Source organism: Aulonocara sp. 'chitande type north' Nkhata Bay, linkage group LG9 (assembly GCF_057382095.1).
Source record: "Aulonocara sp. 'chitande type north' Nkhata Bay isolate Kocher_YH1m ecotype deep benthic linkage group LG9, A_spYH_male_GT1.1, whole genome shotgun sequence".
Classification (NCBI taxonomy): Eukaryota; Metazoa; Chordata; class Actinopteri; order Cichliformes; family Cichlidae; genus Aulonocara; species Aulonocara sp. 'chitande type north' Nkhata Bay.
The window spans coordinates 36,300,016-36,444,194 of NC_141352.1; the positions used below are offsets into that span (position 1 = coordinate 36,300,016).

General features: G+C 40.8%; 4 protein-coding genes across 17 annotated transcripts; 2 read left to right on the forward strand and 2 right to left on the reverse strand.

The window, feature by feature from the left end:
- Positions 1–7,209: 7,209 nt before the first annotated feature.
- LOC147322741 (outer dynein arm-docking complex subunit 2-like) lies at positions 7,210–26,710 on the reverse strand. Of its 4 annotated transcripts, none has more exons than XM_086307297.1 (22): positions 26,574–26,710; positions 25,718–25,965; positions 25,298–25,455; positions 24,743–24,947; positions 24,500–24,606; positions 22,718–22,854; positions 22,240–22,353; positions 20,038–20,165; positions 19,438–19,569; positions 19,162–19,293; positions 18,881–19,034; positions 18,332–18,478; positions 17,782–17,991; positions 16,661–16,894; positions 14,555–14,665; positions 14,289–14,443; positions 11,218–11,398; positions 11,064–11,125; positions 10,311–10,425; positions 8,631–8,819; positions 8,200–8,421; positions 7,210–7,578 (listed from the first exon to the last, which is right to left on the reverse strand). In XM_086307297.1, the coding sequence occupies exons 2-22, from the start codon at positions 25,939–25,941 to the stop codon at positions 7,453–7,455; spliced, it is 3,243 nt and encodes a 1,080-aa protein (XP_086163423.1). In that variant the 5' UTR covers positions 25,942–25,965; positions 26,574–26,710; the 3' UTR covers positions 7,210–7,452. The 4 variants fall into 4 exon arrangements, with proteins under 4 accessions (XP_086163423.1, XP_086163421.1, XP_086163422.1 ...); XM_086307295.1 differs by having other exon boundaries at positions 20,038–20,168; XM_086307296.1 differs by having other exon boundaries at positions 20,038–20,168; positions 25,718–25,959; positions 26,574–26,682.
- A 2,875-nt stretch (positions 26,711–29,585) lies between these two features.
- Positions 29,586–95,763, reverse strand: mpp7a (MAGUK p55 scaffold protein 7a). Of its 7 annotated transcripts, none has more exons than XM_086307299.1 (21): positions 95,533–95,763; positions 63,060–63,222; positions 54,404–54,522; positions 50,355–50,432; positions 49,138–49,218; positions 47,041–47,172; positions 46,803–46,884; positions 46,057–46,142; positions 45,486–45,560; positions 45,001–45,197; positions 44,407–44,471; positions 42,946–42,987; positions 42,376–42,396; positions 42,249–42,263; positions 41,468–41,500; positions 38,643–38,813; positions 38,112–38,192; positions 37,039–37,132; positions 36,257–36,365; positions 34,516–34,659; positions 29,586–31,772 (listed from the first exon to the last, which is right to left on the reverse strand). In XM_086307299.1, the coding sequence occupies exons 2-21, from the start codon at positions 63,109–63,111 to the stop codon at positions 31,593–31,595; spliced, it is 1,857 nt and encodes a 618-aa protein (XP_086163425.1). In that variant the 5' UTR covers positions 63,112–63,222; positions 95,533–95,763; the 3' UTR covers positions 29,586–31,592. The 7 variants fall into 7 exon arrangements, with proteins under 7 accessions (XP_086163425.1, XP_086163426.1, XP_086163427.1 ...); XM_086307300.1 differs by having other exon boundaries at positions 63,075–63,222; positions 95,533–95,761; XM_086307301.1 differs by lacking the exon at positions 42,249–42,263.
- A 1,521-nt stretch (positions 95,764–97,284) lies between these two features.
- Positions 97,285–121,774, forward strand: waca (WW domain containing adaptor with coiled-coil a). Of its 5 annotated transcripts, none has more exons than XM_086307311.1 (13): positions 97,285–97,308; positions 98,114–98,144; positions 98,966–99,158; positions 108,018–108,109; positions 108,791–108,906; positions 109,006–109,121; positions 114,486–114,737; positions 116,987–117,109; positions 117,276–117,427; positions 117,750–117,874; positions 119,469–119,664; positions 119,749–119,876; positions 119,964–121,774. In XM_086307311.1, the coding sequence occupies exons 3-13, from the start codon at positions 99,020–99,022 to the stop codon at positions 120,031–120,033; spliced, it is 1,509 nt and encodes a 502-aa protein (XP_086163437.1). In that variant the 5' UTR covers positions 97,285–97,308; positions 98,114–98,144; positions 98,966–99,019; the 3' UTR covers positions 120,034–121,774. The 5 variants fall into 5 exon arrangements, with proteins under 5 accessions (XP_086163437.1, XP_086163435.1, XP_086163433.1 ...); XM_086307309.1 differs by lacking the exon at positions 97,285–97,308 and adding an exon at positions 97,618–97,911 and having other exon boundaries at positions 119,472–119,664; XM_086307307.1 differs by lacking the exon at positions 97,285–97,308 and adding an exon at positions 97,621–97,911.
- Positions 121,775–131,726: 9,952 nt separating this feature from the next.
- bambia (BMP and activin membrane-bound inhibitor (Xenopus laevis) homolog a) lies at positions 131,727–136,120 on the forward strand. The gene is made up of 3 exons (XM_086307312.1): positions 131,727–132,274; positions 133,993–134,271; positions 135,113–136,120. Exons 1-3 carry the CDS (start codon positions 132,199–132,201, stop codon positions 135,526–135,528), a joined length of 771 nt encoding a protein of 256 aa, XP_086163438.1. The 5' UTR covers positions 131,727–132,198; the 3' UTR covers positions 135,529–136,120.
- The last annotated feature ends 8,059 nt before the right edge of the window (positions 136,121–144,179 follow it).

The following is a 144,179-nucleotide window of genomic DNA, read 5'->3' on the forward strand; positions in this document are numbered from 1 at the left end:
AAATCAATGTATGTTTTGAAATAAGTCAGATACAAAATATCACATTCTGCTTTATTAAACGGTATTCTGCCATGTTCAGATTTTTGAAAGGTTTAAAAATAGGTTACACGTTTAAATGAAACACGAAGTTGGTAAGAATGAATTTGTTCAACTCACAGACAATGAAATCAAACAGAAATCAGGGCATGAAATGTAAACATTTTTATTGACATTAACTTGAAGCGCTGAATTAGTTGTGTTTTCGGTTCAATTCAGTTCACTTCAATCTGTAAGGGAAAGTAAATGATGGTCTTTTCACACTGTAAGGTTTCCTTACAGTAATACACTGTAAGGAAACCTTACAATGTATTACTGTAAGGTTTGGTACCTTCCAGTGTTAAAAAGAAAACCCCAGCAGACACACCCCTCTGAGCAAGCACTCGGCGACAGTGGGGAGGAAAAACTTTCTTTTAAGAGAAAGAAACCTCCGACAGAACCAGGCTCAGTGAGGGGACGGCCATCTGTCGCGACCGGTCCGCGGAGTTTCATAAATGATCCAATTAATTAAAGAGCCATTATGATTTTAAAAATGGCTCCAATTAGTTTTTAAGAAATGTTTTCAGTTGATTTCCCTACATTACAGAAACCTTATTGTGTCTTTTGCTCCGGCAAAAAAAATTGCGTGCAGATGCTAAAAATTGGCGGATGGAACCCGGTTTCTTAGATAATTTTGCTATTTGGTTTTTGAACACGTCCACGATTGTTTCCTCAACTATTGGGTACTGTAACTGCATGAACAGGAGAACGTTCTCAGGCGTTTTATACTTTTTGCAAAGAGATTTGTAAACCAGCTTGCTGAGGTTTTTAAAGTTCTCCAATGGAACTTTAACACATTCTTCTTTGAGTTCTTTCCAGACTACAGTGGTAAATCTGTTTTGGATGGCTTCAATCATGTCTGGGGGCATGAAAATGCCTGCCTTATCAAAAGCACACCTAATCACGTCCCCATTACAGAGTTCCACAGAAAGTCTGTATTTTTCTTCTTTTTCACGTGATTCAACTTCACACGTGTCTGTTAATGCCAATAGGTGTTGTTTGAACACACAAAAAACTGTGGTGTCACTCAGTGATTCATCTAAAGCAGTTAATTTTTCATTTAGATCACTGAAAATGTCCTTGGCAACCTTTTCCAGCACTTCTGGGCCTAAAGGCACTTTAATGTTCTGGATTTCAGCCCAGACCTCCTCCAACAAACGTTCATGCAGAGAATCGGAAGAGGGGGACACTGATATTTTAGCAAACTCTGAAAACACAGTTTGAATAAGTTTGCTCAGCCATATTTTATCCTCAGAGTTGTTTTCAGCCGGCACGCTTTCATGTTTAACAGGGGATTTCTGTGGGGTTGGAGCTTTTACAGAACTAGATGTATATTCAGAAGATGGAACCAGGTGTTTTTTGAATGTAGAAATGATCGTTTCTTGGTGTTTTTCGTCTAAAACCATGGTGGAGAAAACCGCATGCTCTGGAATAGCCAGCTCCTTACAGATGTCAGAGAAAATGACCGTTTCCACATTTTCTGCGATTTCTACATCTTTAGACTCCAGCTCAGGCCAGAGTTTGTCAAACATTTCTTTCTTGTAATTTTCAGCAGAGAGATGTGCTGCTTTTTCGGCCTGAAAAATCACACCGTCAATGACTGACTGTACGGTGTAATCCATAGGAACGTCACAAGATGTTACATTGACTGGATTTTCTATGGCGCTTTCAACTCCGTCTGCGGAGCTGACAGAACTTGACTGACGCCTACAGCGCATCCACGGGTTTTTGAGTTTTTTCTTTAACCCACCGCCACGTGCAGTCTTCCTTCGCTTGACTATTTTTCTGCCAGCAGTGGCAGAGGAGACGTCAAGTGCAGGGGTGGCCTGGGAAGACCCCTGGTTTGCAGCTGTCGACTGCGAGCACAGGGTCACCATGTTTGCCACAAATTGAGAGAGCTGTTGTGTGGTGACCTTGTCTGCGCGACCTAACAGAAACTCGTCCCACTGCCCCGCTGTAATGTTGTCGAACAACTGGCGCACAAGTGATTTCACAGCACTTACTGTGTCATCAGTTGTACAATTATCCAGATTACTCCTAGCTTTTATATTTTTCATTGTGTTTAAATTTCTCTTTGCTTCGTGAAAATTTATTCTAGGTTTGTTATTAAGCAAGTAACTGCGTTTGAACCCAAGCGGTGTGTGTGTCTAGACATTGCCTTGCCTTCTATATATAGATACACGTTGCCTGTGACGTGACTACTCCTTTGATCCCTGGTTGTGATGTCATTTGATCTGCGTTTAACCCCGCCCACCCTCAAAGAAAAAACGAGAAACTGTTGCCTAGCAACCGCTACACGCTGTCTGAGCCGCAGAACCGTTTGTTTGTTTGTTTTTTGTTTTTTTTGTAAAAGTAGGGAAAAATGAATTGCATGGGTCTAAGGCATGCATGCCAACCGTCCCGATTTCTCCGGGAGTGCCCCTTCCGAAAATCTCCCGGAGCCACCATTCTCCCGAATTTCTCCCGATTTTCCACCCGGACAACAAAGTTGAAAAACCATATCCCAGAATTCAAAGCACGGTCCAGCCAATTCCAGTTTCCAACAATGGCGGCAGCTACTTAGTGTTAATATTACTCTTATTATTCTTTCTGGGTCGCAAAATAAACTTTTAACATATTTTCAGGCGAGAATGTAGGTGTGTAAACCTTAAATATCTGAGCCGGCGAGAGCAGCAAACCCCCGCGGTTTTTGCTACTCAGGTTAAACATGATAAGTCACTTGGATAACTTAAAAATGTTATTGTCTGGCTTTTTTCAGTGTTTTATTTATTCGTGAGTAAATCGGTTTGGCTGAGATGATTAGAGTCAATAAAACTTTATTAAGCCCTCTGGAGGATTCCTGAGTATTTCACACAACTGAATAAACGTCAAACAGAAAACCGATTAAACAGAAGTGTGAGATGGTCGAGAATTTGCGCCAAAGTCCGGTTATATTTTAGATAGCAAGCAGCAGACGGCAGAGTTGATCTCCACCGAGAGAGCTCGTGACGTAATTCTGACCGTCCAATTTCACAGTCGCTCACTTCAGCCTACCTGGCTTTCGGAGGACCCGGCGCACTTAGACCGCGAAGGCCTCGGGTGGATATGGCCTCTGAATTTTGACACCCCTGCTGCTTCCAGCCGGACAATAATAACGATGAAATTTAACTTACTTTATCCGATAAATAAACACTGTAAAATTATTGTTTTTTAGCATATATATATATATATATATATATATATATATATATATATATATATAGATATATATATATATATATATATATATATATATATAGATATAGTATAATAACACTGTAAACTCCCTTACAGATTGAAGTGAACTGAATTGAACCGAAAACACAACTAATTCAGCGCTTCAAGTTAATGTCAATAAAAATGTTTACATTTCATGCCCTGATTTCTGTTTGATTTCATTGTCTGTGAGTTGAACAAATTCATTCTTACCAACTTCGTGTTTCATTTAAACGTGTAACCTATTTTTAAACCTTTCAAAAATCTGAACATGGCAGAATACCGTTTAATAAAGCAGAATGTGATATTTTGTATCTGACTTATTTCAAAACATACATTGATTTATGTGTGGAAGAAGACAATGTAGCATTTTTTAAAGGAGAGAAAAGAAAAGAGCCAGCTGAGTCTATTATTGTTACCAGACAAGAATATAACTGCACCAAATTTTGGAAGATTAAATACAAGAAATTTTAATCTTTTGACAAAGTGATTAAGTGAAACATTTTGGATTTACTCAGTTTCGAATGATGAGATTTTCTGAAATGTAGATATATTTAAAATAAATACATTTTTAAAATAGACATTGAACAGGATACACTTCCTTTTCAACATGACACCCACCTTCAGAAGGCATGTGACGCTCCTTATTGGCCCACAGTTTTCACTGATCGATGTCTCAGGCCAAAGGGTTGAGTAATGAACCATGACGGCTCTGTAGGCACGTTCACTTATTCAACCTGAACTAAACTGAGAGCAAATTTTGGCTTTTAGGGAGAGGTGAAAGAGATACCTGTAAAGGAAAGAGGAGATGTTGATTCAAAGCAAAAAAAATATGAACAAATGAGATCTTCAAAGTTAACGGAACGCAAGCTGATGAATGATTCAAATGAGTTTTTATCCCAATGAGCTTGTTTAATTGGTTGTTAAAAGCCAGAATTGTGATTTAAATCATAATTCAATTCATCTCCCAGCTCTGTGATTAATTACTGGATTATTAAAAGTATACTCATCACTTCTCGTAGCACAACAATAAACTGTGAAAAATGAATGAATGAAAATCTGTGGTCTCAAAGAATCACCTGTTAGGACATTAAACATTGTTGAGCTCGATATGGCCAATTTGTTTGTGTTGAGCTTATTCCTTGGTCATTTGGTGAAGAGGGTTCTGTGTGAACCTGTGATGACAAAAGTGCTGAAATTAAATTGTGCGTTTTTATTTTACTGTGAATGACAAACAGGAAGTTGGTACATGCAAGAATGAAATGTCCCCAGTAAATAGAACAGAACTGCCCTTTTGTCACGGTACTGGCTTAACCATCATACACCCTCTCTGTGCTGTTTGAGTTTTTGGTTTTGTTGTCTGTATTAGAGTTTTCCAGCAACAAAGCTGCCGTTTTGACTTTACTCCCCATGTACAAGTCCTGGTGAGACCTTTACTGTCATTGTACATGTACAACGAAATTGAGGATGCTTCACACCAACTGCAGGAATAAAATATTCATTGTAAGACAGCAGCAATTTAAAAAACAAAAACAGAAATGTATACAAAAGGAGAGAGGAGCACACATTTCACTGTAAGGTCTAGTCCAACGTAAGATCACTAAGTTAGGACAACTTAGTCATTGCAAGTACACAGTAATAAGAATAACCCGATTAATCTCAGTGTGAAATACCAATTGTATACCCACTAAACACCAAGTGCTAATAAATTAAAAGAAAACATTTTTTTCTTACACAAATTAAATCCAACTAGATCACATGATGTTTTTTTCTCATATTTCTAGATTAACACTGCAAATATAATTCAAAAATAATTAACAACACTTCTTGTAATGGAGTTAAAATCCAAATTTTATTTTCAAAACAAAAAATATATCAGCCAACATACTGGACACTGTTCTGCTGCACAACAAACAATATATTGCCACTATTAGAGCTTGTGTTATTTCACTATATTTTAAATGTTATCAATTTTATATACTATATTTTTAGTTAGACAACCTGAAACTTTAAGCTTACAATGAAACTTAGTCTCAGATTTAATTAATCTGAAACTAAGTTTAAGCTTCCCATAACTTTGTATTGCAAGTTACATTACCGATATAGTCTATATAAAATGTATTGTTTACCTACAAATGCAGTCTGTAGTTCAAATGCTTTTTTTGCATTCAAAAAACAGAAGCTAATATTCCAGTCATGGCATTACTGCCAAAATGACTGTCATGGATTTAGGTCGTCCAAATATAAGTTGATTCTGTTCATCTGGACGTACGCTACGATACGTCCAGATGATACAGTAGTGAGGAGTAGATTTCTTCACAGTAGATGTCATTCTAAAAGTGCGGTAACTACGTTTTTAGGATATAATCCACCCACTGTTATCATCGTCAATGCCCTGTACCAACACAGAGCAGAGCAGCTACTTGAACGCTACTCTAACAGAGGTCGATTATCTTGTTAATAATTTTACCTCCTCACTATTTATGACTGGTGAGTAGAGCTACAACATCAACTCATAAAAGATCACTAAAGTGAAATTACACAAGATGAAAAATGACAATATATGAATTTCCTATGAATTCATTATCATGTGAGCCCTTAAATGAAAGTCTTTCTCGAAGTCTGCTTTTCCTGAGCTGTAAAGGACTCAGTCTCACCTGTGAATGGTAAATGCACTGATTCTTATATAGTGCTTTTCTACTCTCCCGGAGTACTCAAAGCACTCTATACAACATGGCTCATTCACAAGCACTTCTATACACAAGTGCAAACTAACCTGCATTCACATCGGAGGGCAATTTGGGGTTAGTATCATGCCTAGGGATACTCGCCATGCAGACTGGGGAAGCCAAGGATCGAACCAACGACCTTCCGATCAGTAGCTGATCTGCTCTACCACTTGAGCCACAGCCATCCCTGTGAAGAACGCGTGCAGACAGCAGATCAATTATGAGTACAGTGGCTAAATAAATGTTATGTGACTCGTGCGCATCAATGCAGTAAACTTCAATTCTATTCTATTCAACTTGTAATTTCTAGTTAAATACTGAAATCTGTCCTGACAAGAGAAGCACCTTTGAGCTTTCATCATTAACATTGCGCTAATTCCGTGCAACAAAAGCACAGAAACTAAACACCCAAGCAGTATTTTTAAGTTCCAACCTGTGTCACCATTTATGACATTTAGTTTTCTATATGGGGTTACAGGTGAGAATAAAGAGCCATGCAAACTCGGTCCAGTTCGTTCAAAGTTGTATACGTGTTTGTCCTCTACATCATCCCTGTCCTGAGTCTCAGTAACGTGGCTCCATTCCTGCTGCAGTGTGAGCGCAGTTACCTTGTCCCGGCTCCCTCCTGAGTCTGAAATACTACTCAGAGTTGCCAGCTTGTGAAAACCCCCTTTGGCTGGTATTTAGTCCTTCCGTTTGGAACATAATACTGCAAAGCAATATTATAACTAGTCATTAATGAAGCCTGAGTAATTATAAATTAGTAGACCTGAGTACAGATTATCTTCAAACTTGAAGAGTTGGCTGGATTTGTACAAAGTGAAATGGTTGGCAATGAACAGATGCAAGGATATCACTGTTATAGCCTCATGCAGTAAAGAGCATGTATGCTATATCACAAGACACAATAAGATGACTGATCAAGGTTTTCACTACCTCATCGATACGAGGCATTTTGTAGAGGGTCAAGCAGCTGTGGCAGTTGTTTGACTTCAAATGACAACTTTAATATCCACATTTAACTTTCAACTTTTTTCTCAAAATGAACATATTTTTTTCTTAAATCGGTCCTAATACTCTGTTGTAGGCACCTGAGCTGTAAAGTAGGAGCTCAGGATCAAAGTTCCCTGTTGAAATCGAAACAAGAAAGCCAACAAATATACACTCGTCGATCAAGGTAAAGCAGTTTATTTGAAACCAACAGATAGAATATATCTGAAAGACAGTTCAGACAGTTCAGTGAACACTTTCGTTATTAGAGCAGAAAGTGTAGGAATTTTTTTTCTAACAATTAAATGGTCCAAACGAAATTTGATAAGCCTGGAAAAACACAGTTCTTTAAAGTAACACATTACATAACTGCGCTGATCATTTTTGTATAGTCCCTCTTACATATCCAGGGGTGTTGCTGTGATCAGTTTCTAAAAGTGAATAACTCAGCATTCCTGTTAGCCATGTACAGTAGTCGGATGCTGCGCACACAGCCGGCAGCAGCTTCTTGAAGCTCCTCGTCATCGGATCCCATCATGTGGATCAGTGGCTGTGGAAGTATACAGGACAGAGCTGACAACCAGCAGAAGAATGTATTCCCAACAAATCTCATTTACTAAAGAGTGTTTCTCAAAACTGAATTAAAACACCAGAAACACATCACATTTCAAAGCATGAGATGCATTATAATACACCAGTCCACACATCGGTGTGGTTAGCAAAGAAGCAGAGGCAAGGCATTCCTAGGATTTTCCCAGAAAAACCAGAAGATGAAGTGAGCTAGCCTGTGGATGAAAAAGCTGTGAACTTACAGAATAAGTCCGGTTAAAATCTAAAAAACTGCTGTTCTTCTACTTATAACCACATTATTTTGTAGAAAAATACAAAAGCAGTCTGCTCAGTGTCGAGGAGTGTGTGTGAAACATTTGTGTTTCATGTGATTAAAATCCAAATATACATTATGGAGTAGTGTTGCAACTCTTAACTGGTACATTAATAAGGGCAAACATAGACACAGATTTAAAAAGTATTTCTTAAATTGGCACATTCTTACCACCCGTTAAAAAAAATCTAATAAAAATGTAAGTCTAAATGGAGGAAACAAAAAAGCAGTTTGAATGTGACTGAATTTTGGAGTCAGATATCTAGGTACCACAGCACTGTAACTGACCTGAACTACTTCTTTTTCATGCATGGTAATACAGTTGTTGGGATTCCTTGACAGCTGATACAGGGCCATGGCTGTGCTCCGCTGTACCGAGCCTTCTTTCGACTTAAGGTTACGCACAAGTGGTGCCACAGCTCCAGCCTCACCAAATGATGCCCTATTGCTGCCCCACATGCAGCACTGTGCGATGGCATCAGCAAGATGGTGACGGAGCCTGTCATGAGTCTGGAGAGAAATAAGACGCTACTGAATCCCAGACAGCATTTTTTACATTGCCCAGAACAAGTTGTGTCTACTAATGCACCCCTCATTAGCTGGATTCATACAGCAGTGAGTGATTAAAGAGCACCTAAACTCAGCATAAAGACGGTATATGAATACTGACAACAACACTACAACCCTGTTGTTTTTCTCCAGCTGTGAGGTGTTCTTACTGTGTTAGTCAGCTTGGCCAGCGATGGGACAACCCCGAAATCAGTGAGGATTGCCAGATTCTCCTCATCTTTGGCTATTTTGCAGATGGCAGCACAAATACTTGCCAGCACCTCATTGTTTGTTGAGCTCAGCAATTTAACAATCAGTTGGAATCCACCGATGAGCGAGCGTGCAGTTTCTCCTGCATCCTAGAGTCAAAAAGTCTGTTATTAGCTGCAAATGAACACAGAAGATGATCAATAGGGGAGCAGTCCTAAGAATCCAGTCCAGTGGATCCAGTGAATAAGTACTAACAAAGCCCGACCCTGTTTCCAGAAAATATCAGGATGCCTTTTAAAATGTAAATAAAAACAGAATGCAAGCATTTACATTTTTTTTCTTCCATCCATCCATCCATCCATCCATCCATCCATCCATCTTCATCCGCTTTATCCGAGGCCGGGTCGTGGGGGCAGCAGCCTAAGCAAAGAGGCCCAGACCTCCCTCTCCCCAGCCACCTCCTCCAGCTTATCCGGGGGAACACCAAGGCGTTCCCAGGCCAGCCGAGAGATATAATCTCTCCAGCGTGTCCTGGGTCTGCCCCGGGGCCTCCTCCCGGTGGGACATGCCTGGAACACCTCACTCAGGAAGCGCCCAGGAGGCATCCTTGTCAGATGCCCGAACCACCTCAGCTGGCTCCTTTCGATGTGGAGCAGCGGCTCCACTCTGAGCCCCTCCCGGATGGCCGAACTTCTCACCCTATCTCTAAGGGAGAGGCCAGCCACCCTTCGGAGGAAGCTCATTTCTGCCGCTTGTATCCGCGATCTCGTTCTTTCGGTCACTACCCACAGCTCGTGGCCATAGGTGAGGGTAGGGGCGTAGATCGACCGGTAAATTGAGAGCTTTGCCTTTACACTCAGCTCCCTCTTCACCACGACGGACCGGTGCAGCGTCTGCATTACTGCAGCTGCAGCCCCAATCCGTCTGTCGATCTCCGGCTCCCTTCTCCCATCACTCGCGAACAAGACCCCGAGATACTTGAACTCCTCCACATTTTTTTTCTTTTTAATTTTAATTTTTATCTATCATCTATCTATCTATAAATCGATCTATCGATCTATCAACTTTCAAATCACTGAAGTGGACTCTGACAAACAACACGAGTAACTGATGCTTAAATTATTTTCTGTGTTAAAGCTCAATTTAACTGGAATCTACACTGGTCCAAAATATGGATTGGCCTTGCTAACCACACAACTTAGCATAACCTTGTTCAAATATTGGCACACAATAACAACACAAAAATGTCCAAACTGCTGAGCTAGAGGTTTAAAGGTGGTAGTCCACTGGATTTGGACACAGTGGGTACATCAATATTTAATTTACAGCATTTCATAAGTTTATATGTTTTCTATGCTTTTAACATACCACGGTTACAAATGAATATAATGTTATTCTGTGCATGGTTGCTCTGTCCTCTGAGCTACAGCCACCCCAACTGTGTGCCTCTGGAGCTGGTAGCATGTTCAGAGAAGATTTTCAGCTGGGAAATCAGAAGCCATGCCACAGGATATTTACTCAGTCTGGCAAAAACACTGCAGAACTCTTTGGTTTACAGGATAAATATGTGCTTCACTTCACACAAACAGGAGACACAAAAGACCCAGTTTTAAGTCACAGACAACTAAAGAAATACATACCTCTGCATTTTCAATGCATGCACAAAGAGCCCAAGCAGCACTAGACTGAACATCTGCACTGGGGGTTTTTAGCAGCGACCACACCAGACGGATTCCATCAAGCTGGTCAATGATTCTGAAGAGAGAGAAAGACATGGAAGTGTTGTGAGAAAAGAGGGAATGAAAGACGGAATGAACAAACAAATAAACAATTGTAAACACATTTTGCCCACTGTGTGAAACTCCCCACAGTAACTGGCTATATTTTATCATACTAACAATTTTTTATTGGGCTTTTTATCCCAAACACATGTAATGGGTTTATTGTTAGTTAGCACTAATAGATAACTAACAACGTGAATTCTGACATTAAGTTGTATTTAGGTTTAGGTATGTTAGTCTGACCAGCTCACCTCCTAACAGTGACTGCAGGCCGATAGTAAAACACTGGGAATTAAACCACAACCACATTTAACACAGCAGGTACAATAAACAAAGCTTTTAAAACCTGTCATTAAGCCGGGGATAACAGGGTAACCTACCTGCATAATTACAAATGTAAAAAACAGGAGATTTCTTGAAGCATCAATGCATGACCAGTTAATGATACCGTGTTTAGATCCTTGACTTGATGTCATTCTTTTGTAAAACGGTATGACCGTATTGTCAAGAATATGTGAGTGTATGAATATATGAGTCAGACACATCACATTTTAACAGGCAGTTTGTCTTGTGTAAATTGTACTTGTGATGTACAGAAAGAGACAGACTTACACCATGTTATCCTTATTTGTTGCACAGGCACCCACTGCTTTGGTAACATTCACAAGCAGCGCCTGGTTAGATTACAGGAAGATGAATCGGTAAAGGAGCAAGTTGTAAACATGGCATCACCATTAATGCAAAAATAGAAAAAAAATCTAGATACCTGGTTTGGGCTTGTGAGCAACTTAACTAGTGGTTTGATGCCTCCAAACTCACGGATGGCAGCCTTGTTAGCAGGTATCTGGGCAAATTCTCCCAGGGCTCCCACTACATTGACCAAGACTTCTTCGGGTTGATCAGTTAGTAGATTCACCAAGATCTCCAAGGCTTTGTACTCTTGAAACCTTTAAGGAAAGAAGACAAAACTGGGGTTGTATGATATCACTTAGAATAATTTAGCAATTAATTATATTAACCAAAGAATGTAAAACAACACTAAGAGTTTAGTAGTGTTTACCAGGTTGTGCTAGACTGGGAACTGTAAACATTTGTGCTACCATTGGCAGCAAAAAAATACATAGGTGGAAAGTCAGGGGATGAATAAAGTACTTCTTATCTCACTTTTTAATCCATTCACTAGTCTGAACCATGTCTGGACCACGGTGTGAAGTGGTTTGAACAACAGACTGATGACTATCACTATGTCTAGAACCCCATGCAGGGCATACTACTCAAACTTAGCATTGACTTAGTTGCATCTGCAAGCCACACTGCAACCCACCTCTACTCCCCTTCTCCTTTCATGCCGTTTCTGACTAAATCCAGCATGAAATACTAGGAAAACACATGCATATCTACAATGGGAAGAAAACCAAGTCAAAAATAAATGTAAAATGTCAACAGCCAGCACACTGTGTGGCTCCAGTTTTGCCTTTTAACTGCACCATGGAATCAATGTCTGTATTATCATTAATCAAGAAAATGGCTAATATGTGCTGCTGTCCAGACCATGTAAATCATCAGTCACAGAAAAGAAAAAAACATCCTGTTGTTTGCAGTGGGCCACAGGGTCTCATTTGACCATGAACTTAATGACGGAAAAGAGAAGAAAGTCGACTTCCCTCTCAATACTCCTGTAACAAAACATATTCAAAAATGATTGTCATTTCAGTACGCCACTCAGCCTGTGACTGATTCTGAAATGAGCGCATGCCCCTAAAACCCTGTTACCATTAACAGCCTTTCCTTTTTGACAGTAATGGCTCTGTCGCTTCATTCCAAACTTTTGCCTGACCTAGACATTTCAACCTCCTAAGACCCGCACTCCTCTACGGCATGCATTTTTCATTTCTCTTTGATATTTGGTCACATTGGGGCCTTATTTTTGTTTTTAAGAAAAATAAGAGCCACATATGAGGATATTCGTTTAAAATTTTGATAGAACAGTAGCAGTATAATGTCCTTGTAAGTGGATATCAGGCCCTTGTCGAGCAAAATTGAGTATTTTGGTCTAAATAACCCAAAATGTGATGTCCAAATATGTGGACGCCAGGTCCTAGAAGGTTAAGTGATAAGCCTGAGAGAGTTCGAAAAAACAGATCCACTTACACATTCAAGTGGGAATTAAAAACATTTTCTGTACATCATGCTGGTTTCCTCCCGAAGAGGCGGCCAATTTCACCTTCATTCATATCCAGCTGTGCATGTCATCCAAAAAACACAACATAACACAACACACGGAAACCAAACCACAAAATGAGAGAACGCTGTCAACCTTTGTGATAAGTTAAAGTTAGAGTGAGGACAACCAAAGTGTTTTTTAGTCTTTGTAGTGTCACTAAATGTGCTTTACATAAGATTAATGGCATCATTTCTTCTCCCATGGAGGTTATGTACGTGAAAGTGTTTGTGCGTGTGTGCATGCATGCATGTCATTCTTTCTGTAAACACTAAAATTGTTTTTATAATCCTTATAAAAATGTCTAAGGCTGTAGAGTGGGGTCATGTTTACTATCCATTAAAGTTTGGCTAACATCCTCCGAGGTCTCAAAGGTTGAGTTGATAATTAATTGGTCAAAAATTGGTAAATAGCTTCAAGTGTAGAGTGTATTGTCAACATAGAGAAAGTACCGTACAAAGACCTATTTAAAACTATGTTTGTTACTGCCATTGTTTGTATGATAACAGCATATAAGAGATTCTAAATATCACATTACTTTGGACCTCTCACCTCTCTTTCATGGTCAAATGTTCATAAAATGTCTTTTATGTCGTAAACTGCTTAAAATTCTACTGCCATTGTTTGTAGTGGAAACATTTAGGAAGTGATACTGGCATATGGGAATTCTAAATATTACTTTATAGTTTTCATCCAAATATCATGTAACATTTGACCTCTGACCTCACTTTCAAAGAACAAAGAAAACGATAGGAACAAAATACAATACTGTTTCCTTGAAAGTAAATACAGCCCAGAGAGTGAGCTGCCTTGGCTGAGGTTTGCACTGTCTGAGCGCTTCTTCTGTTATTATTATTATCATTATCGGTAGCTGGATAACTGTTTTATAGTGTGACAATTCATTAAGTGAGGCAGAGACCCTGTACTGACAACAAGTGTTTTAAGCTGCTAAATTAGTCATGGCCAGTTAAGCTTTCATTGTGTCAGTTATGATATATGAAGTGCAGAAAGCCTTGTGAGTGCTACTGAACCCTTTTTCTAATTATTTTTAGAATTCCACTAAAATCTGAACTACACATAAGAAAAAATGCATTTTCTCACCTCAGGAAAAAGCTTTCAACTTCATATAGTACTTTTTTTTTTTAAATCATAACAATTATTACAACAGACTAGCTTATGAGTTCATTTGCTAAACTGAAGGGAATAACCAACACATCCTGACGTCTATGCAATCAGCATCCACGCTGATCCTTTTGTTTAGCTGTGGAAAAAACTGAAATCTATAAAAATAACATGTGGTGATGGTATAATGTCCCTCATGCACAGAAGTCGGCAGGATGCGTTCTATATCCACCGCTGCTACTCATGTGTTCACAGACTGCATCATTCTGGCAAACATATGTTCGAAAGGCATGGGCATATGTGGACGATTCAGTGTTTTACTGCTATCAAACTATTTCATCAAGAGATTTGTCAAAGTCATACTAATCTGTTACATCTAATAACGAACACTAAAAAGTTATGAATACATTGTTCTTTGTGTCTCTTTTATATTCTCTTTTAAAATCTGTGTGTGTTAATGAGTGGTACCGCTGTGCTGTCTGAGGTATTCATACTTAGTTACATTCTCCTGGCTTATGGAACATTTCCATATTGCTCCGGTAGCAGCAGCCAGAAGTTGCTTGTTGTCTGCTTTATGCAGCAGTGAGACCAGTGGCTGCAGACCTTTATACTTGCGCACCAGGTCACGGGTTTGCTTATCCTCTGCACACTGCAGAGCAAAAAGAAAGAAGTGAGAGCTATGTTAACACTGTATAGAACTCTTTTAGTCCAAATCCTTTATTCTCCAATGGATCCAAGACACAGACAAGAAACACGGTACCTTAAAGATAGCACTGGCACAGTGCATTTGTAGCTCATCGTTGTCACTGCTTAGGTTTCTGACCAAATCTTTGATCATGCCTAAAGTCTGAATGTCATTCTTGTAGCTCTCCTGTAGTGACACAAGAATAAACAGATCACATAACCATGAATGAACCATGAGGTGCTGTAGGGTTAGGCTCAGTGTGTCTCAGGCAGCAGCCAAGAGTGAAGGCCATGGAGGACCAATTGGTGGCTATTGAGGCTGGCGACTGAGTCCCAGCCTCCCAGTCTCCTCTCTAGTGGGGAAGGAGCCTGAACTAGTGTGTGAGGTTGAGAGATACTGGCTAGATATAGCCTCACCTCAACACATGGCTTGAGCTATGGAACCAGTCTCCTAGAGAAGGACTGGACTCTGTTCTAGTCTAGAGTTGCCTTCAATGGGAGGTGGTGGGCTGCGGTGGGCATCCTTGAATTAGAGTTTTAATCAGTGGACAAGAGCGTTTGATCCCTGCACCTGCAAGCCAGGGAATAGGTCCTGGATGTTGTTTGCGCTTGGAGTACCCAGTGTACCCATAGTATCCACCCTTCTTGGAGTTGCTGGGTGGTGTGCTCGACAGTGCTCTGTCTGGAGCCTCTGTTTTCCTACTAGGAGACTTCCACACTCATATAGGCAACAATAGTAAAACCAAATGGTGTTCTGTTATTGGACCTGCACTATATTGCCAAATGTATTCACTCATCTATCCAAATCACTGAATGTAGGTGTTCCAATCACTTCTGTGGTCACAGGTATATAAAATCAAGCACTTAGGAATGCACACTGTTTCTATAAACATTAGAAAGAAAGAATGGGTTGCTCTCAGGAGCTCAGTGAATTCCAGCGTTGCACTGTGATAGGATGCCACCTGTGCAACAAGTCCAGCCATGAATACTTCCTAGCTACTAGACAGCCGACAGTCAACTATTAGTGGTATTAGCTCAAGAACAGTGCATAGAGAGCTTCATGGATTTGTTTTCCATGGCCGAGGAGCTCCAATTAAGCCTTACATCTATAAGTGCAATGCAAAGTGTTGGATGCCATGTTGTAAAGCATGCCTGGAGTGAAAAATCATGCTTCTCTGGCTGGAAGAGTCTGGTTTGGTGGTTGGAGTGATACTTGACTAACTGCACTGTGCCAAGTGTAAAGTTTGGTGGATGGGGGATTATGGTGTGTGGTTGTTTTTCAGGACTTGGGCTTTGCCCCTTAGTTCCAGTAGAAGGAATTAAAAAATTTTCAGCATACCAAAGCATTTCTGACAAGTTCATGCTTCCAACTTTGTGGGGAGAGTTAAGGAAAGAATGACAATAAGTCAGAATTGTTTTGTGCTCATCCAGTGCTCTCCTATGTCACACATTTTGTTCATAACCTTTAAGCACAGAATTTGTATGAACAACCAAGCATCGGAAAGTTACGGTTCGTGGCACCCAGTATCTCATGTGGTCTTGTTGGCTGCAGGCGGTGGTCTCCAGCTCACACTGGAGCAATTCACAGTCGAGCATGAACCAGTGAATATGAGAATTAACTCCTACACGTCTAAGGCCATGGCCATCAGCAGAAATAGGGTAAATATTTTGACCCCTCCAGATAAGGGGCTCGTTGCTGTCCCAAGTGGAGGGATTCTTGTTCCCTTGATTGAGGGAAGACAGGGGCAGAAGATTGACAAATAGATTGCGGCTGCTGTACTCGTCCGTCGTGGTCAAGAGAAAGCTAAATGTGAAAGCAAAGCTGTCGATTTACCGGTCTATTTACGTCCCTACCCTCACCTATGGTCACAAGCTTTGAAACTAGTAGAAAACCAGCAGAAACTAAAAACTAAACATTTTTAAACAACAACAAAGAAAATGTAAATAAGAAAGTTAACTCTGAAACTAAATTTTAATTTTTTTTAAAGTTAAAATGAAATAAAAATAAAAACTAATTAGAAAATGCAAAACTATTATCAGTTCTATAAATGTATTTACAATAAAAAAGAAAGGGAAATTACTGGCATTGTCATTTAATAAAAATGATTTGCAGTATTTGTTTTAACACTTTGAATAGATGTTTTAATTTGACGACTTGTTGTCAATCCTAGGCCCCTCTCACCTCTGAAGCACATTCCTGTAGGGTGCCAACCACTGGAATAAGCATTTTCTGAAGTGGAGACTTGAGCAGGCGTCCCAGCAGAGGGATACCCCCAGCCTTCCGAATGGCCTTCTTGTTCTTGGTGCTCCTGCTGCAGCTCCATAATGCTAAAGCCCCACAACAGGCCACCTCTATATCCTCCTCCTGGCTGGGAGTAAGGCTGGCGAAATTAGGAAGGCAGTCCAGCAGCTTTACCTGATTGGAGATATAGACACCCCAAAACTTACATGTATATAAACACACAGATGAAGCTGTGTGCAGACAAGCAAACACACTCTGTATTTAATCTGATATTCTCTACATATAAGATCTGTGAGCCTAACACAAATTCAAGAACTAAACTCAAAAAATTTATTTGCTAGATTTGGGTAATAATTGATGGTTCCAGATGGAAATAGCTCATTTTTGGTCATGATGGGTGGGATTAAAGTTCTGTTACTAGAACATTTCATTCAGGGAGAATTAAAACAACAGAGAAGTTAGGAGTGGAAAACTGTCAGGATAGATGTTGATGCTGAAAAGCCCAGTGTGACCATTTAAAGCCATCTTTCTGTGTTCATTTGATTTGGAGCTGAACAAAATAAACAAGACATGGTGGCTAAATTAGGAAGGCAGTCCAGTCAAAGATCCCTCCATCAATAATCACAAATGCAGGTCAGAGGATGTAGGAGACATTCTATCTGGTACCCAGCACCCACTTTCTAATTTAAAAAAAAAACTGATGACCACTATCAGGCATCTATTGTGTGAAAAGGGAACATAATTCTTTACTTCAAGGAAGCCAAAACAACAAAAAAAACCTTTGAACTATGTTAATATATGGATTTCATCAGAATAAAACAGAATTTTTCTCAAAGTTTTCAGGTTTTCTGAGGTTATTACATAGAAATACTACATCATAAATAAGCTGACCTGTGTTTTCAAGGAAAATCTGCCACTGTTGGACATTTTTCGTTATTACCAGTACAGAAAGATCAGGCTCAAATCTGCAGTGTTTTTTCCTGCTGCATTCCTCACCATGGGATTGTAGAGCTTGAGCCATGTCACACTCTGAACTTGCATTTTACTGTGCTTACACTCACCAGTTTATTGATACCACCATATAACCTGACATTTCTTCTTGCTCTGCGGAACTTGGCCACGTTAGCGATGGTCTCGGCAGCTAAGGCCTTCAGTTCCTTGACTGGTGAGTCCAGGATCTTCACTATGCTCTGCACGCCTTTCATGTCAACAATAACCCGACGGATTTGCGAGTTGTGGCTGATGGTTCTCAGTATTTTTAGAGATCCGATCTAATCACAAGAACACACATTAATATTAAATATAACCAGTTAAAAATTATGTTTGTTTTATGATAAAGAAACTTATGCCTACAAGAGGTCTCTAGTAGCCAAAAAAGTAGCAAAACTTTCCACTAAAAGTAGATAAAATGTTGCAGTACAACCCAGTTGAAAAGCACCAACCCACACATCTCATTAGGAATGCTATAGAATAATTGCTACCCCATTTTTTAAACAGCATGCTTTCTACCTTGCACTCATGTTTCTGAAACTAAAACACAGGCTGGCACACATGGCCAGCTCTGTTCATGCCAGCAGGCCATGCAGGTCCAACTTTGTCATGGCAACTCACTTTGCATTTGTGTTCATCTGTATCCAGCAAGTTAAGGAGGACTTTAAGGCCACCTGTGTCCTGGATAGCCATTTGGCATGACTCCTGCATCAAATTAAAGTCCATCATGGCACAAAGAGTGTCAACAGTGACTATCTGGTCACCATCCTGAAACAATAATTTCAAACACAAATGAATTAAAAAGTAGGAGAGGAGGAAATAACATTAAGAATTCTCCATTCTCTTATACTGCTCTTCCCTCTTACTCTGTTGTTTTTTTTTCATAATGCTACACATGCTGGAGCTGTTTCATTGATGCCACAGCCTTGTACTTTAAGTGTTTAGCGTTGTGCTGGTTAACACTGATAGAAAAAAAATGATTTGCTGAATTCCTGGTGTTCAGTTTGGCTCATGGTAGGTTTCAGCATCTAATGGTAATGATATTATAAAATGACTACTGGGCAAACTATAAATAACTGTGCTGTGTGGCGTCCAGACACACACACACACACAAAGAGGTTTTTGTGAAACCTGAGTTTGCTTCTGTTGTGCAGAGTGAACTTATCATACCTTGAGATACTTAACCAGTTTCTGGATTTGCCAGTATTCAGAGGGCAGGTCTGTGTTAGTCTCTGGATGGCGATATGGCTGCTCCTCTTCCTCTTCACTCTCAGTGGAGCTCTCACTGAAAAGTTCCCCTGGCAGGGCTCCTGCTGATGTCTTCCTAAAATACACAAGAGCAACTTCTGCCTTTTTAATTAGACATACAATCAAAACCCTATATGTCTAACGTCTTGGTTGAATTTACCCCAATTGCAGATCTAGAGGAAACTCTTAAAAGGAAAACTTACAGTTTCTGGGAAGACACGTGTCCAGGTGAAAAAGATGCAGATAATTCTGCTTTCGTCTTGCTCTTGGCTCTTTGTCTTAGATTTTTGTGCTCATCTTCAGAACTCTTAAGGGGTTTATTTTCCTCTGTTTTACTATAATGAGGTGAAATAAGAGTCATTATAGCTGCTTCATGGCTACAATCAGATCCCTTGCACTTTTAACCTCTGCTTAGTTTAATTTAGCCCAGCTGCAGTGCAAGAAGGAACCCTTGTAGGTTTTGACAAAAGAGATCTTACCGTTTTTGGGAGGACATGTGTCCAGGTGAAGAAGATGCAGAGAATTCTGCTTTTATTTTGCTCTTGGCTCCTTGTCTAAGACTTTTTTCCTCCTCTTCAGAACTCTTATGGCCTTTATTTTCCTCTGTTTTACTGTAATGATGTGAAATAAGACTCATTATACCTACTTCTATTTTGAGATGGTCATTTTTCTGGCATAATCATTATTTAACAATTCAGGACAGGGTTCAGCATTTTTTAAGCAATTAAGATTAAAAAGACCAGTTTCTCCTCAGATGGGTACAAATATCCTGAGGTAAAGCTGCAACAGCTCAGCCCTTGCTGGATCTATTTATCAATCAAAGACCAAATTTGATAGATCTTTTGGGGATTCTTTTCTCATACTTATTCCTAAGTTTTGTGTTTAGCAGAGAGCAAAGAGGGTTTCCCTTGAATTTCTAAACCATATAACGATGTTTTTATAACATCTTAGCAGATACACTAAACACATGCATTAAAGACTTGGCATCATGGTCATCAAAGTTCATCTGCTCTTCAAGAAGAATACCTGCAATGCAATGAATATTCAGAAGAATTCTTAAGTGAGGAATCATCACATACCCACATGTAGACAAGATACCACTTGGTCTTGGTTCATATATGTTCCTACGTGTTGTGTGCAGCTCAAGCTGTAGTTGCTCATTCACAGTCTTTTCCTTTTTTGTTGATAGTTCTTGAACTGCAGAAGCCTGCTGGTAAGGGGGAAAGCGAGAAGTTGAAGAATGAATGTAAATACCTCTTCCAATTTGCAACAAAACAAGCGAAATTTGACTGTAAAGTGCTTTGTAGTCTGACTGTACATTTCTCAAATTCTTGCTTATATAAAAAAAGCTATTCTGATTAAGCTGATTAGCATTTCTTTGACTTCTTGTCAATCAGCGTGCTGTATTTTCCATCCATTTTTGCAACTCTATGTCTGACAAAGTCTTGGTCATGCCACTCAAGGAAGACTCATATAAAAACCACGAAAGAGTAAAAAGTTATAATTAAAAACACAAAATTGACATAAGAGCCCGTACTCAACAATATATGGACTTATTTATTTGGGCTGTGTTTGTGCATTAGCTAGAGCCAAGCATGCCCAATTGCTTTTTTCATTGGCTTGTGTTTTATAAAACACAAAGTGCTATTGGAAACGTATGTCAATATACAAACCCACAGTTTGACTTTACTAGGCTAACCAACTTTCTCCAGTTCTACTATATGAGAAATGGACAAATTCGTACTTGTCTGCCTGGAACTCAAAAGTACTACAGGAAATTAGCCCTGTTGTTCTCAGCCAACTTTGGTGGTTTCTCCCATTGATACTTGGGGACGTCTAGTCCATATGCGGCACAGATGTTTCCTATACACAATGTCTCTGTGCTGTCCTTTTTTTGCTTTTAGCCTTTATTTGGACAGATGCAGTGAAGAAAGACAGGAAAGCAGGGAGAGAGAGAGGGGGGTTGGTTTCACGGACTTCAGGTGGAGACCTCAATGCACTGTAAGGAGTTTTTTATGTCTTGGCATCAATGCCACCTATCACCTCCTGTGGCCAGCTTATTATTCCATCAATACATATGCCCTATCAGCATATGATCTTATTCCTGCTGTTCAGTTTGCTTTTCAGAACCTTTTTTACCTTCTAGAGGTACTTGGCTATGGCAGGCCTTCACTTCACCTCAGTTCCCACTGGCCTGTGGGATAAGAAGGTACTTGCAGCTGCACTTTTTATCTGATATTCTATCTTCTAGCAAGTTTGGATCACCTTCCCTCTCTTTGCAGCTATTCGCCTACACGTTCCCAGTCTGAATGACATCTTGATATCCTCGCTAATGATCCTGGTGATGTAATGTTCCCTCACTGATGGGATTTTGCCAGTGAGCCGGGGGACTCCTGCTCTTGGTTGAGTGGCTACTTGAGGTTGGGCACAATCTTTTTCCTCTGATAAAGATTAGATCCTTCTGTCCCTGTAGGCAGCTGGGTATCAACTAGTTCAATTCTGCTGGTCTCTTTTACTACAGTTGGTTCATTATGTCCATATTGCTCACTACTGTTTCCACTGTGCAATAGCCTCTTAAACTCCAGCTTCATCTTTTATTGATGTCATTGCAGTGAGCTGCCAGGTGCTTCTTGGGCAGTGTGGATGTTGGCTTTTGTGTTCATCCATAGTTCCCACATGTGTTAAAGATAACTGATCTCTTACTGCATTGGCTGGAATAGTAGCATCCATCAATTCTGTGTTGTCAGTCCTTGTCCATGTATAAGGCATACATGGACAAGTAGTAGTTCCAGTAGTCCACTTATCATCAGTATATCTGGGCATATATACAGATGTATAGTATTGCACTATTGCAAAAAAATTCACATTCATTCACTCAGCTTAAATGGCTGAGAGTAGTACAACATGCTAATATAAACTGGGAGTTGGTGCAGACTATTGACTGATTAGCAAAGTCTGATAAAAAGTAAAAAAAACAGGGACACTGCAGGTTCATATACTAACAACTGCTCAATCATTGAAGTCATGTCCAGAAGCATACCCTGCTTTGCTGTCTGTTTGGTCTCTAACGAAATTTTTTAGCCTGGATTACAGAATCCCAACTCTGTGTACAGATATGAATCACACAGCATCAGTCATAAAATCACAGGATTAGAGAGAAGGTTCATAAGACAAAGAGGCATTTGAGAACCCACACACTTTTGCTTAGAGAGTTACAATTCACAGCAAAAAAAAAGACACACCTTAATGTGTTTATGTTAATTGCTATAATTCTACTCTACCTGGTTTATTTTATCAGCAAAATGTGGAGATCTGCTCTTCAGAAGTGTTACCAGGTCTTCATAAGCATCACTTGTTCGCTCATATCCATTCTCCTCCCCCTCCTGTTTTATGCCCTGTGAAAACAAAGTTAAATTAACTTTTTTTTATTCCAAAAACCACAATTTATTGTGGCTCACATGTCAGCTGTTGTTAGTTAAAGTTACAGTTGAGCTGAGGTTAGAACATATCTGAAAGCTTGTGTGAAAATGAAATGATTATGTTTTAAGTCATATTTACATAGAAATATAAAAGATCACAATGTGGACCACACTGCCTTTCTACGGAAGAGGATTAGGGCCACTGGAAAAAGAATCTGAGAAAAAAGTTAGAATTCTGACTTTTTTCTCAGAATTCAGGAAAAGAAGAAAAAAAAAGACGTGCCCACTTTTTTTTCCAGTGGCCCTAATCCTCTTCCGTACCTTTCACTTCTAGTCTTACCCCATTGAGAAAACTCCCAGCAGTGCTACAGGTAATGTAGAGGGTTTCAGTGTCACAGGGCTCAATCACAAGGTAGCAAATGTCACCCTGCACCTGTCTCCACAGGGGGGCACGATAGCCATTTGAAAATTGAAAGTCTGAAAACAAAAACAAGAAAGCCAACTTAATAACCTTGGAAATGGTTAAAGGTACAGTCCGTTGATTTTCGAGTTTATTTCACAGAAAAAAAGAATTCAGCTTCAAGCCTCATCTCCTGAACTCAAGTTAGGGTTCTAACCAGGGTTCATACGCATTTTTGAGCATCAAATTCAAGCACTTTCAAGGTCCATTTTCAAGCTTTTCCAGCACATTACCAAAAAAAAAGAATGCCTGTTTCACTTTGCATCACCTCAGTAAGACCATGTAAAAATTAAAACAAACCATCTTAGGTCGACTTAAATGTACTTTGTGCCTCTTGTTAAAACAGAGAAAAATGCACCACACAAAAATACTGAAAAAGGAAATGGTTGCCTTATATGCATATAGTATACAAACTCAAACACATTTCTCTTAAAAATTAAGATATGCAAATGTGAACAAATGAACTTGTTAGAGATATTCATCTCCACTTGAAAAAAACAACAACCCCACAAAACAAGAAAACTGCACCAAACACCACAATAATACACAGCAAGGCCAAATTAATAAGTCTCTTATCAGGTATTGATGCTTCTTTCCTATGTGACACAAAAATAGGAGACAGATGTTTGTTTTTTTTAAGCACCCATGCCCAGAAAAATGGGGGCAAAAGGGAGGAGATCGCGTTTAATCGGTTATAACAAGAGGTCAGAAATATAAGTGCCGACGTGAGTAGTGTCCATAGAAACCTCCGAATCTCAGCCAGAAAATCATGTAAACCATTTCAACAACAACCAAACAAAGCGAAGATACCAAACAGTTAAAAGAGCAGCTATGTCACCATGAATCTGTGGACAGGTAATATCCATATTTTGATTTATGATTTTCTGGAGTTAAAGGTGTTATATGCTATAAAATACTTTTAAATAAATTAGGTGAAGGGACTTTAAGAATGCACAAGCATCTACCTAAAATCTATTTATTTAGTCTATCATCTGTGATATGATTATGCAAAATTATAATGTGTTGTTCATCTCCCTTAAACAAACAGGCAGCCTTAAAGTATGAAATATTAATATATTAAAACACTTAAATTTCTCTGCTGTCTTGCTCATAGAGGGGCTGTCTGATTGTTGAGGTTTTCTCTGTATTATTTTAGGTGCTTAGCTTACAAAATAAAGGTGATGGTTGTGATTTGGCACTATATAAATTGTTTTGAATTAAAGTAAAAATATAGTGTGTAACAATTTTCTTTTTACGCAAACAGTAGTTGAACCACACCAGCTGGTGCAGCCATCATGGGGCACAGTCTAAATTTCATGTTTTTGATGTTTCCTACAGTAGCTAATCTACTGACATCTAACAGTACAGCATGATATCATTGGTTATGATGTCTATAGTTATACTTGCAATATAAATCGGATTTGAATGGGGGGGGTTTTGTTTGTTTGCTTTTTCTGTAGAATAGAATAAAATGTGTCATTATGTGTGCATGCTGCTAAATGCAATGCAATGAAGCAAAATACCTGAGCTGAAAAATGACTTTGTAAACTGGAATCTGTCTCTCATGTCTTTGAGAGCAGCAGAACACAGCTTTTATGCAGCATTAGAGTTAACAGTGACTGCTTTCCTCGTATTCCAGTAAAATGTGGAACTGATTCAAACCTGATGTGTATCGCAGCGACTTCAACAGCCCTTTATCCCCTCCACCGCAGAACATTTGAAGGATTTCCACTTCATTCTTCACTGCTTTGGGGTTCAGCCTTACTTGTCTTTTGTGAATATTAAGGAAAACAAAACAATAATTCATTAGTAGTTACTTTTTTCAATATGCTTCCTAGTCCAATCAGATAGGCTGTTTCAAATGTGCTTGAACATGTCTAAATGGAAATATTGTGGAGCACTCACTCTGATATGTCTTTAAGAAGCTTGTCAAGGATCTGTTTGTCCATGTCTTGGAACAACTGAAACAGTTTGACCTTGACCTCCAAGTCCTTAGATAAGCCTTCCTCCTTCGTCCTGTCTACCACACTTACTGCATCGTCATGGGCTTCTATCGCCAGGTCAGAGGAAAAGCTCCTACCAAGAATCTTAACCAGGGGCTCTTTGTTTTCTGAACAACAAAAGAGGGGAGGTTTAGCGATTCAAATTCAAATGCTATGAGTTGGATTCATTCTGAACTATAAAAACAGCTGGCTTTGACTGTACTTTGTTTCTTTTCAAAACTAAGCTAATATTATCTCTCCATAACAAATCCACTGGCAGTATGAAATAAGTATTACTATATTCATCATGTGTCCATCTGTTAAAGAAATATATATTAGTTCAGAGAAAGAATTACCAATGGTGGCATAATTGGATGGCTGTACACAGTAACAAGGAGGACAAACACATTAAGTCTGTGGGTTATGGAGGAATGCTGGTGGTTGGACTGCTTAGGATGCAAATTGGACTCAAATTTACCTTCTAGACATGCCCGAACCTCCACCAACTTCTTATCATCTGCCAGATGAAGCAGTTTAGAGAGCTGGCTGAAGCTGCGTACATAAACAGTCGGTGGAGAGAGCTGCAGGAGTGGATGGCCCTCACTATCTCTTTCGTGGGACTGAACATCTGAGTCACTGAGTAGGAAATAAAACAAAAAAGAAACTTTAATTGCCTGAAATGCTTAATGGAGATCTGAGTCTTTGTTTTTGTACTTCTGATGAAATACAGTGGAACGTTCTCAATCTTACTGAAGCTGAAAAACAAATTAATTACAGTCCACATGCAGCTTTGAGTATGTCTAAGGTAAAAACATTTGGAGACCATGGTGACAGCAAATCCTGCACAGACACATAATACTGAGAGCCAGCCAGCTGCCCACTTCATGATTAGACCAACCTGATGTCGTAGTCTGTTTTGAAATCAGACGGCACTAAAGTGGTACTCCACTGGAGTTGCTCCTCAAACACATGTTCAGCTTCCTGTGGGTGTTGGGAACTAAAGTGCTCCACAAAGTGCAGGATTTCTTTCAACAAGGACTCATTCATTGGTGTGGATGCCAGCTTTGCAGTACTGGAGCTGACCATGGTCCATTGGGCAGCCCTGGTCAATGATATCCCCATCGCTGTGTCTGGGATACTCTAAAACTTAACATTAACAAAGGAACCATTTAAAACAGCCTTTTAAGTCTTGGTTTGCTTGTTGGATATGACAGGAAATAAATAAATATTTCTGGATGGATTCATGGATAATTTTAAAAAAAAGAAGACAGATGCTTGCACTGGTATCATGATGGCCATAGTGGGTCATTCAAATAAATGGCATGTACTATATACACTATATAATCCCCTCCCTCCTCCCATCATTATTATAGCTAAATAAAATCTAGAGAGCCAGACCCTTACGTCTGTGTTAGCTGCAGAACTTTAACAAAAGAAAGACATATCCAACAATCAAAACTCGCTAGAGGACAGCAATGCAAAAATAAACAAGTAATGTATTATAATAACGGCGTTAACGAGACTGTGAAGAGCACCAGCACACTTTCTTGGGACAGGAGTGACTACAGTTAAGCGTATTTTTATGCTACAGAGTCCCGTTATTAGAAAAGCCGATGGTCTTCAGCTAATATTAGATACAACAACTGAAACCACACCGAGGTATTCCTCATTAATTCACCATGAAGCAAGTCTCTTCCGCTGTCTGTCATGACGTTATGACTATCTGTTTTTTACCTGTATTAGTACAAACTTACCGTGTATTTTAACTTGCTTTACAACACCTTTACTGGTAGCTAGTCAACCACAGTGTCCATAGAAACAAGACCACTATCGGCTCTAGTAAGTGCCCCTCCCACTTTTGTTGCCATGACACTGGTAAACGAAACGGCAAGCGAGTTAAGTCAAAATTCACAAAACCAATTGTTTCAGTTGACACATGACGATAGAAAACGACTTTTTATATAGAGAAGAAGAAGAAGAAGAAGAAGAAGAAGAAGAAAGGTGGTGTCAAGTGTTGTTGTTGTCACTTACTGAAGTTGGCAATCTTTTCAGCTGCTGGTGAACATGTTAGGAGCCTACAAGTCATGTCCTACGACCCAATCACTTACTGTATTCAAATTCAAATTTTATTTGTCACATACACAGTCATACACAGCACGATATGCAGTGAAATGCTTAGACAACTGCTCGTGACCTAAAATAAAAGACTATGAATAGGATAGGAAATAAATATGAAAATTTAAAAAAAAAAAGAAAGTTAAAAATAAAATAACTGTACAACAAAATACACAATATAGAAAATATATAAGAATATATGAAGAAATATAGAACAATAAGAGCAGCTGTACAAGTAATAAATGGTAATGAAAGAAATGTAATGTCCAGGGTTGTGCAATCCACATATTTAAGTGTCTTGTGCAGTGCAAAAATGCTTAAAAGTGATTTATTTAAGTGACGTGTGACTAAGTGAGTGATTTGATTAGATGACCACGCAGTGTAGTTGTGAAGTGCCCACTAGTGTAAACAAATGTCCGGAATGTCCAGTGTGTGTGTAAGAACCATATGTGTGGGTCAGTATTATGTGGTGATGTGATTGAGAGACCGTATCGCCTGCGGGAAGAAGCTCCTCCTCAGTCTCTCTGTGTTGGTCTTCAGGGAGCGGAATCGCTTTCCTGACCTCAACAGAGAGAACAGTCTGTTGTTGGGATGGCTGAGGTCCTTCACGATCTTCCTGGCCTTGGTCCAGCACCGTCTGCTGTAGATTGAGTGCAGGTCAGGGAGCTCGGAGCGGATGGTGCGCTCAGCTGATCGCACAACCCTCTGTAGAGCTCGTCGTCTGTCCTGCATGGTGATGTTCCTGAACCAGGTTGAGATGTTTCCCGTCAGGATGCTCTCTATGGTGCATGAGTAAAAGTTCCTGAGCACCTTGGAGGGCAGTTGGAAGTCTCTCAAGCGTCTGAGGTGGTAGAGACGCTGACGGGCCTTTTTCACCACGGTGTTGATGTGACAGGACCATGACAGGTCCTGCGTGATGTGAACTCCGAGGTATTTGAAGCTGTCCACTCTCTCCACTGGGCACTCGTTGATGACAGGGGTCTGGTAGTTCCTCTCCTGCTTAGTGCTGAAGTCCACTATCAGCTCCTTTGTCTTACTGACGTTTAGAAGGAGGTTGTTCCTCTGGCACCAGTTCTCCTGTACTGTACTACTTTGTTATTTTAATGATCACAGAAGTGTAGTAAACGTTTCACGGATAATATTTGTGTTTAGTAAGTCACATAAACCAGTAAAATAAAAAGCTATGAAATGTTCAGGATTTAGCCTGTGGAAGGTTAGTGTGTAACAAATGAGATAATTATAAAAATCACTCTGTGTGATAGTTTGCATGTGAGAGGTGTATGAAAACACAGCTGCTGGGTGATCTTATGTGTGTTGGGAAATAATTTATAATTGTGATTTTTTTCATGAAGTTATGGCTATTGCCATAACTTGGCAATAGCCATAACTATGGCTATGCCACGTGTGTCTCTTAGATACAGTGAGTACCAAAATGCCACTGAAAATTTGTCACACTTTCTCAAGGATGATACAGTTTGATAACCTCGAGTCAAGACCTGCAATATGTGTGATGACAAACTAGCTGCCTTAAACTAGCCCACTGAATGAACAATGGGCTTTGAGGTCGGTTCCATAATCATTAATAATCAAGGAACTGACCTCACAGCCCATTGTTCTTTCAGTGGTGCTAGTTTCAGTCATTGTTCAAAGGTACTGTTTATAAGGTTGTGAAAATCCTGCAGTCAGCTGAGACTCAAAGTCGTCTCTTAGAGGAGTGACAAAATGTTCCTCCCACTGAAGACGCTACGTCCAGATGAACAGAACTTTTGGGGATTTACTTACTTGGATGACTGAACATGCATCAAGACATAGCTCCCATAACAGAGGTGTGGGACAAGTGGGTAAAGGTTCTTCAGATTTTAGATTTTTAGTGAGTTTGGGTCATTTTTGACCCTAGGCGTGTACAGGACATGAGGACAACAGGAGGGCTAGAGTGTCTTCCTTAAAAGATGCAAAGCAACTTGTGGTATTAACAATTTAAGAGAAAATTTGGTCAAATACACTTACTTAGCACCTCCTAAACCCATCACTGTGCAAGCTTTAGACAGCCTGGAGGTGCTGTTGCCAGTACCCAGTACATCTCCGCATATTAAAAATGAGCCACTGACCTTGATTGCTTTTGGGGGGGGAAAACGTATTTGCCCATTCATTCACTTGTGCGTACAGCCTTGGGAGTGTGGAGGGTTAGTGCCACATTACTGTATGTGAAAGCAGCCATTTTGTGTCCCCCTTTACTCTAGTATCCTAATTATGAAGCAGGAATGAGTGAAAGACATCAGCAGCAATGTGTGGACAAACTGAGTAAGTGGCTTCTCCTCCTCTTCCCCCACCTAGCACTTCTCTGCCCAACACCATTAACTCTCCTTTGCTCTGCTCTACTCTCAAAGTGAGCACCATGGAAGGTGTTTGGGTTAAGTCAACCTGATTTTGATCAGTACAGGATTTCTTTTGAACATCAAGTGGAGGGCGGCTAAATCCTCTTCTTAGGAGCCCCCCCCCCCCTTTCACCACCTCCACCTGTTCATTACCTTTATTCACAAAATATGCAACATTTTATTAAAGAGAAGTAGGGATTGTGCTGGTAAACATAAAGTTGTGTTCACTCTTTGCTTGGCTAACAACATATATGAATTAATTTGGGGACATTGCAATTACAAGTTTAGTCGTATTTTCTTTAATAAAAAATGCAGCAGTTATCAAGAATAATGTAAATTCATACAATGTGCCACTTAAAGAGTATATCATTACAGGGAGACATTAAAAAGGTATTTTCTGGAGACTGTACAAATGTGACTTTGATCTGTAAGATGGGCAGCAGGGGGGTGGGGAGGTAGAAAAACTGAATAAACAAAAAGACAAAAAAATGTTGGGACAAAGTATGGCAGACAAGAGTGTTAAAGACTTTTAAATCATATTACATCAGAGCAGTATAACCAATCATGCTTACACTTAAAAAAAAGGACACAAATCAAGTTTGTATATGTCACAGTTGGTGGAAAGGGAGAAATAAATGATGCACAATTTGGAAACATACAACCTGAGCTGGACATTCAGCAGAGTAAGAGAGTATTCTTAGAGTAAAGAAAAAAAAGAATAAATATAGAGTTTAAGGAATCATTTAGACAGTTTGGATAATATGCTTAATGCTTTTTTTTACTGAGACTTTGGAAGACTGATAGCACTCTTAGAGTTTTAAATGCAGCTAGAGATTGGAGGCAATCAGCCGAGCAAGCACAGAAATTAAGAGATGAATTCAATATGAACTAACTGTTATTAATAGGGATGAACAATGTACTAAAATCACAAGTTCAGAAAGACTAGCAGACATAGGCTAGCTCCTCCTAATTGTTTCCAGTCTCCAACTATCCTTGCGCTCTACCTCCATGTATAAAGGACAACTTATCCATTGGCTTGTATTTTGTCATATACTAAGCAGATATTAAACACTGCTAAATATGCAAAATATGCAAAAGGTCATCTCTGGGAGGCAGTGCATACGAGCACTAGTTTCTGTTTGCACAGGCTAGGTGAGGGGCAACCAATCAAAGAAAGTATACTTTTAAGGAGCAGGAAGTTAAAAAACAAAACAAAACAAAACAACAGCCCAAAGCATAAATAAATAAAATATGGATTGTTTTTGTGTGAATTCTGGTGAATAAAAATGTAGCTGGAATTATAGTCTCCCCTTAATTTAAAGGAGGTCAGCTTGTCCCAGAATCAACAAGAGAGCAAAATCTGGAGCTAGGAGAATTGTAGCAGTGCTGATAATAGAGCCAAATAAAGCCAAGTAGAGCTGACAGAGCCAAAAAACTAAACTAGGGTGACGAACAAAAAAATGCTAGATTGAGAGAAAAAAATGCTTCTAGTAAAAAGAGGCTGTCACAGAGATGGCTACAGCTAAGATCATATTAAAGTCATAAATGTATATAAAATGCATAAAAAGGACTACAAGCAGATATTAGAAAATATATTAATTTCTTTTAAATAAAATTACACTTATTGCCCTTTCTCAAAAGTGTACCTGACAGTGTTTTGCTTGGAATAACAGTCATGGAAGATTTTAGATGTACAAAAGTCTAGTAAGACAGAAGGCAAGTATGTTTTCCTTTCTCCTCTTTGCCCTGGTGCTGTGCTCTTTTACAGACAAACACATGTAAGTTGTCCACGAAGAAGAAATACATCAATCCCTTTGGTTTCTAATGGTCTAATGTTATAAAACCACTAAAGGAGTCCTGTTTGGCCGGTTTACTGATGTGCTGGCAGGACTGCTGGTGCTACGATGCTCCAAGCTCGCTCCACGTTCCGGTTTGGACCAAGGCGCTCCAAGTTGTGGCCATGGATGTGTGACCCAGACTGAGACCCTGATCAATGTCAAAGTCTTAGATTCTGGAAAGAAGCCTGCAGCCACAACCTGATCACATCTGGTCAGACCTGGAGCTTCCAGACCACAGCTGAGGTCTAAATCCAACCTGATCCCAGGCAGAAGCTTATTTTTAGCTCGATGCAGTTCAGGTATGGCGACACAGCAGCCAGGCACTGTTTTATTCCTGATTTACTTCCCAACACCGTCCCTGGCAAATATTTTTTTAAAAAGATAGAAAACCTGCATATTTTTGTCAAAGCGCTTCCCTTTTCTCCTTTTACAGTCAGTATGTCTCTCAGGAGTGAGTCCAGCTGACTGGAATCCAGTGTGTCTCTGTCTCCACTTTCTTTAGTGCCAACTGCAGCTCGCTGAAGGCAACATCGAGGTTGTCGTTGACTATAACCATCTCAAAGAGATGGCTGTACTGAGTCTCCATTGTCTGGGCCGTGTTCACCATCTCCTGAAAGTCTTCCTCCTGGGAAAAGAGGGAAGAGACAAAATAGATGGAAGTTAAAAACACAAAACGAATAAAATCTCTTTCGTCAGTCATCCAAGTGACTGATGAAACGTTTCTCCCACTGAGAACGCTACGTCCAGATGAACAGAATCAACTTTTGGAGAACTTATTTTATCATTTATCATTCAAGTAAATACTGCCTTTCTAAATGAGCCCAGGTATCTCTTGGTAGGTTAGGGTGCTGTGTTTTTACTGGGAACACTTAACTTTAAATTGGACTTTAGCTCATTTTCGCTGCTTGTATCTGTGATCTCGTTCTTTCAATCACTACCCAAAGTTCATGACCATAGATGAGGGGAGGGACATAGATCCACGGATGAATTGACAGCTTTGCTTTTACACGTTGTCATGATGAAGCTGTCTCTTACAGGGACTTTTGCCAGCAGTTCCTTCAGAATGTTTCTGGTGGTTTCTGCTTCATAATGGATTAGCTGTGTTTTTGTCTGCCCAACAAGAACATTAATCTGAGCAGGAAGCCGTTTAAGAAACAGCAAGCTGGGTTTGGAAGATGAATAGAAAATCAGAGAACTTAAAAAGAAAAGATTGGTTTAGGATGATGCCTCTTCTGGGGGACCAAACTTGAGAAAAAGCACACCCGGGACTCGTTTATTCCCACTAGGTGGCCTAATTTCCACAAGAAGTTATGTAGCATCTTGTGCCTGTTTAAGTACTTTGTAACAGCATAGATAAATTTCATTGCACAGCAACTAAATACTGAGTCACAATTTAGGTGAACGTTCCCTCTGTTTTTATTGTAATTCTTTTATTTGTAGCCTTTATACATTTGTTGCTTTTACCTTACAGGACTATAAATCTTTACGCATTTCAGTGGCATGAAGCAGCACGTGTCAGCCTCAGTATCCTCTTTTACAAGCAACCACGTTCTCTGCTGGACACCTGCTTTGTTGTGCCAATAAAACCCACCTGTCTTTGCGTTTTAAAAAAGTGTCAGAAACCAAAGAGATTTCCTCAAATCACTTTGAAATGCCTGTGGTTCTTTCAGATTGGGTGCCAGTTTCTATGCTAACCACATTACAGCTGGGATTTTGCATTACATCAGATTGTTTTGCTTGTATTCACATCACGCTTCCAGCCAGCTCGACTGAAACAATGAGACGACTGTTCCTCGGCCTTTATCATTAAAGCAGACCTGTCTCTTGCAAAGAAAAATACAGCTAGCGTTGGATTGAAAATGTCTGGGACGACTTGCCCAACAACAGCTTCCCTTCATTTAATAGTAAATATAAGATGGGTTTGGTTCTGTCAGTGTACATGAACATTTACACAGAGACTTTGTTTGTTAGCTGGTTGAAATACAGCCCGCTGTCACACAGCTTTATAGAAGTATATTTGTATTACATGAGAGAATAACAGAAGCTAATAAAGGGACGTTAAAACTGCAACAGACTGTTCACAACCAGATTGCTTCTGACAACTAAAGCTTATTGTTCTCAAGACCCAGCTGGGAAATAAGGAGCGGACTGAGACAGAATTATGTTTACCTGTGTGAATAATATAAGCTGATGCTGTGTCTGTATCAAGGTTTAACAAGCTGACCTTCAACCATAAATTCACTGCATGTTCTAGGTGAAAGTGTATTGTACTCTAGCATTTTCCTCAACACTTATTACCCATAAATGCACTAAATTATGCCTCAATAAGTCGGATCCTATTATATTTTGTGTGAATATGACTTGATTAACTATCAGCTCTGGGCATATGTGTTGTAACTTTTTTAAACAGAGTAATGTTTGACCTTTTGATTTGACATGTGAGTTAAAGGTAAATCAACACATGTGGAAATGAAACCACTGGCTATCGACTGATGACAAATTAGCTTTTTATTAGCTTTCAAAAGTTTTCTACATTCCTAAACAATGACCCCTTTGGCTCAGATGTCTGCTGCCTATACCAGAAGCCCTGAAATATTGCCAGTTGTTCTACAGAGGTCAACTAAAGTCCTGTGACTGTATCACTGCAGATTGCATGTGTGTGACTTGTAGTTCATCGTAATATAATTGCCAGAGACTGCTTATTTTCAGGTCATTTCAGATCGGGTCTGACTACCAGGCTTTTAATTTTTATGGGGTTGTGTTTGGGAAATTAATTTGTACCAGTTTGTAATTTCTCTATGGTCCATTCTGGTGTCAGTATAGAGTTGATAGAGCTATGACTAGAAATGTATCAGTGGAGTCATCAACTGACGTGGAATTAAGATCTGCTGGAATTGCAGCTTAATTTGACTGCATGTCCTGCCTGAAGTAATGCTATGCTTGATTTGACAACTTTAGGAAGGTTTAACTGCTATATTAGCTCAAATAGAGCTGTTGAAACTGAAGAGAAATATTTTTATTTCACAGTATCACGTGAACCGTGCTTGAATGAAATGTACAGGATTGTATTCGTTCCTTGTTGGTCTTCAGAACGGCCATTTGCCCCAAGGCTGCACTTTGAAAACATCTGTTTGAATCAACCAAGCACCACGATGTACCTCAAGCAAAAAATACATCAGAACAAATCACATAAAACAGGTCGTGTGGACAGAGAGAAAGATACATTTAAACCCGACCGAGTCACAGTTACACAGTAACAATTTCCTCTTGCTTTTCTATCTCAACTTAAGCAGGGAGGTAATATCTGATTAACATACGATATAAACTATCAGCCATGTACAACCCACACACTAGAAATAAGTTTTTACCGTGAAGGGTTTGGTGGAGTCCTTGTCGTCTTTGCCTGATATAATTTGGGTTTTCTTTCTGGTCTCTCTCAGTCTGTCGACGGTCGGGGGCTTCACGAACACAACGAAAGGTTTAAACTCTGCTGTTCGAAGATGCTTTATTAGCTGAAAAGAATAAAAGTGGATGCAGAGAAAAAGGAGTTAGGCATTTGGCAGCACATTAAGACGTAATCACAAAGTGTGTCACGTATGGTATAAACAGACTGTGAAAAAATTAATAGACAAAACGTTTAAAAATATAATCCTGAAAAAAAAAAGGTTGCCAATTCATGGTCCACTTGTAATAGTGATATGAACTGGATTATGGGGTTGTCACAAAGTCCAGTTTAACAGATTCAGTCTGCTGATTTCCAATCGAGAAGATATTAAAAATTAAAATCTTCCTTCTATTTTTAAGCAAAGACATTTTCTGCCTTAAGTTCCTCAGACATGAAAAGTTGAGGCTTTTCTTCCATTCTCTCATTGTAAACCGAATATATTTCTGTTTTGCTGAAGCATTAAATCTTAAATTACCTTTTAACTTATTGACCTCTCTAGAATGAAGAAGTCTTTGCATAAATGACTTATTAGTTGGACAGAACAATTAATAATGACCACAGAGCAGATGACTTCCCATCATTCTGAGTGAATCTAGAACTTTGAAATCATGTTTATAGTTTTTGTCATTTAAAAATGACTCACAAACACCAATCTGAGGGATAAAGACTACTCACACTAACTCATCACAGCTTTTAAATTCTTTTGGAAGATAGTGGAGGATATATATGTTTTTATTTATGCCTGATCTTTGTGTCTGTCTCTTCTTTGTGGTGGCAGTTTTCTGAAATAACATGCCAATCTGGTACCTCAAGGGCCTTTCACATAGGATATGGCAAGTGCAGAGCTCTGAAACCCATTTGTTTCTATTGCTTGCGCCACTCAATAACAGTTTTAAAGAGCAAGTGCGCCGGTAAGAGTACTTTTGCATGCAAGGGTCAACGTTTAACTGGGTTAAACTTGGTTAAACTTTGACTGCTGCGACGTACCGTCGCACGACCAACAGAAACGAAGCAAACAGCCCTACTAAGTTCAACCACACAATGAATGAAAACAAGGAGGAAAAGTTGATTGTGTGTGTTTCCGAGTTCAACAAACTTCATGACACAAGTTGACATGCATACTGAGACTTTGGGAGGAAACAACACAAGTGTTCACTTGTGGGGACAGTGCCAAAGCTTTCTTTTTTATGGATGAGAAATAGCTGGTCCATCGAGTTTTCGACGTACAAGAGCGCAACAACCACTGCAAGACAAATTTTAGGCCACTCGCTCCAGCTCGTGGTAGGTGCGCCCAATGTGAAAGGCCCTTCAGAGGTATGAGAGAGATGAGATTTGATTAGAGGTGGTGTCTGGTGTCTGGTTCTGGCATGATCATCTGACCTTCTTGCTATGCTAATAGCAGTGGGTCAAGACCCACAACTCACAACAAGATGGATAAAAAACTTAATGGAGAGGCAGCAGCGGAACCACTGGGAAACAGCTTCCATCATTCACTCAGTTGGTCAATAACTGAGAAATGGCATTACTGTGGAGGTTTATGGTGACATAAGCCAAAGAGGAAATCTTCAAATAAAGTAACAGGGCGATCTGCTTCTGAGACAGGTAGTTTCCAAAACAGGCTAAGAATACAGTACAGGGATGGTGAGAAAGAAGGTGTCACTCACATGAGGCTGGACATCCAGCAGGCACACTTTCTTCTTTGAGAGGATTGAACGTATCGAGTCCAGACTTGTGCCGTAGAAATTCCCTTTGTACTCGCCATGCTCAATGAACCTGAGACATGAAAAGAAGAGTGATGAGAAAAAGCACGAACGCACATCTTTGGATGGACACATGGACAAAGTTTCAAATAATTATGTCAGTTTTTAGAAGAGTAATTACTGTAATCTGAGTTAAAGCTCAGGCCTTGTACCTGAGCTAAAAGAGGTTCTTTTAGACTGTGATGAGACAAGGATTATTTTTAACTGCATATATTGTCCAAGAAAGAAAATATAGATCTTGAAATGAGCATCAGGAGGACATTTTTAAACTAGTTTACATAAAACAAACAAACCTTTTTCCACTGTATTAGATATGTTAATTTGTGCTTTTAAGATTTTTTTATATATCCTCATAAGAGCAGGATTTTTTTTTTTAAACTTTCATTTTTATAATTAATTTTCTACAATCACTGTGATTTCTGAGATTAGAGTTTTGAGAAATGGTGATAAACCAAAACAATTCAGAATTGTTCTCTCCATTGTAGTAAACATTAAAGAAAGGCCGTTTGAAATAGAGACGTACAAACATATAATCTACACACAGCAGGATATCCAAAAAAGTTGTTCTCTTTTTTTTCCCAGGGAAAAAGTACTTTTGTTTTGGCCAGAGTATGAATATCAATTGTTCATCTCTGCTGCATAAAGTCTGAATGTGTGTTGTGATTGAATTCATCAGTTTTGCTTACTTGTTGTTTTGGATGTCCGTCTCAAAGAGCTGCTTGGAGATGAAGTGGTAATCCACACCATCGGTCTCCTGGTTCTTCTTGGGTCGACTGGTGTCTGAGTGAAAGAAGATGAAGATGGAAAGAGAGGGAGTGATGCCTGTGAGTCATTGCAATGAATAGTGCAATGCTCCTTGTGTGCAACAAGCAGAGAGACAGAGAGAGAGCCGGTGGTCTCCAAAGCTCCGGTTTTCAAATTAACAAAAAGAAGCAACACTTTTGGGCTTAACCCGAAACAACAGCAAGTGTTAAACATATCCATGTGTCCACTGGCAGCGATCAAACATTCAAAAAGAGCGAGACGAGACACTTTCCGATTCTCCTTCCTCTCAATGAGAGCCAGGACCTGTGCCATACGTTTCCTATACGGGTCTGAATCAGACTGTCTGGGCTCTATTAAACAACAGCAGCACAGGTCACATTTGAGAACAATTAACAGGCTGTGTGGAGAGAAAAAGGCCACGCCAATGGGATTTTAATACCGGGGACATTTCAAGTGTCAGACTTTGGCTGGGGGAAGACAATAAAGTCATAAAACTTGGTTATAAAAGTTTTTTTTTTCAATAATTAAAAAAATCTCTCTATGTAAAGAAATATTTCAAATAGTGAGAACAGTGAGAATAATACAGCCACGTTTTTATTACATTTTATTTTATTTCATTTATGTTGCATCCTCAATTCAAGATAAAGCACAGAACGGAAGAAAGACAGAAACTTTAGTTTCGGCACACAAATGTTTAAAGGTTTCTTTGGGATGAAACAAAGAGAAAAGAGATTGTTGGGAACACCACATTTAATGGTCAGCGAATTAACTTCTATTCTATTAACTAGTATAAAGCACACATTCACATATAAGACGCAGAGATAAGAACAAAGAAATATGCAGAGCGAAAGACAAATGAACTGTACTGTTCAGCCAAAGTTTGGTGGGCTTAAATCAGAAGAGTGAAGTTATCTTTTTTCCTTTTTTTTAATTTAACCTTTATTTACACAGGTAGTCACACTGACACCCAATGTCTCTTTTACAGGACACTTACGTGGAATGGTCACACTGAAGTGCTGGGGGTCAGAGATCAACAGTTTCTTCTTCAGTTCACTCAAGCCGACACCTGTGGGTCCTACACACAAACATCTAATTATAAACTCTGCCAAACTCCTCATCACGTTATTATCACATCCATAACATGATATGAGACATTCAAACTTTCTTTCGTCTGTACTTGGTGGTTAGAGTTGCCGAGGTTAACTCAAGACCTCAAACACTAATGATGAGAATATAAATTCAAATGTCTAATAGGATCAAATGATGAACTAATGAAAATTTGTATCCAAAAGATCTAAAGTTACTTTCTGGTTATTCATATTCACTTCTTAGGAACAGATGATAGAGAAACATAATATTCAGCTTCTCTCTTGCAGAGCTGGGCCACCTTTATTGTTTCTGTCGTCTCTATGTGACAATGAGATTGAAGGTGAGGATTTTCATTAAATTCGGTATCCTAACAGCAACAGTGTGTGAGGTAAGCAGCGACATCAGAGTTTGAGAACTTAAATTTCTCTTTACTCACCTACTAGCACCACCAGCCTGTGTTTGTCTCCCCTTTGCCTGCGGTACGGGACGACTTCCTCGTATGTGGGCACGTCAGCCATGTCGTACATTTCACTCTTCTTCGCCTCGTACATGGACTTGGTGGTCTTTCTGTCTCTCCTGCTGAGGCGAAAGCTTCTCCTGAACCCAGCTGGAGGTCAGCATGAGCCAAAAGAGGAGACAGAAGAAACAGATCAATCAATACAAAAAAAGAAAATTCTTTGTCAGTAGTGTAAAATCCAGCACAACCGTATGTACACATACAAATACTGTGGACTTCAATTTATAGTTGTTTCAGGATCTTGGCAAACACCTCCACACAAACATTACTTTCCCCAGGTGACATCAAACAGGTGAAAACTCATCATAGGTCTATCATCATCCAAAATACAGTCCCTCTCTCCTCTTGCACCCGCTGACACACTCACTAAAATAACACAGGTAACTAATTACACAACAACAACAACAACAACAACAACCATCCTGTCTTCCATACCAGTGGAAACTGTATTACACAGAGAGGATGACAATGAATGTGCTCCAAATTTTAGAACAAGTCAGGTATGGGTAAACGAAGCTTGCTCATTTGTTCTGGAAAGCCTCATAAGATGATCCAAACACGAACAAGTTAGTAAAAAGAAAGGAACTGGCACAAAGTTCCGATCTCTACTTTGATTCAAAGCCCCTTCAGTAAAGTAGAAGTGCAAAAATGTGAAGGAAAAAGATGAGCATATTTAACACAAGCTGGGACGACGCACACTTACACACAGATACATACAGGAAGCGACTTTACTTCCACAAACAAACAGTTAAATGAAAACAGAAAGTTGGTGTAAAGATTGAAATCAGTGAATGAATCTAAGCGTCATCAGCTTAAATGTAAATTAATCTCTACACTTGATGTAACCTAACACTGACCCCCACAGCTGCTCTGTATCAGCCCAACACAGAGCTTTACTGTGATTTCACCACATTAATGCAAGCTAACCTGTTTATTCTGCAAATATGATATTATAGAAAGACAAAGTTAGTATACTCACACAATGAAAATAGACCATTTGTCAAAACACATATGTGATTAAAAATTTTGACATGTAACCTTTAAATCTGCAGGTCATTAAATGTCCCAGAGCAGAGATCAGCTTTAAAAATAATCTCTACTCTTTCTCTCCTGACCTGACTTTCTTATCTTTCTCCGTCTCTGAGTGAAGTTAGCTCTCTTTCTTTTCTCTCCTTGTGAAATACAGCAGCTGGACCTTTAACTAGCAACACACTGAGACGAACAGCACACAAACAGCTTGAGTCTGCTGATGTTTGTTGAGCTGATAGAAATGTTGTAGAAACATTATGTTGTGAAGCAAGGTTACTCCCTTTATACTCATTCCTCTTTTGTAACACTAGCTACAAGCTGACTAAAACATACAGACAAACGCATTTTTTCCGACTCAATTTCAGCTGATACTGTTGAGTCTAGAGTAACGAGCCTGTTTTAAAAATGATATTTGTGCAAAAATGTAGAGAATAAGAGTAAATACTAAGGTAAAGTACAGATACCTGAAGGTTCTACTTAAGTACAGTAATGAAGTAGCCTCTAAACAGTGCTTACTAAGGAGATATCATTCTCAAGTTTGCAGGCTGTAAAATCAGGAATCTGTTCATCCCAAAGTTGTGCTCAAGAATGACTCTGGCAATGGAAGTTACAGACGTTGCATCATTGAGAGGCATGGGGAGAAAACAAACCAAAAACTAAGGACAACAACTGCCGCCCCCTCCCACTCCTTTATTTCCCCATGCAACCTCAGCAGCATTGCAAAAGCATCTGTAAGTTCTAAGATTTCAAACTTTTAGGGACAGGCCAACTTTAAATCATACAACCACATCCAACAGGCTGAAAAGCCATGCAGCAAGTACTCTCATAGAGAAGATGTTATTATAACTCACTATTTTTTACTTCTTCTCCCGAGGTTCTCTCATTTCATTTAAACCTCGTTCTTGGCTGCTGGACTCAAGGTGCTGGACTTTTTTGGGCAAAAAAATGGAATAATGTTTGGCAGAGTTCGGCTTTGGGAGTGACCCTGATTGAGCTTGGCAGACATGACTCAAATGTAGTATTTATAAACTTGCGTGTGCTCTGGATATCCTGTGAAATCTGGAGTCTAAATGTGCAAATGACAGTGGTAATAAAAACACGATGGGAAACATTTTCTGTACAAGACAGGGATTTGGAAGCAGCTCTCTGGAATTAAAGTGGTTGCAGAACCAAAGTGGGCCATGGTAATTGTCATTAAGTCTGACTGGAACCACATCAGCAAGACCGGCCTTCATCCGGACCTCCACAATGCAGCGAAGCACACAAACCTTTCTTTTAAGCCAACTCCAACCAGAACCTCTCAAAGAAGTCCTCAGACCCACAGCAGAGGCAGAACAGGATAACTACATACTGCAAATCCATGACATGATCTGCCAGTGCACTCATGCTGTCAGCATGGGAGCACAAATAGCACAGCACAGTGAGAAAGTACAAAACTATTAAAGTCCAAAAAGTGAATTATGTAAGAAGGTTTAAGAAGTGAATTATTTGCCCCACAAGTGCTCTGTGAGTTAGAAGAACAGGTCAAAGGTATGAACAACTGTTCCGTCCCGTGAAACATGTATGACTTAATAGTTCTTAGAAGATGATATATGAAGGATTCATGTGGAAAAAACAAAACTTGTACTTGGCCACTGTCCTCATATTTATTGTAACAGTGAAATGACCACATCTGGCAGGAAAAGGCAAGAAGACAAAAGAAGACAATCTCTCACCTAGGTGAAATCCACCACTATAATCAGCATCCTCTGGTGATGAAAAGAAAGGAGCCAAAGAGAACCACAACATCAAGTTAAATAGAATAGTCAGAAATGGGCTGCGGCCCTCTAAATATGATAAAGGGAAAAACACACAGGTGCTGTTAAGAAGAGAGTGATCAGAGGGGTTTGGGGTAAATTTTGCTTGAGTTACATTTTATAGTGTGTTCGTTATTTTTAAATATTGGCCTTTGCCCAGAATGACAGCCACGCATGTAGAGGTAAATTCAAGGACAGGTTACATATAACCTCCATCTAGTGAGCAGCTAAAGTTGACCAAAATAAACAAAATACTCTCTTTTTCTTTACAGAACTAACAATGTTGAAAAATGTTGATGGTCCCAGCTAACTGACTAAGCCCCATTTAGCCTTACAGGCCACTACATTCTTGGCTGTGGTGTTGGACGATTCTTGGAGACAGTGAATCAGTTTGTGCTGTGACTGAGTCCAACAAATATTACTTGTGACGGGATGATTCTCAAAAATGATGTCCACATTTATGAAAATGAGTCGAGGAAAGATGAGGCTTTGTAAAATGTTAAAGTCAATAAAATCTATGAGGAACCATTGACTGTGACAACTAATGTTACTCTTAAATGGTGAATAGCTTTAATGGGTCAATTGGGGAGATGAGGTAAGAAGTGGACCTCATTACACACAAATAGCATGAAGGGGAACCAATCACAGATGGTTGGGTTAGTAAAGTCCTACTCGGTGGAGGATGTCAGAAAAGTAGTACCTTCAATCTCTTCAGCTTTGAGTGCAAGAGAAGCAAGGAATGGAAATTAGGTAATACTAAACAAAATATTAGATTAGGAAAGTAAACATAACTCAGGGATGAGGAAGAAATATAAGAAGAAACCTACCAAACTCTACTGTCACATCATCTTAGAAAAGCAGAGCAAAAGACAACAGAGAGAACATTATAAAACATTTTAAAGCTGAGTGCCACATCCACAAACATCCTATGCAGGTTCAATTCAGTCATTTCTCACAAAACACTGAAAAAGCAAACAATTCTCTTCAGTTTTGTAATGTTTGTGAAAAATACCGAGCTTGACCACTACACTGTAACTCCCAGTATCACTCTAATGGTATCACTAGTTTAACTATCTACGTTTCAAATAATAAAATAACTCAAGTTCCACTTGGTTCTGAAACACTCGTCAGGTCTTCCTGAGAGGAAGTTGCAGTACACTCAGCTGTCATGACATAAATTGATGGAACTCATTGAGGAAATCTTATCCTTAACTTCTTTCTTTTTTTAAGGTTGGGTTTAAAAAGAACACGTACAGAAACCCTTCATAAGCCATGCTGCTACTAAAAGGTTACAAAAACACCAGTAAGTGGAGCTTGAGTTCAGGTTTTATGAGAATATAACAAACATTTACTTTCTATTTGCTCCTATTTTGATAGAAATGTATATCCATTGTTACCTAGTGATACACAATCTGCGGTACATGTCTGTGGTGCAGTCACTATTTACAGGGGGGAAAAAAGCCATTTAGATTCATAAGCCTCCAAATGATTGATATTGTAATACTGATACAGTCCTCTGTAAGTATTTAACAGTATGAAGCTCACCTTACATCACTGCATTCATTTTCCAGAGTGTTGTTCAGCATGTCCAGAATTAATGTCTAACCAAAACAACAGTCAAGACCTATCTGTGCAAGGTTGTTTGTAGGCTAGACGCATCAGGCACGAGAGCGGCAGCTGTTCTGAAGTGTGTGTACCTTTATCTGACATCTTGTTTCAAATGTCAGTGGCCAGGTCAGTTTTCCCACTGATGTTGCCCTCTTCCTGCTCTAATGTGGCATCTTAAGTTGGGACAGCGACCTCAAAATGTGGTTTTAAGAAGGATGAGAATTACTGTACTGTGAATAAGAGTTTAGCCAGATTTAATTATCTAATTTATTTGAAACTAAACCTTAAAGAAAGAATGTGATGAAAACTGCCATAAAGATGTATGATTAGTCCACCTTTATCAAGTCCATGGGTGAGCTGCCAGGAATGTTTACATTGGAAAAATCTGGGTAATAATGTAATAATACTGTAATACTGTTTGTCTTCATTCTCTCTTCCGGCAGTGATGATAAGGAGTTGAACTCTGCAGTTGGAGTCAATCACGGACAATTGCTGAATAACAGGCTGCCATCAAAACCATCCTTGTTATTACCCTCATCATCATCACCCCAAGAGTATAAGTGATTATCCAAATTAGAAGCCAGGCAGCCAAGTGACAATACCAGTTCACATGAACTTGTCTTTTATCTTTGCTATCTGCATTATGCACAGCTTTTAGAAAATCAATCATCTCTTTAGCTAGAGTAACAGCCAGAGGGCAAACCCTCTCCTAATTCATATTAAAGCTCCTGCGTGACTACAACAACAATCATATGACCCCCTATGAGCAAGCACTTTGGTAACATTGGGAAGGAAAAACTCCCTTTTAACAGGAAGAAACCTCTGGCAGAACCAGGTTTAGGGACGGGCGGCCATCTGCCGTGACCGGTTGGGGGGAGCAAAGGAAGGCAGGATAAAAGACATGCTGTGGACTTAGTGAACAACACACAAAGAGGCTGTAGAAGACACATGGAACAGACTCTGGATAGAAATTTAGAGGGAGAAACATTGAGCAGACAGGAAGGAAAATGAAAACAAAGATAAATCTAAATTGCTTCTCCAGACGACCAGCATGAACTACACAACTACACGAAAGACTCCAGTGGTGGAATCAGCAGAAGGATGAGTCTGTTTCAGAAATGAACTCCACAAACTGTCCTGACCAGCATTCCTCACTTTTGCCATTCTTCTCTTCCTCCCATCCACCTGTTAAAGACAACTGTCTTGTTGTGGTTTATTAGTCGCTAACACAGCAAATAATATATGCTTACATGATCGTCTAGTAGACCTCCTTAGGGACGAAAGAGTCGTAACAGGTTGCTGAAATGCAAGTCTCCTGAAAGCAAAAAGATGGATAAAGAAAGAGAAGAAAAAGGAAAGAACAGAAAAAAGAAAACCATCAGTTTTCATGGTCACTCTGGGAATAATAAACACTCTGCTATGCTACAGAAACCCTGCTCTACAATATCCTTCATTTCTATTCTGTCAGCTGAGACTGGTGAAACCAAAGATTGAGGAGGTGAAGAACAGAACATCTTTCTATTGAAAAAAGTAGAATAATAAACCTGAATATAAAATGTTCTACTCGATCCCTTTACTCTTCAGCCTTCCTCTTTCTGCCCAAGCCTCCTGAGCTCTGTGTAGGTCTGGTGTGTGTTTTCCATCCACTTGCAGTTCAATGTGGATTGGTACCAGCGCTATCATTTTCTGTCATTACTCACTTTGGACCAGAAAATGTGTGGAAACCCAGACTACTTTGGCAGAGTGAAGCAAGAATACATGGATTAAAGAGGGAGAGAAAGGAGATGGAACATCTATGACAGTGACAGCACTGGAGCCAATAAGGTCAGCCTTGTGTTTCTCACCTCTCCTGGAACTGTTTGGATGGTATTAAGCCAGCACGAGGATTTGTGTCGCCCTCGTGTTTGGCCTGCCACCAGGTTGCATCATCTTGGCTCATGATCTGTAGGATGCAACCCTTCTTGAAGGCCAAACCAGCTTCCTTACATGGGATGGTGTTGTCATCTTTTGGGTCGTAGTCAAAGAGCGCCTTCACAAACATCTGTACATCATCATGAGGGAAAGGCAAGAAAACAAAGAGGAGGATTGAAGACACAACAGGAACAAGTTCACTATGTTGTATATAAAATGTTTTCTTTCTAAAACATTGTCATCATGGTTAAAGGTGATTCACCAAAGCTCAGAGTGATTATTCTCAAAAGATTACAGCAATCGATGGTAAACGCTGCAAGTGATGGCCAAGATGGTCTTTCAATGACTTTCCACTATCAAAGGGTCTAAATCACTTAACAAGTGGATAAACCAAATAACAGAGAAAGACAGGACCTACCTGTGGCTCCTTGATAGATGCCTCGTCCTTTGCACCAGGGACAACTTTAAAGGTAATGGCTCCTTGTGACTGTGCCTAAATAATGTAGGAACAGAAGTTGGAGTAATTGTAAAGGATAGTTTTCCTATCCTTTTAAGTATTTTATAAGAGACCTAATCTAGTTACAGTGACATAGCGTCAAGCATTGATTTTTCAACAAAGGAAGGTTTAGTGGGATAGTATAACCATTCTTGACAGAATTAGGGAGTACAGTGCAGGGGTGTAAAGGAGGAGTGTTGAGAGCTCAAAGACTTTTGTGTCTGAGAAGGCCTTAAGAGTTTAAGATCCCAGGCACATGACAGAGCTCATTTAGGCCTGTGACCAAAGCTGCGTGGAGGAACTACACATCATCAGCCTCATCCACAGAGACTCTGCATGTGATCTATCGGCCATCAACACGGCAATGGGAGGCCTGGGTCGTGGATGAGTTGATAAGGGGAGGTTTCTGTCATTATAAACAAAGGCTGGTACCAAGGGAGTGGAGCTGAAAAACCCTCAGTCTCACAAACGTCCATAGAAAGACAAGACTTACCAGAATACGAATGATTTCCTCTGGTTTCTTGTCGTCCACAGGGATTCCATTGACCTCCTTCAGTTCATCCCCTACATGAATTAAACCTGCCACACATAAACAGACGTTACTAATTTGCAGTCATTCTGGCATTCTATTATTTTAACGCCCTGATGTAAGCGAGGTACTAAATTCTGTGCAATCCCAATATATTCCACACTACAGACTTGTATGGCTCTTTTCCACTAGTATCTACTTTGCTCATCTTGACTTGACTCTGTTTTTTAGGGTTTTCTATTAGATGGCAGCACCTGATACCTACTAGAGCAGTCGTTTTGAGCAACCTGAGTTGATCTGAAACTGTGACGTCAACAGACTCCATGCCACCATGTGATGCCAGTCAATTATGTCACTTGATGAGTCATGAAAGTGATTCCTTCACAAACATCAAAACTGCCCTTTTTGAAACACGGCATCCAGGGAAATGGGTGCAGAAAAACCAACAGTGTGATCGGACAGGTATACCAACGCCTCCATGTCCACTATTGTGTGCTGGGTTTGTGTTGCATACAAATGACATCATGGGACTTTTAAATGAGTTGCTATAACGACCCCATGTAAACTGAGGTGCTACACAGTGACAGAAAATGACAGAAAACTGAGTAGAATCGAGTACACACACACACACACACACACACACACACACACACACACACACACACACACACACGCAAACTTATAAAAGAGAGAAAAAGGCTGGAACCAACCACTTCTGTCAGCTGGCCCTCCCTTCATGATCCGGGCCACAATGATGGCACCTGTGCTCTCATCACGTCTTATTGTTGCTCCCTATAAAAGAAGAATAGTCATTATAACAGCATTTCTACCTTTATGACATTATGATGTGCAAGTCAAACAGCAATGACCTAAAATCACTGTAAAGATGAAAATTAAGGCGTAGAGACAGATAGATACTGCACACAGGATGATTGTTAAGTTACTTACCAGTGGCTCCTTGTTCTTGACCAATCTTATAATTTTCACAGAATCTTCATCGTCATCGATGTCTTCAGGCAGCGGAGGTAGTTCGGGGTCATACTTCTTTTGGGCAACTGCGTCGTGGACGGACAGGAGGCTCTAGAAAAAGGAGAAAATAGGATTTATGGGAGGAAACACAAAACAGGCAAGGGTTATCTGTCAAGCCACGAAGGCCTCAACTTTACCCCAGTCCACTTAGCTAAATAAAGTATGGCCATGCATGCTATTAAGAGTCCGATCTATCACTTCCTTTTTTAAGCAGGACAGAGACACTGCAGACTGCAGGGAGGATGGTTATGAATTGGGTTGTCTCCCTCATGTGCTGGGTGATGGATTTGAAAGCATTCAAGGCCAGAGCTTGTAGATGAACAAGCGTTAATTGCCATTAGGCCCGTGCTCTCCCTCCATACATCTCTCTGATTAAAGGCAACCCAGGCTCGCCCTGCACCATTGCTCAGCAAGAGCTGCAAATGTGACCACCACAAAATCCACACTTTGCAGGGTAAGGTGGTGAAGACTCAAAAGCAAAGTTCTCAGCTCAGATATTTCACACTTTCACGAGCAGGCATAAAAAGAGACGGGACGCAGACGGGAATGATGCCATTCAGGAGACATTCATTTTTCAAAGTATTTAACAACCGCGTGTCCGGACCAAGATGCAGCTAGATGCGTGCTGCTTTTTCTGTGGTTTAGAGGGGGGGAAAAATTGAGAAAAACATCTTCCAACCAAAGTGCCAGACAAAAGTAGAGGGGTGGAGAGCAAGAGAAACAGGGAAGAAAGAGAAGGATATGGTGAGAAGAGAAGCAGTGTGTTTTATGACATGGGAGCATGCTGCAGTACAGCATTCAAGATGTTGCTAACTGGGAGCAGATGAGAGGAGGAGACACAACTGGAGCTATGTGAGTAGTCTTTGGAAGGCAAAGAGTCTGTATTACCTTATTATAACTAAAAATAATAACTTCTTTCGATCAAGAGAATCCCAAATGAATAACACATGTAAAGAAAATCTCACAGCCAGGAAATCTTTAAAAATGGTTGGTTTTGATCCTACTTCAGAGATAAAATGCCACTCCTCTCCAGCTTGTCTTCTTTGGCTTGTGCTGCTACACCGTCTGCCAAAATTCACCAGCCAGCAATGGAGGAAGCAGTAGCAGAAAGAACATTTTCCATTGTTTGGTGGGGAATTGCTTGGCTGACCCCATTCTGCACTGGAGCTGAGAGACCACTGCACAACTACAGCAGCAATTATATGTGTTAGGTGCAGGGGAAAAACATAGTAATGAGCCAAATGAGTACCAGTTTGCTGGAGGTGTGTGTGGAGTTGCTGATTCTATGTCTAAAATATGTGCTGCCTGGTGAAATATGTGTGTCTGTACCTATAGCACCTGTAAAAAACACATGCTCCACACTTGTCTTTGAACAGATTAATGTAGTTGTTCTTAATGTGTTTGGAGAATTTAGGAAATGAATCATAATTACCAGCTCAGACATTGAAAAATCCATGTTTGGGAACCACCATCTCTTGAATTCCTGCTGTTTGACACTGATAGGTATTAAATATTTGCATGTACTGTAAGTGTGTGTGTGTGTGTGCTATGTTGGGGGAGAACTAGAGAGCTGTTGTTTCTGGCAGAGCCCAAACAAGCATGACGACAGCGCATTAAAAACGGAGCCTGTCCAACTCTGCTTCTATCCTGCCGTCGTGAAGGCAGCTCTGTCTGGCTGAGACACCTGGAGGCCCTGATGGATGGCCCCAGTTATGCATTAGAAAATAAAAATGTGTAAATTTATTTTGTAGCTGTCTGCATCTGGCTAACGAGGTCAGCAACGGCAGCCAAGAAAACGAGACAAGGCCTGGATCTAACAGGCGTGTTATTTTGTGTACAGCACGATGATTGTAACGCTTTAATGTGGCTGCTGTGCAAACAGCAAAGATCCAGAGCCAGAATTGCCAAATGCTTTGCTGTTTTTTGGATGGAATAATACAATCCTCCACAAAGAGAATATGTGGTTTTAGTTTGTTAAAACCTGCTCAGTACAAAATAAGCAAATCCTTTACTCACCTTTACATGTGGGTTTGCCAGCAGTTTAAGAAGCTCTTTGACATCCTGACTGGCTGATTTGCCTTCCAGCTCATCAGACACCTGAAAATAGTCAAGGACACAATGTTCACACAACTGTGCTCAGACCATTAAGCATGCTTCTCTTTTTCAGGTGTGCATGTGAACATTCAATGCTTCGACAAGAAGACAACAGCAGTCTGTATAATGAAAAACCAATGGTAGAGGTTTGTAATTAACAGTTCAACTCTGCAAGGTGTGCTTTGTGTCAGTAATGAATAGAGGACTTGCATTTAGAGAGATAAACATACTAGTTATGCTTTATCTAAAGAAGTTATGTTGGTGTATCTTCTATTTGTATCATATTGTATTAAGACATAAAAATGCAGCTCTTTCAGTTACAGGATTTATCTGCAGCTTCATCTTGTCTTAAATAAGGTAAATCGCAGCTGGAGGCAAGGCCACACTTTGTCATGTGGCCTAGAACTCCCACCTACTGGCACCTGCCCTTTGATAAATCTTCTATTGTACCAGATCATTTTCCAATGAGAATCTCAAGAACTAAAGAAAACAGTCAGTTAAACCTGGAAACAATGGGAGCTCTGAGAGCATCACTGATTTATGGAAGATCCTCCTGGACTTGGTTGGAGTGTGGAAAGGAGCAGCAAGCCATCCCACACAGTAAAAACTGACATGAAAGCCACTTGACACTGATGAACCCTTTCTCTGTGTTTGTATTTTTCGTATCTGACCCTGCAGGAATAAAATGCAGACCAATGCTCTCTGATGGCACCAAGTGATCTGTCCAAGTAACAGCAGAGTTTGTATTAAGATGTTTGGAAGTCAGCCAGAAGAGGAAAACGGTTTTCCAACAGGGAGAAGGATACAAGTCAACCATAACAACCATACAGTTCTAGATCAGTGGCCATCATTTGAACTATTTATTGATGATGTGGTGTGTCTCACTTGCTTACACCAACGGCACTGGCCATGCTGGTTTCACTTGAGCGGTGGCAGTCACTTGCTGGGAGTTCTAGACAGTACGGCCGGGGCCAGACGAGGGTTGAAGTGTCATTTTATGTTAGTCAATAAATTAAACCTCCATTAACCGAAACCCATCTAGACAGACACTGTTCACCAAAGGTTCCTTTAATCGATTCATTTGCCTCCCAGCCAATAAAAAGATCAATCAGTTTAAACATGTTTTTTAAAACACTTACGTCACGTGCCAGAGGTGCAGCTCCTTCCAGGACAGGGGTGGGCTTGCTCTCTTCATAGTGCTGCAGCCGTTCGTGGATCTGAAAGGACAGATTGTATTCATTATTAAGGTAGTTATTGAGATAGTAGTGAGCACATGTGGAAGAAAAAGTGTGCACGCTGGAAGCCATGTGCACGTCTCCAAACAGACATGTAAGAAAACATGTACAACCTTCATCAGCACCATCTTGTACATACACAGAGTTCATTAAATCATGTCCTTAAATACCAAAAGCACACACAAAGATCTTTCACTCCCTCGATCCACTAAGTATTTCAGTTAGCTTAGCCACTGTACAAACAATCCAGTTTTCCACCATGCATTCGATATGTCCCAGTGGCCCCGTGATGATTCCAAATCATTTCAACAGTCTGGTGAAATTGGCTAAACATTTCCTTATCAGCCTCAGCGCTGTGACTGCACAGTGTTGAGAGACAGATCTGCGTCTCTGGAGAGTTGCTAAAATGGAAAGTAAGCCTGACTCGTGCGCTCACTTTCACTCATTTATACACGCAAAACCACTTCATCATATGTGGAGCAGAGATGGAATAATTTATATACACACAAAGCACACGTTCACACCCACGCACACAACGTCAAAGGCACAGTTGCACACTTGTGCCTACGCACACACAGACTCACAAAAAACACTACAGATATCCCATTTGTGATTTAAAAGCAGCTGCGCAGGAATGCATTGACAGCCTACAGGCTGCTGTCAGGTCCCATCAAGGAACAGACAGGGACAGCTTTCCTCCCAGCAGCCACTCCTGCGTCTCTCCTTCCTCAGGCCCAGCATGCATGGTGAAGGGGATCTGGGCCACGGGTCTGACTGATAGCTGGGCCCCGAGCCTGGAGCTTCCAGCTGGATGTCCTAGAAAGCATTCCAGGAGGATGGTGGAACAGAGGAGCCTCTGGCTGAGGAGAGAGTGACAGAGACGCTCTGGGCCACTTCTATATCTAAAGGGCCAAATCCACACATGCGGGAGTGCACACACACACACACACACACACACACACACACACACACACACACACACACACACACACACACACACACACACACACACACACAGATGGAGCAGTGACAATGTGTGACAGAAAATCACTCAGCAGGACAGAAAAAGACAAGAAAAGCAGTTTGTTTGCTGTCACACTGAACGGCTACAGATGCTTTGTGCAATTAAAACATCTGTTTTAGGAATGTTAGACATAGTTTTTACTCCTCGCAACACAGGTGATTATGTCTTAAAGCTAGATGGTAGCAGTACTGTAAATACGGAGGAAAGCAAGTCAGAATCACTGACAGTTGAATGTTCTGACACACTCACAGGACGGTATTTGACCTCAATGTTTTTGGCCCTGGCAGAAGTTCTGATTAGCAATAACATGAGCAGCATGTGTAGATGAGTTGATTTGAGTCTCTTCAAGCTGTCATCTGGCTTCGATAATCACCAGGGACCAACACCAAAATCCAAAACATGATGTCATTCAAAAACATTACCCAAACACCAAATGTCACCCATCAAAATCACTTTTATAACTTTCCAGTGAAGAAAACGCGACGCAACGACGTGTGAAATGTCTTTACATCGTCTCTCCCCATCAAGATTCCAGTTTAAATCTTGGCCTTAAACAGCTACAGCCATTTCAGCTGGACTTATCCATACAGTCTGCCGAGATAAATCACAGCCTGTTAGGACTCTGTCTTGGCCAGCACAACAGTCATGTTTCAAGGTCAGCTTAGAAGTTCAAATCCTGCATAAAGCCGTTATTACTCAGCAATAAAACACGGTGCATTAGGCGTGTCGTGGAGGTAAACATGTTTTTCCCCTGTGGACATGCTGATGGATGTTAGGACTGCTGTTGATGCTTTGGCAACCTGTCATGCTGTAAACTTTTTTAGACCCCCAATTATCTCAGAATTAATCCTGAGATAAATGGGGGTCAAATCACTCTATAACACTATATAAAACAGTGCTAACTGCATCTTGTGAACATCATCTATAAGCCCTAACATTATGGCTAACTAGTTTTATTTTTCTTTCCACTGAGTTATTGGTTTGAAATAATCTGTCACTAGTTTGCTAACATGAACTAATGTAATGTTTAGGGTCAGGGTTGCACACTTTGGAGACTTTTCAAAATACCCGAAGACATAAAACATAGTATTTAAGCAGGCTTAAGACCTCTGCCCAGAAAACTTCACATCACATCCTTTACAAGCTGAACATCTTTTTCAAAGTGACCCGGAGCAAAACCCTGTGACAGACTGGCGACCTGTCCACGGTGTACCCTGCTTCTCGCCCTAAGACAGCTGGGATAGGCTCCACAGTCCCCCCGCAACTCTGAAAAGCAGCAGAGAATGGATGGAGGGATGGATGAAACTGGAGTAATGGCTGTGGGATTTTCCTTGATTACCAATACAGACAATACAAAATGATAGAATAGGGACTGGTTGACCTGTAGCTTTCTTCTTGTTTTAATTGTCCCTCCAGTGTGCTTGACATGGTTCAAAAAGTTTTTCAGTAGTCAACAGCATACTGTGACCCGTCTGCTGCAATATGGAGTTTCCTTCTTCCTTCCCCTGTCCCTATCATAACCTTGCATTTGGCTTCATCTATCATCATCTAGCCACTTTTGGCTCATTTCAGAGGTACTTGTTTGTGAACAACGTGCTTGATCCGGTAAATCTGGGCTGCAGTCGACCATTGAACTTTAATGAAAATATTTGGAAGGCAGCCTAAATCCAAAGTAAGACAGTGCAAGGAAGGGGATATATTTTGGATTCAAGTGAGGCTTTTAAAATATAAATAAGCACCTGGCTCGTGTCATGAGAATATTTTCTAGCAACAAACAGATGTAAATAAAAGCTGAAAGATGATATCGGACAATAATTCTTTCATCTCTGTAACATAATCGGATTAGGATGGATGTGAGACGTCCTGACCATCTGGTGAGTACAGGTGAGAGAGACAGAAAGAGCATATGTCTGGTTTAAGTCTTCATGTTACTCTGAATTCTCTACTTCTTTCTTGTTTCTCTCTCCATCTGTGACACCTCCTCCTCTGGACCGTCTCTCTCCTTCCAGACAGAGTGACCAACAACTGGTTGTAATTACCCAGGTGAGGCAATTACAACCAGTGAGCGACCTGGGTTGGGAAGCCTGTCAGATTAACTTGATGTGTGTGTTTTCTCTCTGCTGTTTAGCCATTCTTTCGTATCCCCTCTACAACCTTACACAAATCCCAAATAAAGGTGGACTGTGGAGATTTGGTGGCCGAGCTTTAGGAAGAGGATAATTAAGGTTTTATTAATGGTGTGTCCATGATGTTAGCCTGAATGCTGCATCTGGTTTCTGAGTAAGACGAGATGGTTGTTTAGTACTTGTGTGCGTTTTAAAGTCTGCCCGTCTGTCCATTTGGCTCACTAGGATGGCTCAGTTAATCAGTCAGACACAGCAGTCGAGCAGCTATTACATTTATTTACTGAATAATAAAGAATGGAAAGCCGATTTGCAGGAAACTACCCCATGTTTAGGGGGGAAAATTGTTCTCTATTTAACAACAAAAATCAGAGAAAGATTTCAGACAAACCTTCTCCCCAATCTCTGCAGCTATCTAGTTTAACAGGCAGTAACCAAACCACAGGCCCCTTCCTGCTGGTAGAGGAAGGAATTAGAAGATCTGGGCAGGTAGATGGTGCAATAGGACTGTAATTCATGAATAATAATTGCTTTGGAGGCCGGGGGCTCCTCTTTTCAAGACTTTTTATGTGACTAATTTAGTTGTCTGCCTTCTTGACAATAAACTTTGTACACAATCTACATGTGCAATTAAAGCTAGGATTGGTTAAACTGAGGTATTCATATGTATAGCACTTAAATGAAATTACTTAAGTGTTTTAAGTGTATTTAAGAGTTATCAGTGCGTGCATATATGAGTTAAACAACACGTGATTTTCTGAAAAATATGTAGGCGAAATTCCTATAACTCTATTTGTTTGTTGTACCTTAACAAGTGAGTGGAGACTTCTCTCTCCAAACATATCCTGAAGGAAGGTGTTGTCCTCAGAGCAGTTGACATGAGGCTGCAGCTGGGATGGCAGGGCCGCCAGCAGCTCATACAGACCTGCAGAAGGAAAGAGGAAGCAGGAGGGGTCAGTGTGGTAGTGGGAGGTGTGAGTTGTTGCATGCACAGCAAAAGACACAAGTGCTGTATGTGTGCATGAATACATATACACCCAACACACCCAGAGTCAGGCAGAAAGCAGATGCACACGTAAAAACAAAACACACAAAGTCCTGTACTAGTGCCTTTAGGAAGGAGTACATACTTACACAGACTATAGCTCTAATTATAATCTGTGGATGCTCTTCCTTTTCCTTCCATGCTGATTCTATTACGCATTAAAAAAAACAGAAACAAAAATGTATGGTTCAAACTTCTACGAGCGACAAAACAGACGATGATATCCCTCCCTTTCTTGCCACTGGAAAGAAGAGGAAACGTAAAGGCAATAAACTATTTCCCTTCCCCCGCCTTTACTTCTTGCTTTTGTTCCAGCCCTTCCTGTTGTTTGAGGGACGCTTCTGTCCATGATTAGAAACAACTGAAAAAAAACAGGGAATAAATCTGAATCCTCTCAGAACAGCGGATGCTGAAATCCACAAGGCCTTTCAGGGTTTTACTCACCCAGCTTATAAAAAGAATGAAGATTTCAAATTCAATTTAAAGAGAACCAGACTGGGGAGCTGATGGTTTCAAGATTAAGCAGGGGGGAGGTGAAGCACTCAAGACGGAGAGAGCACAAAACCAGTGAGTGAGTGGGGTTACATCCAAACACAACACAGTCTTGGAGCACAGCTGATGGAGACTGGTAGCAGATACTTGTTTGCTGCTCACTTCTGGTCCTCAGCCTGGCTGTGATCCACCAAACTAGGTGATGCATTAAAGGTCAGGCTCATACTGAATGCAGTCAAGCTGCATCAAAGACCCCTTCACTAATTCTCCAGAAAAGGCCCCCCAGTTTCAAACTCCACAAACACAACCACACGGTGCTTTAAAGCCTTTGAACTAACACTGATCACGTGAAGAAGTTCTAAACATATCCACAGCAGAGCCACTGAAACGTCAAAACAAAGACAAGTAGCTTGGCTACCTCTCTGAGAGTGTCTTTCATCAGAGCACAGGGCAACAGAGAGAAAGGAGAGAGCAAAAAATCACCAGAGACAGAAGCAGAGTAAGTCAGAGCTGAAAAGGACTGATTGATGGTTGACGTTGACTGCTGGACGAGCGACTGACTGAACTGGGTTCTGACCAGGTTAGAGTCAGTGTGTACTGGCAGCTCTGGACGTTTTGTGGGAGAGCTTATGTCATGCTCTCCATCTGCTGCTGTTGGGCACCAGGATACATCAGTATGATATCCTGTCCTTTTCTCTAAACCCTGACATGATTCCTGTGCAGTGTTAGCGCCTCATACCTCACCGTTTCTCTGGAGAAAAAAAAAGGGGGGAAGAGAGACCAAGAGAACTTTTACACATAATGATGCAGGCCAGATGCAGGTTCTGGTGTCCTCATCACCAGAAAGTTTGCTTTGTAGCTAACAAAAGCCGACTGAGGGCAGCTGGCCCTCTCAATCATTTACAACTTGGAACTCTCTACAGAACATCTCACATAATATATTCAACTAAAGGATTTAAAGAGACATGGGATGAGGTGATGGGTGTAGAAAGGGCTGCTAAGGGAGCCCACTTCCCACACTATACTGATCTTCTTACAAAATACGAACTGATGAAAACAAACTCGTTTGAATAGAGGAAATGAACGCTGGGTTTTGTCTTTCTCCCAGGTGCTCGGTGAATTATGGACCCCCCTCAATATATGGGGGGATTTACGAGGTTTGCCAGACTGCTGGGGGAATAGTGTTGTGACAACATATTTCAAACACTGCCTTGTGAACATGTCTGAGAGTCATGTTCACTAATCCACTTGAGGCTTGATTTACCTTCCTGTTCTCCAGTTGAGAGAGGAGGAAAGACAGCCTCAAGCAACAGCTTTACTGACAAAGCAGTAGACTTGATAGTAAAAGATACTTATTTGAATTTTTTTTTGCCAAACTTGCTGAAAAAAAACGGTTTTCAGTGAACTTTGATAAAAGAAATTACAGAAGAGGATGTACTGATGGATAACTGCAATCACACTGAGGAGCGTGAATTTTTGTCAGGCATGTGTTTGGTGTTTTGCTGACAGATTTGACATGTTTTGAGTATAAATGTGGGAACAGGGTGACAGCAGAAGTTGCAGACTGATGGATTTGGATGGAAAATCTCAAAACCCCATTATTTGTCACTATGACCTGCCAGTTTAATAAGCTAGAACTGTCAGATGACATACAAGGGCCCAAATAGCAGACAGGTCTGGCCCGGATCTGGTGTCAAGCCGGCACTGCTGGCTGACTTCCGGCATGGTAAGTGATATGTCATCCAGATATGGGCCAGGCCTGGCATAGATGGCACTGTTTATGTGATGGCATGCCACATTTGGCCCGATGTGGTTTGGTGTATGTGGCCCAGGCTCATAGAAAATAGGTCTGGCCCGGATCTGGGATCAAGCTGGCACTTCTGACTGACTGGTGTCATGGCAGGGTGTATGTCAACCAGATGTGGGCCAGGTCTGGCAATGATGGCACTATTTATGTTCCTATTTTCCTATTTTAGTTAGAAGACCCAAATGCCATGTTGCAATACTATACTGCTATGGTAGCCAACGTTTCAAATGCAGGTTTGACAGGTTTATGAGTGTACACTTTATCCAAAACCTAGTGACAGTTTACTCATGTTTACCACTGGGTGGCTGTAGTTCAGGAGGTAGAGCAGGTCATCTACTGATCGGAAGCTTAGTGATTTGATCCCTGGCTCCTCCAGTCTGCATGTCAAGAGTGTGAATGTGTACGAATGTAGTTAGGAAGCACTGAGTTAAGAATCAGTCCATTCACTGTCTGAACACAGTTTCGTCATGTTACTTTTGTTCTATTATGTTCCAGCACATGTTGTTATTACATGGCTTGATTAAGGTACACATTAGGCTGATATCTGGGGCCAGAGGTGAAACTGTTCTGGGCCAGCACAGGGCCAGCAGTGTGTCTGCAACTGGCCCTGTGCTGGCCCATGTGTGGGCCACCTCTGGTAACCTGATCTGGGCCACCAAAGGGCCGTCATTCTTTGTGGTATGTGTGCCACGTGTAAGCACAATGTGTGGGCCAGATCCGGGCCTTACAAATTTTGCTATGTGGGGATGTGTGCTGCATACAAATTCAGGAAAATACACATCAAAACACAAACATTTTGATGAAATGTATCTACAAATTGAAGTTTACAGACATACTTACAGTTTTTAGAGGTTAAAATTTTTCAAGTTATTAAATTTATATGAATTATTATATAAACAATGGCGTGGCTTTTTGGCAACAAATCATAGGTATGGAAAATGTCATTTTTTCCCACTCATCAAGTCAGGAACTCCCTTTAAAAAACACACATTAGTAATTTAATGTGTGTGACACCATCCCTACCATATTGTCTGTTTTCTTCTCATGATTCTTTTAAAGTCAGGTGTCACAGTGTAAGTACCATATTCTTTATTTCCTCCTGAAGTTTAGCTTAGATTCATTTCTCTTACCTCTGAATAAATCTATGGAAGTGCTTGTTTGTATAAGCCTTTGTGTTGTTGAATGTAACTTCCTTTACTCTATGTCCTCTTTGTCTATGTGTTATTGTCTGAGTTTATTCTCTCCTTTTTTTTCAGTTCCTACCTCTTTCATTTTAAATGTTGGTTCCTCTTTGGGCTTTCACTTTTAAAGATAGATTTGGCAGAAAAATGAGTTTCATTCTAATTAAGGATGGGAATCAATAACAAGTTCTTGTAGAGAAACAGTTCCCAGTAGTCCAAGTCCTTGGAACCGTTAATGTGTTTGCCTATCGATTCCACTTATCCACTTGCACTTGCTCTACAATCAGCGGGTGTTAAAGTGCAAATGATATCCAGGACAGAAACAACTGTACTATGCTCTTAACACAACTTTGGCTCTTTGCAAGTATCTGCATAGACAACATGCTAATGCTAAGCTAGCCAAGAACCTAAAGTGATGTTAAAGCTGAGTGAATGGCAACCCCAGACCCTGAACTTCAACAGATTACAAACAGACGAGCACAAACCTTTGAGCATACAGTCTGTAATTAATTTGAACAAATGTAATGTCTTTGAGATCCTACTTAACAATGGTGACAACAGCTGATATTGATAATGGAATCAGAATCAATAAATTCTGATCAATTCCCATCCATACTTCCAAGGATGGCTGGGCTGTCCCTTAGAGACAGGATGAGGAGCTCGGAGTAGAGCAGCTGCTGCTCCGCATTTAAAGGAGTCAGATAAATAAGGGATCTGACTAGGATGCCATCTGGATGCCTGCTAGATGAAGTACAGTGGGGCAAAAAAGTACTTAGTCAGCCACCGATTGTGCAAGTTCCCCCACCTAAAATGATGACAGAGGTCAGTAATTTGCACCAGAGGTACACTTCAACTGTGAGAGACAGAATGTGAAAAAAAAATCCATGAATCCACATGGTAGGATTTGTAAAGAATTTATTCGTAAATCAGGGTGGAAAATAAGTATTTGGTCAATAACAAAAATACAACTCAATACTTTTGTTGAAATTTCCCAATTCTTTGAATCTTTGGGCTGAAGGAAGGACAATACTCGGTGTATTTATGCTCAATCAACAATCATTTATTTCCATACAATTCAACACTTAAGAGCATAAGGACCATCATGATGGGGAGACCTGCCTGAAGAGGGTCACAGCAGTCTCAAAATGGTGACGGGTTATTCAGCTTCTTATAGTCTCTGGTGGCCCCCACCTAGTCGTAAAAGCCTAAACATTACATTCTTTCTCTCTTACAGCGCCTAAGTTATGACCTCGGCTCCCTGTCTTTCTGCTCTTCTGAAAGGTGGGGGTATGGAATGTGGTCTATCTCCCCTGTCTTAGACACCAAGTCTCCTGCTTACAACCTTCTTTTTATGATTCAACAATAGAGCATGTCAAGAAAACAGTGTAACACATTCCCAGCAGATCAAGGATACAGAGTGATGCACATTTATCTAATGAACTAATATGTGAATATGTTCTGTTAACTCAAAAGTATAATGAGAACTAAACTACATACAGATCACACCCTCTATATTAAAGGGTATAATATGATCTACAGCAGTATTCTAATTCAACTACTTTGATTACATATATAAGGTAACATATAGTAACAGAATAATCTAATACTTTGTAACATAACCTTTGTTGGCAATAACAGAGGTCAAACGTTTACTATAGGTCTTTACCAGGTTTGCACACACAGTAGCTGGTATTTTGGCCCATTCCTCCATGCAGATCTTCTCGAGAGCAGTGATGTTTTGGGGCTGTCGCCGAGCAACACGGACTTTCAACTCCCGCCACAGATTTTCTATGGGGTTGAGGTCTGGAGACTGGCTAGGCCACTCCAGGACTTTCAAATGCTTCTTACGGAGCCACTCCTTTGTTGCCCGGGCGGTGTGTTTTGGATCATTGTCATGTTGGAAGACCCAGCCTCGTTTCATCTTCAAAGTTCTCACTGATGGAAGGAGGTTTTGGCTCAAGATCTCACGATACATGGCCCCATTCATTCTGTCCTTAACACGGATCAGTCATCCTGTCCCCTTGGCAGAAAAACAGCCCCATAGCATGATGTTTCCACCCCCATGCTTCACAGTAGGTATGGTGTTCTTGGGATGCAACTCAGTATTCTTCTTCCTCCAAACACGACGAGTTGAGTTTATACCAAAAAGTTCTACTTTGGTTTCATCTGACCACATGACATTCTCCCAATCCTCTGCTGTATCATCCATGTGCTCTCTGGCAAACTTCAGACGGGCCTGGACATGCACTGGCTTCAGCAGCGGAACACGTCTGGCACTGCGGGATTTGATTCCCTGCCGTTGTAGTGTGTTACTGATGGTGACCTTTGTTACTTTGGTCCCAGCTCTCTGCAGGTCATTCACCAGGTCCCCCCGTGTGGTTCTGGGATCTTTGCTCACCGTTCTCATGATCATTTTGACCCCACGGGATGAGATCTTGCGTGGAGCCCCAGATCGAGGGAGATTATCAGTGGTCTTGTATGTCTTCCATTTTCTGATGATTGCTCCCACAGTTGATTTTTTCACACCAAGCTGCTTGCCTATTGTAGATTCACTCTTCCCAGTCTGGTGCAGGTCTACAATACTTTTCCTGGTGTCCTTCGAAAGCTCTTTGGTCTTGGCCATGGCGGAGTTTGGAGTCTGACTGTTTGAGGCTGTGGACAGGTGTCTTTTATACAGATGATGAGTTCAAACAGGTGCCATTCATACAGGTAACAAGTGGGGGACAGAAAAGCTTCTTACAGAAGACGTTACAGGTCTGTGAGAGCCAGAGATTTTCCTTGTTTGAGGTGACCAAATACTTATTTTCCACCCTAATTTACGAATAAATTCTTTACAAATCCTACCATGTGGATTCATGGATTTTTTTTTCACATTCTGTCTCTCACAGTTGAAGTGTACCTCTGGTGCAAATTACTGACCTCTGTCATCATTTTAAGTGGGGGAACTTGCACAATCGGTGGCTGACTAAATACTTTTTTGCCCCACTGTATTTTGGGCATGTCCTACCATGGGGTAACCCCAGAGCAGACCAATGACTTGCTGGAGAGATTATATCTGTTGATTGGCTCTGTTGAAGTCTTGGTGTCCCCTAGAAGAGCCTCCTTTCTCTGACTAAAGATAAGGCAGCCAGGGTGAGGGAAGTCTGGGCTTCTCTGCTCAGGCTGCTGCTGCTTAACTACGATACAGGGTGATTGATGGATGGATGGATGTTGTTCATTCTTCGTGTGGTAGGAAGGTGTGATCGCGTAATACCTTGCTATGGGTGCAACAAACCTCAGCATAGCACAAACCTTTCTCCCCATGCCATAACTGCCGTTCACTTTAGTTTATCTCAGTTTCTCATTTCTTCTCTCTCGTGCTTGGCCTCTCACTCGTCACACGATTCTGCAGAGTTTCATCATCATCATTTTTGTGGCTTATTTGTGGTAGCAGAGCAACCTTTAAAACCAGGGCATGGCAAATATAAAACTACATTGCAGAAAGGAAATTCAATAAAATATTATCTATCATATGTCTTCCAGCTGGAAGTACAGATTGTATTGAAACAGATTAAACAACAGTGGTGCACCAGGAGTCATCATATTTTTTAAGATGTTATTTCCTTATTACATTTTGAAGCTGTAGTTTTAAGTCACAGCTGATCTAAAAATGTATTTATCAATTAAATGGTTGCTTTTTTTCTTGAAAACTATGAATTCTTTTTTCCATCATTCTCACAGAACTTTGGCTCCTAAATCAACAGCTTTCTTAGGATACCAGGAGTAATACTACCAGTAATCTGTGCGAACGTCGGTCACTCCCTATGCCAGGCTAACCACAAGCATTTATGACTTCTCCCAACCTGTAACACAACATTCATCCATAATGCTCATTAGGTTTCACCTGCACACACAACTTCACGGCTTTCTACTTTGCCTCTACAAATTTCCAGAACAACAGGACCTTTGGTTACTAGTAAATGGACTGATTCTTATATAGCGCTTTTCTACTCTCCCAGAGCACTCAAAGCACAACATGCCACATTCCCCCCCATTCATTCTTCTATACTTCAGGGATGTTTAGCAAACATTCACACACATTCACGCTGCGACGGATGTATTGGAGAGCAACCGGGGGTTAGAATCTTGCTCAAGGATTTTTGGCATGCAGACTAGGGGGAGCCAGGGATCGAACCACCAACCTTCCAATGAGTAGCTGACCTGATCTATCACCTGAGCTACAGCCACCCTGGTGCTCTTTACTCTGTTAAAAGTCTGGACACAGAAAAACACACGCTCTTTATCCATCAGCGTAAGACTTAATGTCTCTCCTCCTTTTGTCCTCATGCTGTTCGGAGCTTGTCAAGACCTCTGTGTGTGCGTGCACAGTGATGTAGCTGCCCATTAAGCCGGTCTGAGAGGAGGAAAGCGTTCCTGAGGGGAGAGGTGGTGATTTCTGCCAGCTGTCTCTGTGATGACAAGTCTGACATGTTCCTCGTTCTGACATCACACACACGCACTCCTCACAACTGGAAGGCGAGAGCACGGTGTATGTATTTTAACATCGTTTTGCTCTATGTTGTTAAACTGTAAATTCACAGCAGTATGCTTTTCATTGAGCTGGGCACAAAATGGAGCGAAAATAGACTTTGGTTTATTTTCCAACCGCAGTTTTACATGGTCCACTCGAGTGAAGAAAAAGTACCCTGAGGCACACGAATAGTAATTCTTTTCTACACTGAAATTAAATTTGGGCTCCCCTTGAAGTGGTGGGCGCACCAACAGGCTATACTGACATTTAAATAAAGATGTATTCATTTTTCAGCTGAGGTCAGACTTGCATTCATACTCTTCTATTTGTATGCTGTGGAGCCACATAATAGCATGAATCAAATAAGTCCTTTAGCAATTTCTTCTAAATGACACATATTAGTAGTGTTGCTGATTGTGTTCCTTGCCTGAGGGTCCGTTACCTGGCTCATGGCCGGTTCCGGTGGCCAGGGCAGGCATGCCTCCTGCCGGCTACTTCCTGGTTCTCCTCAGACTGTGGAAAATGGCGTCAGGAGCTCCTCGGAAGCAATCTCCAGCTGAATCTGAGGATGGGCTTTATGCCATAGAGCCCTGCAAGAGAACAAGAATTTTGAGCCTACTTGTGGCAGAACAGATGTATATGTCTGAGTATGTGTTTAGGGATTACACTGGCATCTGTAACCATGGATATAAATATATATATTATAAAACATATATTTGTCTCTGTAGGTGAGCCAGTGCATGTGCGTTGACAGTGTGTTCACAATTTACTTCTGGTGTTTACAACGCATTACTTTTTCTGCTGCTACTTTTCAGCTTATATATCCCCCTGAATCACAACATAAGGAAACCAAGCAGCTAATGTGCATCAGTGTGGACAACACACACGTATTCTGCTCATTTCCAACTCCATGTCTTTATTCTTGGATTCTATTGAAATAGTTTTCCATTATCCAGAGCTCAAACTAATCCTTTTTTCTCTCCTTCTGTTCATCCTCTGCATGGGTTGGAGTTTCAGCTACTTTACCACAACCTTTAATAAATTTTATGTATATAAGACTGTATCACAGCAACAGTCACATCAAGGCGCTTATTGTAAGCTAAATACCCTACAATAATAGAGAGAAAACCCCGACAATCAGACAACGCCGTATTAGAAAACATTTAGCATCAGTGGGAACTACAATCTTTAACAGGAAGAAAACCTCCAGCTCTGTACAAACACATGTAGAGTTTGAGCCTACGCAGCAAAATAGAAACAAACATGAAAAGTCTTAAGGCATGCTGCACCATCTTTTTCTTCATTTTTTGTTGCATGTGAAGGGGAATGACCACATTCTCAACTGTTAGTGTCTGTTCAGACCACAAGAAAATCTGATGGTCATGGGAGGAGTAAAGTGACACCTTGCCATGTTGATAAAGGTCAAGCTCTGCTTAGTTGCAATGAGCTGTTCCTCCATGTATCCATGTAAAGCCTGACATCTCCAAATGGTTCTCCCACCATCTAGTGGGAACTGTTGCAACTGCAGGGAGTGTTCACCCTAAAAACCCCAGCTGGGGTGCAACCTGAAGGACTTTTCCCCAACAAACCACCTGTATGTGTGTAAGTCAGAAGATCTTGTCTGCATGTACGAAAACACATCTGGGTGATGGAAAGGTGCACAGACTGTTTTTCTTCTTCTCTTTTCAAAAACAATCCTTTCTGCTGGGCCTGCGGGGAGAATCGGTGGAACAATCTGAATCTCAGCTGGATGCTGATGAAGTTAGAGAGAGAAACAGTCAGGAGGTGAATGACTTACAGAGAAAAACACTCGAGTGCCTGAAACTTCTCACTGCCTATCAAGAAATGTAAAGTCTGTTTCAAGTTTAAAACTTGAAGACAGTTTTGTTATTTAATCTTTAGCTTCTCCTCTTTCTTGAGCAGACGGGACATTGGAAGATCACTGCTCAAAGCAAATGGCCAAAAGACATCAAGAACTTCATCAGGTAAAGAAACAGGAGAAAAACGTGTCATCCTCTGAATGCTTTCTCAGGGTTCAACTGGGAGAAATGCTGTCTCCATCTGGGCCTGACAGGAAGAGCAACGACAGGACACAAGAGAGGTCAACTTTGCCAACGAAGGTCAGCGCCACTGAATCCTCCCCAGGCACCCACTGGGATGTTGGATTTTCTGTCTGTCCTGTTCTTCCCACATCCAGTAACAGCAAGGCCAGCTCCTGGCACTGGATTTTACTGGGCCACCATGAATGACACTCGTCTCCACTGCGTAACTGATGACCATCCAAAACCAGCCCTGTCACACCTGCTCTGGTTACAGCTCAAAGGAGCAGTTAGCTCCAAAGTTATCCAGCAGCTCCAGTGTCTGCTGATCAGCTTCAGGGTTTATCTACACTGGTCCTTATATGACAGAAAATCTATTCAGCAGCCTGTGCAACACATGCTCCTTTTACCAACACCGTTCTGTCAGCTAGATTGAAGAAATTCATCTTGTGACATTTAAATAAAAGCAATCACTGCAGTGATCACAAATTTGATGAAAATATTTAATGTTAGCTTTCAGATTCGACACTTCTTAGACACTCAATCCTACTAGATGTTTTAGTCAGTACCAAATATATATTAAAAGGATAAAACAGTTTGAGGTCTGTGTAATCACTGGTGATTCCCTAACCCTTTACCTCCAACTATCATCTAAATCCACTGCATAGTTCCTGCAGCATCCAAGGCCACAGACTTGCTGAGGTATTAAATTTGCAGACAGTAATCAACAGCTGCATGCTGAAGGGTACACTATGTTGTTTTTGCTTGCTCTTGTGTGTTCCCATAAAGGTCAGTTATGATAGCAGACAGCACACAATCTTCAAGTCCACAAAAAGAGGTTTCCAAACATTAGTCCTGTGATGATGTTTAAAAAGAGGGAGGTTCTGCTACAGACACTGAAGATGAGAGATTTACAAGCTCGTGGGTTTAAAACGAGGAATAAAGCTGTGCTTTTTATGGAAAACTGTGTTTTTTTAACTTGAAGCCCCATTGGTAAGCTTCGGTTTGGGGTGTTGGTATCGGGGCAACTGTGAAGAAAGAAATCAATTTGTATTTCAGCTACTCTACATCATACTGACTTGAAGGAACCACAATGTGCAAAGTCAGACAGACAGAAGTAGATAGAGTTACAGGCGATGCACACAAGCATACATGACACACTTGTAAGAGCATAATTGCAGCTTAACCAGCTGTGGTAAAGGCGAACATTCATTTACACACAGTGGAACTCCATTTCAATGAGCTGTGCATAATTGCAGTGTATTAAAGCGTGGTCTTTGGGAATTTTTATCCACATGACATTCTGAAATGGAAAGAAAGAAATTGAGAAATCCTTCTGATGGCAGCCCTCTGCCGTTTTCTGGTTCTTCTGTGGAAAAACACATTGTTGAATAATGTCTTTCTCCTGCCTCGCTGTGGCCCTGCCAAAGTGTCACCACGTCCATTCCTATTAAGCATGAGGCGCTGGCGGGACAGGGTTGAGTTTTCTGGAGTGTGCCATGCGTCATCTGCTTAATAGCCGTTAGCTTTATGAGGGATCGGGGCTGCTTAAAATAAGACTTGGCGGTACCTGGCATGGTTTGTGTTCCTGCAATGACTGACTGCTATGAAGGAGGAGGGGAGCAGTAATAACAATGCAATGAGCAATAGGAAGAAGTCCATGCATACATATGTAAATTAGGTTAGGATTGGGTTAGCAAATGTGGAATATCGGTGTAAACCAAGATGTAGAAGAGTTCATATCAAGGGCAGCGTCCTTGTAAGCAGTTAACAGGAAAATGTGAAAAGTGAGCTCTCATCTCTCGGGCTCAGGTGGGATTTTTCTGACAGCTCAGACAGAATCAGCACTCAGCCATGTGTTCCTCATGACTGTCCAGTTGTTCCACATAAAATACTTCTGCTTATGTATATGTACACACATGAACACACACACACACACGCCAAGAAAATCAATATACAACTCTCTACTGTATTCAATGTTTCCTATAGAAAAACTACACTAAATGTTTTGCAGCAGCACTCCAAACTGTAACACTTCCCATGTAATAAAAGCTCATAGTAACAGGGTAATCGTATCAATCAGTATGAACTGTACAAATACTGATAGAAAGTGAAAAAAGAACAAGCAAAGTCACTTTGTCTACACAAAAATCATTTGACCACAGAAACCTTCATGAGCACATGATTGAATACATGTGCAGGGCAAAAACAGGTTCAGTAAGCCAACCAGCCAAAATCCGATGACAAAGATGTTCTACACAAGATAACAAATCAAGAAGAAATGGCCAAAAGCTCTGCAGGGACTTACCAGATCACCTTCTTCGTTCAACAGAAACAGCTTTCTACGCAGCAGCAGATACTCAGACGTGCACAAAAACACTAGAGCCTCCCATACAGGATGATACCCACCCGCCAGGTGTGTCAGCTCACCTGGAAAGACCTGAAATTCGAGTTCCTCCTGCCTAAGGGTTGACTGCGCTCCACCCACTTTTAATTTACACTACAACTCAATAGTAAAGAGACAGAAAGGGTGTTAACCAGTTTGACCCTGGCACAAAAAAAAACAAGTCTTATCTTGGTCTTCTCCGAAACTGGAAACTTTTATTTGACTTTGATTTTACATACAGCCTTGCTTCTGTTTGGCTAAACATGCTTTTAAGTATACTATAGAAACGTATCAATCAAACTATATTTCCTTCTGTCATACACAATGTAACAAAAAGGTCCAGATAAAGTGCTTAGTAAACGCAATACAGTGTAGTCTTTTCAAAACGTAATAACAACAAATAACCACTAGATGGTGCAATCAGCTCACTAAATATTTTCACTGCTCAGCCACCAGGAGCAAAAACTACTTTGGAGAATAGCTGACAGCTTACATTCACATTGTTGCTTCAGTTTGTGTATTTTTTGTGTGTGTGAGTGTCCCCATCATGACCTCAAGATGTGCCTCAGTGTGCCAGTAAATACAGGGATCGGTAATCTCATCCACTGCCTGCCAGGCAGGGCCCCATTATTCCTCCACAGAGGAGGCAGTTTTGTTCTTGATGCTCATTTAGTTAAGGTGGCACACAAAGACAGAAAATTATAATTCTTATTAACAAATCAGATTACAATGGATTTTGAGAAGAAAAAAAAGTAATTGATTAAGAGTATTGTAGTGCAATCATTTTGCAAGACTTGAGCAAGTTGCCAGTTGTACACATTATCTGAGCTTTTTTCATTGAACACTTAATTCAACCCTGATCTGCCAAAAGAGGCATGTAAAGAAAGCAGATAAATGGTCATTTCAAGCAGATATTCTTTTTCAAACACAGCTTTGCAGATGCATGGCCAAAAATCCTTGATAAGGCTTTTTCAGGAGCATTAACGTACCATTTGCCATTTTCCTCCAAGTATACTGAATGGGGACATCTATTACCTGCGTAACCTTCTTACTAAGTTGAAACTAACAGATAATGATAATAAATGGGAGATTAATTGTCCATAATAATACAACAGCACTGCTATAATACACAGTGTGTTTCTTTGTCCACAAACTCATCGTAGACCATCAGGTGTTGAACAACCAAACCTTTCCCACAGGTACATCTTAGGCTCCTGAAGGTTCTTATCTAGATCAGATGTCATTATTTCACAGATTATTTCACATATGCCCACGATGAATACATGTCACCCTTTGATTACAGCTCTATCTTAAAGACCTCATAGCATCAAATTATCTCGCTGAACATGTTCACTTCCTGTTTAAAATGAGTTCTTTCTCCCCCCGTGTTTGCTTATAGGAGAGTGTCTGCTTGTTGGGGTTTTCTCACTAATATTGTAGGACATTTACATCACAAGCCCCTTGAAGCGGCCGTTAATGTTAATTGATGCTGCATAAATTAAACCTTGCTGAAAGGAACAGTGTGTTACTTAATGCTTATAAAGTTTTTAGCAGGAGAAAAAAATATTTTTACCATAAAACCTGAAAGATATAGTCCAAGTCTTGTGCAGTCTAATTGTATTTTTTAAATCTCTTTTCTGGGGCGATCGTGGCTCAAGAGTTGGGAGTTCGCCTTGTAATCGGAAGGTTGCCGGTTCGAGCCCCGGCTTGGACAGTCTCGGTCGTTGTGTCCTTGGGCAAGACACTTCACCCGTTGCTTACTGGTGGTGGTCAGAGGGCCCGGTGGCGCCAGTGTCCGGCAGCCTCGCCTCTGTCAGTGCGCCCCAGGGTGGCTGTGGCTACAATGTAGCTTGCCATCACCAGTGTGTGAATGTGTGTGTGAATGGGTGGATGACTGAATGTAGTGTGAAGCGCTTTGGGGTCTTTAGGGACTAGTAAGACGCTATACAAATACAGGCCATTTACCATTTTACCATTCTGATGATATTCAAATGTTCAACATATTTTGTATACTCCTAACAGAAGAAAGAGTAATTGCCATGTCATAAAGCCTATAAACAATGACTCATTAAAAATACAAATATACAGTACATTTGTTTCAAATGCTCCAGTGTACAGTCAGCTACTTGCTTGTCCTTAACACCTCCTCCTCCACCTCTTTGTTCTCCTCCTGTCACTCCCCTCTGGTTCCCATGCAGACATAGCAGCTCTTTGTCTGTCTCTGACCCATCAACAAGGAGAGGAGGCCAAAGTGACTATCAGTTGCCACTGACACATTCCACTTTCTCTCTCACACACACACACACACACACACACCGTGTTGAACCAGTCATTAACCAATTACATTGATCCTAGACATCAGATGGAGAACAAAAAGGCGGAGGGTGGATATAGTGGGAGTGGTGGTGCAGAGAAAAGAGGAGTAAAACACACTTTGCTTAATCACATAATATCATTGATTTGAGTACTTCACTTAAACCCCACAGGACTCAAAGTCCCTGAATGAAATTGTGTTTATTTATAGTGAGGGAGATGCTAATGCATGACTCTTCTTCACACACACACACACACACACACACACACACACACACACACACACACACACACACACACACTTCAATTTCCATTCATTAGATGAGCAAATAAAATAAACCTACAGTGAGAGGGACAGAGAGAGAACAGCAGGTAGCCATAAGCCTCTCTAATCTCTATGTCCCTCCAAATGCCAGTGTTGCCGGGTAGCCTACATCCTCACCAGATATTACCGGAGTGAAGTGCTCTACCTGGAGTGCACTGTAGGTGAGGAGGGGGTGAGAGAGAGAGATATACAGATAGAATAAAGGAAAGAGAGAGAACGAGAGAGTTTGACAGACGGATGGGATGAAGCCGATAAGAAAGCAGGAATGCGGCCTGCAGACAGGCCGATAAGTTAAAGTACGGTCTGCCTACTTTCCATGCATGTTGACACACACGCCCACCCACTGTGAGTGTTTAACATATGAGTTACCAAAGCTGCAGTGGAAAGTGGAAGCGAGCCCATTAACACGTGCATAATTAATACATGTAGAAAGCAAGAGGAAAGAGCAACAATGAGGAGAATATAAAAGAATATCACCTAAATAAAGGTAGATAAATAAAATAAAAAAAAGAAGTGTAGCATTTACTCATCCCAATGACACCAGCTGTATCTCACGCTCCTAGCTGCACTCTAATGCTGTTTGGCCCATTTTAGCCCAAAATAACTCTCACTGCCACTATAAATAATCCCTTGTAGTATCAACAAGCATTGTGGTAATATTCGAGGCACAAAGCTAGCCATGTCAAGACAACTTCAGAGCAAAGATAACTATGAGTCAGATACATTTACAGCCGTACACGTCCATCAGTAAGGCTGCACTTACTTGGATGGGTGTTTCATCTGTTTCATAGGAATTCTGTCATAAACCAGAGGATTGGAAACTTTTCTGTATATATTATATGTAACACTTTACATAATTGGAGAAATTGTGTCTAACGTTGTCGTTAGCGACAAAAAGGTTCCTGCTTCAAACTTCCTGGTCAGCCGAGACCTTCCTGTGTGTTGCTTGTATGTCCTTGCAGGTTCCTCCCACAGTCCACAGACATGCATTTCAAGTTAACCCCAGGTGTAATCACGCTGATGATGTGGAAGTCTAAAATCTCACAAAAAAACTGTATGTATCAAATATGGCGTTAATGATCTATGAACATTTTTATAGATTTTATATTTATGAGTTTGTTTTAGTAATGGTGTTTGTAGCATCTTACATATTGTAATTGTAATAATAAATAAATTAATTAATCAAGAAAAATACAGAGATGTATAGATAAATAGACATTTGACTGTTGATCCATGGCACCCAACACCAATGTCCACATGTAAGACATTCACTGTATTTTAAAAGCAAAGAGACTCCAGCGTGCAGTCTCTGTAGTTGCACCACTCAAACAAAAAACAGAAGAAATTGGTCAGAAGTCTGAAAACCTGGTAATTTTTGAGGACGTACAGCTTGAGTAAAATCCAAGACCTTAGTAGACAGCTGCATGGATTAAAACTGCAGCTGATGCAGGTCAGAGCTAGAGCTGGTAAGGTCATGCTACTGCAGTAACAAATATCACCATCATCGTGCTCAGGAGATGGAGAGATAAACGCTTAAGTGATGGTTTGCGTGATGAGCTCTTAACTCCCATAATTCACTTAGAAGTCATAAACTAAGAGTCCCTCTGAGCAGGTAGACATCTGCCTGCTCGTAGATTACAAAACTGCCATGTAAGTGAACGTCCGCTCTAAAAATAGGGCTTTTATTTCATTAATCCCCAGAGAGGTGGGCTTTTTGGAAATGTTGCCTTTTGACTTGATATAAAAATATCCTGAGCTTCGCAGACTCAAATGCAACTGTAACAGGATCATTTTCCATTTCGGGCTGGTTCAATAACTCCAGGTTACTGACTCTGGTGTCATTCTCTTGAAGACACAGCATTATAGCACATTCTGGCCCAATGCAAAGAGAAAATCCTTAGCAGACTGTGAGCAAGCATTTAATTCTTTTATAGCATACTGGGACGCATACGCTAAACTGACCAACAATAAAAACAACACTTAATCTCATCTTGTGATTTATCATCATAATGTTGATCACCTGCCACATGTTTAAAAACTACTAAAACTGTCTTTAATCTTTTTATGTTGTCACTATTTATCTACTCTGATAACAGAGCAGGATCCAAGTCCACCTCTCACAGTATAACAGGTGCTATGAGGGTGGAGGCAAGAATAGAAGCTGGCACGCCAAGGGAATAACAACGGAAGGTATACGATAACAATAATATTTATATTTATATTTATAACAAGGTGCAATAATAATTAATGTGCAATAATAACAGTGTGCAATACACATACACTTATTCTTCTTTTTTATACTAAGTTAATATACTGTGTTGTGTTGTTTGTTACGTTGTGATGTGTCATATCGTGTCGTGTTGTGTTATATGTAGTGCCGACGTAGGACAGTTTTTCCAATTTCATTGTACTACTGTACTATGTATGACTGTGCAATGACAATAAAGAGTTATCTTATCTTATCTTATCTTATCTTATCTTATCTTATATGGCTGAAGCAATCCTTGCTGCGAAACATCACTTGCAGCGACTGATAATCTGAGGGCTAAGCTGCTTATGTTGGAAAACAAACATTACTAGATGCCACCCAGCTGGTGGTGGAGCAAGAGCTCGGTCAAAAACTGGACCCCAGAGTGAAAAGCACACGGCTGTGTGTCCAGAGCTCTGCTTCACTGCAAGTAAACAAAGATATTCAAGAAAAAATAATCAAAACACATCCGAGAGGAATGTGTTGTGTAGCCATGTAACCACATCAGTGGTTTACAGTCACAAAACAAAAACTATTCACAGACTCCTTTAAACAGGAAGAAATGTGTTTTAACCACACACCAACAGCAGTTTTAACTAGAAGCTGTTATTATCTCAACTTTTTGCCTATCTGGGGGGGGGGGGGGGGGTTACCATGCCACCCACTGGAGCCACTTCCTCCAATAAGCCTCCACAGTTCGGCTATGGTCTTGCCCCCTCCGTGACACAAACACAGGTTTAAATCAGCCGGGGTGACAGTCATCCTACGTGCGTCCAACATAGTTTCTAACTGCCAAGGAAAGTCCAAACCACCGAGCAACCTCAAAGCTGCCAAATCCTCAATTCTACTCTCTCTGCGTGTCACACAGAAGCTATTCAAGGAACAAACTAAAGGATGTCAGGTCAGCACTCCTGCCATTTGGTGGCGATTGTTTCTCGGAGCAGATAAAGATACACTGTTTGCAATAAGTTAGCTGTCCAGTGAAGGCAGGAGCTACAAAGTGAAATTTTAATCAGAAGTAATCAGTGTTGTGGCTGAAAGCAATGGCCTGGTCCATTTAAAACTGCACAGTCAATAAAAACATGTCTGCTGGAGTTCCCAAAATTACTGGATTTGCTCAAAAACTGCACAAATTTGCAACACGAGCTTTCAAAGATGTGCGACTAATGCCTCATCCATTCAGTGTTAACGGCTTCTGGGAATCCATTTGAAAAGGTAGGATGTACCAACTTTGACTAAAACCCAGAGTGCTTCTTTGCAAAACAGGGGTTAAAAAGTCAGAAAACAAACCAAACTCTTCTCCATCACCGTGAGGAACAGGAGGCAGTTTCCTCCACCTCTGCCTCCTGTTAGTCATTTGTCCACTCACCCCCTCTATGATCCCTTTCAGAGTAATGAAGCAAGGCCTCCAGATGACCCAGACCTAAAATGAAGCAGCAGAGACCTACACTAAGCTCAGTAATAAATAGGAGGCTGTACAGAGTCCCCATCTTAAAAGAGAAAAGCTGGTAAAACCTGACTTTTCTTTCAAGATAAAAGCTGGCAGGAATTCAGCTTTCATATATTATACAAAAACTATAAAATTGTTCTTGGTTAACCACAGAGTATATTTCCTTAAAAGTCCTGTGATACATACAGTTATGTAACGACTAGCACAGAAAGCATTCGACAAACCAGCAAAACTCAATATGGAGACTGTAGGCAATGAAGCATGACTTTATCAGCTAAGCTCTGCTATGTTTCTTTGCCTCATCAGGTGAAACTCTACACTGTTCCCACATTGAACAATGAAATGTGAGAACATCTGTCAAGCGTGCGCGTGTGTGCACGTGTGTCTAACAACATCATTATCAAGTCATCGTGACAATGCATGTTGAGAGACAAGCTGGGAAAACTAGCCTGCTGAGAGAACCAGATCATCACCAATAAGACAGGAAAGGATTTAGATGTGCGGCTGTACACTGAATCACTTTCCCCTCACGTTCATAATTTAACACAAGCCCGGTGCATAAACACCCAATCTTTATAACAAACTGTTAGGACACATCCTACATCTGGTAGATGAACTTTCATGATACAAGAATAAATCAATTCACAATAATGCTAATTGTGTTTATACAAAGCCTTGATCCCAAACTGCAATTCCCACTGTGAGGAAGAGACTGAGAATCGTTCCATAATCTTTGAGGTCGTCCAGCCTCAACTTTAAATTTAGTAAACTTACTGAATTGGTATTAATGTGAGGGTCACAGGCTGTTATTTATGGTGTCCCCTTTTCTCCTCTGTTATTCTTTTTGCTCCTTTTTTACTGCACATGCACACGTTGTGTGTGGAGCGGAGTTGACAAGAGGCAGGCGAAGTGAAATACCATTAATGGAGTTGGCGACAACATGCAAGTGCAGTAAAAGCTTCCAAACAAGCGTTACAACAAGCATACTGAGAGTGAAAGTGAGTGAATGCAGGAGGGGGAGAGAGTTTACACTAAAACAAATAAACAGACAAAAAGCTGTTGGTGTAGCTGGAATTAAATACATCCATGCTGCTGTCACTTTGCTACATTAGCTCTCTTGCTAGCAGCCAATGTGCTGCTGCTGATGTGTCTCATGTGACAAGACTTAACAGTGATATCATCTCAGAGTCAAATCAATATCCAATACAGTTATTAGATCACTATCACCTATTGGTCAGTATCTTCTCCCCCTTAACGGGCAGACCAATCTCAATGAAACTTTGCACGAACATCGTCACACATACAGCGATTAATAACGTTTACATCTTTAAAAAACATCCATAATAAATCCCAATTGTTCTTATTTTCATCTTCATCATCCCCCTGTGAATGTGATATTGCATGCTCTGTTTGTGTTTCCCATGTCAGCGTACATTGCCATTGATAACTTAACAAAATTTGAATCACAGCTGGAATTTTCTTCATGTCGCCATTAAATACAGAATAAAATTTTTTAAAAACTCTTGCATCCTGGTAAAAAACTACCCATAGGAAGGGTTTCTGCTGTTATTATATAAATATTGCTAATATTATCTTAAAATAGCAAGCTGTTCCACCCTTTTCTGTGTTAACCACTTCAGCCTTTGAATATGCACGATGAACTGTCATATTTCAAGATGTAGTTTCCAAACGTGGACATCCAGTCACAGTTCATTTTAAGAAGATTAAAATCATTTTATTTGCTGAAAATCCTAGCTTTTTATGCCCGCTTGCAGTCCCAATCAAAAGTTTAAGACCACTTGAAACATGGTAGACAGTAGATCCCCTACGTGCGGCCGTCTTCACCACTTGCAGAAATGTTCCCACACCTCATGGAAATGCTTGCGTCAAGCATGCCGCAACAAATTTTTAAAGTGATCAACAATAACGGTGCAGCTACTCATTACTGAGTTCATGTTTGGAACTTTGATTTCTGTTTTGGGGGGTTTACAGGGTTTTTTTGAGGTGTGGTCCTAAACTTCTGATCAGCTGTAAAAGAGCCTGCTTCAGTTTAAGCGTTGTTTTCAATAAATTGCATGCTCAAAAAAATGTTTTGTCTCACTCTCATTTCTTCTTGTTGAATGTTGAAGCTCTACTTGGAACCTTGTTAAGTTCCCACCATGCTAAATATGATTATTTGCCATTTTTCCAAAAAATGGGAAACTTTGGATCCGGACTGTAATTCGTTTAGACTAAAAAGGCATGCAGGTAAAATGTACCTCGGAGACTGATGGATGTCGTTAACCTGGAGACAACATAGCCCACAAGTTCAGTACACTAAGATTGTGTTTGGTTGTCCCTAAATGGTGGATACAGAACCAGAAAACATGACATGTCGTACACAGCAGTAACCCTGCTGAGGTTGACTCTGCTTTATTTCATACCAGATGGAGAAAGTCTGATCGAGCAGATGGACAAAGGTGGTGAGATGGTGTGTGGGAAGCTTTGGTGGCAGAAAATACTGTATTACACCAAAGCTGCTCCTCTGGGGGCAGCAAAACAACTGTCAGCCAGGCTGCCACGATCAGGGTAGTACCACCAGGGCAACAAGCAACTCGCTCTTAGTATAACGTGGGAAATGAAAATGCACTGTAGACAGACAATGCAAAAAAAAAAAAACAACTCACCTACAATGCTACTGTGTGTGCCACCACGTGAGTCCAATCCTTCCAGCAGATCACGTTTTCAAAACGATATCATCACCAAGGCATCAGACATGAGCAGATGGCACAGATCTATAGAATCAATTGTGCTGTGTCATAAAATATCCACGAGCAGAAGCTTAACCTTGGAGACTGCAAATGCAGCTTTTTCTACTGCAGGGCGGCGTCTCACACAGACACTGGCTGTGAGAATGGGAGTATCACCATAGCTATCCCCTGGCAGAGTGACAGCAGCCATAATGGAGTGTCAGCAATCAGCACCTTCCAAATTACCAACACACACAGGTCAACCTGCGGTTTAATACAGCATGTGTGCATGGGGGGTGAGTGCATGGGGGCGCCAAGGCTTACTGTCTCACTAAATCTTTGCTCTGATGTCTCAGGCTGATAGAGACCATCACAGATTTTGGCTGTGATAGTTGGGAGTTTCCTACAGATTTACATTTTTGCTTAGCTGGCGACGGCATTACTTTAGAGCAGATGAAGCACTACCATCCTGGGGCGACCAGCTTTGGTCCATGAAGGTGGAGTTCAGGTACTTCTTACAATGGAACAAGATGTTTTTTGCAGATGAATGATACTAAGTGCAGACAGAATAACGACCTGAAATGGCCTGAAAGCCGGTTTCTAGTCATAAAACGAGACTAACTGCAAAAATAAAAGTATCCAAGAATGTATCATCGCATATGGCAATGGTCCTCCAGATGGATTAAAAAAAAACACAAAAAAAACAACGTAGTAACATGATTTGCCACTTTACTTGGGCAGGCCCATCAAAGTTAAGTCAATGTGTGGGAAAACACTGGTTTTGTAAATTAATTTAGATTTCATGTATAAGGTGATGTGAGATATAAATGTAGTAGGCACAACAATGTAGATCAGGGGTCTCAAACTCGCAACCCAGGGGTCACTTGCAGCCCACGTCATCCCTGCTTGTGGCCTGCATGTTGGCGTGAATGCAGTTTGGCCCTTGAAGTTACTTTTTTTGTTAGGAGGATTTGTTTGTTGTTGAGTACAATGCTAAAATAAGTTCTTTAAAAAGCAAAAAATGATTTAATATGAGGGCAATATGAGCAGGAAGCACACACATGTTGAGATTGGCTGTGTTAGTTCAGTGAGAGAGTTATTTATAAAGAAAACAACTTTCACTAGCAGTCATAAAACTAAAGTGTACATTTTCTGCATTTTTATGTTGTCAAATACAAACAAAATGATAGCAGAACTGCTGCCACGTGTCTGGCCAGAAAGAGAGTACCAATTTATTTATTTAGTAATTCAACGAAAGGCTTCAGTTAGTTAGGACGAGAGAAAAAAATCTCAATAACTATTTGGCTCTACAAAACATTTGATTCATTAGACTCAAGATCAGACATGATGTATCAGTTGATGTTGAATCAATTCACACATGTGCCTGTGCAGGTTTAGCAGAAACGTTTTTTTGGAGGGGGGAAATAGTAACATGCTTTAGGCAATGGCCGAACAATGCCAAATTAAATATATTTCTAGAAACCATGACCTCTAATTTTTGTATCACCTCATATTGTCGAGAGCTTTTAATCTGCGGAACGGAAACCACAGACCGCCATGTATTTCAACATAAGCCTCTGTTTGCAATGACTGTCTTGCTGCTGGTACTTCAGAACTGAATGAGAACAAAACCAAAACCGGGCGAGTTCTTACATGCAATTATGGGCTAGACTCAAAGACATTGTTGGGATTAAGGAGATAGACAAACAGGGTATTCACATAGAATTTAGCTTCTAGTGCTGGGAAAGTGAGAGAATTCACCTGAGGCAGTGAACAGGGGAAACAGATCGGTGCAGCAGTGCATCAGCTGAAGTCAGGGTGGTAGATCAGAAGGCCTGCTAGCACATTCCTCGACATTCATGTTATGCAGTACGGGAAAATATTAGACTGATAAATGAAAAACAGCAGTGTTTATGACCTCTATTTTTCCTGGCAACGCAACAGATTTTGGCTTTGGTTACTGCAAATGAAAGAGGAGGTATAAGCAGGGAGAACAATGCCTCAATTGATTATCAGAGTGGTGCCCTAAACATGACTCACCTCATTTAAAACCACAAGTCTTTCAGAGACCAAACTCTAACATCATGTTCGGGGGACTTTGACTCTCTCACTGATGTGCTTGAACTAAATATTCAGACCATATATTCAGTGTTCCTGTGAGAATTAATCAGAAATAATCAGCTGCAGCTTCCTTCAGTGTCCTGTCACATCTATCAGACGGTGCTGAGCCGTCTGAGCTGAGAGACAATAATGATCCCTTTTGTCTACGACAGCCATTCTAAGTGTCTAAGCAGCACCTGTCAGCAGCTAATCAGGTACACAGAGAATCCAACACACATATCTCCATTAATTTCTCCCGTCTCCCAACCCTTTTCATCCCACTCTCTGAAGTGCTCTCATCCCCACACTCCTCCACATTCCACACACACAATGACGTACAGCCAGCACTTCCTCCTCCACTCTAGCAAAATGGGATCAGTTTCCATCGCAGCCTGGCTCCCATCGTCCTGTTGCTTTGTTAGTGAAATCGGAGCTGTGTGGATACAGGTTACTTAGTCTACAATTATAAAAGAAAAAAGTTCTCAAGCTTCAAAAAAAGCTTTACAAAAGGTTTCTACATGCTGTAAGCATGTTTTACTGTGAACTCAGAGAGGATTGTGTAATTAGGTGTAGGTCCTTTCTACCTTTCAGATTCAGTTACAAGGTTAGAGGGTTAAATAGAACTGAACATGTAAACACTTCTCCTGCCTGCTGAAGGGAATTCAACCCGTCTTGGCCTTAGTAATTAAACATGGTCTCTGTTCTAATCCATAGTTTTTCTTCCTTTGTGTTAATTCTTAGTTCTTGTCCTGCTTAGTTTTATGAGTGTTTTCTCAATGAGAAGGAAAACTGTAATTTGGTTACATCATTGGTCCCTCTCTTAGCTAATCCTTGTTTTATTTCCAAGGTTTGTTTTCCCATTTGTGTTTTTAGTTCCCTTCTTTATTCCTTTTCTGTCCTTGATACTGTCTTGATTGAGTTCACTTGTGTCTGATTGGCCCTTTAACTGTTATGTGTAATAAGTGTGTTTTTCCTCAGTCTTTGTCAGTGCAATAGACCTCATTCACTAATATGTGCATAGAAATGATGTTATTTTGCATAAAAAAATAAGTGCGTATGCGAATTTACTGTCAGATTCATGAAATGCAAATGCATTAGTGAATCAGCATAATTCTAAACCAACAGGATAGTGCAATCAGCATTTTCGTGTCTCCAATTAACTGTATGAGCAAACAGATTTACCTCAAGGTGAAGGAAAGAAAGTGGCAGTGATGTTGTAAGAGAGAAGCCTGTTAAGGCAAGACAGCAGGAGAAAGACCAACTGAAGAAATTTAGACAATAGTGTCCTAGGAGGAAGCCACAAAAGGAACAGCTTTCCAAAGCTTCCAAATAAAAAGCAAAGCTCGGGCTCAGAGTCTGAGGAGGACAAGAAGGTCCAAGGTGGACAAGGGAGTAGGGGTGGGTTTTGATAATCGATTTATCGATTAAAATCGTTTCTAGCTCGGATAACGTGATATCGATTCATTAAAATCCTGAATCGATTTTTTAATATAAATTTATTTTGCCCGAAATGCCAGAATCTCAGGTGAAACCTCACAAAATGTCAACAACCACCAAACAGCTAAAACAGTGAATGAGAGCAGGAACACAATACTTCAACGCACAAGACTGCTGTTGTTTACAGCGCTGTCGGCCGCTGTTTTTTCCTTTTACTTACTTCCGAAAAGAAAACCTAATTTCTGCTGTTCAATGGGCTACTGAACAAATTGAAACGGTAATGTTCATATGTTGATTAATGGTTTTCTTTCGTTTTTGATCTACTGCAGAATATTTTTATAAGATCCCAGGCCAGGAAAATCACCAACATCTTTTTCTGTGTTTTATCTTCAGCTACTTTGACACAAAGGCCTCTGCTGTGATGCTCACACCTTTGATAAAGTCTTGCAAGTGTCAGCTTCCTTTTTATAGATACAAAAATGTGTAAATGTACTGATCTTAATTATAACATTTCTGACTGTCTGAGGCAAAATTTCCCAGATACAAATCGAATTGAATCGAATTGTGGATCGAATTGATTCGGGACCTTGTGAATCAGAATCAAATCGATTCTAGAAATCAGTGACGATACCCAGCCCTACAAGGGACACCTGATCTGTCAACCAAATAAGAGAAAGTTACTAAAAAACATCCATATTCTGGGATATTCTGGACATCTGTGATAGTACGTGAGGACATTAAACAAGGTTGAAAGTCAGTTTTAATGAAAGATAAGATTCTTGTTGCACATGGTCTGAGGCAGTTTTAAATCAGTTTGTTGAATATGAACAAATTAAGGTGTGAAAATAACAATGAACTGCAGATTAAACTCAGATTTGTGCATATCGACTGAATGAGACCCACTGTGCTTTGTATAATTCCTGCTGTTGCTTCCTAATTAGATTCCTAATGTCTGATGTTTATAGTTTTAGGCCTCTGATTGCTTGGTCAAAGTATAACATTTCCTGTTGACCACCCAACTGCCAGTTTATTTTGTACCTGCATATTAGTTCTTTCTATGAACTTCCTCAGAGATGTCTGATAGGTACCATTCTGTTCAAAAATGCAACTAAAATTGTGTTGAGCTGTGCTGGTGTATGCTGCTTTTCTGCTTTTCCTCATTCGACACACAAACCTTGTATTAGTGAAACCACATTTTGGGCTTTACTGGGAAGTCATGCACAAGTAAGAAGGAAAACTACCCAGTTCAAGACCCCTGAGAATGCTAAATAAACAAATAAAATCAGTTTCCAACTAAAGCTGGTATCAGCTGGCACACACCAAAGAGAAAAAACAACCTTAAAACTTTACTTTGGATCCAACATATTCAAACCATCTAACCACATATTTCTCCAAGTGCAAATGGGATTTGCTATCACTGCAAACCTCTGACACATGTTGAATGTTTCTAGATAAAGTTTTTTCTTGGAAATAACCTCCTTTGGCTGAAAAAGTCCAGATAATGGAATAGTGGAGGAGTACCTGGCCGTTATCTTTACTATAAATGCAAAGCTGAAAGAAGTTGCCTGGGTGGTGAACATGGCAGAACCTCACTGTATCGAGCTGAAACTTTTGTTTTAAAAATGAAAACCTAAAAAACCATTGACAGCCTCAGAGAGGCGGTGGACTGCTGAGTGCCACCAGTGATGATCCCTAGTTCTGTGGATGATGGCCAGGCTAGATGTTCTAATACCTCGTTACGCAACGAGCCATTCACTTCACCCATTCACACTCCCGTCTGTTCAAATCACATAGATGAACTAAAGCATTTTCTAAGCGTTATTAGGCTTCCCCAGCTTTAAAAGAACTGTTAGGGATGAAAGAGGATGTGTGTGAATCAATGGTGAAAGTCAAAAGCTTAATGATGTGGCAAAGGGCCTGCTTGGTGTCTGCACCCGGAATTTCCCACGTTTTATTGTGCAGAACAAGAGTGCACTACACAGAGTACACACTGCTGTCACAGATGTTATTGACAAGAAAAGAGCAAACTGATGAGTGACCTTTAACATGCAAGCAAATTTACCAAAGTGTGCACAATACACTTGGTGATGCATACACACAGTTACTCAAAAGCACTTTCACAATTGCTTAGACACTGCTTAGTGTTTACTGATGTTGCTCTGCAGTCTAAATGCCAGCAGCTCTGTTGAAGCTTTGAAAACTCAGCCCTATCTAAGGTCTGGGAAAATGAAAAACGTGCAGTTTTCTAACTAAGATTCTGATTAGATGTAAAACTTTGGAGTGTCATGTATCAAGCGAAGATACATGCAATAATGGGTTACAGGCAGCTGTAGCCAATCGCTGTGTACTAGGCCTCAACTACGCTAAATGGAGTCACTGAACTGCTTTTCAAAACTGTGTTTGATGTTAGTGCCTAATGACTCTTTATTAGTGTAATAATTTGATAAATATTATGACTTGTAGTGATGTTGTTACTGATGAATGTTACTTAGTCCTAATTGGCACCAATAGATGTCCTAATGTTTGTTTTAGTACACTTTACTGATAATAACTTCTACTAGGGGTGGGAGAAAAAATCGATACTGTGTAGTATCGTGATATTTTGTTTGCTAATAATGTATCGATACAGGGACAGCAGAAATCGATATTTTGTTACAAAAAAAGTTTTTATGGACTGGAACATGCTCTGACTTCAGAGCATGTTGATCCTTTTTCTGAGCAACAATCCTGAAATTCCTTCACTGTCCAAATGTGTTTAACTTTTTTTTTGGCAGCAATAAACATGACAGTTTACTTATTTTAATTTAAGACATGTTTTATTTTAATTAAGTTTAAAACTTTTTTATTTAATGTAAAATTATATTTTGTTTTAATTTACTTTCAAATTCTTCAGTTGCTGAATGGGCTGCATAGTTTTCATAAATTGCATAGTTCAGAATAGCTATAATTGTACCAGATGGTTGCATTCAGTTAAGTTGGACTAGACTGTAATACAAACCGTTCAGTTTGTCAACAATAAAACTGACTGAAATGAGAGACTGAGTGTGAGACTTTGATATTAGATAAAATGAATATTGATAAAGTTTACCTTTATGTACAGAATCTGAATTTCACAAAATATTTTTAAAAATTGCAATAATATCGTATCGTGCGTTAAGTATTGTGATAATATCGTATTGTGGGATGTATGGTGATTCCCACCTCTAACTTCTACCATCTGGTCCAAATAAGGTAAGATCAGGTTAGAGCAGGGCGATATGACCAAAAATATTTATCACGATATACATTTGAAAATTTGCAATAACGATATAACTGACGATATAATTGACACTAGACAAAATACTTTATAACTCCTCAACTTTATTGGTGCAAAAAAAAAACCATCAATGTATTTTCACTTAAACAAGCAGCTTTTTTATGTGCATTAAAGTTATATAAAAAATTTGCAGTGCAAATGCAAATTCCTTGCTGACAGTTTAACCAAAAGGCATTTCCTGTGGAAATTGGCCGACATATCCTCAGCATAACCATGTATATATCCACAAAACTTAAAAAGCGGTTATACACACACAATACAGTAATATTATGTTGAAGCACAGTATGTATCACTCCGTGAGACGCCTGCCTACAATAGCCGTAATGCTCTGACAATCCATCAAGCTGTGCGGGTTCGTAGCTTAGCAAAGTTGTACTAAAACATGTGACAGATTTTCCAGCGCCGTGTAGCACATAAAATTGTTTCGAGGTCAGTAAACACGATCAGAATTCATACATAAGGCACACGGGATTATAAGGGGCACTGTCGATTTTCAGAAATATCAAAGGATCGATTTTAAGTGCGCCGTATTTTCCAAAAAAACACTGTAATAACGACGCCCTGCTAGCATGCACTACCAAAAATAGTGCTTTGTTGTGTATCTGATGGACGAAAGCTAAACCAGTTCCACACCACTGAAGTTGCAGCATTTTTACAAACCAATTCTGGTTCATCCGTTTCATTTAACGATCCGCTTTCGCTCTCCTCATTCTGCGTCGCCGCCATGTGCGTATGTAAACAAAGGCACTGTGCGTGTGCGTTTTACCCATGTTCTATCGCAATATTTCATTTTCCTATCATTGCCAAACATTACACCAGTATGATATAGCCCAGCCCTAGATCTGGTTCCAAAAAACCAGCAGCGATAATACTAAGCTGCTGTGAGTCTCTTAACCAGGAGGTGATGTCATAGTAGTTCCTGTCATTTTTTATATCGACTCTATGGTCTACACACCTCTCCTCTATCAGTAGCTACTGCTTTCTGTTCCCTTAATACAGTTTTCAGCACCATTAGGAACTTGTATGAACTTCTCCAGTTAAGGACATAAAGAAAGGAAATAAACAAAAGTGGTGTAAGTAACAACATACTGAAATATCACAGGTCATAGCATTTTTTCACACTGCAGTTTGGTCTTTTGAAGTCGAAGCATAGTCAGCTGGATGTGGTTACAACGTTCACACATTCGAGTGCTGTTAGCGTCAGAACCTAGCCCTCGCTGAAACCACTGAAAGTGTAGTCAAAACCAGTAAAACTAAAACAATCCTTTCCAGCATCTGTCTCACAGGTTTCTCATGTGATGGGGTGTCTACTGAAATACATTAAAGGTACTAATGAAGGAGGACACATGTCTAGGTTGTTGTGAAAAGATTTCTTTAATACTTAAGATGGATATCAATAAGATTTTAACTGATAGCAGTGCCATTACTGATTTTGCCTATAGGTCAGAGAAAGGGACGTCAATTGGATTAAACAAAATACGCTTAAAATGAACAGTTCATCTGTTTAACTAATCAGATAAAGACAATTTTTGTCACTTTTTAACAATTTTAGAGACAAAGTTTTAGGTGATTTGTATCTCAGTTTAAAAACGCGAACTTTCATCTGTTTAAACATTTTGGAAGCTTAACTTACAAAGTTCCCTTCTCTGCCAGCATCTGGAGGTCATCAAGAGAAAGGAAGGACGATTTTTTTCATTCTTGATCAAATACCAACTCTATAGTCCAGTCTATTCATAGAGATCAAGTTACAGCTTCATATTTATTTGTCAACACCAAAAAATTGCATTACTAAATGAAGTTTAAGGGAAAATCTTTTCCTCCACACTGGCCTTGACCTTTGGGACGACAGATTAATAAGTGACCAAAACATCTCCAGTAAATTCTTTTGTTCTCCTTTAACAGCTACTTCACATAAACCTAACTGAGAACTAAAGCAGCTTTTCTTATATGCATATCATAGTCTTGTCTTGTCAACTGCTTCTGAGAATCTTGGGTTGAGGTGTATTGTTGGTAAATGTATCCCTGGCAGATTCCCTTATGATGTTTTGGAGATTTAACACCGCTGTCCTCCTGTATTAAAAAAGAAAGAAAGAAAGAAAGAAGCAAGCTGTTCTACAGTGGCTCACTGGCACACAATACTCCTCTGTTCACTGGATGCCAAATGGTCCAGTCATCACCCCTCATGCCACCCCAATCCCTCTTTCACTGTCTCTCAGGATTTTTCTCTGTCTTTCCCTGTGACAGAAGCTGCTGCTGATGGTCAGTCAGATTAGCTGAAGAGTCAACTCGAAAACAGACAAATAAAGAGCTGCTTTGTGTCCGTCTGGTGCCAACGACCCCGGAAATAAGAGAGGAAACTGAGTGGACAGAGAAAGAGCCATTATAATGACCAACTGTTAAAGGTTGGGTTTGCAGGGAAAACCAGCAGTACCTGGGTCAGTACGATGTCCAATTATATGCTTTTATTTTAATGTGTATTTCATGTTGTCGCAGAGGTTCTCAAATAATGGATCAAGCACAGTGAATCTTGAAACTATAGAAAAACTAGAGATTTTTCACTTGTTCCACTGGCAGATTTTTTCACTTGCCTCTGACAAAGGACACTAAACTTCATTAGGCAGTCACTGGGTGGTGGGAATTATTAAAGACTGTAATTAATAAGAAAATATGTGAGGGGGGAATTTTAGCTGACTGCTAGCATGAAAAAAAACCCCTTCAAAATGGAGGCAAACTTTTCTGTATGCATTCAGATAGAAAACTAATACTAACAATGCCAAGCATCCCTCCTTAAAGAAACCTAGCCTACTTCAAAAGAGCATGCAATCTGATTGGGAGGTCACAAATCTACTCACTACCTTAATACCACTGTGCTGCTATACAAGCACTTCTGAATAGAAAGCTGAAATACAGAAACAAGTTAAGGAGATCTCAAGTGATGTAGTATAATATCAATCAAAACTCTCTGAACAAGTTTCATTATCATAAAGCAAGCATGTGACCCAAACCCTATCCCCACACTGCACATCTATTCAAACTCTATTCAAATCTAAATAGACTAACAGCTGCATTATGGTGCCGCCAGAGAGAGTCAACTGCACCAACACACGGTGCTCCATGAACACCATACGCCTGCTGTTATCAACTGACAATCCAAAGCAAACTATAAATATCATACTTTGATTTCACCAGAGCAAAAAAGAAAAAGAAAATACAGTCGAAGGTTACTCAGCAATTAGTGGTGAGCTAAGTTAGCGGTGCTTTGATATGAGGGTTCTGTGTCACAGGCGGCAGGGAGTGCTTACAGCTGTTTACATTTTAGGATGGTTCCCAAAAAACCCCCAAAAAACCAACCTCATTTCAGCTGGTGGAAATGTTAGGCTGAGGCAGTCATTCCTGCTGGTTTGAATCATGTATGCAATGTGAAGGCAGTTTAGGTTCAATGTGGCAAAACCTGTTTAGATAACAGCAGCATGAAACAACAATGTATTAGTATTAGAAAACAAAGGGACATTTGACAAAGGGACATGGGTCAAATTTACCAAACAACACTGCAGAAAACAACAGAAGCATACAATGTCACAAGAAACATGCTGTACATGCAGGAAGCTACAGTTCATAACAGCCCAGAACAGTCATTAAAACACTGTAGCAGTCACAGCTGTAGTCACATAAGCTCAGTGCGAAATAATTTAGTTTTTCCAAGTCCTACTGTGGTGCGTATAACATGTAGGTTTTCCTATTGACTATTCACTTGTGTAATCCTTATATTGAGAAAGAATTAGGGTTATTTTCTCTCCAGGTCTCACCAAACCTTCTCTCACAAAAAAGACTAACAGAGCTCAGAGCGTAGCACACTGCCCTGCTGGTTTAAATAGTTTATAATCCCTTTGTCCCTTTGTCTGCCATCATTTAGACTGAATAGCCTTTATCATGTGGGTCATCAAAGAGTGAAGATTGCATAGTTAATAGTCCTATTAGACTCTTGTGAAGGGTTTATTCACAGTCGAATTGCCCTAATTGTGTTCAATGAGCAACAAGGGAGTAGACACACACAGAGTGGGGCTCGTGGGCTAAAAATGAATGAATGAATGAATGCCTGTCCGATACAGGCACACACAAACACACACAGAAGCCTGAGAACATGCTTTCCAGCTCAGAGACAAAAACATGCATTCACACACACACACACACACACACACACACACCTCCAAAGATTTACATGTAGTGGCGTGTAGTTGAGATTGCTACCCCTGCAGCCAGAAGTAGGTGGCAGGAGACAACAGCAACAAGTGTGGAGAACTACAGCTCACACTACTTGAGACACCCCACACACAAAAGAGGGGGGATGTACCCGTGAAAAACAGCATTGCTTTCTGGAAAGGGTCCCTGCCAACTGACAGAAAACAGGCAACAGGAGAAAAAGAAGAGAAAAAACCTCTTAGCCTAATCAGCACCATTCTGGAGGTCTGTGCAAGATGCCACCCACAGTCACAGAGAGCATACCCAAGTACTAAGTCCCCTGCCACTCATCACATCAATGATAACAATGCAGCAAGGTCAAGAAGGTGAAGACATCTTGAGTGACATCAGTAAATGAAACATGCTTTACTTAAATGCACCGATCCCCTACAGAATGAATAGCTTTAGATCTAGCAGGCCAATAGCAGCCCACATCAATGGATACCCTAACTCATTCCCTTCTTCAAGTCAATTGGTGAAGCACATACAGGTCATGCAATTGAAACTGTTATTTTAGCCTTTCCACAACGGCTGCAAGTCTGCAAACTTCTTTGCAACCCATCTCACCTCGTGCTGTTTAATATAAATGATCAGTGGCTAAGAAAACAAGAGCAGTTGTCGTGGAACTCAGATTCCTTGCCAGAAAGCCCAAGGTAGCAGAAAAAAGGAAATACATTAACATTAAGTTCACTTAATCTCTTTATTTTGTGTCCTTGCTCTACAGGACCCTTCACCATGTAAAAAAAAGAAGGCAATGTTTTAGGAAAAGAAGTCATGTTCGCTTGTGTTATCTGTTTTATCTGATGCTCTCACAGCAGCAAGCAAGGAAGACTGTGCTGACATCAGTGTGTTATGTGCGTGTTGCATCATAAATGGTGTTACATTACCCTTACATTAATTAAATCAAATGCTCAAGTTACTGTCAAGTTGCTGTTAGAGGTAAAGGCGAGCAAGGAAATCATGGGTCACAGGACAAATGTTTGGTAACTAAGGGCACCAAACACTCTAAATATCATGGCCATTAATACAGCAGTGATGAACGTCACTGACAGTTGACGAAGATCTTGTCATGCTGATGGAGTAAACTTGAAGCCTTCAGGTCAAATAGCAAAAACAAAAGTCTTCCTATTCAGATCCACAAAAGTCATTAAGTTCACATTTAAAGAGAGTTACATAAACTGCATTATTTAACTAAACCACCAACAAGCGCACAGTTTAGGCTGTTTTAGTTCTATTTGCCCCGAGCGCACTGAATAATTCATGGCGCTGCCATAAGCGGAACAGGCATAGTAACACTAAGCAGGGGCCACGCATGGAAAACTCTCATCAATAAAACACTGTTTGACAAATAAGCCTGACATCAGTTAAGGGTACCCTCTTCTGCCTCTAGCCCTCACTGACTGCACACAAGTTCTTACAGACATGCATCATGTCTTTACATGACTGTGCGACATTGTCTTTGAACTAATTATAAAAGAAAACCATGCATATAGAGTTTACTGTACATATTCCTGTTAGCGCAAAGGCTTTAAATGTAAATCAAATTAGGTTAGAGATGTAGCTGAACACGTGCAGCATCCCACAACAAGATATCACTTTCCTACTAATCATGTTTAGACCTTTACACAGTAGCACATGGCTTGACATTCTCCCTTAGGGTTTAGGGTCTAACTTATTTTCACTAAGTGCTGTCATTCATTCAGTCTCTCTGTTTTCTCCATCAAAAAATGGGCCGCAGTGAGTAAGGAGGGCTGCATGCCTGCACAGTGAGCGCAGCGTTTCATGTACACAGGCTGGAATGTGACGCAGTTGACCGTCGGTGTCTGATAGCTGGCATCTGCTAGGTGGGCTCATTCCACCGCAGCACAGCAGAGGCTTAGGTGGTACTGAGAGAAACTCTACACCTCTGCAAGGCAGGCAGGGGCATGAGAACACAGCATCACTAATGCTCATCAACCATGACCCCTGCCAGGGACCCTGACGAGCACATCAGTTTAATGTATCCATCTGGGATTGGCAGAGCGGCAGAAGGCTCACAAGTCCACTGCAAACTCAGAGATTACAGAAAGATGGTCACTATAGACAGACAGTAGGACTGATGGATAAATAGATGGATGGATGAATGGTGTAATGAAAGAATGGCTGGGGTGGGTAGATGAATGAATGAATGAATGAATGAATGAATGAATGAATGAATGAATGAATGAATGAATGAATGAAGAGACTGATGTGTCATTGGATAGCCTGTTCTCAGTATGCATGCTGCTTGGATCATTACAACAACAGCAGTGATGAAGTAAGAACAGACTGAGTCAGAGAGGATCACTTCCACTGATGTCAGAATTAGGGCTGCTCAATTAATCGAATTTTAATCACGATTACGATCTGGAATTTCAACGATCATTAAAAATGACTGAGCCGATTATTAGCCCCTCCCTCATTTATCCGCGACACCTTAAAGGCCGGTCTGTGAAAATATTGTCGGGCATAAACCGTCCGTGGCGCAAAAAAGGTTGGAGACCGCTGATTAAGAGGACCCGAGGGAAGCTCGGAAAGCTAAGCAGAAGTTATTTGGAGAGGAGAGTGACTGCCGCTGGTTGAAAAGAGAGTTTAAAAAAAAAAAAACTTCAGTGGTGTTGCACACTATTTTATATTATTTTTTTAAAGTCATTGTTAACCCTTTAAAGCCGGTCAGAGCAGCACGCTCCGTGTTGTGTAACTATTTTTAAATCCCTGTAGAACCTGAACCGTGTAAGCTAGCGCAATAATTTGTTTTGCATATGAAACCGGAGGAGTTGTACTTACATCTGATGCCATCAGCTTGTCCTCGGTCACGGTTTCCTTCCACATATAGCTTTGCAAAAATTGCATAAAAAGCGCTTGCAGGAACAAAAACATAATATTCCAGAAACACACTTTGCCGATCCATCAGCTGTTCGTAACACTTCCCAAGACTTTGTGGACTGGTGCCAGCTAAACTACCTCCAGATCAACGCCAGTAAAACCAAGGAACTGGTGGTAGACTTCCGCAGGCACAAGCATTCTCCACTGCAACCACTGAACATCCAAGGTATGGACATTGAGGCTGTGGACAGCTACAGGTACCTTGGTGTTCATCTGAACAACAGACTGGACTGGACTCATGACTCAGACGCCCTCTACAGGAAAGGGCAGAGCAGGCTGTACCTGCTGCGGAGACTCAGGTCGTTTGGAGTGGAGGGCCCACTCCTGAAGAAATTCTATGACTCTGTTGTGGCTTCTGCTATCTTTTATGGTGTGGTCTGCTGGGGCGGCAGCATCTCTGCTGGGGACAGGAAGAGACTGAACAGGGTGATCCGAAGGGCCAGCTCTGTTCTAGGATGCCCTCTGGACCCAGTGGAGGTGGTGAGTGACAGGAGAACGGCGGCTAAGCTGTCATCCCTGATGGACAACATCTCCCACCCCATGCAGCAGACTGTGACAGCACTGAGCAGCTCCTTCAGTGGGAGACTGCGGCACCCACGGTGTGGGACGGAGAGATTTCGCAGGTCTTTCCTCCCCACTGCTGTCAGACTCCACAACAAAGACTTTAACTGAACAAACACACACATCCATACATATGCAATAATACTAAGTGCAATAATCCTTTCTGTCATCGTTGTATTTTACTCAGTTGTATATAGTATTTGTATTTGTATTCTATTTTTATCTTATTGTATATTTATTTTATTTTATTCTACTGTATATAGTATTTTATTTTATTCTATTCTGTACAGTTATGTACTGTATTTATTCTTATTGTATTCTAATTTTTGCCTCATAACTTTTGCACTGTCCACTTCCTGCTGTGACAAAACAAATTTCCCACGTGTGGGACTAATAAAGGTTATCTTATCTTATCTTATCTTCCCACAGTGAAATGATGCACATGCTGTTTTCTTTGCAAATTTGCATCATAGGATTGTTTTTTGTTTTTCCTGCAGTATATAAAAACTGTATCTCCAAAATAAAACTATGAAGACACTCAAAATAAATTTCCTGTTGTTGTAAACTATTTTTTGCAACTTTATTATATTTAAAGTTTTGAGGGATAAGCCTCTTAAATTTCTCCAAGTAGAAATATATGTAAACAAAACAAAAGCGATTTTCAATTTTTTTTGTAGTTTATTGCACTTTTTTGCAATTTATGTAATTACTATGGACTTAATGCATACATATTATTAAAATATGGGCTATAACAGTTGTATTGATGTATAGCAACTTGAAATGCTCCCACAAATGGCACTACAGCATGTAAAAAAAATAATATAAGCTCTGGTGGACTTGGTTCTATAGTAGGTCTTAAAGGGTTAAATAAATATCGTCAAATAATCGTGATCTCAATTTCAGTGAAAATAATCGTGATTATCATTTTTGCCATAATCGAGCAGCCCTAGTCAGAATTGTTGATCTAGTTCTGGGAAACTAGCTTTAACAATCTCATCACTTCTCAGCTGTCAATTTCACAACATGGGTTGCAACATGTGCGATCATGGAAAATGTGCTATATAAGACCCTTGACAAATCTACATGCGAGGTGTAAAAATATTTTGATCAATCTGGCTTCAGACTGTATAAATGGATTAAGCTAGTGAAACAGCATACTTGTATTCATATTTCATATGATGCCAAGTTTAGCAAATGGCCAGCTGTAAAGTAGGCAGTGCTCGAAGACCTGAGCGAAGAGAACACAGCGCTTGATGAAGAGGAAGTACTGCTGAAACACAATGACTTTTAAAAGAGTCCACAATAACACCATGTCTTTCTCATGATTCTGTGGATTTTTTAGTCTTGTGCTTCACTTCAGTGCCGGAGGAGCTGCACACTGTACTCCAAACATTCACAATTAGCAGACACCTGCCTACTGCTTGAATTAGACTTAATTTATTACCTTTCATATTAAATATAAGCAATTCTTGGAGGTGTTTAAGAAGAAAACATTTGTGAAACACTTATTTAATAAACTTATTTTCCCAGCGTTTCTCTTCCAAGTCAAATGCTTACAGCTGTGCTTAGACTGGTGTATGAGCACAGCTGCTCAGACTTCCTTCTCCCGTGACACCAGGCTTCTGCTCGGGGGATGCTGAGATGTTTCCAAGCCAGCTGAGAGACAAAGTATATCCCGACTCTGCCCAAGGGTCTTTTTCCTCTTTGGCCATGTCTGAAACACCTCACACGCTGACCTTGTGATTCTATCTCAGATGGGAAGCTTGTCAGCCTTGCCTTCGCAAATGGCGCCGTACGACAAGGGTGATGCAGCATCCACTGGTGCGAGCTAGATTTTGGTGTCATTTTAGCCTGTCGTGCACCTCTCAGTTTTTGTAAGCAGATGTAGGTTCTGCGGCTGCTTTTACCAACATTTTATTGCTCCACGAGTACAGAAGCTTGTGGATTCACAGATTATACAGAGGACGATATTGCAATAGTTTGAAAAAAATGAGACTTCTGCTTCCAGTTTTAACTTATTCTCATTGTACAGCAGCGCTGATGTGAAGGTTTTGTCTGAGTAGTGACACCTAGTGTTCATGAAAATACTGCAGAAAGTAACCACGCCCTCAGTGCTGGTAGAACTGCTATAGAAATGTGGCGACACGCGCCTAACAACACAGCCTAACAACAGGTATAACAGGTCTATAAGTGTGTGTCCAGGCAGGCATAAGTGTCTTTCAGTTGCTACCATTAGCTCATGGGCAAAGATAAAGCTCAGAAATTAAACAGACCAATCAAATTGACAGTTTTGCCTCTAGGCTCAGCTCTCTCCTCATAAAATCTGAATAGATGATGCAGATGCTTCACCAATCCATCTGTCCACTCTTTCCCCCACTTGTGAACAAGATTCCGGGATACTTAAAAACCTGCAGCATTAACAACAGGCCCAGTACCCCATTCTCCTGAAGCATCTCCCACAGGACACCCAAGAGAGTCATAGATACATGACAGACATAGAGTGGTCAGGCAAACTCCAATGAACTGTCTTCACACAAGGCAATTTCCCATGACTCTGAGAGCTGATAGTAATCCAAACTAATGCTTGGATTAAGAGTCTTAAACCACTGTATCCCACCCACCCTTAAGCCCCAAGAAAATAGCCTCCCTGCTGACAAGCAGTTCCGAACCAAATCTCAGCTTTGTCTCCGGCCGTGGGCACAGCACTGAGCTGCTGATAGGTTTCTCATCAACATAGACCAGGCTGGTGTAGGGACAGGAAGCGTTTGTCTCTGTCAGCAGGTTGCCAGGGTGAATTCTGGGAGTTAAGCCTTCTATGCATAGCATTCTCAGTTCCCACATCTCCCTCCCCCAGCTCAGTGACCATCCACGCCAGGAACAAAACCCTGAGAATGCGAGCTATGCAGAGCTGCAGCTCGGAGACACCTGTTCAGGCAACCACCACGGGTCAAACTCTCCTACACGGAGCCTCGTCTGAGTCACAGCATTTGACCCCACCCTAACCTCCGCTGCTCCCATATACACACTCCAGAGAACTATGTGCACAAAAAACAAAAGAAAATCATCTGGCAGCAGGGATTTGCACAGTCAATTTCCAGGATGCAAACATTTGTACCTTGACCCCTCAATCATCACTAAGAGTCCCTGAACCCACTAACCATGACAAACCTGATTTAATGAAACCCTCTGTCATGATGCCCGACTGCTGACCTCACAAACAAGCTTGAGTAATGAACTTGACTAAAATACTTACAAAGTCTCCTGAGAGACTTTTCCTGCCCATTTGGAATGCAGACTAAAGGCCTCTTACCCTTTTCTAGACAAGATTTGAAGAAAAAAAAAAGTTGGGTTATTCCTAGTGAGCGCACAATAGGTGGCCAAAAAACTGTAGAATAAACCACACAGAGGAATGTCAGCTCTTCAGAACGTCCCCTCAGTGGCAGTGAACCATGAGGAAAAGAAGGTCATCCTCTTACTGTCTTTTTTTTTCCTTTTCACTCTCAGCCAAAGCACCACAAATGTGGTAGAAGGATACGAACAAAGTCACTACTGAGTGATGGGACACAGTTCAGGCACTTTACCTGCCAGCAAGCAGTGAGAGGTTTATTTGAAATTAAGTCACCTAGACATTGATTTAAATTTGGAAAACCCTTGAATTCAATGGGATTTTTGCCAGTGAAGTCCAGCTTTGTTTTTAATGAACTGTTTCCTCCAAACATCACTGCACTTCCTCTTTTACATGAGAGCCACATTTGGAGTCAGTGGTTATGCAGAATTTAACTTTCAAGGGACTCAGAGGAATAAGAGGAATTGAAAACAACAGCTTAATTCGGCAAATTATACTGGTGTCTTGGGTCCCTTTGACTTTTGGCCACTTCAAGAATCCCATTATAGGAAGATACTTTCACTTCTGGACTATCAGGCACTCTTAAGTAAAGATGCACAAAGGGTGTGAGCTATAATTATATGAAGGCATAGCAATAAGGATTATGAAGGAATTGCGTGAGACAAAACACACATACACCTGCTCGATCATGATTATGCACATTCAAAATATGCAAAACCAGTGGCTGAACTGGGAGGCGGTGGCAGCTGGCCAAGTGCTGAGTCTCCCGGTGTGGCAGCCCAGTCAGAGGCTTGGCGATGTCAGCCAGTGTCAAGCTCCGTGTCACCATACTTGACTTCGCAGGGCACAAGGGCTCTGTATTCCCTCTGTCCACACTACAAGGCGTGGATAGAGGGAGAAGGAGCTTTACGTTGTAGGTGTGTGTGCTTGTGGAAAGGTTGTCTTTATGCTTGGTTTGTGTGTATTTTACCAGGCTGGACTACCTGTGTCGTGTCATTAGGTTGTACGTGTAGCCGTGCATGTTGCTATCACTAATAACAACTTATCACTGTCATTTCGAAACATTGTTGTGGGCCCTGCAACGCAGCTGCGTTCACTTCCCCGCGGAAACCCAAGAAAAGCCGTCAGGTGAAATTTTATTTACTAAAAAGGCGATATTAGGAATGAATTTCACATTTCACTGCGCATATGATATCGACAGAAGGGGACGAGGTTAACATTTCCTTCGAATTAATCAATTTTACCGTGTAAAATTTGGCACAAGTCCCAGATGGTTACTTTTATATTTTGTAGGTTGGTAACAACTGAAGTTCGCTGTTAGGTTAGCGCATACAAAGCAACTCTATTACACTGTTACACGGCTAGTCTCGCTACCTATAGCCTTACGCTTTTCCCCCATGGAACCACTGCAATATTCACGGCAGCTTTTATTTTAAATGCAAATATATTCGTTTGTTTTCATTGTTCTGACAGCTGTGAGGATAAATAACGTGATGGTTCTACTCACTCGGAGTTCGGAGTTGAATGGCCACGGTGTAGCTACTCCACTGGTTCTTTCGAGGGCAAAACTTTTCACTGGTTTTGTTTCCCACTTTTAAAACCGTCTGTTCTTTCCTTTGTAGACCCTTAACTCATCCCCGCTCTCTGCGGTGTGTGCTGAGCTTTCAAAACGTTACGCCTCGGCAGACGGTGCCACTCTCCAAGAATCGTAAAGTGCTCTGTCAAGGGGCTGACTTGGAAGCGGTTTGTATATTTAGACACAGCGTTAGCGGGAGGGCGTGCAACAACACAGAGCTGCTCTGAGATCTGTGCCGCGCGGAGCTTTCACCACCCAGGCAACCCCATCCGCTCGTTCATTGGTCAGTGCTTTATCGAGGTGTGTCCAGAGATTCAGTCTACATTTTAATTGGCTTGTTTTCGTTGTCCGTCATCCGCAAACGCCTTGTAAACTTGCCTTTCCGTAGTAAGCAAGGAGGCACAATTACAATTAAAAATCAGGTCGCTGAGGAAATATGTTTATGGACACATTGATGGGAAATTTACAGAAGTGCATCCAAGGCAAAGGTTATGTGTGCCAGTTTAATCATAACGAGTGAAGTATTTCATTTATCGACAAGTATCATAGTAGGACTTTTTTGTTTTGTTTTTTCTATTTAAAAAAAAAGCTGAAAAAAACGGAACTAGAAAATCAAAACCCATAAGAATCTAGTGTTCAGGTGAGTTTTTGTACCTTTCCTACTAGAGCCATAAAAGTGGTGTGATATCTCCCCCTATCGGTCATATTAAGATAGAAAGCAACAAGTTGCCCAATGAAGGGCCAGAAGTGATTTGATTTAATTCTGCTTTATTCCTAAAACAAATAAACACATACGTAAATAAATATATTAATTAATTAATGTCATTTTAATATAGCTCAGAGACATCATACACATGGTCACACGCAACACTGGACGTGTGTGAAAAAGTTCCTGAAATATGCTAACAATAGAAACACCCCCTGTTTGTGGCCTCTTGTCCCCACATTAATTTGCACTGTGAGCCAAAATGCTTAACTGCAGCTTCTTTTGTCCTCGGGCTTGGGATATGATGTGGGCTGCATTGTCTGGGAACAATGGACTCCTGCAGCCCCCTTGTGACAGCTACTCACTCTGAAACTTTAATACAACCTGGTCAAACTCTGTGTTAGGAACTGGCTTCACGTAGTACGCGTTTATTATAGTCCATAACGATTCCTTTGGGGATTTATATATTTATGTTTGGATTTGTCTTTTTTTATCATTACTATATCCCTTTCATAAATTTTTGACAGACAGATTTTTTAAAAAGTCGACTGAAAGTAGAATAGTACAGTAATTAAAAAAAATGGCCCCTGTTTCATTTGTTAATCTGACAAAGGAAAGTCAGTCATTCAAAATCTTCCCAGTCGTTTGTGGTATACCATAAACCGTGTTTTAGGTAGTGCAGTTTTATTGATTGCTGACGCTTAGATGATAATCACCTGCGATGTCAAAGTACAACCACTAGATGTCAGGAGAGAACAAGTCACTGGCAGTCTCAGATCTGTCAACATGATATTTATTCACAATCGTTTATTCAGTATGGAGGACCACAAGAGCCACGTGCATTAAATCAAAATTCTGGGTAGAAAATAGTAATTTCTCCGATGCAGCAACACAGATTCACGTTTTTGCAAGTTTTGAGGGGACTCCAGTCGCTTTGTGGCCCGGATGTTGCCATAAAAAGGGGGTGTGTGTAGTTGCAGCGGTTGTAGCTAGGTTGCCAGGTCTGTAAAAAAATTGTAGTTAATGTATATATATATATATACTCGTTATTTTTCCAAATACTTATCAGTGACGTCATAGTGCTGGCACGCGAGGTGATTTTAATGCGCCGTTAAATAATTTATGTGTAAGTTTTACATATCCACATTCGATAATGTTAAAGTAAAATTAACAGTATTAGCTTAAAACTGTCAAAACAAATATATGTACATGGCAGAGAGCAACAAAACCTCACATATATAATGTTATTAGCATGACTTGGTAAACATTTTCTGACTTCACGAAGGCGTGCTCCTAGTGGTGGATGTGGCCTATCTGGCAACCCCGGTCTCAGCTCAGCTTCTCTGCTACGTTTGCTCGGCTGTTAGAGACACGGCTGTGAGCCAGAGTGGGAGATGGACTGAGTGAGGGCGCTCTTTCGACCAGTGCAGCCGATTTAGCATTGCAATACCCAGAAGCTAGGCTGAAAAATAACTGGCGATTTCAGGTCGCTGAATCAACACGAAAACATAGTGCAGTTATCAGTCTTTCACATCCCACTCCAATCACACTAACACGGCATTGATGGTAATGTATGCAAGGAAACAACCGAGACTCGGCGATGGGTAAACACCTCCTTTTAACCTTACTTATTCACATTTTTTTTTCCTTTTCCTCATAGCTACGCTTTGACAATCCGCCATTTTTACTGAAACCAAAATAACTGTGTGGAAACTTGTATCCCTCACTCGCTGCGGGGCTTTCACCGATTTCTGAACATTGACATTTGAAGCTTAAAATTCACAACTGTTTCCTTTTTCTTTGCAGGTGCGACCGAAGAGATTCTCAGCCCTATCAGGTACTTGTTAGCCAAGCGTCTCCTGCTAGCTTGCTAGCAGCAAATAAGATTAAAATGGACACTCTAGTGCAGGCTTCTGGAGAGCACAACAGGCCCCAGTCAGTGCGGAAAATAACACAAAAAGTAGAAAGGTTTGCTTAAAGCCTCCATTTAAGCCCTGTAAATATATCCTAACGTTAGCATTGCTAGTAAAGACTTGACAGAGTGAACATATTCGTCGAAGTCGGCTGTTTTGAAAAAGGTACGGGCGAGTTTTATTACAGCTGAAAGCTAATGATAGATTGTTACTGTTAGCTTGCTTGCTAGCCAGTCCGATTAGGGCCTGACCGCAATCTGTCATTTTAAGGATATAGCCAGTTAAGCTTCCTTAATATCAAAGTGTTTGATATTTATACAGCAAACCAGTGAATTCACTACCTAATTCAAATCGCGATAGCCAAGTGAAATGGCGAGCTAATACTCATAGGTCGAATAAAATGTTGTTTACTTCGTCATTTAACATGTGTTAGTTTGCATGCATACGTTGTTATGAGCAGAAATACGGGCACAATTAACGTGGCTGTTAAATATAAGCTTATAGAAGGGACGAAGTCGATAAATAAGCTGCTCGATTTATATATATATATATATATATATGCATTTCCTCGTGCTAATTAATTTCTGCATCATTCAAACTGAATGAAATGACATGACAGTACTTTCAAGAGCTGAGGACTCTGCTCACCATGGCTGCTTTTAGAAACCTGCTAATGGTGATAACAGAAGTGTAGGCCTATTTTAAGTGTGAGGTTTTTAGTAAAGCGTTTGATTTGTGTTTACAGACTCTCAAATACTCATCCAAGAGCCATCCAGGAGGGGACCACCGGCATGACAAGATGCGAGACTCTTCAGACGTCACCCCTCCCTGCAAGATGCTCAGGAGGTCTGACAGCCCTGAAAACAAGCACATCGACAGCACGGGACACAGTAGAGCAAAGGGTGTCCACACGCACCGCGCCAGAGACAGGGATGGAGGTGAGAGCGGCGAATAAAATGAGTTTAGAAAGAAATAAAGCTGCTCTCTTTAATTACTCCAGAAACAGGTGCTCTTTCTCTTAGTGAGGCGCTGTTTTGTTTTTTTGTTTTTCTTACAACTGAGTGCTTCAGTATTGAAACTGCAGCTGTCAGGTTTTACACTGTGGGTAATCCGGCCGTGGTAGTTTTTGAACAAACAAATTTAAAATAAACGCGTTGTTAAGCTGTTGCTATGTGCTTTAATTTTAACCACTGAGCATTAGTCTCTGCAGGTTGCATTTGATTGAATGAATGGTTATCGTGGTTTCCAACCTCACAGGTAGATGTTCTGCGAGTACAGTTAAAGTTCAGACCAGAGTAAGACCACACTCTGCACAGACATTCAAGACTTGAAGGACACGTTTTGTGGAGGGGAGTAACTGCTTTTGTTTCTTCGCCTTGGTCAACTGCTAATTTTAACAACATTATTTCAGTACAGTTTTGTCAAAGTGGACTTTTTTGGTAAACTTTGAGTAACTGGCACGCAAGCAGTTGAGTCCATGCGTGGAGTATTGTGGTGTTTTGAGCTCCTTTTCAGACATGCTCTCCTCTCTGGAATCGGAGTGTGTCAGCTGTCCTGGTCACTTTTCTGTAAAAAGTCACTACAGCAAACTAATGCTACTTGAACACTAGTAACAGTGCCACAAGTTTGCATGCAAGCAGCCACATGATGGATAGGCTCTCACAATATAAGGACAGCATGTGTCTTTCTTTTCCAGATGAAAACAGCTGTTTGCTAACTTGTTTGACCTTTAGGCATTGGCCACATTTCATTACATTCCAGCACCAAAGATCCATTTTGCATGTTTTTAAGTGTAGGAAGTGTATCCATACTAGGGGTGGGTGATATAAACGATATAAATTTGGCCAACGATATAGATTTTGACTATACCGCTCTATCGCGATAGCGCATGTTGATGATGTCATCAAGCTACGCCTGTTTTGGTCGAAAGCATCGCAGCGGCTACAACCATAATCATCTGCAAATTATGCCGGGCAACAGTCATAGCAAAGAGATGAAGCACTTTTGAAATATGGGGAAAGCCAAAAACTGCGCTTCCTCCACTTCCATAACATTGATTCATTAATGTTGAATTCTCTCGCAGCTGCTCTATTCCCATGTTGTTGCAGTATATTAATAACTAACCTCGTATTGTGGATGAATGATCTCAGTTGTTCTCCTGACTGAAGTTTGGCCCGTTTATAGCATCCTGCTATGCGATTGCGTTTGTCTCTGACCACCAGAATCCCTCACATTAACTTTTATCGAGTGGAAAAAAGTTGGCGTTCATCCTCCAGCTTCACTGTGCTAATGTTATGCTAACATAGCTGTGTCGCTAGCAATCACGTAGCACAACATTATATACCAGGTAGTCCAACTTCAGTAACCCTGCAAACGTCACTGCTGTTTAGTTTTCTGTCTTCATTTATGTTGGAAGTGGTAGCAGAGCTGTACGTTTTAATTAGTTTCAAAAATCTCTCAGTCAGAACATGGTATGTCATGTTTAGGTGGAAACTAGCGAGCTAACTTCCTGCTAACTTCTAACTCCGTTAAATTTAATAAATTCTGTTTTCATGGATGCCTGGATGTTAAACTTAATTGTTACACCTGGTAAAGCAGCAACGCTGATGATTTTATTAAAGATGAAAGAATTTAGACTGTTTTTAACTCTGTGTTCGTTTGACTTTGGGACCTGAAGCGGACGGAGTTTTGGACCCAGATTACTCCGCGAAGCTCCTCACTACGGCAGCCGTAATGCTCTGACAATCCATCAAACATTTTTAACAGATTTATGCACGCCAAAATCGGTTTGAGGTCAGTGAGCACAACCAGAATTCATACATAAGGCACACTCTCGATTTTTGAGAAAATTAAAGGATTTTAAGTGTGCCTTATAGTGTGGGAAATACGTTATACAGAAGAAAAGAATATATCGCGATATATATCGTTACCGCACATGCTTCAAATTATTTCGCGATATGAATCTTAGGCCATATCACCCAGCCCTATCCATACCCCTACAAACTGTGTGTCTTGTCTTTCCCTCAATGTTTGATCTGCAATTTCAGTTATTTGAAATGTTTCTAAAATGCCGTTTCATGAAGTCTTTACTGTGACGAAGACAAATGCATAGACAGTTTAGGGTTAACAAGATTCTCCATCATGAACCACAGAGCCAAAAATTCAGTGCAGGATTACAGGTGCTCCAATTAGATTTCTGCATATAAAGCATTTCTAATGTGGGAGAATCTACAATGACAGCAGTCTAATAATGTGAAGCCCTACGTTTGAATCAGTGCAAAATAACTAGCCTGGAGCACTGCAGAGATGGACCGACATCCAATCTGAACAGCAACACCTGGTCTGCTTTCTCTTTTTCTCTCTCTGTAAGATTATAGTCTCCTACAGGCAAAGATGTGAAATTGAAAGCGTTCAGACAAGACCTGCTAGCTGAAAATTTACATTTACAGCTGGCAAGGAACTCACTCAGAAAACAGCAACTCAACACTTGAAGGGACAGTGTGTGTTCTCAGTGAAGCTGATGTTAAGGCTTTGAATTCTTGGGTTTCTCAAATGAAAAATGCTAATATTATTAGCGTGCCATACCAGATAAATCTGATAAACATTCTAAACAAACTTGCCTTAAAAACTGCTTTAAAGTGTCATCTGCCTTTTTCATCTCTGCTCTCCTCCTACTCTCCACCTGAAACATTGTTTCCTAAACTAAAGTTATTAACACACAAAAACATGCATAAACAATGTCCAGAATTTCCAGACATTGTCGCAGTTACTGATTTTTAAACGGAAAAGAAATGCTACCCTTCCATCTGTGGACAGCTGACAACAAGCTGGTTAAACAACAACAACAGCTGGTTATAAACAAAGTTATGATAGCTGGTGTTTGAGTGTCCTAAACATCACACTTTGCCTCTGATAAATACTTTAATCACATTCGCAAATCTTATGAGTGGATTGTTGGCCTCAAAGAAAATTTCATTGAAACCAGCTAATAGCAGTGTTACTCTCACTAAAATGCTTACTGATGGGCAAAGTTTTGGCGATCCTCAACTCATCTCAGTATCTCTGTCATCCATCAGAGGTGAGCTTCACTGACTCATCAACTCGTATCGGAATCCTTTCACAAACTTTTACGGCCTCAGAGTAAATAGTTGTGGACACTTCTTACTTAGCATTGTGAGGGTTAGTAGAAAGAACCAGTCCAAATTAAGTGAAATGATGTGACAGCGCAGAGATGTGTTAAGTCAAGGAAAAATAACCCACTGGGCAGTATGTTTGTATTTTTTTTCTCTCCTGTAGAAAATCTAAATTTTGGTTATGGTTCCTGTTTCTGTTTTGTAGCAGTTTTTGTGTTCGGTTAGATGTGATTGAGTCAACACTTTTAATATGTCGATATGTCATACTGACATGTTGGAGGTTTCAGTAAGGGAATACAATCGATCTTAAATTCTGTATGATGTTTTCCTTATTTGCAGTTTCTTCTGAATAGCTGTGTCGCAGTATTGTTACTATTGTTACTATTATTATTTGCTGAACTCAATCTTTTTAGCAGATATGAACTTTATTATTTTTGAGTTTTAGCAAATTGTTAATAGGACTTGAAATTATTTTGTTTTTGCTTCCAGATTTTTCTAGAAGTTTTTCATCTTTCACGGCTTTCTGCTGTTTATTGTGGAATTACTGTATCCATGTCTAAGCAAGCTTGCAGAATAACAAGTAGATAAAAAATGCTGCCTGTTCTGTCATAATTGCTTTGACAGTGTTGGGTATTGAAAGCTATTTTTATTCTAGTTCTGGTTGGTTTGTAAAAATCAAACTGGATTTGTTAATCTTAGAGACATTTGTTGCTGCTATGGAACTATTTTTATGGTCGCTCATGCGGAAGTCGGTGCTTTAGTTGAAGATCTCATTAGACTTGGATTCTTTGAGTTGCGTTTTTTTCTTTTGTACATTTATTTTGTGACAAAAGAGTTCATGGTTGAGATCGGAATCCCAATAGTTCAATTCCTTGGAATTGTTAGTCTGCTTGCCTATTGACTTTTCTTATCGGTTCCACTTGCATTACAATCAGCTGATTTCAGTTTGTCCAAGAGAAGCAAAATAGTGGCACAGTCTACAGCGTGTATATGGACATTACTTTTATTGCACAAATTAAAGCTGAGTAAATGCTGACCCCAGCCTAGCAAACAGACACTGAACTTCAACAGCTAACAAAGGGATGAGCTGTGAGGCTACAGCCTGTTTCTACCTGTTCATGCTTCCAAAGTAGAATCATTGTGGCGACTGGTTTTCATGTTTGCCTTGGGTTGCCAGCTTTGTGTTGATACATAAATAGTAGCCTCGGGCTTAAATTGGTCGATGGTAAATGGCCTGTATTTGTATAGCGCTTTACTAGTCCCTAAGGACCCCAAAGCGCTCTACACAACCAGTCATCCACCCATTCACACACACATTCACACACTGGTGATGGCAAGCTACATTGTAGCCACAGCCACCCTGGGGCGCACTGACAGAGGCGCCCCAGAGGTTGATGGTAATTTTGAGATGAAGGGTTTCAGGTCATTTTACAGAGAAACAAAGTATTGTAATGTTGTTAAACTAATCACTTTCTTCAGTGAGTGATGTGTAATGGAGTACTTTTTTAAGTAATCACTGATCACAACAAAGAGGGGAAAATGCCCAATGCTCCAACATGCACAAACATCTGATCACACAGGATGAAATTCATTTTGCACGAGCAGATGAGTTGACATTTCTTGACTTGATGGAGGAAAGAGCCAAGGAGGAAGAAAACTGCACCTTAGCCAACTACATAACTACCCGAAGATGTCAGTAAAGCTGATGATGTCCTCTTACACGTTGGTGACAGACATTAACTGTGCTTTGGTGAATTTAAAAAATTTCCTCAACATTGAGTGATATAACATGGTCTTGCGCTTGTTTTCCCTCAAACCCAGATATGCTCTGGTACAGAAATTTGGTACAGATTGAGTTCGTGTGAACCGATACTCAGTTGGTCCGACAGTGTAATTTTGACAGAAAATTTAGTTTAGTCATAATTTGGGATTCTAAATTCTTTGTTTTAGTTCACTAAATATCATAAGATTATCGTAGACTAAATGTAAAGTTGATTCAGTTGACTGAAATATATCCTGTTTTCAACCAGTGAAACTTACTCCACATGTTCACTCATTTAACTCGTCCCGCCTCTCTACACAACTTAATTGTGATTCTGATTGGCTCTCATCTCTCCTGATCATTTTCATCTCGTTTTTATTCGTCAACGAAAGTGTCAATATATCTCTTAGTTTTTGACCTTGTGCATTAATTTTTATTTAATTATCATCTTTTTTACAGTACAATTGGGCAACTTTTGAAGGTATTTGGCAGGTGGGGTTTTGGTGGGAGGAGGGTGTGTATAGTGTCGGGTAGGGCTGGGCCATACTATACCGTTCACGGTAATACCGGTACAATGTTAGGCAACGATAAGAAAATGAAATATCGTGATAGAATATGGGTAAAATGCGCAGTGCCTTTGTTTTCATACCGCACATGGCCGAAAAAGCATGGCAGCAACAGAGAATGAGAAGGGAGAAAGTGGATCGTTGAGTGAGACGGATGAACCAGAATCCGGTCGTTAAGTGATGACGTGACGAATCCTACTTCCGGGCCTAAAGTAGTCTGCGTATAACATGGCTTTTGTGTTGTTAACATGTTTAATGTTTTGTATTTTCTTCTATTTAATCTCAAAAAGCTCCTCCTCAAAAAGCACAGTCAGTGATCACTGTTGACCTCCCTCGGTTTTATTACCGCTAATCATTTATTTAAGCTCAGTTTTTAAAACCTTAGGAAGTAACTACAGCCCAGCCCATGCAGCAGTATATGAATGACTAACCTCGTATTATGGATGGATTATCTCAGTTGTTCTCCTGGCTGAAGTTTGGTCCTTTTACAGCATCCTGCCATGCGATTACATTTGTTCCTGACCACCGAGAACACTCACGTTAACTTTTATCGAGTGGGGAAAAAGTTAGCTTGTTTATATTATGCTAACATAGCTGTGTCGCTAGCGGTCACGTAGCACATCATTATATACCAGCTAGCCCAACTTCAGTAACCCTACAAATGTCACTGCTGTTTAGTTTTCTGTCTTCATTTATGCTGGAAGTGATAACAGAGCTGTACGTTTTAATTTGTTTCCAAAACCCCGCAGTCAGGACATGCTATATTGTATTTAGATAGAAGCTAGCGAGCTAACTTCCTGCTAACTTCTAACTCCGTTAAATGTCATAAATTCCATTTTCATGGATGCCTGGATGTTAAACTCAATTGTTACACCTGGTAGAGCAGAACGCTGATCATTTTATTAAAGATGAAAGACTTTAGACAGTTTTTCAACTCTCAGTAATGCCATAGTGATCGTTTGATATATGGACCTGCAGCGGAGTTTAGGCCCAGACACGGCTAGTGACTTTCACACTTAACGACCGGATAGGTTTGTAAAAATGGTGCCACTTCAGTGATGTGGAACTGGTTTGGTGTTTGTCTGTCAGATACCCACAAAAGCACTTTTTTTTTTTTTTTTTTTTTGGTAGAACATGCAAGCGGCCATCATTACTGCCGTATTTGTCAGACTAAGGTGCTCGTAAATCTGGGAGTAATCTGGGTCCTAAACTCTGTCCACTTCAGGTCCCAAAGTCAAACGAACACTGCAGCATCACTGAGAGTTAAAAACTGTCTAAATTCTTTCATCTTTAATAAAACAATCAGCATTGCTGCTTTACCAGGTGTAACTATGAAGTTTAACATCCAGGTATCCATGAAAACAGAATTTATTACATTTAACGGAGTTAGAAGTTAGCAGGAAGTTAGTGGATGTTAGCTCGCTAGTTTCGCTAGTTACCTAAGCATGATATTGCATGTTCTGACTGAGAGATTTCTGAAAAAATTCAAACGTACAGCTCTGCTATCACTTCCAACATAAATGAAGACGGGAAACTAAACAGCAGTGACGTTTGTAAGGTTACTGAAGTTGGGCTAGGTGGTATATAATGTGATCACTAGCGACACAGCTATGTTAGCATAACATAAACAGTGAAGCTGGAGGATGAACGCTAACACTTTTCCACTCGATAAAAGTTAACATGAAGGTTCCTGATGGTTAGAGACAAATGCAATTGCATGGCAGGATGCAAACGGACCAAACTTCAGTCAGGAGAACAACTGAGATAATCCATCCACAATAGAAGGTTAGTCATTAATATACTGCAACAACATGGGAATAGAGCAGCTGTGATAGAAAACCGCATTAATGAATCAATGGTACAGAAGTGGACGAAGCAAGAAGAATGAGTTCAATAAAGTTTGATTTATCTGACTGCTTTGTTTTGCTTAATGTGTCTTATAATCCCGTGCACCTTATAGTCCGAAAAATATGTATTTGACTTTTTTATTTGGCACACTGCAGTTTAATGTTGCAGAGCACCGCTTTTTAACTTCAGTGGGTATTATACATGTTATGCACAGGGTATGTCAGCCCATTTCTACTGGAAATGCCTTTTGGTTAAACTTTCAGCAGGGAATTTTCCTTTGTACTGTTAATTTTTACATAGCTCTAATGCACATAAAAAAAACAGCTGCTTGTTTAAGTGAAAATAAATGGATGGGGGGGGTTTTTTTGGGGGGTTTTTTTTTGCGCTAGTAAAGTTGTGGAGTTGTATTTTGTCTCGCATCAATTATATCGTCAGTTATATTGTTATCGCAAATTTTCAAATATATATCGTGATAAATATTTTTGGCTATATCGCCCTGCTCTAGGGTCGGGCATTGAGACCGGATCCCAGTATCTGTTTAATATGTCTGTTTTGGATATTCAGCCTTCGCTTGCATCCACATTGCATTGGACCTGAGAGGTCCAGTGAAATGATACAAACTGCTTTTCAGTCAGTTGTCCAGTTGCTTTTGAGCATCTGTAAACAAGAGACTATGGGTGTAATTTCTAAATGGATAGTGTTAGTATGGGATGGGACTGATCTGTCTAACCGGCCGTATGTCACAAAAATTATCCTGGAAATATGCTCAAATTATTTCTTGGGTTGTAAACCTAAGATGCTAGTCAGGTTTTTTAATAAAAATTATTAAATGAGATGATTTACAAGCTAGTAAAGTTTATAAGCTGAAACTTTCATTTTGCACCAGTAGCATATTGTAGTGATGCCTGTGTGTCCACCGCTAGAGAATCTAGTCTATACAGAGTGATGCTCACTGAGTCATTCATCTCCTTATGCTGCATGTGCAGAAACAATGATCACCAGAGGCCTTTCTGTCACGTGTACCTTGCCTGCTGTTCTGCCTCACTGACATATAGTTATATCACCAAAGCAGTTTAAAAATGTTATGGCATGTTATCTCAAAATGCACACTCTTGTAGCATCTCGGTAAAGATGAGAGAGTTCATATCCAAAAGCAGGTTCACTGTTTCCATCGGATTGTTGTACTTGTTCTGTTACCTGTTGAAGTGCTGGCAGTCTTCAAATGTATCAAGTAGGCAGCTTAATTCTCAGATTTTTAAGTTTCTAATTATTTGATAGGCCACATAGCTGGAATAAATTATACCAATACTGTTACATTAATGGAGCTTACTTGTTAAAGTACAACCTGGAAGTTAAGTTGGCCGAGAGAACATTGATGCTTGCCGCAGTCTGCTTCATCCAAACACTCGGTGATGCCAGTGAACTTTGTTTGTGTTTTTGTGTGTTACTCATGGATCTCTCCCTCTGCTGTGCTGTGTTTCATTGCAGGGACCAGTTATTCTCCACAGGAAAATTCTCACAATCACAGTTCCCTTCATAGCTCCAACTCGCATTCTAACCCCAGCAAGACCTCAGACACAGTAAGTATCGCCTCTTCCTTAACACAGGAAGCTATAACGGCCCGAAGTCTTGTCTATCCTGTGCAATAGACTGAATTGTTTCCTGGCAGCAGCACCTGCTGATGTGTCATTTCACAGGTGTAAAAAAATAGTGTTGTTTTTTGGTACTTGCATTTCATCTAAGTTCCCTTACATGTCACACATAAATCAGGGTAATCCTCCTCTTACACTCATAAACTTGTGCTTTTATTTGAAGTTATTTCTACTTTGCTTTTCTCTGAGTGATATGTAAGCTTCAAGTTTCTGCTCTTTTCTATCTGTTTACCTCATAATATTGGATTAAATTTGTTAGGTTATTTCTAAATGATGGAAATGAAGAAGAAAAAAAAACTTCAGTGACAATACAGCAATGTTTTAAAAAGCAACCCTTTTCAATCTGATTCCTTAACAGCCAAACCTGTCTCTAGAATGAGTCTTCCTCCTTCTTACAAAGCTGCTCTGCAAACAGCCTTCCTAGGCTTTCTGCTTTCACCCCAATATCTATTGTACATTTCAGATTGTATTACAAGTTCTTGCATCAGAACCTGCCCCCCCCCCCCCCCCCCCCCCCCCCCCACACACACACACACACACACACACACACACACACACTTTCATTCTGTCTCATTGGCTTAATGTTCCTAAATGTATATTTCTTTTCAGCCTTATGAACCTGGTGATGACTGGTCAGAGCACATCAGTTCCTCTGGAAAGAAATACTATTACAACTGCAGGACAGAAGTGTCCCAGTGGGAGAAGCCCAAAGAATGGCTGGAGAGGTAGCTAAAAGTATTTCATTATATAAGCTTTGACTTTGTCCCAGTGTTGTCACATAAAGAATGCATGCATGGTTAATTTGTATTGTATGCGTTTCATAGAGAACAAAGGCAAAAAGAGGCAACAAAGACTGCTGTTGTCAACAGTTTCCCAAAGGACAGGGACTACAGAAGGGAGGCTATGCAAGCATCGGCAGCCCCTGGCTTTACTGGACCTAGTAAGTGTTCCACACACTATTAAATCATGCACTGTTCTAGTCGGGTCTGCTATTTATGATCATACTATGTCAAAACTGCTTTGTTTACTTTTTGTGTGTGTGTTTGTTTCTTTGCTTGGCATGGCAGATGTTTATCAGTAACGGTCCTTCTACACAGCTAAATAAAATACATTTAAAGATTATTACTGGTTCATTGGTAATGATAGTGTTGAGGTGCTCTCTGGTGGATCAATGCTAAGGAACTCTTTACCAAGCTACTGAGGCTCCAAATGACTGAACAGTGTTGCTGAGGTTTTACGTTGTGTACTGTGGCAGTGAGCTGAAGCTAATTGAGTTCAAAGCTATTAATTTCTGCTGTGAAGTTAAGGGAACACATCTCAGTTTATCTAATTATAGCTGTTATTTTAACATTCTGTCTGCTCAACCAAGTTGGGTCGAGTCTGCAGTCACTTTGAGTTTAGTAATTTATCTGCAAAATCGCTCCATTGTTTTCCTACTGGATAATATGAGATGCATTTTTTACAAGATTTGGGACTACTTTCTGAGTGGAATTCTTGAGGGAGCCGAAGAACTCCCATTGCAATCCTGTACAATCCTTCTATTTTATTTGGATGGCAAAAGTTGCCAAAGCACTTGGCGTTTAATACCACTTGGTAAATATTAATGGTCTTTATTTCAACCAATTTACTAGTGGATGAAATGGGAGATAAAAATCAGTCTATTCACCAAATTTTATGAGTAGTAAATTGAGCACAGTGAGATGGAGTGTCCATTAGAACCACGTTCTAATAATCACATTTTTCAGCAACAGATGCATATTTTAAATGCTATTGTGCGTAGGGCTGTGCGATATGATGAAATATATCGGATGACGATATGAAAACATCTGTTGTTTCATATTATACGCTATCGTTTGTTTCGTGATGTTGCAAAATACACTGTTAATGGCAATATTTTTTTCTCTCTACCACCCACGCAAGAATCACGTGAGAGAGTATGGAGAGAGTTTACGGATGAGAAGCAAAAAAGGTGCTCAAAATAAACCTTTGACTCAAACTTTAGAACAGGGTTTTCCTGGCAGCACGCCATGTAATAAATACTCACAAAGAAAATGGCAGCTGTTACAACTTGTATCTAAAATATATAGTTTCATGCATCGGTCACAAAACATGACTCCAGGTACACAACGCCCAGCAGAAAACACTTCACACAAGTCGAGTTGCCTGAGATTAACTGAATTTACAGAAAAATCAATATTGTGATATATATAGTTATTGGGATATGAGATTTTGGTCATATCGGACAGCCCTAATTGTGCGTGTAAAATATTATGCACTCTATGCTGTGCGCACATGCAGTATCAGTTGGCAGTATGGCTGTAGGGTCTCTAGCTGTGCTAATTCTAGCAGCCTTCTTTTGTTTCAGGTTAGCGTCCACATGTTTGTGCTGAATGTGTACATGTGTTGCTTTGTTTGAATGGAGACAGTGTCAGAATATTCTGTTTCCCTCTGGTCCATCTGACTTTTTAGCTTCTAAATGATCTTTTATGCTCACAAGTTTCCATCATAGCTACACCGGTGCTGCCATCTGCTGGGCCTGCAGCTGCAGCTAGTCGCTGTATAACGTCTTAGATCCAAAGATCAGTCATTAATAAAATGTATTTAGGTTAACAGACTGCAGTTTCTCTTGCCAAGTATCGGGGGCAGCAGTATTAAATCGAGTAGTCAGTTACTCACACACATCCCTGATAAATATGTATTTGAGCCCTGGAAAAACAGGGACTGTGATGAGATCTTACGCTAGAGATGCTGGAACTACAGCCACATCTATAAACTACAGTTGTGTTACAGAGTGAAGCATCAAACAGTCTTTGGCTGATTACACTGCCTCACAGAGAGACCCAAACCCAACATCAGGGAAGGTTTTTATTTTGTATGAAGCTGTTTTGCACAACTAGAGCTGCTCGTGAACCCAAATAATTTCATCTTTGCACACTAATCATCGATCCATTTTCTTTACTGCTTATTCGGTTCAGTTTCGTGTGAGGGCTGGAGCCTATCACAACAGTTCTGGCGCAAAAGGCAGGGTACAGGAAAGCTCACTGGTCTCTTACAGGTCTAACGCAGAGGCAGAGATAACCATTAGTGCTCACATTCATACCTACAGCTAGTTTCAAATCAGCAGTTGCCTCCTATGGGTGAGACCCCACGCAGTCATAGGGAGAACACACAAACACCAGGACGTCCTTCTGTGAGGCCAAAGTCGTGACCACTGCATGACTGTTTGTGCACACTTTAAATTTGAAATGCAGATATGAATAAGATGCGCAAAGTTTTAAAGAGGTTTTTTTAAATACTTGTTCACCATCATGTGAGATTTTGTGTTCTTTAAAAATCACAATCACACAATCTGTTGCCGAGTCTGCCTATTGTCCCCGTGTTATTGGCTTATTTCTCAATGACACAGAAAACTTGTCTGCGTGTAGATGGAAATAGTTATTTGAGTGGGCCGGTCCTGATGCTGTGTGTTTGAACAATCTGGTAAATGATTTCCTGGAGCGTGGTTGTCTTCTATTATTGTGATAGGAATTTAAGCAAGGCTCCTACAAGCTAGTTCCAGGCAAAATGTTGCTGAGCGTTTGTCAGTAGTAATCTTCTGAAAAGTAAACAAACATGTAATGAAGTGGTGTACTGAGAAAAGGATGTCATTTATCATGAATAACCTGTTTCTGAATATCTAATAACCGCTCCTTATACTGCTTCCTGCTTAACAGAGGAGTACATGACATACCTGACAGATCTGTTCATTAAATCTTTCTGATTTACAGAAACACAGTTATGTTGTGTAATATGTTAACATTTTCTAACCGTCCAGACACCCAGCAGGTGGTAATTGCTGCTATATTTAAAGCGTGGTGATCACACACTTGCTTAGTGCAAAAATTTACCTCCTGGAAGTTTTTGTCTTTACCTGGACAAAAACTAACAGGCTGTAATGAAGCAATTATATGAAGGATGCTTACAGCTTGTAAAAAAATGAACAAACAAGCATTCATAACACACGCTTAAAAGATCAAAGTGAACAACAGTGACGTTAGGCTTGCCTGTCATTGCTTCTGGATGGGTTGTGAGCTGATAATTGTCAGACAAAAACAGAGGTTTCCACATTGGTGCTTATCAGCCGCAGGTCTCCACAGCACTACGCTCGCTAATCACAAGCTTTCAGTCTATGAACGTCTGTATATCACTCTCACCACCTTTATAAAACTGTAAAAATGAAAGCGGAGTCTCCTTTTAGTGCTTCACAAGGTAGTTATAGTTGAAGCGTGTTGAACCTGTTTATAAGGATGCAGACTAAATTGGCCAAATGACAAAAATGAACCTACTCAAGCCCTAATACAGTCCTGATCAAAACTTAAAGACCACTTGAAAAATGGCAAAAAAAATCATATTTGCATGGTTGGATCTTAACAAGGTTCCAAGTAGAGCTTCAACATGCAACAAGAAGAAATGAGAGTGAGACAAAACATTTTTTTGAGCATCCAATTTATTGAAAACAACACTTAAACTGAAACAGGCTGTTTTACAGCTGATCAAAAGTTTAGGACCCCATGCCTTTAAAAGGCCAAATCTGTGCAGAAATGTGCATTTCATTGTCATTTTCGGTCATGACGTTCTGATGGCAAAGGGAAAAACTTTCCCTTTTTCAATGTTTTCGGGTTTTTGAACTGCCTAAGTAGGGTCTCTCGCAGTGCGCCATCACTGTTGAGGTGGGGTGCAGTAGACAGTCATGTGGAATTTCTTAAATGATCCTGAGGGTTATGGAACAGGACTGTATGAACACATGAAATCATCATATAGTGGCATGCTTCACTACAGCAGTCCATGTTACTAGTATTGTGTATTAGGGTTGGGCGATATGTAAAACTTTTCCAACCAATAATCGACGACGGGCGATACATTTGCGCATGCGCTGACTTTTTGATAGGCGGAGCAATGTAATCATGCACGGACTGATTTGCGCATTTACAACATGAGAGTCCAAACATGGACAACTAATTTCTCCAAAAAATGAGGGCTGTTAGCATTAACGCTGTCATCACCATTAAAATTTTTAACGCGCTCAACCCATCTGGAGCGCAGAATGAACAAACTTTGGACAAACTGCCCGAAATGCGTTGCATTTCGGGGACTTTGTGACTCAGCCTGCTCTCCAGATGGGTTAATTGTTAATCGCGTTAGTCACGATGACGGCACGTTAACGCTGACATCACTGAAATAAATATCAAGTTGCCCATTTGGGATGAAAGAGGTAAACTTAAGGATGTAACCAAAGTGGTGTGCCGCTTGTGCAGATGTATAGTGCGAGCAAAGTACTCAAACACAACTTGCATGAGCACGTACATGCGCATGAGCACGTACGTGTCCACTATTTGCCTGAGTATGCTAGGCTATCACCAGCTTCTGCAGCTCCATCAACTCCATCAACAAGCATTTGGGTGCACGCTTCTATTAACGCCATCATTATTAGCAAACTTACTCATGGGCAAATAAATAAATCACTCTTGTAAAAACGATTGCCGATGGGCTCAGCCTATCGTTGATAGTCGATATATTCGTCCAATCACCCAACCCTATTGTATATTAGTAATGCAAATATACAATAGCCCCATTCAGGGCTGACATTGGTCACAGTTCTTCTTCTCCTTTGTAGTCTTTCAAAAGACAGCTATTAAAATTATTATTGTGATCATTTTTACTACGTTTGCAACCATACAGGAAGTTAACATCTCACTTTGTGAAACGTTTAATATAAACAACTAAATGACAAAAATTAGATTCTGAATTCTGGTTTTCAGACCAACAAAAAATAAGCTGAATCATAAGGGTTCAGTTTTGTTTAGATTGTTGCCCCGTTTATGGGCAGTCATACTGTAACCAGTCATGCACAGGCCTCTGAAGGTGTTGGCGTAGTGCTTGTTCTTCCATTGAAACACAATCTATAAAATCCAGCTGGAACAGCAGAAAGTCTTGTAAAGCCTGATCAAATGCCACAACACTGATTTAAAGTACTAAGACCAGAAACAAAACCACATGCAGCATTCACATGCTGACTGTTTGACCAGGTGTCTCACTTGCAGGGATGTGTTAAATGTTGAAGCAATCACAGTGGCTTGTTTGCACTTATTGGCATATCACCCTGTGCTGGAAAGTGAACGATAGTTCCTAGACAGGTCTTTTTCAGATGAATGTTGTTGTTGTTTTTTTTAAGGTTTTGTGTTTTATGTTGGACCATAAATTATTGGAGGAAATGGATTTCAGACTTCCACCTTTGACACTGCATCTTTATCTTTTTGCTCCACAGAGTCTGCCCAGGTGGAAAAGCCTGCAGCAGCACTTGCCACCCAGTCTCAGTCGTCATCTGGCTCTGGGAGCTTGAATCCGTCATCAGGCCCACCTGGGTCGTCGGCGTCTACAGTACCCGTATCTCCAGTCCTTCAATCCCCAGCTCCTCCGCTCCTCCAGGACCCCACCCTTCTTCGACAGCTTCTCCCAGCACTTCAGACTGCCTTGCAGCTCAACAATGCCAGTGTGGACATGGCAAAAATCAACGAAGGTAAGAAGAAATAGATTTAAGAGCCGCTTGACATATTCAACTTGTCTACATTCAACTTGCAGCAGAGACGGTGATTGATGGCCACTGGTTACAAGAAGGCACTGAAATTATTAACTACTGTTATCAGCTTTTGTTCTGACACCGTTGTTAGAAGCTTTGTCATAATCTGTCCTGTCAGTCTGAGCACAGAGTCCTAACTCGACATCGTCAGTGTGGTGCTGTTTGCATAGCTGATGTCTGGATGAAGAATGCCTCACGGCAAGAGTTTGCTAGATGAGAACATGGTATCTGACCATGTGACACTGAAAGGAAAGATTCAGCTGTCAGAGTGGTATGAGATGCATTAATTGTAAAATGGGAACGACAGCACAGACTTTTCTAAGTCTAGAATGTGTTGTAATGTACCAGATGCTGGCTGCTAGATGTCCTTAGAAGTCATCCTGCTTCAGTTTGATAGACTCTGTCAAGTCCAAGGTTCCAGGGTCGGGATGAAGATAATGGTGTTTCAATGTTTACAAGTGTGAGTCACTGTGGTACCAGCTCATGGTGTAAACCATGGCATAGTAGTGGGAACTTCAATAAAAAAAATTCCCCTCTCACCCCTGCGGGCGGTCTTTATCCTTCAAGCTCGGGTCCTCTACCAGATGCCTGGGAGCTTGAGGGTCCTTTGCTGTTCCTAGGACTGCGCACTTCTGAACAGAGATCTCGGATGTTGTTCCTGGGATCTTCTGGAGCTACTTGCCTCGCTTTGGGGGGTCACTGCACTGAGTGCTCAGATTACCACTGGGACCACTGTTACCTTCACCTTTCACATCCTCTCAAGCTCTTCTCTGAGCCCTTGGTACTTCTCCAGCTTCTTGTGTTTCTTCTTCCTGATGTTGCTGTCATTCAGTATCGCTATGTCTATCACCACGGACATCTCTGCTTGACTACCACTACTACGTCTGGTTGGTTAGCCATCAGTATTTCGTCCGTCTGTATCTGGAAGTTCCACAGGATCTTAGCTTAGCTCATTTTCAACCACCCTAAGGGGTGGTCTCCCATTTTGACCTCCAGACTTTCAGGCCATACTCTGCACAGATGTTTCTATATTCTATGCCATCCACTTGGTTATGGGGTACCATGTTGTTATGTGCTGGATTGCGTCAGGGGCACCTTGGGTCTTGCCTGTTGTGGTAGACCCCAACCTCTATGGATCTTGTGCTCTGAGCTTGTTCCCATGCTGCCATGATTATTGCCTCTGTGCTGTCTTTCAGTCCAGCTTTGTCCAGGCATTGGTAGGATTTCTGGATGTCAGCCACTTCCTCTATTTGCTGGTAACACATACCATGCAGGGGCCTGTCCTTCCATGATGGTTCTCCTATTGCCCCTCTCTCTTGGGTTTCTGCTGCCTGAGGTATTCACTAAGCAGTTAGGGCCATCTTCCTGATGTATTCGTAGGTGTTCGTTATCTCATCCTGGACTGTGGTACTGACACTCACCAGTCTTCCTTAAGCTTAGCATACAGCCTCAGGGTGCTGAAGTTAGGGTGAAACCCTCCATGCATGGTCAGAAACTTCCTGGTCTTGATGTCAGTGGCTTCTGAGGTTGTGTAGAGAATTTTTGATCAATAATTCAAATGTCTGTGGTAGCAGGTTATGCGTGGGGTGTATTTGTAGTAGCATAATAACTTGGGCTAAGGTACTTTATATGTATGTATATCAAATTTCCCTGTTACCTTCTGTTACAAATATATGTGAATGAGCTATATATGATGAGAGAGCAGTGTGGGTCTGAAGTTTTAAGATTTTTCCCTCTCCTTATGTGTGACATCTCATTTACAAACATACAGGAGAAAAATATTTATATATATATATATTTTAAGACAAAAAAGGGATAAATGAGGGCCTGTTATGTCCTCGCATTTATATTCTCACAGGTGGGTTTCACTATTCAGAGATGCCGTTGACAATCAAAGCAGCAGACATATGGACGTGCATACTGTGTCATATTGCACAGCATAGAGTTGATCTCGGTTAATGAACAGGATCACTTGTGCTGAATAACACTGATCACCACCATATTCCCACCAGAAACACTGTAAACACACAACTGATAGGCTCTGGTTTTATTTCTAATTTCTAAACCAGCTTATAGGAGACATCTGAGTTTTGACTGTCAGACTTACTGCAGTGCAGTATCTAAACTATTCTTGTAGCAGGACTCGTGTCATCAGTTCTAACCGCGTGTCCATTTTCTTTTCTCTGTAGTTCTCACAGCTGCCGTCACACAAGCTTCATTACAGTCTATGCTTCATAAGATCCTCACTGCTGGACCGTCAGCTTTCAATATCACTACTATCCTCTCTCAAGCTGCTCAACTATCCAACCAAGGTAAATGAAGCTCATACACAAGTGTTTCTATACCACCACTGTATTCTTATGTGTGCTGTGAAATGACTGCGTCGGCTTCCTGTGTGTTTCCTGTGAGGTACTTAGAAGTTGTATTTGAAGTTGTTTTGATTCCCTAGAGTGACTTTGTTGTTTTGTTTATGTCTAGCAGCTCAGCAGTCGAACCAGTCACCAATGTCATTAACATCAGACGCCTCATCGCCAAGGTCCTATGTGTCTCCGAGGATCAGCACACCACAGACCAACGCTGGTCCTCTAAAGCCCCTCCTCAGCACACAGCCTGTCATCACACAGCCAAAAGTAAGATAGTAGGATAGTAGGCAGGTACTGAAAACTCCCAGCTTAGTGAATATTGAATATTTCCCAAGGGGGAAAAAAAGGTCAGAGGAGGGGGAAAAAATCAATAGTTTGCAATTATGAACGTGAAATGCTTTCCAAAGAATGTTAACAGGTGTGAAAAGTCTTTTGAATTTATTAAATATCCACCTACAGTCACGATTGACACTGTCAGTCTGTTTCATGTATTGTTTGTGAGATAGACGGACATGCTTCAGATTAAGCCATTGTGTATATCAGTAGTCTGTTTCAGTGAAATGACGTGTTGTTTGTCTTGTTGTTTTAGGTAAGCACGCCATCAGCAAAGCAGGCATCTCACCCCCAGCCCACATCCCAGCAGCCCCTCTCCAGCGATAAGCAGCACAGTTATGATGCGACCACATCTTCCCCACGCACCCTCCAGCGCCAAGGGTGAGTGTCTGTACAACAGTTCATTTTAGAAATCCCACTTTTTGGGGGGTTGCTTGGAATTATGACATGAATGATGAGTAGGTGAGCTCTCAGAGAAACAAGGGATGTTTTTTGGGTTTAGGTGTCAATATGCGTGAGTTCATGAAGCTTGGGTTGTCCCTTCTTGAGGGCAGAATTGGTTACAAGTAATTAAGACATATCTTGTTAGAGTTATATTAATCTCTGGGCACTGATTTCATCTACATCTGCTATCAGAGAGTGGAAATTCTGCATTAGCGAAAATGCACTCACTCTTATAAGCTGTTTTCAGTTTTCATTTTGTGGTGTTGTTGCTCCCTCTGCTGGCTGTTGATGGAACAGTGAGTTGCTCTTTGATTCATTTCTAGGTCTTGATTTACTTTGTGCAACAGTCATTTGATTGGAGGTGTTCATTACTGCGTGAAGTGTATTTAGTGTTAGTGTGAACCGGTTTGAACATGACTTTCCTCTGAGCTTAACTCTTGTACATGCAGACTCTCGCAGATATTATTCAAAATCCAATTCCAAAAGTCAGAATATGAGATCCGAGTTGGTGCTAATGGAAAAGGGGCTTAAGCTTAATCCAAAACCTTCTGTTATATCTGACATTGTTATAAATTAACGCTGACGTATATCCATGGTAACATACTGAGTTTAGAGTGCAGCACAGCAAAGTAAATATAGTTCAGCATTTATCCCATTTTTGTGCAGAATATGTATCTCAGGGGTCTTGAAACCATATTTTCATTTCAGTCTCGCATGAATCAGGCAATCAAGTGGACGAATTCAGTTTTTTAGGAGGGGGGAGATCCATCACTCACTCCATCAGAAGTACTGCTTCACATCACTCTAGAGAGCTATTTTTGTACAAATTACCCAAAGTAAATTGCAGTGGCTTTAAATGCCTATTTGGGTAGAGTTACTATTATGCCATGTCAAGCTGCTTCTTTTCCTTAAAACAACAACAGAGTTGGCCAATCTGACAGACTGAATTCAGGCTGTACTTCTGTTTTTTATCACGGCCCACCAAGGAGGCCCCAACCCACACTTTGGGAACTACTGTACTAGCATTATGAGTTAGCAAGTTCAAATTACAGGCTGTTGACAGTGTTTCTTGCTCGAGTCAGTGTGCTTTGTGTTAATTGTGTTGCGTATTTAAAGTGCACATTAACACCAAGCAGAACAATAATTTTGTTGTACTTGGACCCTTGCAAACACTTGATCACATTCCAGGACAGCTGACCATCAGGCTGTTGCAAATCAGCACAGAACCAGATAGATCTGGCCTGACATCAGTCAGCTGCCTGCATGCTGCTCACAAGTGTCAAACAAAGGCCTGAAAATCTCACACTGCACACACAAACAGTATATTGTTCCATTAATGTGCCAGCTTTCTTCTAGATCACCGTACTATGTTGATCTATCGATTGTAACTATAATACTAAGACACCTTGTGAAACTCACGTTATCATGTTCAGCATTCTACCTCATGCATTCTCCACTGCTGTATGATTGTCACAGGCCAGTTTGTTCATGCACATCGCTCACATTCTCCCCAACACTGTGCTCACTTCAGCAGTCAGAGGAGTCCCTCCCCAGGTCCCAACCACGTCGCCTCCAGCAGCAGCAATGCCTCCAACTCGGCCTCCGCTCCCCCTGCCCCCTCAGCAGCCCGACCCTCCTGCTCCTTCACCCCCACCTTGGCTGCCCACTTCAACGAGAACCTTATCAAACACGTGCAGGGATGGCCCGCCGAACACGCAGAGAAGCAGGTCTGTACCACTAACATTTCCACAGGTTTTGGCTACATCTTCATGAAAGCGTCGTTCAAATAATTTTCATCTTAACCCTCACAGGCATCAAGACTACGTGAAGAAGCTCACACCATGGGCAGCATCTGCATGTCCGAGAACTGCACCGAGCTCAAAAACCTGCGGTCTTTGGTCAGAGTCTGTGAAATACAAGCAACATTGCGTGAGCAGAGGTGAGGGTCTGTGTTTTAGAAGAGTCCCTGTTAATGATGTAAAACACACCTGCACATAACTCATTGTTCTCTGCCTTTTCCCCACAGGATACTGTTTCTGAGACAGCAAATCAAAGAACTTGAAAAGCTGAAGAATCAGAATTCTTTTATGGTCTGAGAACTTCTGATTTGCAAGTCGGAGCAGGTGTCGGAGAAGAGTGGGGACGGGTGGGGGTGGGGAGACCCATTGCACATAGTCGGAAGCTGGAGGGAGAACGGGTTGTTCAATTTCAATTCCTCTTGAGCCCAGTCTAAACACACACACACACACACACACACACACACACACACACACACACACACACACAGGAGCTGTAGTCAGGTTTGCTTTGGACCGTTGGGCTGGGAATCCAAGAGGGAGAAATGAAGAGCTGTTGTGGGAGGATGAGGGGAAGGGGGGAGGGCAATTTACAAGACTTTGTTTTGTAAAAACCCGTGGCTGGCGGGTGGACGGGGAGGGGGTGTAGATTTCTTGTAGATGTTATTATCTATGTTGTAAATATGTTTTGTAGATTGAAGCCATGGAAAGCCATGCCTATCAAAGCTTTTGACATCCAGACTAATCAACGCCTAGGCGGCTACATTCATTAGCTAGCCTTTTCCTTCATGTTAACTGGTCAGCAGACTTTACAGCTTCATTTTGTCAGTTCATAGATCGCTGAACCACTGAGCATGTGTGACCTGCGTGGAAACAGAGGAGGATGTTTGAAGGCATTTATTTACACAGAAGCCTAGCATAAAGCATAACACACTGTCGTCGATGTAGTTTGGGTTTTATTTTAATTTTTAATTTTTTTTTTTCTTCAAATCTACTCTGTCTAGATTCTCTTCCTTCCACCCTCTCGTGGTGAACTGTAACATGTACTTAGGCGTGGCAGACATCCCCTCTGTGTGGGTCTGTGCTTCCAGTGGTTCACTGATTCGTTTTGCAGCTTTCTGGTGGCCCTGCATTTCCCAGTCTGAAAATAAACAGTGCCTGATGGTGTGATGAGTGAGTGATGGGGGGGGAAAAAAAAAGACATGATGGCGTGCTGCTTTGGACCATTCCCGCTCCACTCCCCTGGCCTCTGCCCTGCCTCACCTCCTCCTGAGACATCACACCCCTCCGTTTTTTTTTTCTCCCGCACCCTCCCACTGTTTCTGTTCCTGTTTTTTACATTCAGGTGTCATCACTGGTTCATTCCTTTGTACAGTTGCTAATAGCAGTGCAGTTTTAATTAAACATAAGAAAAGGGTTTATTTATAAAGAGTTGTTGTGATGAGAGCTAAATCATGACAATATCCACACTTTTTGTTTTTTTTTGTTTGGGTTTTTTCTCTTTTCCCAAAAGCACCCAAGGTTAGGAGATGTATCACAACTGCGAGCGGGTCAGAGGCAGGCGGGTGGGTGTGTATGTGGAGCACCTCTTGAGTTAGTGCAGGGTAACAAGAGGTCAAATGTGAAATGTATGTATTGTAATAAACATGTTAAACTAAAGCGAGCACTGGTTATTTCCTTGGAGTGTTAGGTTTGGTTCATTTGCTAGTGCCTTGTTGAAAGTCTTAAGCCTCATTCACCTGTTGAACCCACTTTGTTTTTTTAATCCCAACAAGATTATCTTCAACAAGCATGTGACACACACACTCGATTTTTCTGGCACGTCCCCGTCCTCCCCTGCCCTGCTCCCCTCTCGTTTGTTTGCTTCCCACTGTTGAAGAGCAGGGTCCTCAGTTGCAAAGGCCTGTTTATTTCTCCCACCATAACTATCTATTGATAAGTGAACTGCACCACACATTCAGTAAAAGGTGACCACATCATTGCTTTGTATATTGTTTCCTGAAGTATATTGACAAATGAAATAAAATATGCCTTTCCAGGGCCATGTTGTTCTTGGGTTTTTGATGGTGCTGCAAGCTTAATTTTCCTCCTTTCATTTAACTCTGACGTGAAACGCCTGATGGTTAAGTAAACATGTAAACTGGGACGAACTGTGCCTGTCTCGTTTTGTTCAGTGATTGAGCCGAATTAACAACCCGCTGTGGCTCACAGTAGATGCTCTTAAATGCATCTGCAATCAAACACACCAGTCAATTGCAAACTGGAGCTCAGCAATAAGATTACCAGTCAGCTGTGTAGACTCTGATCCCATCTTGTGCTTTTATTTCTTTCGTTCTTGCGGTCATTGCCCAACACGTGAAAGCTTGTTGATCAAATATGTGACATAAAGTCAAACACATCAACAGGATTTTTTTTTTTTAGCTGTCTATTGTAACTGTGTAAAATGTTGAAGGTTGGTAATTGTTTGGGATACGACAATATTGATCATTTTTTTTAAAAACCCAAAAAAACCTTGAAAATGTGAGACCAGTCCAAGAGCAGGATTTTAACTCTTCAGTAAATATTGGACTTGCTGTGGAGGATAATGCCCGACCACCTCAGCTGGCTACTTTTGATGTGGAGGAGCAGCTCTCCTCTGTGCCCCTCCTGGATGGTCCAACGTCTCACCCTATGAGACGTGAGAGGCTATCCATGGAGAAAGATCATTTCCGCCGTATGTATCCGTGGTGTCGTTCTTGCAGTCATTGCCCAAAGCTCACGACCACAGGGTGAGGGTAAGGACATACCTCAACTGGACCATTGGATACCATGAGGACCATGGCCTCAGACTTGGAGGTGCTGAGTCTCATTCCTGCCGCTTCCCACTCGGCTGGGAACAGTGCGAGCTGGAGGTGACCACCTGATGAAGTCAACAGAACCACATCAAAAGCAGAGGAGACTCTTAGGCCATCCAAGTGGAAGCCTTGCACCAAATCTTATTGTTGGCTATGCGGACCAAGCTCTTGCAATAGTTTTATTAGAATAACACCCCTTACTCCCGAGGAAGCAAGCACAGGACACTCCAAGAGACCACAAAACGTGTGTAGACTTGTTGGCCATACTCTCAAGTATCCTCCAGAGGGTAAAGAGCTGGTCTGGTGTTCTGTGGCTGGGACAAAACCCCCATTATTCCTTCTGTATCACAGGTTTGACTAGCAGACGACTCTAGCACCCTGGCATAGATATTCCAGAAGTGGCTTAGGAGTGTGATTCCCCTATAGATGATGATGTTCTCCTCGTGCCCAGACTCTGCTTCCTCTATGGTAGATCTGCCAGTGTGATTAAGGAGGTCCTCGAGGTATTCCTTTCACCGCCTGACAATATCCTCAGCTGAAGTCCGCAGCGCTCCACCCGCACAGTCCAGGTAGAGGACAGGTTTTCCCACCGGAGTCACCTGAGGGTTTGCCAGAATTTCGTCGAGGCAGTCCCAAAGTCTTTCTACATGGCCTCTCCATCCATAACCTGCTGGGAGGCTGCCAAGGTACGAGACCCTGGTGGTTCAATCTCCAACTACCAAAACTAGTTACTGGGACACGGAACATCACAGAAGTTTTTCCTGTAATCTTTTAAAGTGCTTAGCAATAGCAGGCTTTCTGAGGATCTTTCATCATTTTCCTTTATACATTGTCTGAATTTTCCATTCATTTTCAGTTCTGTTCCTGGTGGTTTTTAGAGGATTTTTTAAAAGTCCCTTTAACACTCCCTTCAGAATCATTCGAGCAATAAATACCAACAATAACCAAAGTCTAACAGTCATAAAACAATATTTTTACACCAACAAAGCAATTCCCAAAGAGCTATTAGCTGAACACTTAGCATGTTTCACCATGGTGTGTAGTGTGTTGTTAAAATGTGAGGAAACTGGACAAATGCAAGATGAGAAGAAGTGGCTGGCCTGAAAACACTAACTACAAAAGATGAACAGTACCTGAAAGTCATGACCTTAAGAAAGAGGAAAATATCCGGCAAGAACCTGACACAGGAACTTCAATTCTTTCATCTACTGTTCACTGAAGCCTCATCAGTGATGGTCTCAGTGGAAGAGTGGCTGCCAAGAAGCAGTTTTAAGGAAGGAAAGGCCAAGGTATGCCATCTTGCACATCAGTTCTTTGGGAGTAACTGACGTTTGTGACTAAAATTGTCATGAATATGTATGGAGGGGGTCAGGAAACAACAATCAGTAAAACAAGGGTGGAGGCTCTTCCATGGCCTCTGGCTAAATTACAGCCAGTGGCGTTGGGGATCCTGATGAACGCAGAAAAATCTGATTTTGATCCACCATTTAATACCATGTGGAAAACATCTGATTGGCAACAGCTTCATTTTTCAGCATGACAATGATCCCTAACACTGCCAATACAGTTAAACCATACCTGGACACAAACGCACAATAGAACACTATCAGTCATGGACTGGCTTCCCTGGATATCAACACTGTTGAAGCGGTGCTGGATCATCTTGGCAGAGAAAAGAACAAAAGGCAAAGAAGAGCTTTGCATGTCCTTTGAGAAGGCTGGAGAACTCTTCATGAGGACCACACAAAAACATGCCAGCCTGCCCAAAGGGCTTCAGGGTGTTCTGAAGAATAAACAGGTCAACAGCCAAATACTGGCTTTGAATTCATTCAGGTTCAGAACTGAAAACAAGTTGTTTTTTTTGCTTTCTTTTGGGGTTTTTTGTGCTATTTGTTCCAATATATGTTTTACAATGTTTAATGCACCTATTTCCTATTTTTCTATGAAAACAAAGAAATGAAGAATGGCTCCAGACTTTGTGCCTTGCTTAGTTTGAACTTACTGCTGAAGCTCTAAGCTGCCTGCAGAGGGCAGCATCTGCTTTCTCATCTCGTTATTAAAAACAGTGTGACGGCTCAGAGCTCTTATTTTGTCATAACCAATACATATTTTTATGCATCTAATAATATTCTTGTTTTATTGACAGGGAGACAACTCTATTTCAGCATCAAAGAAAGCTATTTTCCACCCTTTAAATTTCCTGCATTTTATTCCTTATTTGTTTTCATAAAATCTAAAGTAATTATTTGCCAGTCTTGTACTGTTCTGTAATTTTTTGATCTGCCTTTTTTATCTAAAGGATATATACATGTGACTTGGATTACTTTTTAAAAAAAACAACCTCTATATACTTTTTATTTTATCGATTTGTTTTTTGTCTTCATTTTATCCTGTAGCGTTTCTGGCCTCTCATGACTGTTTTAATAAATCAAACCCAGTCAGCTCTGCACATCTGTATTAAAGATCTACTGTTTACTGCTACACATCATTTAAAAGGGGGGAAATGCACACAAACCTTACCCCCCTCTCTACTCTACATTGCTGTACGCTAAAAGTAAGAGCAGCATGAGGAAAGTGGAAGATGCGATTAAACAGGTAAAAATCAAAGGTGAATGTCATCAGCTTGCTGTCTCAAACAGTCTGGATAAACAGGGGCAGATCTACAGGGGTGGCTTGTGCCACCCTAAAATGATCTCTTGCAACCCCAGTTTTGCATATCACAGTGCTGTTTATTAAAATAAGCTAGCATTAACACTTTGAGCCCAGCTACAATAAACATTGCCTATAAATTCTTAAACTAAATATATTACATAGTATCACATGGAGACTTAGCCAGGCCGATTTGTGTGTCATCTTATTGTTCTCTAATTTTAGTTTTAGTAGAATTTTTAAATGGTTGTACAACAACGCCAGATGCAGTAGCTGAATTTATTTTAGGTAATATTTGTATATAACTTTATTGTTTACTAAATTAGTGCATGCGTTTTTAAAATTTACAATGTATATTTGCATTTCAAGTTAAGAAAATCATTCACTAAACATGTTTGTGGTTTTTACAATAAAAACTATAACTTTTTCCTACTCAGTTTTGTGTGGTTTTCAGAAAAAATAACTGTAAATTCAGACATGTGTGATAGTGCTGAAGAGTATGATACCAAACAAAGGTAAAATAAAAAGTAGTCAAAAATGACCAATGTATCCTGGACCCAGAGGGTTAACCCAATAAATCATGGAAAGCTAAGTTTAAATTTTTGGTGGAAAAAGGGTAACAGTGCAGTTCAGACAGTTCAGAGTCTGAGACTGAAGTCAGACTTGGGTTTGTGTAGCTCTCTAGATTTTACACTTATTGGACTACATACTTATTTATAGGCTATACAGTACATCAAATCAAAATCCACATGTTTTATGTAACTGAAATGTTTAATTATGTAGGTTAAAGAAAATAAAGTTACAGGCTATATTTATATGAAATGTGTATTCCTACTGTATTTGATGCTTTTTTGTTTTTTTTTTTACCATATATAATTCATATTACAGAATGTAACACCTGCATGTGTGTGAAAAAATGGCTTTGATTTTGCCACTCTGTTTGATTTCCATGCTATCCTAAGAAAATTTCTCTAGATCCGCCCCTGTGGATAAAACAAGCCCACCCAGAGTGCTGGGGAGTGTAGCCCCTTGGACCCAACCCAGAATAACAAAGCTTCTGTGAGCAGTCTCCCCGTGCCTCTCTTTCCTCTCTTTCCACAGAAGGCTCTCAGGAGCAGACAATATTATGTTGAGGAGAGTAAACTAGATCACGAAAGAAAGAGACAGTCTGCCTGTCTGTGACTCTTCACAGACATCGATATGGCTCACTTCAAAGTGAGAAGAGGAAGCACCAGAGGAGGTGTTAGAGGAAGGCTGTCTATCCAGACGGAAGTGTTCACTGAGCTGTTCATGAAATCAGTGATATTTGAGTGAAATCACTTGGGCCTCCTTAGGGAGCTCGGCTTAAAATGTACTTTTTAAGAGTGAAATTAGACCCCAGTTAGCCCTCTGCTCCCTCTGCCTCAGCAGCAATGTGGCTTTTATTAAGCAAAGCCTGTCCTTTCTGCAGCAGGTCACACCTACAAGTCTCTCCTAATGTGTGAAAGCAGACGCTACCTGTGGGGCACGATCACACCCTTAAAAGAGCACTTACATGAAATGCCCCTCTCCCCTCCCCTAAATCCCTTTGACGCGCACCTTCTCTGCAGGAGAAGACACACAGTTTTGTTTTCTTACTGCTACTGTGTGGGGGGCTGGGGACAAGCTCACAACAACACCTCTCACAGCTCACTTCTGACACCCCCACATCCATGTATAAAGCATATAACCAATTATGAAATGCCTAGCTGTTGCTATAGTGATCTCATTAGGATTATCTTGGCCTAGGTCTGGATCATAGACTGTATATGAACAGCTATGAACAACCAAAGCTGCCACACTATTTTTTCCACACTATATAAATTATATACAATTTTAAAAGTTTATCAAGACCTACTGAAACGTATACCAATTATAGTTACATAATGGACATGGATATAATGTGTAGACTCTCAGCTTTCACTTGATGCTATCCAAATTCAAATTGGATGAAGAGTTTAGGAGTTTCCGCTCCTTAACATGTGCAGCTTCTTTTTTAAAGGGACCAAAGGTAATTGGACAAGTGACTCGTAAGCTATTTCATGGACATGTGTGGGTAATTCCTTGGTTGTGTCAATATCAATTAAGTAAATAAAAGGCCTGGAGTTGATTTGAGGTATGATGCTTGCACTTGGAAGAATTTGCTGTAAACAGACAACATGCGGTCAAACCTGCTCTCCATGCAGGTGAAACAAGCCATCCTTGAGCTTCAAAGACAGCTCCGAGAAATTGCTGCAATATTAGGAGTGGCAAAACCTACAGTTTGGTACATCCTGAGAAAGAAAGACAGCACTGGTGTGCTCACCAACACAAAAAGACCTGGATGACCACAGAAGACAACAGTGGTGGATGATCACAGAATCATTTCCAAGGTGAAGAGACACCCCTTCACAATGGCCGACCAAGTGAACTACACTCTCCAGAAGGTATCATTATCCAAGTCTACCATAAAGAGAAGACTGCATGAAAGTAAATACAGACAGTTCACTGCAAGGTGCAAGCAACTCATATGCCTCAAGAATAGAAAGACTAGATTGGACTTTGCTAAAATACATCTCAAAAAGCCACCACATTCTTTGGACAGATGGAAAAAGTATGGAGAAGCCATGGAACAGCTCACGATCCAAAGAGTAGCACATCATCTGTAAAACACGACGGAGGCAGTGTGATGGCTTGGTTGTGCATGGCTACCAGTGGCACTGGGACACTAGTGTTTACTGATGATGTGACACAGGACAGAAGCAGCTGATTGAATTGTGAGGTTTTCAGAGACATACTGCTCAAATCCAGCTAAATGCAGTCAAACTGATTGGGTGGTGTTTAATTATATGGATGGACAATGACCCAAAACATACAGCCAAAGCAACCGAGGAGTTTATTAAAGCAAAGAAGTGGATTACTCTTGAATGATCACATCAGTCACCTGATCTTAACCCAGATGAGCGTGTATTTTACTTGTTGAAGACTAAACTTCAGATAGAAAGGCCCACAAACAAACAGCAACTTAAAGCCACTGGAGTAAAGGCTTAGCAGAGCATTTAAAAGTTGGAAACCCAGCATCTGGTGATGTCCATGAGTTCAACACTTCAGTCTGTCAGTGCCGGCAAGGGGTTTTCAACCAAAGTATTATAAGTTGACATTACATAATTTCATTTATTTCATTTGTCCAATTACTTTTGAGCCCCTAAAATGAAGGGGCTCAAAAGTTTACAGAACCAAAATTAGAAAAAACAAAAATGATTCTGTCTAAATATTTATGGACGTAACTATAGCTGTGTGTGCATGGTTTTTTTTCTGGGTACTCCATCTTCCTCCCACAGTCCAAAGACATGCAATTAGTGGGGTTAGGTTCATTGGTAATTGCCATTAGGTATGAATGTGAGTGCAAATAGTCTCTCTGTGTTATCCCTGCATCAAACTGACACCTGTCCAAGGTTTACCCTGCCTCTCACTCTATGGTAGCTGGGACAGGCTCCAGACCCCCTGAGACCCTTATAAACAGAACAGGATGGGTGCTATGCAGAGCTTTGCAGACATCATGTTTACATGTTGTAGCTGTGTACTGTCAGCATGGGGCTGTGTCAAAAATATGTGGAACATCTGGTGATGTGGCCTGCTCTTTCTGTGTGTTTGTGCTATTTGACTTAGCCACTAAATGTGAATGTTTTCCTGTACTAGAGGGAAATTGAAACAAGATTTATGCTTTTGTGTTAAATACCATAGCTACTCCAAACCCTTCTGAAACCCTGCTGTACACCTCCCTGGTTATGTATGAGGCAGCTTATGCTACTAAATAGACTCTCACATGTTATACATAGACAATTAAAACTCTCCGTTTCACACTCTTTCTACTTGTAAGTGCTTCACTCCCTTTCCTCTTAAACTTCCAAACCAATCAGCATTTGTTCTTTACATGGTAATGATGACCAGTGATTCCTTGTTTCTCCCTTTTCTCCCCCCCCTTCCCCTCCCCATCAGATGTCGTTGTAGTCTCTGCATTGGTATAATCCAACTTGCTATATGCAAACAGACACAACTCCATCTGTCTTCTATGGAAATGTAGAATTCAGAGCTTGTTGAATAGGTTTAATTAAGACTAACCCTTAAAGGTACTTACTGGAAACTAATTTTTTTTACATTTTTAAAACCTTTCAAAATTAACAAAAGCCATAAACAGAATGTGAAGAACATGTGCAAGTGAGTCAGTATATTTTTTTATTTTACCAGCCAAGCCATTAAGAGCAGATTATTATTATTATTATTATTATTATTATTATTATTATTATTATTATTATTGTTGTTGTTGTTGTTCTTCTTCTTCTTCTTCTTCTTCTTATTATTGTTGTTGTTGTTGTTGTTGTTGTTGTTGTTGTTGTTAGAAATCCAAAAAGAAGTAGTAAAAGTTAAAAGAATAGCAACAAACATCCAAAAACATTTCAGCCCTCAGTGGTAAATTACTACAGCTGATGGTAGAAGTTTTATTTAAATTGTCTGAAGGTAATTACAAAAAGGACCTTTAATATCTCGAAATTCGACCTTCGGCTTTTGAAGCAAATGTGTGAACCACTAAACTGCCTACGTTGTTTAGGGCACTGTCACTTTGTAACGTAAAATTGTCCTTAACAGCTTCGACCACCAGGGGATGATAGTTGTCCATCAAGCACAAGTACAGACAGACTTTAAGAAGGGGGAAATAATGCAGCTGGGATATTAAAGGTGAATTTCCCTTCATATTTGACTGAAAACGAAAATTTCTCATGTTTCTTGTTAGCAGGAGTTAAGGTCAGAGAAACAGCACTTCATGGGGAGAAGAGGTGCCTTAGCATTTCTGCCCAGCATCACAAACTTTACGAGGACTTCAGATGAATAAAGCTTCCAGAATTCTGAACTACTACCTTTGTCCCGTTGCACCCATTTCACGCACTCCACAGTTACAGATAAATGATGTAACGCCAGCCGTGGACTGGCGCCTCTGTGGAATTGCAGATAATTACTTTAATAGCAGTGTGTGTGTGTGTGTGTGTGTGTGTGTGTGTGTGTGTGTGTGTGTGTGTGTGTGTGTGTGTGTGTGTGTGTGTGTGTGTGTGTGAGATCTCCTGTGTTGCCTGAGGCAGTATCCTCCTGTTGTCTGTTGGCCGCAAACCGCCTGCGGATGTTTTATTTCTGCGCTTAATGAGTCATTACATGAATGAAAGCATGCTTAACAAATGCGTGAGATTATTAACACGCATCATCTGTTTGTTTGTTTCTTCTTTTTCTTCTTCTTCTTTTTTTAATTTAATACAGACACCATCTGCGGATGAAGCTTGCGCGCACACCTATGTTTTGCATTGTCGGTTGTTAATGGGTAAATGTGTACTGTGTGCGTGCGTCCAGGGTGTGTGTGTGTGCGCAAGCCGTCTCGGTGGCGCCATGTGCTTTTTTGGATTGCTAATTTCTCTGACTGTCCGCTCTTTCCTGCAGCAGCAGCAGTGTGATGGCCTGAAGGGGAGAGGCTCATCGCGGCGTCAACCTGGCTGCCATCGGGATCACCCTGCAGGTATCTGCGACTGTCCACACTGCACACACGGCTGTTTTACAATGCACTTACTTGTGCTCAATGAAGAATCTGTCAGTACTCTTGGGTAAGTTTTGGGTAATTTATATCATCCAAATTTGGAAAAAAGTGGGGAGGATTACATCACATATCGGCTGCACCCATAACACTGAAAACACAGATAATAGTCCAAGACCTGCATTATCATCAGGCGACAGTATGACTGTGTGCGGGACAGCTGTTAACCTGCTGGAGTGACTGCTGCCCGGACCAATGGCATCCACTACTGATAAATGGGATACTTTATTATGGAAATAAAGAACGATGAATGAAAGCTTCAGAGTGATCAAGCTACAGAAGAATAAGCAGTGTGAGACCGGAAACAAGTTGATTATGTCTAGAGAATAAATCTTCAGGGGCTCCCTGATTGGAACATTAGGAGAAAATAAATCATATAATAATAATTCCTCAAGATGACTGTGCAAAACCTAAAAAAAATCTAAAAGAATGCTATGGGTTTTTTTTAAGTATAGTGTTTAAGTTTTAACATATTAATGGCACGATGCGTAACATTAAAATTTTCTGTTAACATTATCCTTCCATTACCAGTGTAACTGCATCTGCTTATTTATTTAGTAATGCACTAATAATAGGAGATCCCATTTGTTTTACATAGATCGATAATAAAACATGCTTTATGTTTAGTGTCCATTTCATGTAATTTATACATAGAATTTATTCATATAATTTATCTTAATATCTTAATTTTTCTCATTCTCTTCTTTTTTTTAATAGTACTTTCCTTTTTTAAAATACTTTATATTTTTTGCCTTATTTTGAAAAGAGCCACCGGATGCTTTGTTGTACGTCCTATCACTAACTTCTTTCTCGGTAGGCTGGCCAATCAGATTAGAGGAGGCGGAGCTCTGACTGACCACAGCTATTTCTGCTCGATCGTGCCTGTCCCTTGTAGTCTTTGGCACAGCGGAGTTGTCCGTGTTTGTTTCTCAGTCGTGGAATACAAAAGTGATGCTTCGACGTGACCGGCTGCAGAGCGAGACAGATGAAGACCAGCACTGACAACTTTATGACTCGGTTTCACTCTGTTCAACGGAGTATATATCTTTTCTTTTGTTTCTGGGCTTGAAGAAGAGGCTGCTGTATTTTGTGCGCTCCGGTAACAAATTCGCGAGGGTCTCGGTGGCTCCATGCGGGAGAGGAGACATTTTGGGGTGTTTTTTTCCCCCTTTTCTTTGGTGTTCCAGTCAGGATCGTGAGCTACCGCGTTCCGACCCCACGAAGGCTTCATTTTTCGCCATAGCTTCATGTAAATCTTTTTTTTTTCTCGCGCTGCTTTCTGCCCAGCGGACTCTTCTGCTGCTGCTACTGGATATATGAGGACTCTTCTTGTGCAGTAATTTGGTGTAAATGGATCGCCAGTCCAGTTTCATTTCCATTTGGCTACAATTGGAACTCTGTGCCATGGCCGTTCTTCTGACCAAAGGTACGTGTGGACTTTGATGCGTGTTTGTTGGCTTCTTCAAAAGAGGATAAACAGTGTTTTGAAGCGATAAAAACGAGGCTGAACTTAACCCTCAGTCGACGGCTCCAGGCTTCTGCGGGGCAGCTTACGCTCGCGCCAGTGTTTGCGGGGAAAACCCGTCATAATTAGCAAGAAAATGATTTAACATTTGGTCATAAAGTCGTACTTTACCAATGAGGGGAATCATAAACGCGTTTGTTTATTACTGGGTTTTTTTTTTGTAATAAACATATTATTCTTCCAGTCGTCTTCAGATTTCAGTTAATTTTATTCAGTCATACCTCCCCTTTAAAAAAAAGAAGAGAAAACTTAATAACAGCAGCGGAAACAACAATAACTACCTCTGCCCTCATTATTATTCTTTTTTTTCTGAAGGCATGACATACCTTTTTTCAGTTAAAACCAAATTTTTAATAAGACCTAACCTCTATGCACTGTTATTAATATAATAGTAATACACTGTGATTAATCCTCAAGTGTGTAATACAGTTCTTAGCTGCTAGGCTACACTTAATAACTCCACTAATGTTGTAGCTGCCATTCATACGAGACTTAGCAGGGCTAGAAAAGCTTCAGTACTCCCCCCGCCACCACCCCCTCAGTCCACAAAGGGGCCTCTCCTTTCTAATGAAATATTCTCCAAATGACCTGCCTGGGCCCCACCGCTCCAATCATTCACAGGGAAAACACTGATCTGATGAATGTGTTCCTGCGCTGCTAAGTTGGTGCAGTCACAGACTTTCGGGCTTTTTAGCTCTCTCATTCCAGGTTTTGTTCCTGAGTCCAGCACATAAAAGCTTAAGGGAAGTCTTTATATGTGGAGCTCTGATAATTTTCCTCAAAATAAAGCAGTCACGGAGTATGTGAAATGACATTTACATTGGTCGTCCTGCAGTGGTCCTTATACTTATAATAATAACAGTAACAGAGGGCATCAAAGGCAAACTAAGTTGATAAATATGTGTTTCAGTGGTTCTGTTTTGTTCGGGCAGATCCTTGGCCCAGATTTCTGTTTTGAGAAAGGAGCCCTGGATGAAGTAATGAGTGGGCCCGTGTAAGAGCAGGTTGCCTTAATGATAAGGTTGCTGGAGGCTCCTTAGATGGGACCTCAGAGCTCCCACACCCAACCACCACACCCATACCAATACCCCCAGGCAATTTTGCATGCAAACTTTGGATGGGGGAGAAAGTTTGCAGGTAAAAAAAAAATCTCTTCCTCTCTTTACTAATTTTCATTTAGGTTGAAAGAAATTGACGTTTGAGACAACCCACTAATTACAAGCTACGTGCTTCCTGTTTTAGAATACAGAGAAAAAGAACCATTTAAACTGGATGCTCTTAAATGAAGGTGTGACAGGTGAACAGGTTAAAAAAAAATCCTGTGATCTCTTCAAAAGTTACCAGGTTGTTTAATGCAGGGCTTAACAGATACTTTTAGAGCAGTACTTCAAAATAAAAGCAGGGTATACCACTATGGGAAAAGTTGAACTACAGTTGGTGTAAAATAGAAGCCAGCATGAGTTTGATAAAAACACGGAGAAAATCAGCTGCAAACTATACGAGTTTTATATTCACATGGTTGGACGTTAAAGACAAAATAGCCATGGTGACTCTGAAACCTTGAGCGGATTAATGTCAGCACAGGTTCCCCTAACGCTGCCTTTTTTCCCCACTTTTAGGAGAAATTAGGTGCTACTGTGATGCGCCGCACTGTGTGGCCACCGGATACATGTGCAAATCAGAGCTGAACGCCTGCTTCACCAAGGTGCTGGACCCGCTCAACGCCAACTCTCCACTCACCCATGGGTGTTTAGACCCCATTGCCAATGCTGCGGATGTCTGCAGCAGCCAAAGGGCCTTGGATGCTCTCAGCAGGGCGGCAACACTGGAGTGCTGCCATGATGACATGTGCAACTACAGGGGCCTACATGACCTGGCGCACACCAGAGACTCGACAGGTAAGTAAAACAGGGTAGCGGAGCTGAGCTACTGGCTGTCGGGATGTTTGTTTTTAGACTGTAGCTACGTTTTTAGAAACGATGGCACTCTGTGGAGGGATTTTACGAGTCCTCTTCAGCAAATACTCCCATGTTTTCCTCCATCTAGTTCCAGGAGCAATACATTGAGCTTTAATGTTCTTTAAACACTTGATGTTTAAGGATATTCAGACCACCCTTGCCCCCTTCTGCCCCCCCACCCCAAGCTTAATAGAACTTTGGTTTGACTTTTAATGGGTTCCAGCTCTGTGCCTGGGAAGGCAGGGAGCAGCCCGTTTACCTTTAAGCACTTGGAAAGAGATCAGATATAATCTTTTTCTTTTTTTTCTTTTTTTATTATGTGTGCACCATGTAATTTTCCCACTGAGCTGGAATGTGCCTCATAGAATGAATATGCATGTTGGGCAGAAACATCAGCTTATAGAGTCATGAAAAGGTGCACGAAAAGTCAGAGAGGAAGGACGGCAGCTCTCCTGCGTGAACCCGAGCACAGCAGACTATAGTTTATTAGCTCAAATTAATTTCTGGCTCTCAGTTCGGGACAAGGTGACTCATTTGTTTTTGCCCCTGCTGGCCTTTCTGACTTGTGCGTTCGCGTCTGTCTGTCTGTCTTATTTTCCCTCTTTGCGGTTACTTTACTGGCATGACTGGCGAGTAGAGCAGCTCCTTCTCATTAAGCTCCAAACAGCAGTTCAAACATAATCACTTGCTTTAAGACCAGGCTCTATGGAGCAGTGGAAACCATATGAGCATGCATTTAACCAGATTATTTTATTTTATTTTTTTCCATGCGTGTGTGCAGATGGCCGCTACCAGCCAGACAGCAACAACAGGAACCTGGTGACCCGGGTTCAGGAGCTGACCTCAGCCAAAGAAGTGTGGTTCCGTGCGGCTGTGATCGCTGTGCCGATCGCTGGCGGCCTCATCCTGGTCCTGCTCATCATGCTGGCGTTACGGATGCTGCGCAGCGAGAACAAGCGGCTGCAGGACCAGCGGCAGCAGATGCTGTCGCGGCTCCATTACAGCTTCCACGGCCACCACACCAAGAAGGGACACGTGGCCAAGCTGGACCTGGAGTGCATGGTACCTGTGACGGGCCACGAGAACTGCTGTCTGACCTGCGACAAGATGAGGCAGGCTGACCTAGGCAACGACAAGATCCTGTCTCTGGTGCACTGGGGGATGTACAGTGGCCACGGCAAGCTGGAGTTTGTATGACCAGTTCCTGCTGGGAACTGAATGACTGACACCTCCAAGAAACAGCCAGGACTGCCTCTCAATTGTTGGCTTTGGCTCTTTTGTACTTTAAAAAGACATTCCCACATTTTTTTGTCCTTTGGGTTGTTTTTCAATTTGTTTGTTTTTTAAACATCAGCGAAAAAATACGAGACTGATCTCATGCCTTGTGGTTTTTGCTAGAGGAGCACTTTACTTGAAAATGAAAGGCGAAGCAACGAGGAGCTGTATTTAAACTTGAGAGGGCAGGGCTGAGGTAGAGTGAGAGCTCTGTCACCGCTCCCGAGGATCCTGGACTGTTTTATTTTTACACTGAGCGCTGAAGGATTCCAAATCTGTCTTATTTGCACATTTGTAAAAAACAACAACAACAGCAACAAAAAAACCCATCATTGCTTAAGACAACAACTCAACACTGACACCAGGGTACAAAATAAAATGACTTGTGTGAGGAGTAAAAAAAAAAAAAAAAAAAATCAGTGTTTGGCTGTAGGTGTGCGCACTCCTCTGTGTATGTTTCATGATTCAAGCTTAATGTAAAGATTCTAAATATATATATTTTTGTCTGATAAAACTGACCGGCGTGTGTCTTATTCTGGGTGAATGTCCAACATCTCTCTCTGTGATCAGACTATAAGCTTGATTGAGTGTGAAAGAAGAACTTCCATTAAAAGTGACTTTTTATTTATTTGCCGATTCACGCTTCTGTTTTTGCTACATATTCAGCTTTGAAATGTACCATCCGTGAACTTACAGACACACTGCTGGGGCTGTTGTGAAGTTTTTAGTGACTATCAGATCTTGTTAAACGCACGCGCTAGGGTGGCCTTTATGCTGTGTGTGTGTGTGTGTGTGTGCGTGTGTGTATCTAATGGAGCTAACAGTAAAGTCTTGTTTTACCATAGAGATGCTATCTATCTCAGTTATTCCTGAACCCTCAGCAGAGGTCAGGTTTTCAGCTTCATATAACTCCCTCCTCATGGGCTACACTTCACACAGGAAGTAGTAAAGCTGTTTCTTTTCTATACTCCACTCTAAATGCCAGTAAGAGTCACCCAAGTTCCCCCGTCTGTGTTCAGCAGAGTATCAGTGAGGAGGGATTGCAATATTGAAGCACAAACTCACTCCTACACGTTTAGTCCTGCTGCTGCAAATGCTCACCAGAGCACCAAAGGTGTATCAGTTCACTGCTGAAGATGGGTTAGCCTAACCCCAACAAAAATCTTTTCTCTTCTTTGTGATATTTATTGAAACTACAGAGTCCAGCTGTTCTGAAACAAAAATGTCAAAACGTATGTCTTTAGTAGGAAACAACAGAGAAGCAGTGGATGGAAACTCATCTTTGGCTTTGCAGGATTATTATTAAAAAAAACCCCAAAACAATAATAGTTATTCCTTGTTGTTAAAAGGTTGGTTCACCCAAATTACAACGTGCCGTTCAGCAAAGCTCTTAGTTTGGAACAGAAACATTATAGGAGAGAAAGAAAGAGGCAGCACTTAAAGAAGCCTGATCTATGGGAGATGTCCACAATAACAAAGATTTTGGGAGAAGTATAATTCTAGAGGTGAAACGGCTTTTGAAAACATTTGTGGTGCAGTGATCAGACTGGTTTTTAAGTGGTTGCCAGATTTGACTTGTACATATTTTTTATCTCCCAATGGCCAGTGAAATTAAAAGTTTAAAGTTAAAATAACTTTCCTAATTAGTTCCCGTAGGAGCAGAGGAGAGTGCCAAGGAGAGTAACTTAATTTTAGGGATCCCGTCCAGGCTTCAGTCTCTACCAAGGACCTCGATACAACAAAAAAGCCACTTCAGCTGTGACAGTGTGCTATAAGCATTATATAGCAACTACATGAGAAATGTGATTTTTCTTTTCATCTTACTAATTGAAGTAACCTGACTCTCAACTAGTGGAAGGAAAGTGATTTAGATGTGTTACATACAAATGAGAGGGGGAAAATATCAGACTTTAAAAAGTTGATTTTAATGCTCAGAAAACAGGATGTAGCAGAACATAATGGAAGAGGTCAACCACTGGCAATGCAAGTGCAGCATGTGTATTTAAGATTTTACATGTTTTAAATGTTACTGAAATGTGACATTTGCGTGCACACACAGTTTCATATAAATTTGCTGACTGTGCCAGGAGTTAGCACAGGCTGCCACAAATGTCTTTGTAGATCGCTTTTAATGTCTTTGTGAAGCACTGGATAGCGTAAAATGGAAATCCAGTAATTTACAATACTTGAATAAGTATATTTAATTAATTTCAATTTCAATTTTATTTATATAGCACCAAATCACAACAACAGTCGCCTCAAGGCGCTTTATATTGTACAGTAGATCGTACAGTAATACATACAGAGAAAAACCCAACAATCATATGACTCCCTATGAGCAAGCACTTTGGCAACAGTGGAAAGGAAAAACTCCCTTTTAACAGGAAGAAACATCCGGCAGAACCAGGCTCAGGGAGGGGCGGGGCCATCTGCTGTGACCGGTTGGGGTGAGAGAAGGAAGACAGGATAAAGACATGCTGTGGAAGAAGATATGATTCAATGCAGAGAGGTCTATTAACACATAGTGAATGAGAAAGGTGACTGGAAAGGAAAAACTCAATGCATCATGGGAATCCCCCGGCAGCCTACGTCTATTGCAGCATAACTAAGGGAGGATTCGGGGTCACCTGGTCCAGCCCTAACTATATGCTTTAGCAAAAAGGAAAGTTTTAAGCCTAATTTTAAAAGTAGAGATAGTGTCTGTCTCCTGAATCCAAACTGGATTCCACCCCTGCCCTTTCAGAATAAAAGCCCTTTTGAAGGGACTGCGATGACACTGTCACAAAGTATTGGGGCTGCTGTAGAAAGGCATTGCTTTTCTGCTCAATTCTTGCAGAACGTGAATACAAACTGAAAAAAAGATAAAAGCTGGATTCTGACAGCTTGTTTGAAGTCTGAGGTCAGGTTTCTCTCAGGCTCGCTTGCTGGTCAGCACTTTCTAAACTCCCGCCGAATATTTACATTTCTAAAAAGTCCAAATGTGGCAGTGATCGCTACGGGAACTTGCAACAGGCTGGGTATTATGCGCCACGTGCGTCATGCTGGAGGATGACAGGAGAAGCTTGGGTTGAAAAGTTCACACCCTTGTGATTGCTCTCGTGTTACCACGGCAATGCAATTAAGACATCCTGTAAGTATTTTGAAAGTGGAGGTCCGCTTGGCTAAAAAGTGTGTGAGTGTGTGTTGAGCACTGACCCTTGTTTCTTTCCATTAGGAGGACAGGAAAACACTATTAGCAGCTAACCACTTAACGGCAGCTTGCATTAGCGAGGCTCAGCCCATGCTCAGGGCCTCCCCCAGGACTATTACCCTTGTAATAATAACAATGTCCTTTGCCTGGCCTGCCTAATGTGACTGCTGTTTTCTTTAGCTTGATCCCACTTTGCTGTCTCACCAATGGGTGTCAGGTAGCCACAGGAAGGTTAGGGAATCACCTCAGGTAAGCCTTAAAGGAGGATAAGCAAGTGGACTCCCCTTTTGTGCATCTGGCAGCATTGGGAATTAATTACATGCACACACACAGCTCCAGCTTCCACAGTACGAGGCATACACAGGCATGGTCATTAGCATCGGCCTTTTTGTGCAGCGCTAGGCGGTCAAGCTGTCTGCATTCACATGCAAATTTAATGAGGTGGCCAACTGGCCCGCATCAAAAGAGCCCCAATTTGTTTGGAAACGACTTCAAGCCGGCCCCCAGCGCCGCCACCAGTACAACCACCACCATGACATTGTTGCCAGCTTCCAGCGGAAAATCTCACCGTCCTTCCCTTTTTATCTTAAATGCCGCCTCCTGAATGTTCTCCATCCTCAGGTGGGCAGCCTTCCTGCTGCAAGGTTAACAATCTGAAATGTGTGAACCACCGCCTCTGCGTCCCGGAAAGCCGTATGCCCACTGTGGCGGCAGCGATGTGTGGAACAATATATGAAGTGTAAACACACGTGGAACCTGTTAACACCTGTGCGTGGCGATGGCTGCGCGCCTCCTGGGGTTCGTAACAAGCCCTGTTTTAAACCCTTGTTTTAGAAGGATCCTCTATTTTTTTTCCTTGGTTTTCTTCACTCCATATCCTCAGATCACCGTATTTTCTGCTGCCTACCTGATCCACAGGTGGAACACACGCAATTGGTAGCTCAGCTGATGTCATGTGTATTCAGCAGCAGCTGTGGTAATCAAAGGATGTTTTAAGGTAATCATGCCAAACAAATTGCTGGCCATAGCTGATAGTTAAAACTGTGGAGGTGCCTTAAACTTGTCTTCTCTCAATCCTAGCAAGGGAACGAATCCTGTAGTTGCAAAACAATGACCCTACTGTTCCTTTAATTAATGTGTGACCTTGCTAAAGATTTCGACAGTACGTTTATGGTCTCGTTAACTAGGTTTATGTCATGTATTAGCCAATATGTTCACTATTTATGTAATGGTCCCATATAGAGTAAAGTGGCTACTTTGGGATTGCCATACGAGTACAAATTGTCATGCGGCCCTCGCACAAGATGAACATTCTTGAAAAAGCAGCAGCACCTGAAGCTTTAAAACAATGAGTCAGCAAACCATCTGCTTGCCGAGTGATGACACAGTGATTACTTCTAGGTCCAAGGGTCTACCTCGCTCGATGAGGCTCTCGCGTTTTCTCATGTGAGCTCATGTCTGAGTTTTGTCCGTTTTCTGCATTTGCTTCTGCTCACTGGAAGTCCTGAACATTTACTTTTACAGAGAACAATTTAACCCTGATCCTACAGACAGGATAGTGAAATTCCCACGATTCCTCCAGATGTCTTGCAAGGGTTAAGATCTGGTCCACTGTTTAACGGCCAAGACACAATCCTTATTGCTCCACCCAAATCCAAGGTTCAAGGATCGGCCAAAGCCCCCTATTCTGGGGCTGAACAGTGCAATACCCCAGAGCACACCCTCTGGTCCCCATTTTTAAAAATGGAAACCACCACCACCACCACCACAGTGTGCCACTCCACAGATGCTATCTTATACGGCCAAGTGACATTAAAGAGGTGTGTCAGCCAAGACACTGGTAGTATCTCAGGATGAATCTCGCCCAAACCTGGCACCTTGCCTTCATTAATCTTCTCAACTACCCTAGCTGATGCTTTCCCCCTGGGACTTCAGGGTCTGCCTCTGTCATATAGGATAACAACATCCCCAGTCCAAGTCTGGAGTTTTTTATGCAGTCTACAGGTAATTTAAAGATTTCCAAAAAACGTTCCCATAGAGTTTTTATGTACACGATGAAGTCTAAATCAAAACCCTGCATTTAAGATAAATCAAGCTTCAGCTTTTTTGATTAATTAATGATCTAAGCATCTGATTCTGCTGATGTTCAGGACATGAAAACAAGCAGGTGCTTCAGCCCTTACGTACCATCATATAACAGGTTCTTCATACTCAACAGAAGCAACAATAAAGCTTCTATAAGATACCGAAGCAGCCTCTGCAAAGGCTCTACTGCAAAGTGGCTGCAGTCTAAATCATATCACTGATACTTGAAGGCTGTTTACCATTTCCCAACCACAAACAAATAGAGACATTCCGGAAAATAAACACAACTTGCAATTCCATAAGACAAATTTAACAAAAAATAAAAATGTAATTTTTAATTGAAAAATGTGCATGACCACAGAGACAAATCATCGTCTGTGGTGACAGACATCCGCTGGAATAAGATGTGATCTAAATATTTAGCCAATTCATTTCCTTCCAGTGGATAAAGCTACAGCTTTAGAGCTCCTCCGCCCCATCTAAACATTTACCCCAGTGTGTTGTTAACATTTAGATATAAATCTGCCCCAAAAGGAAAATAATAATGTTGGGAATGTTTACAGGACAGAGTGGGCTTCTTGAAGTTAAATGTCGCACTCTGCAAATAGCAAAAAAACAAGAAAAAAAAAGAAAAAAAAAGAAAAAAAAAGGTTTATGTTCCTAAAAGAAGGATCTCCAGCCAAGACTAAGAAGAAACCACAAACAAAATGGCTAATGAGCACACACTCAAAGGCATATCTGCAAACATTGGTCCTTGAATGGTCAGCTACTCGTGCGCTCCTTTAGAAACTCGACATTAATTTGCCTTCTTGTTCAGCTGAGGTGTCTCACTGGGCCCCGTCTGTCAGCTGAGGGCCCCTGAAGACAGATGGCTGAACAATGCAACCTTCCTCTCAATGAAACAGCATCGTTCATTTATACCAGTCACTCAGAAATGCCCTTGGTTTTGAAAGGGAAAGCACATTTGCATGTCAGGATGATTTTGTGCTGATTAAAGAAGTGCTAATGGTAATTAAAAGTGGAAAAACACACAGTTACTTTATTGTGAAACACAGCCCCGCTGAGCCGCTGAGCCTAAACAATTGAAAATCTAGGTTACATTTATTTTGTATATGGTAGTTTTTTAGTTTTGATTATTGTTTGATGAAAGATTTAGGAATGCCAGCGGGTTTGCTAAGCGTAATACTACCTTAAACAGTAATTTTCAAGAGTTGCACCACAGCTGTAAAATATTCTTTGAAAAAACATCCATGACCCGCTAACAATAGGCTACTACTAAGAAATGCTTCTAAGCTTGGAAGTGATCGTGAAGTCAGCTAGCTTAATCATGAGTAATCTTTTATTTTGTATTTTGCATTGTTGTATTTTGTCATGTTTCTCAGGTCTTTGTCTGAATTTCTACGAACATTATTGCTAAGGATTGTCTTATTGCATTGGAGTCACACTGGGTTAAATATGTACACTTGGGTTTTAAGGGGTATTTATTATTTTCTTCTTTTTTTTGGGTTGTATGGAAGCCCCAAACGCAATTTCATTGTTCTTGACAATGACAATAAATAAATAAATACTAATACTAAATCTTTAGGTAAAAGCATTCTGCAGGTTTTATTTTTTTGTTATGTTTAACCAGGAGTCCAACAGTCACTGCTTAACTGACGGACTGAAAGAATTTACTGTGATAGTTTTCACAGAGTGCATTCGGCATCGTTCCACACGAGGCCAAAACCTTTAATCCTTTAAGGAATAAGAGGCTTTGGGTTGGACTGATTTCTGGCAGGGTGCAGTGACTTGCTTGAGCGCTGTTGACATAGACAATCAGTAGAAATTACACAAGATACAGTTTTTAAGTAGTTCAGTTTATGGTGGTAGGCAGATACTGTTACTTTTGGAATTTTAGACAAACTTTTGCCTCCTTTCCCTGCCTTTAGCTAATATAAGCTAAGCTAAGCAAAGCTACACTATGCTGATTTAATAGAGGCAAACTCCCACTCTTTGAATTTCCTGTTTTTATAAGAAGAGTTTGTGAGATAGTCCAGGTTTACTGTGGCCCTTTAGAGCTGCAGCCCCAAAACCATAAACTTCACGCAGTGAAAGGCAGTTTCCTTAAAGTTCTTGAGTGACCGGTCCAAGATCATAAACCCTATACCAGTTTTTAAGGTTTTATAGGGGTTTGAGTGTAGTAAACAAACTTTGCAAGAATAAATGGTATTTATTTAGTTTTACTCATCAAATGAGCCGCAGTAGTCTAGAACATATATCTTCCAGTACACCCATGTAAGGTTCTGTTCTGTTTTGATTGACTCAGGTGCCATCGTGGAAGCTGTTTTTTGAACAAAACTGACCTCCTCGTTGGAAAAACAAAAGGACGTCGGTATTGTTTAATTTTAATCTATCACATGGTAAATTGTAAAATTAAAATAACATTTGTCCTTTTTCATCTCAAGCAATAACCGCGTCAGTCTTCTAGATCCAACTCGCTGGTAAGTGAATTGAAACCAGTTTTGGTACATTAGGCTCTCCAAAGACAGATGTGAATCTTTTAGTATGCCAGTATATACTTGCAAAAATGGCGATACAGCTCTAATTCAACGAATTAAAGCTTTGTGAAATGCACCACACCCCTTTCAAAGGACACACATGATATCATTGTATGCTTATTAAAATATGAGGCTAATTAAAAGTTTAAAACTATGCTGCCAAGATTTATTATTTTCAAAAGAGTTGTTTATTATCAGGTGTCTTGATATAATTTTCACCCTCAATTTGGAGGACAAGTCTGGTTTGTAACTCACAAAGTGTCAGTTTTACAGAGGAACACGTTAAAGTGGTTTTTCTTTCAGCTAAATCACTTGTAACCAACTTTAAAGGCTTGCAGAGAGGTTGATCTACTGTAACTCCCTCTTCATCTAGTGTTTATTCTGGCGTTGTCAGAGTGAGCTGTCCAACATGTTGAGGAAAAATGCTCTGGCGTGTATTTTGACAGAGAAGACCCACCACTTTAAACCACAGAAGGATGTATGTTAAATACAGTGAATGTAATAAGCAAGCGGAGCGCTAAAATCCCTGACGACATGAATTTATCTATTTGTTTATGTCTTGCTAACTGACGTGCTGAGTGTTACTGCTCAGGCCATGTAAAATTTGGCATTTAAGAGCTGCTGTGTGTGGGGAACACTTGGTAATCATTCTCTTCTCTGCACATTTTTATGACATTTTCTTGGGAATGTTTGTTTTTGGGGAAGATGTCTACATAAGGCATGAGAAATCAGAACAGCGCAGTTAATACTGCAGAGCTGAA

Excerpts from the sequence above, each read along its gene's own strand:
- LOC147322741 (XM_086307295.1), bottom strand. The coding sequence starts at position 25,941 with ATGGGGATATCATTGACCAGGGCTGCCCAATGGACCATGGTCAGCTCC. Across the intron at positions 14,444-14,554 it reads GTGCCAGTGCTATCTTTAAG|TGTGCAGAGGATAAGCAAAC; the intron begins GTACCGTGTTTC and ends TTTGCTCTGCAG. Across the intron at positions 11,126-11,217 it reads TGCTCACAAGCCCAAACCAG|GCGCTGCTTGTGAATGTTAC; the intron begins GTATCTAGATTT and ends TAATCTAACCAG.
- mpp7a (XM_086307299.1), bottom strand. The coding sequence starts at position 63,111 with ATGCCTGCCCTGGCCACCGGAACCGGCCATGAGCCAGGTAACGGACCC. Across the intron at positions 46,885-47,040 it reads TCAAGAACAAGGAGCCACTG|GGAGCAACAATAAGACGTGA; the intron begins GTAAGTAACTTA and ends CTTCTTTTATAG. Across the intron at positions 42,988-44,406 it reads GAGGTCTACTAGACGATCAT|TGACTGCACCACAGACATGT; the intron begins GTAAGCATATAT and ends CCCTGTAAATAG.
- waca (XM_086307307.1), top strand. The coding sequence starts at position 97,871 with ATGGTAATGTATGCAAGGAAACAACCGAGACTCGGCGATGG. Across the intron at positions 99,159-108,017 it reads CGCCAGAGACAGGGATGGAG|GGACCAGTTATTCTCCACAG; the intron begins GTGAGAGCGGCG and ends GTTTCATTGCAG. Across the intron at positions 114,738-116,986 it reads CATGGCAAAAATCAACGAAG|TTCTCACAGCTGCCGTCACA; the intron begins GTAAGAAGAAAT and ends TTTTCTCTGTAG.
- bambia (XM_086307312.1), top strand. The coding sequence starts at position 132,199 with ATGGATCGCCAGTCCAGTTTCATTTCCATTTGGCTACAATTGGAACTC. Across the intron at positions 132,275-133,992 it reads GGCCGTTCTTCTGACCAAAG|GAGAAATTAGGTGCTACTGT; the intron begins GTACGTGTGGAC and ends CCCCACTTTTAG. Across the intron at positions 134,272-135,112 it reads GCACACCAGAGACTCGACAG|ATGGCCGCTACCAGCCAGAC; the intron begins GTAAGTAAAACA and ends GCGTGTGTGCAG.